The sequence below is a fragment of the Crotalus tigris genome, unplaced genomic scaffold (assembly GCF_016545835.1).
Source record: "Crotalus tigris isolate CLP2741 ecotype Arizona unplaced genomic scaffold, ASM1654583v1 scf7180000018371.15429387391:27106975, whole genome shotgun sequence".
NCBI classification, from domain to species: Eukaryota; Metazoa; Chordata; class Lepidosauria; order Squamata; family Viperidae; genus Crotalus; species Crotalus tigris.
The window spans coordinates 19967268-20111446 of NW_024096970.1; the positions used below are offsets into that span (position 1 = coordinate 19967268).

Genomic DNA, 144179 nt, shown 5'->3' on the forward strand with positions numbered 1-144179 from the left:
AAGCAAGCTTTTTATCCCTTGTGCCCTAGCCTTGCTAAAGTGTCCTTCATGCTATGCCAGAACTCCAGAATTCTCTTTATCATAGTGGAAAATGCTGCTTTTCATAATCTCATGCTGGGAATTACAGGCAAAAACTATAGAATCCTCTATTCTTATCACATGAATTAATGCAGGTAAACATGTAAGCAAATCTATTAACTCATATTCTTGGAATGCTTTATCATGGCAATATAGATAGTCATAACTGGTTCCAAATCTTTGCCTAATAGTCACCAAGCAGAGTATAAGTCCCTGAAACATTCTCTGTTGCTGAATGATCACAGACCTGCAACTCAAGTGCTTTGAGCAGCTTATGCACTTTCAAAAGAAGGATCCCTCTCTAGCTTCTCCTCTGCATCTGTGTTAGGTGCTTCCTGAAATCTTTTCTAGTCAGCTTTTTCTAGCAGGTGGTCCATTTTTGGTTGTAAACAAAAACTTAAGAGGAAATTATCAACATGTGAGTAGCTTCATTAAAAAAGCTGAGCATATTTTTCAAGTGGCCCATGCATGTTTTTAGATATTATTTTATCTCACATTTATTACATTTTTATAAATAACTCAAGGCAATGAACATATATAACACCCCTTCCTCTTCCCATTTTCCCCTTTCTCTTCACAACCCTGCGAGGTAGGTTGGACTGAGAGAAAATAACTGGCCCAAGGTTACCCAGCTAGATTTCATGTCTAAAGCAGGACTATAATTCATAGTCTCCTAGTTTTTAGGCCAGCACCTTAACCAGAACACTAAACTGACTTTTCCCCCCCTGTCATTGTGATGGTTCCAATAGCATACATTATGCACACAGCAATTCCATCTCCTAACATCAGAGCAATCAACTTCTCGTTCTTCTTTAGAAACATGTGGGATGACCTACATTCTGGGTAATTGTTCAAATAACTCCTACAGCAACTTTGAAGCCTCCTGTGCAAATAATTTCTAGTCATAGATTACGAATGCTCCCAAACTCACAAGCGTAGTTCCCCTCCTCCCCAATCATTTCAAAGTATGAGATAAAGAATGCATTATTAGGTACATGTTTAATCACTAGCTACTTAAACATAATTTAAGTATGTTGTGCCTTACTGTTGTGCACTGCCCAGAGTTGCCTTGGTGAGATGAATGGCTATAAAAATGGATTAATAAGTAAATAAATAATTGCTGAAGAGACCTGATGGAGGCACATGGGATTAAAAGGAGCTAGAAAAACTATAGAAACTGTTTATAAACTTATAGAATGGCAGAAACATTTCTAGATCCAGAGTATATCTGGAACCAATTCCACTAAAAACCTGAGTGTTAGAGGCATTATACCTGCTAGTTAAAAGGAAATTACCAGTTATAGATGAAATAACTACTAAACTGCTTAATTGCCTGTTATCCGGCATTTTTAAAGTATTCGCAGTTCTCTGTCAATAAAAATGAAGCCAGATGTGGACAGATCAGAAATGTTCAGTACATATCTTTGCCAATATAGAAGATGCAAGAGACTGCACAGTTTACCATATCATGGCAATATATTCTTATATAAGGTCAGTTTTTGTATTAGATCTTATTACAAAACTATTGGAATTGTACAGGGAAGAAGAAATGCCAAATGAAGAAGGGGTTGACAGAAAAGATGGAAAGACATAAGATCAGCTAGCTACCATAACATTGCTAGCAAATAAAGCATGAGAATCTAAGAAAGAGATTACTTTGTAATCGTTCTGCGCATGCGCGGCGCCGCGCTCATGGGGGCGGGGCAGCGCATGCACGGCACATGTGCGCGGCGGCGCCCCATGCGCGGTGTGCATGCGTGGCGCTGCCCCCATGCACGGCACACATGCGCGGCGGCGCCCCCTGAGGGGAGAAAATGGCGGATCGCCTTCTTTGGCGACCCCCGAAAAATGGTCGATCGACCCCAAATGGGGTCACGACCCATAGGTTGAGAACCGCTGATCTACAAGGACCTAGCATGTATTTATGACAGTTGCAGCAGGGTCATGCGATCACTGCATGTGACCTTCCCCGTTGGTTTCCAACAAGCAAAGTCAGTGGAGGAAGCTGGAGTCACTTAATAATCCCGTAGTTTGCCTAACAACTGTGGCAAAAAGGGTGTGTCTCATTCAGTAACCACCTGGGAAATTCTGATCCCAATTGTAATAATAATAATAAAGTTGGAAGGGACCTTGGAGGTCATCTGGTCCAACCCCCTACTCAGGCAGGAAACCCTATACCATTTCAGACAAATGGCTGTCCAGTCGTTTCTTAAAAACTTCCAGTGTTGGAGCATTCACCACCTCGGGAGGCAGGTTGTTCCACTGGTTAATTGTTCTAACTGTCAGGAAGTTTCTCCTTAGTTCTAGGTTGCTTCTCTCCTTGATTAGTTTCCATCCGTTGCTTCTTATCCTGCCTTCAGGTGCTTTGGAGAATAGCTTGACTCCCTCTTCTTTGTGGCAACCCCTGAGACATTGGAACACTACTATCATGTCACCTCTCATCTTTCTCTTCATTAAACTAGACCACGGGTCGGCAACCCGCGGCTCCGGAGCCGCATGCGGCTCTTTGAGCCACCCCCTGCGGCTCTGGAGCCTTCTCCGCCATTTTCATAGAGAGAGAGAGAGACAGAGACAGAGAGGCACTCGTGCTTCCCTTTTCTCTCTCTCTCTCTCTCTCTCTCTCTCTCTCTCTCACACACACACACACACACACACACACACACACACATGCAGATTTGCCCCTTGCTCCCGATTGGTCCTACAGCCGGATGCCCTGCCCCCTGGGAGAAGGGTGGCCAGGAAGGGCCTTTCCGGGGCTGGCCCAGTCCGAGGTGCATGTGGCCAGAGAGCTGCGCGGGGAAGCCCCAGGATCGATGCTGGGAGCAGCCCAGCAGAGCCTCCATTGAAAGGGCCAGCCCTCCCGCAAGCTGCGGCCCTAGTGGGCCAAGCAGGAGCAGAGCCGGAGATGGAGGGTGAGTGGGGAGGAGGGAGGGGGCTTACCTGCACCAGGCGGAGGGGCAGCCGAGCCGGCCTCGTGTCTCCCCTGGGCAGCAGGCCTGGCGGGGCCAGCGGCCGGCAGGGGCATTGGTTCCTGCCCTTCCCCGGGCCGGGCGGTAGGCCCAGCGGGGGCAGCAGCCGGCGGGGGCATCAGTTCCTGCCCCTCCCCGGGCCGCTGAGCCAGCCTCGCGTCTTCCCGGGCTGGGCAGCAGTGGTGGCCGACAGAGGCATTGGTTTTTGGCCGTCCCCGGGCCACTGAGCTGACCTCGCATCTTCCCGAGCTGGGCGGCAGGGGCATTGGTTTGTAGCCGTCCCCGGGCCACTGAGCCACCCTTGTGTTTTCCCGGGCCAGGCAGCAAGTGGCGGGGACATTGGTTTCTAGCTGTCCCCGGACTGTAGAGCCGGCCTTGTGTCTTCCCGGGTTGTGCGGCAGGCGGCGGGGGCATTGGTTTGTAGCCGTCCCCGGGCCGCTGAGCCAGCCTTGTGTTTTCCCAGGCCAGGCAGCAAGTGGTGGGGATACTTCCCGGCTGGGCGGCAGTGGCGGGGACACTTCCCGGGCTGGGCGGCAGGGGCATTGGGTTTTGGCCGTCCCCGGGCCACTGAGCCAGCCTCGCATCTCCCCGGGCTGGGCGGCACTGGCGGCCGACAGGAGCATTGGTTTTTGGCAATCCCCGGGCCGCTGAGCCGGCCTTGTGTTTCCCCGGGCCAGGCGGCAAGCCCGGCGGGCAGTGGGGGCATTGGTTCCTGCCCGTCCCCGGGCCGCTAAGCCAGTCAAATCAACGGACGTGGAGGTGCTGCAGCTGGCTTTTTGATTTGCCACAGACCTCCATTGACTTCCATGGGGATTCTTGGCAATGAATGGGGCTGATTGAAATCGCTTCAAGAATCAAGCTGCAGGATAGCTTTGAGTGGCAGAGACACAGAGAGCTGCAAATGATCTCCACAGGAGATGCAGCAAGGGCAGGAGACGAGAAAGAGTCCGCTATGTCTGTGCACAAGCCCCGAAAGCTTTCTTCCTCTCCCTGCCTTTCTTGCTGGCCCTCTGATGTAAGCATCTGCTGGGTTTCCTCAACCTCCCCCCCCATTTTATTTCAATCCCACCATTGCCTCCCTCTTTCGCAAAGTTGACATTCCGAGGACTCGTAGCTCGCTTCGCTCCTGGAGTCACTTGGCAAAGTTTGAAAGAGAGGCTGCCTGCTCCCACCTCCCACGGAGCAGAACTGCTGCTTCCTCGCCTCCCAGCGAAAGAACCCCAGAGAGCTGGAAGGCGTCCTTTCTCCCACTTTCCGCTTCCCATCCTCCCTTTTCCAAGCACCCCTCCCAGAGCAAACCAGAAGCCTCAACTCCAGCCTCCTGCAGCAGGCTGAGATAGGCGAGCCCGAGCGACCGTCTTCTGCTGCCTCAGAACATTCACTGCAGCAGCTCTTTCTCCCCGTCGGCTTCCTCCTCCACTCCCTTGGAACCTTCGCGCCAAAAGGCAGCAAGAAGAAAGTCCCAGAGAGGGAGAGCGCGGGGTGAGGGGAGAGCAGTCTTTTCCGAAGGGAAGAGAAGCCAGGACTGCAGAGCCGTTCATACCAGAGCTGGATGGGGGGCAGGGCAGGCGCACGTTTCGCCTTAAGCTCCTCTCTTCAATCAAGCCCTGTGTTCTGTGCGCATGCGCACGCGCATGCATGCACACGTACATTTTGCGGCTCCCAGGGTTTTTTTTGTGAGGGAAATGGATCCAAGTGGCTCTTTCACTGTTGCAGGTTGCTGACCCCTGAACTAGACATACCCAGTTCCAGCAACCATTCCTTATATGTTTTAGCCTCCAGTCTCCTAATCATCTTTGTTGCTCTTCTCTGTACTCTTTCTAGAGTCTCAACATCTTTTTTACATCGTGGTGACCAAAACTGGATGCAGTATTCCAAGTGTGGCCTTACTAAGGCATTGTAAAGTGGTATTAACACTTCACATGATCTTGATTCTATCCCTCTGTTAATGCAGCCTAATACTGTGTTGGCCTTTTTGGCAGCTGCAGCACACTTCTGGCTCATATTTAAGTGATCATAAGTTGAGGATTCCCTGGACTAACTACAGCAAGATACTTTTGACTCTGTGCTACAGGCTGTGCAACACACAAACACCCTCATTGCCCCATGAATATAACATTTATGTGCTTTGTGTGATATATATTTTTTTACTTTGCTGGTACATTGAGAATTGGGTTTATATTACTACCATCCCCACCCCTATTATTTTTTATTCTTCTAGCTTGCCTTTACCTCAACTGATCAAAGTTGTCTCTCGAGTTCGTTGTGCTGAATATATTTGAAAAATATATTTATATTCTGAATATTCAGTATAATAGTATATGTTACTGAAATTAATGCAGTTAATAAATCCATGTTCATGTTGTTGAACAGAACAATTCTGGGCAGGAGTTACTTTTATTAAAGTTATGTTGTTTATGTGGTGTTTCTGGAATAAACAGACTGAAAGGAAACTTGACTACTGTATGGCACATACTGACATATTTAAAAAATTTCTCCATTGTTTTTGCTAAAAACTAGAGCAATATTATATGACAAACGCAAAATGTAACCTGAGGCTGATCGTACTGGTGAAATAATTTCTTATTTTCTCTTTGGAGCTAAAACAAAGAGAATTCCATATAAGAAATGGTGAAATGAGAGGATTGGTCCCAATTTCTAAGCAAACTGATCAATTTTAGAAATAAAAACTATTTTCTGGGTTTTGCACTCTTTTATGCTCCTTGGAAGTTTGTAATACACTTATAAGCTAAAAAAAATATGAAAATACATACAAAATATTATAGATAATTTGTGTAGGAATATGTGTAGGAAAATAGACTTAAAAGTCTGTTTATAAATTTACATTATATCATTTTGTATTATATTATTAAAAATGTCAAAAGCATTATTAATATTAATGTAGTTTTTAAAAAGAAATAAACTGATATTTAAATGAGAAAGAATTGACTTATGAAAGAACAAATATGTGCATAGGATATGGCCATAAGAATCAAGATGGCAGCCACAGTGGTGTGATTATTTATTTATTTAGCAAACTTGTACGCTGCCCATCTTGTTGAAGGTGACTCTAGGCAGAATAAAATACAGAATAAAACATTAAAATGATAAAGATCTTAAATTTAAAAATACAATTAAAATAAAACTAAACAGGATTGAGAGGAAGAGAACAAAGTGCTCATAATGTGGAATAATGAACAATCACTAGAATAATGATGTGTCTGCATAATTACTGTAATAGTGCTGTGTTAGTAGTATGTGACTAACCTAATGTGCATTGCACTTGGATACAATGTATGTAGCAAACTCTCCATTGTATACCCGTGAGAAATGAACCTAATGTATTATAATGTGTATTTCAATGTGTATTCTTTTGTTCCTGAGAAAAGGAAAGTATAAAACTGAAGTCTGAACCCGCCCTCGGGGTTCAGAATTGCTTGTTGCTATTGCTTCTGAACCTGCGCAATAAATCTCTCTGCTAAAACCCTCTGGAATTCGTAAGAGTCCTTTCGTTTTCCACAAGACTCAGAGAGGAAATGGGGTATTCTCTACTCTATCAGCCACTTCCAATGTGCCACACCTCCATTAGGACCCCAAGCTAGTTGACATAGCTATGTCATCAAGGCTTTTCAGAAGGATGGAAATGCATCTGACCGGGGGGGGGGGCAAGATGTTTTAAAGGACAGGAGCCACCACCAGAAAAGACTCTTCTTCGAGACCCTGCCTGCCAAAATTCCTTGGCCAACATGCTCTTCTGTGGCACAAGTGGGGCAGGGTAATCCCATCAGATTGAGCCAGTTTCTCAGATAACCTGGACCCATGCCACAAAGGGCTTTAAAGGTGATAACCAATACTTTGAATTGGACCCAGAAGGAAACTGGCAGCCAGTGCAGCTCACAGAACAGTGATGTAACATGGGATATGTGACAAATGTTCTGTCATTTTTTGTACGTATGTTGCACAGATAAAAGCAAACTGTTCTCCCAACCTAAGGATGCATATTGGATTCTCATCGATATAGATAAAAATTCTTCTTTGATGATGAACCTGCTTCTATACTGAGTTATCACCAAATCAATGTGGAATGCAGATTTCCTTTAATAATTCATCCACATTGTCATAAGGGAACACTATGATGCAAAAATCTTCTTCTATTAAAGATTTATATTCTGGCTGTGCAATTCAAATTGACATATATCAGTCTTCACCATTTTTTCTTCTGCTGCCTGAATCATGTGGAAGCTGTGATCTGGACACATCTGAAATATTCCAAGTTGGAGAAGTCAACATTAGGAATAGTCAACAGTGAGTTAAAACAATAAAGAATACAGTAGATCATTAACTACATAAAACTGACCAGCAAAGTAGAAGTCAGATCATGTTTGCGTATAATAGACGTTCATTCTCCTGTTTAGAAGCTACTTCCTTTTATTAAAGCAGTTGCTCTGGTAGGCCTCTCTCTCCTCCAGGGTGGACACGGCACACTTATGAACTCCAAATTATACTGTGGATTACGATCAGCCACAATTTTAATTTTCCAGTGTGCCATTGGAGACAATGCAATAAATTTAAATGGCAACTAACTCAATTGCCGGGCTACTCAAAGCAGACTTTTTAAAATAAGGAAGACTGGCCAGACTGTGGGCTCCATTTTAACACCAGGATCACTGAAGCTACAAAATGCCAAGCAGACGACCTGGGAATTAAAATAAAAAATTATCTCTGAAATAAGGTTCATTAAAGACAGGTTACCAGGTTATGGTGATCCACAGCATAGTGGCTTAAGAGAAGTGGCTAACACCAGTGTCCTTCCAGTTAAGTCATCTAAGGTAGTAGACTCTGACAGTGATCAGTCTGGACAGCCATTACCAGAGACAGAAGTCTAATTCTATATTTAGAGACTTTTAGAGTACACTCATTGAAATAATAGCACTTACATCATAACTAACTTAAGGCTCATTGATTTATGACCGAAACTGGGATGCAGCCCAGAGGATGCAATTGATTCAGAAAATGTGTGGAGGGTTTTTTTTTTTATTACATTCACTGATTTTCCAGCCAGTTTTTTTTTTTTTTAACTGTAACCAAAGATTCCCTCTCCCACCTTCATTTTCTACTGAGGATTGTTCTTTTAGCTACTGAATATAATCTGTTCTAATTGCACTTGGAAGAAAAACCAGAATACCCCTTCCAAACTTAAAAGAAGAATTGATCCCAAGATTACCTGACCTGGAAAAAGCATCTCTTGAGATTGCCAAGCTAATTGAAATTATGATTTTTTTCATAGCTAACATAGCTAGCACAATTTCATGTTGTCCACTTCTGCTTTAGGAGATTCCCAAAGTAATACATTTCCTGAATCCTTAGAGTAGAAGATAACCCCCTTCTTGTGCCTCTAATACCCTGGCTGTGTTAGCTGTGAATAGGAATTGACAATTTCTTGTCCTCCTCCAAATGAGAATTCCAGTCATCCTGGCCCTAAAACCCAAGGAAGAGATTTTTACTGCCTTTGTAAAGGCCATTGGGGCTGGAACCAACCAAATGTCAGAGTGAAGAAAATTGCAGAAGAGAGATGCCACAGCAGAAAAGACATGCCTCCTGATCTAGTCAGATGGTATAGTTTTAAGGAAGAACCCTGGAGCACACCCACCGTTAGACATGTGGGACAGTCAGATAGCACTGGGAGTGATACCCCAGGCCTGTGCCTTATAAGGCTTCATGGGTGATAAATAGGACCTTGAATTGTAGATTTATAGGCAGCCAGTGCAACTTGCAAAGTGATATATTACACAGGCATATAGCGGTATGACCATAAATATCCTGCCACTGCATACAGGACAAATTGTAGCTTTTGGGGTGCCTTCAAGGGCAACCCACATAATGCACATAACAACAAGCAACCAGGAGGTGACTACAGCAGGAATAACAGTGAGTAAGGCCTCTCAATCCAGGGATGGATGCAATTGGTACACATTACAAAATTGTGCAAAGGATCTCCTGCCTACAGTTGTTAGGTGCCATCTCTCAATGTCAGCAGCAAACAACACTGGTATAAGTAGTATTTATTTTAAAAAAATGGAGAAGCAGACTTTCTTCTTTACTCCATCACAAGACCAGATGGGACATGACTATTTGCATTTATCTCAGTTTGCTGCCCATATCCCGAGTCCCAAAATACTGTATTGTGTCATTGCCCAATTTAGGAAGAATTTCTACAATAGAGGACCTTGTTATTTCTGGAGAATGGCCATAGGAGAAACCTAGAAACTTTTAGGGATTAAAGGGAGCAGCGAACTCAACATTCCAAAGGTGCTTCCTACAAACTTCATGCCCCCCTCCATGTTCAGTTGCAAATATTGGGAAGAAAGTGGGATGAAAGGAGTGCATTTATCCTTGGGGCTGAATTGCAAATGGAACAAATTATGGGATGGCTAAGGTGAAAATCCAGATGTTCCTTGAAAAGTGAGTATGCAGAGAAAACATTGTATGAAGCAAACTTGGATTATATAAATGTGAACTGAGCTAGGTATATCCATACCACTGTTAGCTGGACTAATTTAAATATATGCTTATGGCATTAATTTAGGTGTTTACCGTATAATGAAAGGGATAGGGTACAGGGTAGGGCAAGTGTACCATTGCCATATGTGCGATGTTGCTAAATGCTTCAGAATATACAATAAATGCCATTTCAAACAGTTTTCTTTGTACATTGTTTTATTTCTCAGTTTGTTTGAAATTATCTGCAGCACAAGAATACATTTTTTTTATATTTAAACAGGGCCTTTTTCTCCCCCCAAAGAGAATAGTAATTGAGTAGATATTGTTGATTTTGCTTCTGAACTGTGACATCTTGCTTAAATTTGCACAAGCTTCCCATTTTGGGGGGAGGGGTGTCTCTTAAGCATCAGGCTATAGGAGCTGAACCTAGTTTGGGCCACATTCATTAAAGAATGGCTACAAGTTGGAAACTCAGCTCAGACGTGTAAAAAATTCAACCATTTACATTCTTCAGTCTTTCTTTATAATCCCCCCCCACACACACACCTTTTCCCCTTTTCTTTTGGAGTTGTTTTAGCTTGCTTTCAAAATACACTTTTAACAACTTCAGAATGGGCATCTAGTTATGAAGAACAATACAATAACCCTTATTTGGCATAAACAATATTGTTTGGCTGGGGGCTTGAAGTTCCTTTACATTCCACTCCAAAGTAATGCCCATTATTTCTCAGATACAAGTGGAATGAAAGATCTGAATTGATCCCCATGAAAACGAGGGAGTGATTTTTTTTTTTCCATTCAAGGCCAGAGGTCTCCATTTCCAGAGAGGAATGTAAAATAAGAGCAGCATCTGTTGCCTTCGGGGCTCACACAAAAGGTTATGTTTCACAGACAACTATTGTCAGTGTATAAATACGCAAAGCTTTGGAAGGGAGAGAGTACATCACAGGATTTAGGTGCAGGCTCAGAAGAAGAATACACCTCTTTGGGAAGGTGCAGACTTTTGCTAGCGTCATCACTATATCCTAATGAGGGCACTTACCTGCATGCCTTGTCCTAAACTAATCCTGGATTAGCATTTGGATAAGATTTCAGAATTGCCTACTCCAGGGAAGCTATAATTGTACTTGCAGATAACAAACCATTCTTGTACTTAAGAGACTTTCCCCACACTTAACCCACTGTATATTCAAGATTGTTTAAACTGCTGTAAAGAACAAAAAATATATTTGCACATTCACAAATACACTTCCGGATGGGATTGCTTGTTAGAGTTCTTGTTAAACTCTATTGCTGTTAAGGGTATTTACACACACACCCATAAACTGCTGCTGTGGTAGATTATTGTAGTCTTCCTTTGGGACACGACTGATCATGCTAAACCAAAACATATGCTGCAAAAGCCTCCTTATAGCTTATATAAGCCAGACTGAATCACCTACAAATAAGAAGGAAAATGCATTTCTTTTTCTCATTCTCTTACATCCACTGAATATTATATGATCTATTTAGCAGTGTTGCAGCTGTGGGCTTTAATGATCCCGAAAGGGCCCATGAATAGCAGAGAAACAGGATCTACATTTCTTCTAAATTATATTGTACATCAGTAGACTATATTCTAGATGGCTCAAAGATGTGGGCCCAGTTTTCTTCTATGTCAGAGTCAGGGTTTTTGCTGTTACTGATGATTGGATGCTGGAACCTGTGGGTCTGGGTAGGTTAAGAATGGCCCCAATTAGTTGCAGGGCTAGGCAACCTTAAGTGATCTCAAAGATGATTTAAGATCAAATGTGATAAGTAGCTGGATATCAGATCCCCAGCAAATCCCAGAATTGTAGACTAGACTGGAAGACAAAAAAAAAAAAAGCCACTTCCATATTACTACTAAGAAAACTATGGAGAAGGCATTCATCACGTCACTAGGAATTAAATTTAAGGTGAAGAGATTTTAAGAGCTTACAAATGACTGCAGGTTATGTACAATGAAAAAATAGGTTCACACATTGTACTAAATCATAATGCGACTTGTTTGCTTTTGCTTTAAAAATGCCATATGATCAAGTTATTTAAACTCAGATTTACTCAACATAGAATGAAGGAAATTGTGGCTTAAAACACCTTGTGAAGCAAATCATAGTTTCATCAGTGCAGGAACAAAAAATTATAGTTTCTGCATTAAACTTCCTGTTAGATTTTTTTTTATTATTATTATCCCTAAGTGACAAGAAGGAATATTTCCTGGACGTGCCTTTGAAATGTACCTCCCAACTGAAATTTAAACCATGTCTGTAACATCAGGTCATGAACAAAGAAACTGTCCTATGAAATCAGACTATTGGTTCAGTTGACCCAGCATCTAATCTTTGGCAGTGACTCTCAAAAAATCTCCCTCAGAGGACTTTTACATCTGCAAACAGATGCACCAAAGGATACACCTGGGAATTTCTATATGAGAAACAGGTAGTCTTTTTTTCTTCTACCAATGATTGCTGTCTTGGAGAATACTGTTGTTAGGACAATAGATGTAGTAAGGGAACACACTGAAATTCTGTGGGAAGATCTTTTCACTCTCTCCATCCTATGTGAAGAGAGGAATGAATTTACAAACTTTGAAGAGTAAGAATGAATCAGCATTGTTTGCCATTCCTCCGCAAGTGAGGTTTATACTTCCCCAAACAAAACTGCCAGGACAATATAACAAGACTCTACTATTTTAATGGATTTTGGCCACAAATAGCTGCATATGGGTAGCATAGCAGTAGTTTGTTTATGATCAAATGAAATGAAGAACATTTTGCACAACTGGGTTTTCTCTTGTTTTCCCCTCTTTATCTTATTTTAAAAAATCCTTTGGATTAGAATCTCAAAATAGCAGAGATTAGTTAAGAATACAAAGATTAAAGCCTATTTTCTCATTATCTATGGAAAGTAGATGGGAAGAAAATACATAACATCCTCTTGGCAATAGGCTCCCCCATATTGTATTTTATTGCTTTTATTGGGGTTTTGGAGTGTGTATGTGGTAGGTTTTTTGTTTTTGGTAACTCCTTTTCTAAATCAACTTCATTTGTTTTGTTACCTTGGCTCTTTGAGTGTAATTAACCCTTTAATTAATTGCTGGATCTCAAAAAGTGTCTGAAAACACAAACCCAAATACCATCGCCTTCTGTTGAAATAGTACAAATCAGGAGTAAAGATTTAGCTGTGCCTTTGGCTCCAGGGGACGATTTGATGAAATTCAATTAATCTCCCAAAGGGATAATCTGGACCCAGGTCAACTTGGAAGACAATTTTGATGACCCTGAGGCTCTACTTCTACCACCTCTCTCCTGGTGAGGGAAAACATACCAGCAGATTTTAACCTGGCATTTATAAGAGCTGAGAGTTAGGTCTGCAACTAACGTAAAGTAGAGGCTGGACAATGTCCGCCTTTCCATCTTGTGATCAAATCTGTGGCAAGAGCTATCTGTCCTCCCAATGGCAGTTTTCTAGGAAGTGGGATTGCGGTGGAAAGAAAGAGATAAAAAAAACCATCCCCGAGTACTGCTGGCTTTGGCCCAGCATGAAGAATAATTTATTTCCCTACACTCAGCTGTTTAGGTTGGATTCAAGCAAACGGCTAAAGAATAAAAGAAGGTACTGAGAGAATAAGTATTAAATATCTCCCTTAAGGAATTGGATATAATTCCCTTAATATGGAACATGAGTCCATATTAAGATATTGAGATATTTTTTCCTAATCCATCAAAGGATCTATCTAATATCAGGATTTGCTGAAAGAGCTGAACAAAAGCCCTAGTTCAGGATACTTTTTCGTTCTGTCTTGATTGTTGTGAGCAGTCTGAGTCCTGAGATTCATGCCAGGTGTAGAAGAAAGAAGGAAGGTAGAGGTTTTTAAAATAATATCACATAGAGGAGAAGAAAAGAATTGTGCTGGAAAAAACTTTGGAATAAGACAGGGTCTGGGTTTGTCCTCTCTGCATCCTTTGAAACAATAAGACCTTCCTCTCCCCAGAACGTACTTTATCTCCAGCTTGCGTAGCAACTACCACTGAGAATGTTCTGATTGCACAAGAATAGGAAAAGCCAGATGCTCAAGATCACAGAATATCTTACACAGTCACACTTGCTCTTCCCAGTAGGAAATAGGCCTCTATGTACACATTACAAATAACTTGAATTTGGACTGAAGGTGCTTCTTTCAAAAGAAGCTACTGGCACATGGGCCTCTGCCTTGAAACATCGTATCAAGTGCCAGGTCCACTGATGCCCACATCTAAAAAAAAATCCTCTCATACCACCATGCTATAAATGCTGTATTTTTTTACCCCATCATTTCCTGCTTCAGATCTCCACACTAGAAGGTGGGAAAAGCTAGGAATCAGCTGCCCTAGATAGTGCAAAGAGCATCACTGCTCAAGGACTCCAAATCTTCCTTGGTTCCCTCTGCAAGTGCAAGAGCTTAGTTGCCAATTTCCCACAAATTTAAAAAAAAAAATTGATTAAAAGAGTTTCCATCTCTGTACATGATAATCTTCAGATGGCAGGCTGCCGGATGAATGTTAAATAATTCCTCCACAGTAAATGATTGAAAATAAAAGACAGCTGCCATTTTTGGTTTCCTCCACGGCTGCTTCTCTTTCCAGTGTGTTTCCTGGGCTCTCCAGGTGGGGCTGGGCATGTCAGACCTTGGCCTCAAGCATCTCTAGGAAGAGTTTGTGCATGGGGACTTTGCCTTGCAGTTTGATGCTATAGAAGTGCTGCACAGCTTTGGCAGCTGTTTGTCGCAGGAGAGGCAGGGTCAGCAGCAGCTTTCCTGCACGTCGCGGTTCCTCATGACGTTGACTCAGCTCATAGTCCTGAAGGGCTTCATGGAGAAGATCTTGTAGTTTCTGCACTGCCTCCATGTCCTCTATGTGCATTGAATCTTTAGGGAAAAAGCAAAATTAGTGAGGGAATCAGTCGAGATAAATGGGCAGGGAACATATTTAATCTTAGGACACAGTGCTTCATGGCAGAAAAAAGCTACCTGAAAAACCAAGAGAAACGGCTTTTGGAAGGTGTATCCTATCTGAGAATCTATGCAAAAGGTGTTTTGGAAGAGACAGGCATACCACTAAATCAGGGGTAGGCAACCTCGGCTCTTTTATGACTCATGGACTTCAACTCCCAGAATTCCTGAGCCAGCTATGCTGGGAGTTGAAGTCCATGAGTCATAAAAGAGCCGAGGTTGCCTACTCCTGCACTAAGTCAATCTATTTTTGCATTAAATTATGTAGCAAAGTTATTAGAATATGATGTTTGATATGCCTGAAATATACAAAATGAACAACAAACTCAGCACTAGGAGCTTTAAATCATGAGCTCCAAGCCTGACCTAATTAATGTGCTATACTAACATTCTACATTCTCAAGAGATTTCTCCTTCTAGATCAACTTGAAAATACTGAAAACTAATTTAAGAAGCCTTGAAAAATTGGATGGGTTTGCTTGCTTGTTGCTAATCAGATATCAGTTTGTTTGTCTATATTTCTGCTTTCTAATTTGTACAGTGTACCAATACATGGATTGGAAGAATCCTCCCTGAATTGTTTTTAAAGCTCTTGCTGCAGTTATGGTAACACGTCGCAAAAAAGAAAGACAATTAGGAACAAAAGCAACACAAACACTAATAATATATTAAATTTATATGACTACCAACTCAGGGAACCTCAAAATCAGTCAAAATATTTATTTTACATTAAAAATAAAAAGCTATATTTACTGTATTTTACAGTTCAAACATTTTGCAGATGACACAAATTTGGATGGGATGCTAACACTCCAGAAGACAAATAATTTCAAAACGATTTTGATAAATTAGAAAAATGAGCTGAAAATAATAGAATAATTTTTTTTATTTCACTTAGGAAAACAAAAAATAAATATATAGGAATGAATAAAATGGGGAATATGTGGCTTGGTACTTATGAAAAAGATCTTGGAAAAATAGTTGATTGCAAGCTCAGAATGTAATTTATACTTGCATCAATTGAAAAACAAATTCTAAATCATTGGAACTTATTTTTCATTTTATTCTGCTTTTGTCAACCCAGTTTTGAACTGCGCTTCTCCTGCAACTCGTGCAAAGAGCTGGCTGTGTTTAGCCTCCAGAAAAGACAACTGAGGGGAGATTTGATAGCACTTTTAAAATACCTGAAAGGCTATCATATAGAAAAAGCCCCTGACGTGCCATCTTTTGTTCCAGAGTGCAAGACTGAAATAGTGGATTTAAGTTACAGGAAGGCAGATTTTAACTGAATGTTAGAAAAAAATTCCTCTTCCTAACAATAAAAGCAGTTTAACAATAGAACTAATTACCCTGAGAGAGGGCGGACTTCCCCTTATGAGATGTGCTCAAATGAGGGCTAGAGAGTCATTCACACAGGATGCTTTAATTTGGATTCCTGCACTGACTAGTGGGTAGGGGTCAACGGTATATAGCCTCCTCCAATTCTGTGATTTTATGAAAGATTTTTATTAGCTTTCTCCTCTACCCCTGCCCACAATTCTGGGAATTTTTCCTAGTGGGACATTGGTATGAGCAGACAAAACAGTCCAAAATGCAGATTTTGGGATTGTTTTGTCTGAATTAGTCTTTTGGAAGGCAATGGAATTTTACCAACTTGGTGACTATAGAAATATGGGAGAAGACTAATAACTTGCTTTCTTTCACTTCTGAATAGAATAGAAAGGGATTTGTATTTAGATATGGATCTGAGGAACAGGTTATAGAGATATGGTACTTGTTTACTGGCTAATAAACAAGAAAGTAATTGGTTGATAGCTCACTGTGCTCAGCTTTGGGACAAAAAGTAAAATAACTGATTCGTTGGTAGGTCTCTGTAATTTTAGTGTCATAAATATATAAATATGCTATGCTTTTAGTGTCCTTCGAGCCAAAAGATCCAAAAGTAATCAGCCCATCCAGATCATTTTTCAGGTGCATTTAAACGATTCAAAAGCACTGCAAGATGATAGGTTGGTGGAAGAGCCCCATGCAAAGAAAACATATATAACAGCTGATCAAAATAGGCTCAGAGCTGCTGTTCTAAACTCATCAAGCTTCCCACCCTGATTTTCTGAAGTGCACAAAGGACCAAACTTTGAGCCAATATTATGGGATTTGTTTCCAGCAAGCCAATGCTGAACTGTTATCAATATAGTTCTGATGGACCGTTGATTACAAAATCAATAACCATTATTTTTTTTAATAGATGTCAGGAGATGGGGAGCTATTAGCCTGATTTCTGATGGTGGGCAATTTCTTCCCAAATTGTAACAATGGGCTTATTCCTCCTTTCAAAGCACAGGTACCATTTTTTTATTCTTATAAAAAAAACCAATCCCTCCACATTCCCAGTTGCTGCTCCTTTCGTCCATGACTTTACCTGAGTTGGCAAGAGCCAGGGCCTTCAGAGTGACAAACTCTTCCTTCTCCACCTTCAGCTTTTTGTACCGCCGCACCAGCTGCAGGATGGCCAAATGGAGCTCCAGGAGCCCCGTCAAACGTGAATGTTCCTCATCCATGATGTAATCTTCAGCGTAGACCAGTTTATCCTCATAAGGTAATGAGCGATACACAATACCCAGGATGAGGATTTCCATCCAGGCGCTCTGCAGTAAGCTCATCTGGTCTCCCAAAGAAAGGTTAGAAAACCCTGGCGAGGCAAAGGAACCACAGATTAGGAATACTGACCAAGCAAAAGGTACCGAGTTGCTGCTTTCTAGAAAACTGGCAGAGGCAATTCACCTTATGGTTGTTGAGTGTTTGTTTTTTTCTTTTGACCTAAGAAATTAATCCCAAAATAAATGCAAAAGTGCTATCTAACCTTTCCAAGTGGGTTACCCTTTGCTGTATTGTGACTGCAACTTGCAAAATAATAATAATAATAATAAAGTTGGAAGGGACCTTGGAGGTGATCGAATCCAACCCCCTGCTCAGGCAGGCAGGAAACCCTACACCATTTCAGACAGATGGTTGTCCAGTCTCTTCTTAAAAACTTCCAGAGTTGGAGCATTCACCGCTTCTGTTGTTCCATTGGTTAATTGTTCTAACTGTCAGGTTGTTTCTCCTTAGTTCCAGGTTGCTTCTCTCCTTAATTAGTTTCCATCCGTTGCTTCTTGTCCTGCCCTCAGGCGCTTTGGAGAATAGCCTGACTCCCTCTTCTTTGTGGCAACCCCTGAGATATTGGAACACTGCTATCATGTCCCCCCTTGTCCTTTTCTTCGTTAAACTAGACATACCCAATTCTAGCAACCGTTCCTCATATGTTTTAGCCTCCAGTCCCCTAATCATCTTTGTTGCTCTTCTCTGTATTCTTTTTAGAATCTCAGCATCTTTTTTACATCGTGGTGACCAAAACTGGATGCAGTATTCCAAGTGTGGCCTTACCAAGGCATTGTAAAGTGGTATTAATACTTTGGCTGTTACAGGAAAAGTGTCCATAGACAAACTGCTCAGTGAAATGGTTTCGACTCTGAGCCAGTCCTATAGACGTACTTCAATAAGACAGAGGCCTATTCATATTTTCAAAAGAGAAAGCAGCTTTATATAAGAAGGTACTTCCTATTCGCTTGTTCTTAAGGCTGGGCAAAGCATTTCCAAGAGATGCTTCATCAAATACCCTTCGTGAAGTGCTGGAGCAGCTGCCTTTGCTAGAAGTCTCTCCTAGATGTCTCTGTATATATGGGCAGACAAAGCCCCAATTTTCATTGGAATGAACACCAAAGCGAAGTGGTGGAACTGTGCAAGTAAAGACAACAAGGAAAGCCTTCAAATCAGTTGCACTGATCCCTATGGAGAATGTAACAGCTTTAATATTTCAAGAGCTAGTGCTTCAGTCTTGCCAGCATGCCTTGTAATAGGCCCTTTTGGGATATTTGGTCCCGTCTAGTTATTGCCATGTTAACATGAAAAGGAGAGAAAGAGAAGGATGATGTATTGTACGTGAAAATAATCAGTCATGTTATAGAAAACTCTACTTCAAATGCACTTGTATCCCAGCAAGTATCAAAGGTGGGAGTGGGTTAGGAGGGTCAAAAAAGGCAAAATGGTGATTGTAGCAGCATGATCAAAGCCTAATCTTTTCTACATGTGTGCAACATTGTTATACAGAATGTACTAAGGTTTGACTGTGACTCAAGGAAATAGGGACTTAATATTAACCACCACTGAATCATGCATTATCTCTCTTCCTTAATAAAGAGTTGAAGGGAAGTGGGACTTATCGTAAGATATAAGCTATCACCTTATCTGGGTAAAATATGTATCTTCAGGCCACGTGGAAAAAGAACTGACATACAGGCAGGTGCACTGAATTAACTTCAAAGTAATAAGGTAAAACACAAACAAAAACCTGTAACTAAGTCCATTAGAACCAGTTAAGTCTAATGGCTGAGAGCAAATGTGATCATAAATAAAAGAAAACTCTCATCTGCTTTCCAACCACAGATCTGTGAAAAATCAAAAGTAAGCTTGAAAAGAAACTATTCTCTGTCAATGAAAAGATAAAGTTAGGCATTCTAACAAGTGTGGAAGAGGAAACAGAGACACAAGGAAGTGTAAAAATATCTCCCAATATTCCAATTAAATTTTTTTAAAAGTGCTAAGAAATTTACACCAGTATCAGTAATGATTCCACTCTAAGGTAAAATGCCTTTACAATTATAATGGTATTTAAGGGAATATCATACTATTTTATTTTTCCAATATGGATATGTTGTTGCTTGCTTGTGGGATACTCTTTCAAAATAATTGAAAATAGGCAAGAGTCCTTGTGTAAAAGAAATAAAGATTTCCCCCCCCTTGCTAGTGATAGGAAAACAGAAGATAAAAGCATTATTGCCAACTGCAGTCATGCCCCAATATTGAAGCCATGCCTCAGATACCTCACACTATGTTAAAATACCATCTCCAAATGTGTGCCTTTCAGAATGAATAGAATAGAATAGAATAGAATAGAATAGAATAGAATAGAATAGAGCTGGAAGGGACCTTGGAGGTCTTCTAGTCCAGCCCCCTGCTCAAGCAGGAGAGCCTATATCATCTCAGACAGGTGGATGTCCAGTCTCTTCTTAAAAATCTCCAGTGATGGAGCACCCACGATTTCTGGGGATAAGCTGTTCCACTGGTTGATTGTCCTCACTGTCAGGAAATTTCTCCCTAGTTCCAGGTTGCTTCTCTTTTTGGTCAGTTTCCAACCATTGTTTCTGGTCCTTCCATCTGGTGCTTTGGTGAACAACCTGGCCCCCTCTGCCTTGTGGCAGCCCCTCAGATACTGGAACACTGCTATCCTGTCTCCCCTATTTCTTCTTTTCCTTAGACTAGCCAGACCCAAAATGTATCTCCTAACACTTCTGAAGGTACCAATTTGGGGAACAATGTACTAAGAGTTCAAAGCTTTGATTTACTGTGTGAAGATTTAGTGAAATCAAAAAGCATACATGTTTCTTCTATAGAGGATACTTCAGTTTCATTACTTGGTAGCAAATAGTATATACAAATAAAAAGTATAAGCAGTTTGGCCTAAAAATTTTCCATGCGTCTTATGAGATTATTCTCCTCTTCTTCTTTTAGTCTTAACTACTTTCTCTGTTACCCTAGAGTTCTTTCTTAGTCATGTCTGACTAACTGTGATATATCCTTATTTAGAAGTTTTTATTCCCAAAAACCCCTCAGCTCATGCAGTTGTGTGTGCCTTCCTGCACTTGGACCAAGGGACTCAGGATGATTTGATTTCTCTTGCTATCAACTTGGCAATTAACAAAAGAGCCAGTGATTGCTATATTGACTGGTCGGGAGTTCTATTTTTCTATCTCAGCTATCTCAACTAAAGGAAGAGAGGGCAGAGGGATGGGTCAGTGGCATTTATCTATCACTATACCCTATTTTGTATTTGTGTTGCCAAAGGAGGTAAGGGGTGATAATGGCATAGCAGTCCTTAGACATCCAATTTCCCTTATCAGGCCACTGAATAGAAAAGAGGCCTCAAGCCACATTAATTAACAGATACCAATCAGCTGTCACATGTTGTATGTGCGTGTATGAAGTCTGACGGGTAAGAGGTAGGGATCAATAAAGCACTGGAGAAGAGGGCAAGAAGAAATTAGAGGACAGCTGAAGAGGAATCTGGGGCACTCTGGAGATGAATTACAAATTTGATCTTTGTTTGGCAAATGTGGAAAGGAGCTCAACTTGGCAAAACTGGGCAGTCATGCCCTAGTGACAACAAACTTTGGTTCTGTTCTGTATGCCTGAGCAACAACCACCTACAATCAGTCATGGTTGAGTAAAGGAGCTTTTTTTTACTGTTACATTACATTTACCTACTGGTAGTAACAAAATTGTGTTCCTAAAGCTTTACATATATTGGAGAATCACAATATACAAAGTACACAGATTATTTTAATGTCCATGCTTCAGAAGAAGTTCTAATTTCCATAATAAAATTAATTAAGACATGAAGATTGCCTACCATTTTAATGCATTAAAAACATTATTCTACTCTGAGTCAGCAAAGAACTCATAATCTGAAGATGAAATATAATATGAGATATTTTGTGCTAACCATATAGAAAGGTCTTCAGCCAGGTAAGGATTATATAATTTTTAATTCAGGCCCTGTTCTCCTTTTGACAGATACAGTTAAACATTTTAACTATGCACTTTGTGCTTGGATCTTGCATTAAGATATTCACCAGACAGTCTACTAGCTTGTTTTTTTTTTACTAATTTGTGAGGTATCCCTTTATGAATTGTCTCAACATTGTAACAAAACATACAAATTCAGATTTTGGCTACAGCATTCTCCACTTCTAACAGGAGTGGATGGCTAAAACGTCTTTTTCAGGTTCAGTTCTATCATCTATCATTTATCTTTGCACAATCTTGTCACCTCAGCTAATATTGTTAAATATTTTACAAGAGAGTCTGATGTCACTTTTCTTTCCTTATTTAATAATAAAAAGAAATAAGCACTGATCAAATACTACATTTATGAATTCTACTTCTTCTCTGGTGCTCTTGAATGACTTCTTAGAGAGTCATTCAAGCTGATCAAGAATCACACAGATAGTAAAATGTGGTATTGCCATATACCCAACCAGATTGCTAACATAATGGTATGAAGTATAATAGCATTTCCATTCAGTTGCTTAAGCAAATTCTCCTGGTGATTTGTTAGGAGAGCAGGCAATAAAATAATCACAGTGCAATATTAAAAATGGAGGGTTGGGCAACTTAGGCTGAATTCTAAAAATACAGAACATTTGTGAAGAGTTGCTTACAAGACACAAGAACTGGGAAATCTGCCTGTAAGACTGTACTCTCAGAAAGATTAAATATGTAGTTTGAGGGTGGTCTTAATTATCAACCAGAGAATCAAGTGATCCTGAGGTTAGGAGTGTCAATCACCAGTTTTGGTTGGAAAACCAATTATGCCTATTCCTGGCCCTGCTAAATAAATCCATGCACTGATAACACTGTATTTATACGACTGTAACAAAATGTACCTAACTAGCTACCTATCACTGCATTCTGGAATGTCCCATTTGTGAAATTTGTGAAGTGCTTATTAGGCTCCTGTTGAAAACTGATTCCTTCATCCAGGCCTTCACTGAAAGTTTATTATGGAGGAATATTTTTCTTTTGTTCTGCCTGCCTTCCCTTTCCCACATTTTAATGAAAGTTCTTTTGGCATTGCTTTATTTTATTTTTATTGTTGCATTTTAGCATTTTTAATTGTGAGTTATTTTATTTTGATACAACATTGAATGAAGAATAAATTTGTAATGCATTGCATCTTTTCTGAGACTCCACTGTAGTGATTTCATTTCCTATCTTTCCAATGTAAAATTTGAAGAGGAAACAGCGGAGGCTTTGTTTAATTCCCATAAGAAAAAAGAAACTATAATTAAAAATAAGAAAAGAAACTAAAAACAAACGTCCAATGTTGCATTTTATAAAAACTTGACTTAATAGGCTGTTTAAGAGGATAGTAATGTCCATTAAATCCAAATGTCTGTTAAATCCTAATTTGTATCATTGACATAATCTATACCAGGAGTAGGCAACCTTGGCTCTTTTATGACTTGTGGACTTCAACTCCCATGCTGGCTCAGGAATTCTGGGAGTTGAAGTCCACGAGTCATAAAAGAGCCAAGGTTGCCTACCCCTGATCTATACCATCTGCCCAATTACAGAATTGACATTTGTACATTTGTGTCGGGAAGTGTGATTTAGATGATGTAAACATGTAATTTTCATAATTACACAAATGTCATTAATTGACACAAATGACTTCCATTATGTCAATTGTCCAGTTCTTCTGAAGCAACACATGTTGCCTACTGTAGTAATTTTGTGTGCTGTTGCACCAAGAGTATGTTTAATGGAGGTCTGGAGAATCAAGAGTTTACTGTATATGAATCTTTGCTGCAATTCATGTTCAATAATGCAAATCAGATTTGATCTGATTCAAATTTCTTAAATTGATTTGTAAAGTTGAACCAACTTGATTTGGACTTTTGATTTTGAAAAATCAATCCACTCATATCTGAATTTTTGAATTGATTTGGAAAACTGAATTGATTTGGACTTTCAAACTGATCCATAAAAAGTGTGCTTTTGCCCATAAACAAAAGACTTTCAAATTTCCAATCCATGTTTATATCTTTCCAAATCCATTTGGAAATGCAATCATTTTATGCTTTAAATCAGCTCATAGATTCAATCTGAATTTTTTTTAAAAAAATGGCAGATTAGAAACTAAAGAACTTTAGTCTTAGTGCAATACTTAGATGGAGAACTGTCACAAAATTCAGGTTTGTAGATTGGATTGTGAAGTTAAAACAAGAAAAAAATGGTAATGTGTAACGGCCAATCACTTCCATGCCAATGCTAAGAAAATGCATGGATGTAGTCACCAAAAATCAAGTTTGATTTGAGGACTTTACTTTTTCAAAGATTAGCATTCTAAGAACATTTTTTATTATAAAGAAAGATTTAGTTGACTCATTTATTATGTTTTAAAAAGAATATCATTGTAGGTGAATCATTAAAGTTCAGAACATATAAAAGAAAAGATAATGGGAAAGATTTCATGCATGGATAATCAAATTTATGAAGATTACAGCAAATTGGTGTCATTTAAAAATGATAGAAACATTTGATCTATTAATAAGTCTTAGACAAGTTACCTAAGATAGGGCTTTCATATTCAGTGACAGAATGCCACCAATAAGATGGAAGATAGGAGCAAACAGTAGATATCTGTGTATACTGTGGTTGGTTTTTAAAAATCATAAAGGCATCTTATGCAACTATTTGAAATGAAAGACCAGAATCAGACACAAGACTGTTGCTCTGGAAGCCAGGAAAATCAGTTTTTCCCAAGCTGCGGTTCAGAATCTTCAAAGACACACCAGGTTGGACCATTTCCTTTCTTAACCCTTTTCACACGAAACTGCTTGTAAATTGCTTTTTGGATATTAAGAATCTACAGAAGGACAACTTTTATTATACTGGTGTCCTTTAATCATCAGTTAAAAAGTTTCATATAGCTTTAAGAACTTAAATAATAACTTTGTTATTTGGAAATAAACCTCTGGAATGTTACTTTAAAGGAATAACATTAACACTTTTAAAAGTAAAAAAGATTTGTAAATCTTATTTGACAAAGGTTAAAATGTTTAATTTTTTTCTAGCAGCTTTTAATGTTTTTTTGGGGGGGGGACCAGAGCTTTTTCTCTTGGAAGGACCCCCAGACGAATGTCAAAACTTTTTAATTAGTATTTAAGTTCATGAAGTCATAACCTTACATTCTTTTTCAGCATTTGAAAGCCAGAATTTTCAAAGAGAGAAAATGCATAATTTGCAGCAAGTAGAGTTCATAATCTGTTAATTTATTATAATTTGTCATCCTGGAGTGCCATTAGCAGCTGTAATAAAGAGAGATGTAATTATAGCATCTGAGATCACTATAGACACAGCTGCTGTCATTCCACTAGCTGTATTTCATCCTGTGTGTGGCTTTCATCTTCTTAGCCAGGGTAACAGCAAAATAGGCACTTTGGGAGAGCCCCTCTCATCACAACTTCTCAACAGACATTTCTTCCTGCAGAGACCTATCATGGAAGTGGAAGCAACATTCTGGTCATTAATACCAAGGATAGTTGCAAAGCTGGAAGGGATGGAATGCAATTCAGTGGTGAGAAAAGTAAAGCAAGAAGAACCAAATGCACAGATATAGAATAGGTTGTACCTGGTGGTCAACAGCAGTAATTGTGAGAGCAGTCCTAGTCAACAATCACTTTAGTATGAGCCAGCAGTGTGCTGCAGCTGCCAAAAAAGCTAATGTAGTCCCAGGCTGCGTCAACAGAAGGATAATATCAAGATCATGAGAAGTGATAGCACTGCTTTGTACTCCACTAGTGTGATCACATTTGGAATTCTAGTTTTGGTTGCTATACAAAAAGGTGTTGAGATTCTAGAAAGAGTGCATAGAACAGCAATAAAGATGATTAGGGGACTGGAGGCTGAACCATATGATAAATGATTGTGGGAACTGAGAATGTCTAGTCTAACGAAGAGAAAGACTAGGGCTGAATTGATAAGAAGTCTTCCAATATTTGATGGGCTATCACAGAGAGGAGAGAGTCAATCTATTCTCCAAAGCACCTGATAGCAGGACAAGATGTAATGAATGGAAGCTTAACAAAGAGAGATCCAGCCTAGAATTAAGGAGAAATTTTCTATTGGTGAGAATAATAAATCAGTAGAACGGTTTGCCTTTAATAACTGTGGGTGCTCCATCACTGGAGGTTTTTAAGAAGAGGCTGGACAGTCATTTGTTTGAGTACAGGATCTCTGGCTTGAGCATGGAGTTGGACTAGAAGACCTCCAAGGTCTCTTCCACCTCTGTTATTCTGTAACTCTGAATAATATTTGATAAATACCATAAACACATATTTACATTTTTCTCTCATTATTTGCTATGACAGGGAGTTTGCCTTAGAATAAGGAACTTCTAGAAACAGGTTTTGGAATTAAGACAGATTTAAAACATGGGCATTGTATATACACACAGAGGTCTCAGTGTTCTGACAAACAAAAGGGAAGCTTCACTATGACAAGTTTAAAAAAAATCTCAATACACGGGTGCAATTATATACTATTACATGTAGCTGAGTCCTCCCTTTCTACTAAATATTAATGATGGATATATATAATTCTTTATTAACAGAGAATGCAAATAATTGAACTGAAAAATCAGGTGTCAAACTGCTGGCCTGCAGGCCGGACACATCATCCGGAAGCCGTGCCGGCAATGGCAAAACCGGCAATGGTAAAACCGTTGCCGGCAATGGCAAAACCGTCTCGATATGTTGCGCGACGTCATGTGACGTCGCGGGTTTTACATGTCTGGGTTAGACTGCTAAATTTTGTTAACAAAAATACAATTTAAATACTTTTTGTATAAAGTACTTTACTGCATAATCTCATGTTAGAAATATCACAACACAAATATGGATGCCTACAGCAAACTGCAATGACATCAAAATGATGACATACATGCAGTGAACTCATGAGAAAAAAGTCACTATTATGCACTTGAGTTTTGACACCTGACATAGTATATCGCTCACAGTTTTGAATCATGTTGTTGTGATGCTTGTTTCATCACTTCCATCCTCCTGGCCCCACCTTTCCCCATTTTGCTAGCTCCTCCAGATACTATGGGGGGGGGAGTTATGATGCATTGAGTTAGTAGATGTTTGTTTAAAGACTTGGATCAGATCTACTACTAGACAAATGTACCTATAGCCTCTCATGACCATCCACGTTCCCCAATTTGGTTTCACAAAATTCATTAAAACACGGAACCATGACATCATCTTCATTGTTTCGCCAATAACATAAAACTAACAAGTGAATTATATGTTCAGAATTTTTATCCCCAAATGCAAAATGAAATCCGGAGATAATTCAGTTAGTCAAGGAATAAATTGTTTAAGTAATATGCCAATTTTCAAATAATGGACTGTATTTTACAAAATGCCACATTTTGCTTTAATAAATAATAAAGGATACAGTCAACTGTGGACCAGTGAAAGGCAACAGCAATCCACATTGTATCCAGAAAAACAATGAATATATTATCTGGGAAATATTTCATATATTTTAGATAGATACATACAATATACAGTATATGTCCCAGCAGTTTAAAAAAAAAATGTGGTATTGCTGCAACTAAAACTCCACCTGAGCAACAGAGTGTCTGTTTAACTACAAAATGATGTCAGAAATTCTCAGACAGGAAGAACCGTATCAAAATGAAATAATTGGTGTTAGTTTTACAGAAGCCATAGTCTGCTTTGGCCCATGATTATCCTCTCTATTAATTCTCTTCAGCCCTTGGGTCTTCAGGCTGAGTTGCCTTAATCGGTAGCCTAACTTGGTTTGTGCTGAATCAGGTCCTGGCAGATTGTGCAACTAGTGAGCGGTATAATCCCTAACAGAACAGGCTTCCTTCAAGAGGAGAACTACCAGGATTAAGATTTGCTGAGAAGCAGTATCTAAAGGCTGACCTCTTTCTCCAAATCTCTATCTACTTGAGTTTTTCAGGTCAAAGCTAAATATACAGTGTAATTGCCAGGAGCTATGGATACATTAATTTATACAAATAAATCAATAATTGTGCTGGAAATCATACTACAAGCAAAAAGAATATTGAAGCTACAAACTGTCCTCCTGTAACCTTTGTCTGCTCAAGAATGCAGATTTCCCCCTGTATCTTCTGTGTGCCTTAACTCAAGAAACAGAAACAACGTAATAACAACGAATAAGATGTATTTGCACAGTTTCATTTCCACTTCCTGTTCATCCTGGTGGCATTAGAAAATGGAACTCATATATTTTCTTTATTAGTCCAAAATGGATGTTTCCCCTTCCACATATTGAAAGCAATAACAGAAAGAAACATTTTGCTGTTCATGACATGCTAAAGAAGAGTGGATTGCTCCTGTGCCACTCAGCAGTTTACAGTTCCCTTAGAAGAATAATTTTGTTCCCACTTTGTATCCATCTTAGCTTTCCCTTCTTACCTGGGATATGTTTTGCCCAGCCAATGATCACAACAAGTTCTCTGTCTGCCAAATCACAGAGCGTTGTCAGCGCTTTGATGTCACTTTCCGGCATGGTAGGGTCAGGCATAGCATAAATCTTCTCTGGCTCTGCCACCAGCAAGTGGGAGACTATTTTAGTTACTGCAAATCCCAAACCAGAAATTAGAATATGCTTATATGGTGAACTCCTGCAACTAAAAAATAAAAATCTATACAAAAGAGAAAGCAAGGCTACTTTTGTTCCTCTGTTTTGGATATGCTATTTGAAATGTATTAGAAATATACTACTTTTCATCTTGATCCAGCAGCTCACTGGGCAATCCTTCGCCTGATATTGGACCCTTTTAAAATAAAATTATCAGGCTGAACCTGTAAAATTAAGCATGCAAACTATGTATCCTACCACCAAGTTATGACTCTTTCCTGATCCTCACTTATCTTTGCTTGTGTTAATTTATTTACTTATAAAATGTATCAGCCGCCCATCTTACTACAGGGTAACTCTTGATATATTTAAGGTAATTATTGATATATTTAAGATTCTTATATAAAAAAATCAAGTTCCATTTCTGAAAATGGTGAATATTTTAACTAATCAGTGTTAAAATGAATTTTGTTAGGGTATCTATATAGGGTACATATATTTTCTATAAAGGAAATGTAACTCTCCTGAAATAAAGTGAGGATGCAAAAAGAAAAAAGTAACAATAACCCTTAACTCAGTGCCTGGGAGAAAATACAAATTAATTATGATTCATTTCTCACTTCTCTTTTTTATTTTTCTGATCATTTCTATGAGCAATTTTTATGTAAAGTGCATTAGATTCTGTTAGCACATGCACAGATAACATAATTCTTCTGATCTTGTTGAATCTATTAATTACAGACACTGCAGAGCCAACACAGATTGTATAGTTCACCCAGTTCTATAACACTCCTATGAACACTCCTATAACAAAGGGGGGCTTATCTTTTTCAGAGTTTTTTCTGCACATATATAGTTTCAAAACAACCAAGAAATTATTAAGAGGATGCATTAAATTAGGGATGGGCAACATTTGGTGATCAGGAATAGTGTTAAGTTGGAATTGAAATGGGAGATAACTGGGAGGTAAGGGGCAATAGTGGTTGGGATCGCCTTACATATATGGACTGAAATTTTAAGAATGGGCAGAGTCTGGGGTCAAAGTTTTTTAAATGTTGACTTTAATTATATTAAGCTTTAAATCTATCACAATTTCTTGGGTTTATAGCTTAAAATAGTTGCACACTGATTTTCAGCAATCACAAGTAGAAGAGGCTCTGGATCGAAAAAAGAAAGTTTTGGAGTCATGTATGGTTTCAGGGAGATAATTTGCCAAATCCTGGTCTAGTTATTGTAGGAAAAGAGCTCTGTTAATCTATGGTATAGATAATTAATTCACAAATAATAAAATAAATATATTGATGATGAAGAAGGATTATAAATAAAGTGTATGACTCATGTAGGTGAAAGCATGAACTAAATATCCATTTGGTGTCAGCATTAGAACTATTTTTGTAGTTTGCCAAATGCTTCTAGAATTAAATATCATTACCACCCCAATGTCCTATCTTGAAATACTTGAAAAATTAACTGACTGAGGGAAAGAGTATCAGCAATGGACAAACTGGTAAATTAGCAAGTTTAAAAAAACCTTGAAAAAAGAATTGGTGATGGTAGGCATCATATATGTGTGGAGGTTGATGACTAAAGGACTACATGAGCCGGGAAATAACAGACTCTTCCTTATATTTATACCAATATTTTCCATTTCTCATAAGTATGATCAGGCAAACATAATACTTTTACTAGCAGAATGGCCTCCATTATTGAATCAATCTTGCCCTCCCAGTCTCATAAATTTATTCTGCGATTCCATGAAAAACAGAATTGAGACACCCAAAAGGATAAGCTGGAAGAAAATGTCAGTTGTGTCAATGGAAATGCTTTCGATATAACATTCAATTTAGCTTTAGACTTGTACATTATAGCCTCAGATGACCTTATTTAAGCCATGCTATTTAATTGCTGTATAATTAAAATTATTGAGAATTTGTTTCTCTCAATAAAAAATTAAGGAGATCAATGCAAATTGAAGGTTTAATCCATAAAGAGACTGTGAGTCTGGCACCTACATGGTTTTTTGGCTGGAGGGGAAATCTGTAAGCTCAGATAAGTACTACTTTCAGAGTCCAGTCTTCTTTTGTACTTCTGGCGGCCTCCACGCACTCGATCCAAACGCACTCCTGCAAGCAAAAGAAGGAGATCTTAAGGATCTTACATGAGATTTTGAAAGGGGGGGAGGGACATTTCTTTACCATCAGTAGCAATTATAAATGGAGCGAGATCGATACTCCAAAGAAAGGGGGGGGAACAAGCATTCCTAGTTTAACTGTCGAATATACATAAAATGGCTCCTAAGGTTAACTGTTTAGATAAAAGCATAAAATAGGTGTATACATCTGCACTTTTTTGACAGTTAATTGGAAATGGAAAACAGTTTCTTCCAAGCTGTTCAGGAATATAGGACTCAGTATATAAAACAGAGGCAAAGCTCAGTTGTTATTCCTGCAGTGACTCAGGAATCAAACAACTTCCTCAGCAAATTAGCTTGCAAATACTTTCTAAAACCAAGATCTATGAGGGAAAAAATTGTGAGAGAAGATTTCATCTTCCTTTTGTACAAAAATGCCCAATGTGTCATACTATCTTTGGTAATATTATTGGGATAATCTAAAAAACAAATGTATTTTTCCCATTCAGTAATACTGTTTTATTTCCATAATTTCTGTATATATTTCAGCTAATCTAAATATAGTTTTCAAAGTCTTAAAATTGCATTATTAATTAACTCTAAAATTGGGAAATTGTTTTTAGATTTCTTTCACTGAATATTAATGAATATATATTATTTCTTCACTCCCTCTTCCAAATCAGAGATAAAAAACATATCATACGGCTTAAACATTATCCCTTCCTGTCTTTCTAAATCAATAGAGTTGTTTTTCTTTTGTATCAGTTGTTCACTATTATCCATGGAAACCTGCCCCAACCATTAGGCACCATGAAGCAACCATCTCAAAAAGCAGATATAGGAGAGCAGACAATGGCATTGATTTGAAAACAGAGATGGTTGTGGATGGTGCCATCTTGGCTTTTGCCTCAAGGAAAAAAAATATTTAGGGCAGTCTGAAGAGGACACTGAGAGTTATTGACCCAATCCCCAGAATATCAGTCTGATTCTTGGGTAATCTATAGTTTGTAAAAAGGAAAAGCAATTAACCTTCATAAATATTACTGAAAAATTGCAACCTTGAAATCACTATGAATTCTTCTTGCCAAAATCACTCTATTTTTTAGCTGAATCTGTAAGTGCTTCCTACTTTACTTCACTGAAAATTGGCATTCTTTTTAATCTGTTTCTTAAACAAAATCATGCTGAACTTTCATTCAGACTCATAGACAAAACATTGTTCAATAATCTGAAAACTTTACCATTTTATTTTAGGAATTTATATATGAGTTAAAATGCTACAGCTTTGGTTATTAAGGACACAATCAGTTGTCAAAGTACACAATCAAGCAGGGCTTACAGGTCAATCTTTTCACATGTATAATGAGACATAAGAGCTACACTGAGTTTCATGGGACTTCCAGATCATAGTGAAACACTGAAGACTTAGACGTGAAATTGTTTTTTTTAAGTGGTGTCCAGTTGAGGACAGTTATTTTGACACCTTTAAATACCATTAGAAAAAGTATGACTACTTTTTTATAAAAACAGACATAAACATTAGCCTACAATAATAGTTGACAGAACTGTTGAGAGAATAGTTTATAGTAACAATAGCTTAACTTTATTCCAGGCATGTCCAACCCATGGTCTACAAGCCACTTGCAGTTAGTAACGCAGTGTGAAGAATGAAACTTTGACAGCTATGTGCCTCTTCATTTCAACTTGCCATTAGAGTAAGGGGGGGAGGTGTTGCTTTAGAGTGGGTTAGATGGAGAAACAAAACCCCTACAATTCTGCTGAAGACCGTGAGAGCCTGAAACCTTTCCAAAGATACCACAGCAGGTGTGGAGAGGAAGAAGAGGGTTCCCATAACAAAGTGAAATTGTTTACATGGACTACTTGAGAGGCTGGGGGTTTGGCTGGAAAAATTATTATTTAATTCTATGAACCTCGGAGTTAGTTTTGCTTCAACATTACCATGCAGTGTATTCAATAAACAGTAAGATTTTCAGAAACGGAATGAATCTGGAGTTTTATTTGGCTTCTCGAGCTGGATACACAACCCCATAAGATTGTAAACTTTTAAAGAAAGTTTGTTGTTTATCAACTATATTATATACTTTATATGTGGCCCAAGACAATTCCTCTTCACTCAATGCAGCCCAGGCAAGCCAAAAGGTTGGACATCCATGCTTTTTACTGTATTTCTGAATTTAAATCTGGATGCATCGAAGGTCCAAATCAGGACATTAATATTTTTTTTTGTTTGTGTATGCAACTCTGAGGGACTGACATAAAATTAAAACTTCATAACTTCTCCAAAACTCCACAAAATCTAAAAGCAAAACATGAAACAGCATAAACTGATAACTAGATAGGATTACTAACATCCTGATCCAGTGAATTCAATGATCCAGTGGATTAAAACCAAGTTTTAAAATCTTATTTAAGACCAATAGGGCCATCTAAATCTTGGGGAGTGAAATAAAAAATGACTATGTTATTCCAAATGGCAGATGCTTTATCTGTAAAGGCATGCCTTCGGAGTCCATTAGATAGGGGTCTCCAACCCCCAGTCCATGGACCGCCACCGGTCCATGGCATGCCAGAAACCGGTCTGTGCAAACAAGCGAAGCCCCATCCGCAGGATGCAGGCAGCGCATAAAACTACGCCCTCCCTGTTACACAAAAAACCTCTCTCCACGGAACTGATCCCTGGTTCCGTAAAGGTTGGGGACCTCTGCATTCGATGATATTAGATTTAGATTAATAAAGAAACCCAATATATGCCTTCTCGGTTAGATGTCATGATTCAGGCAGATGTAATCAAACATAAGCAGTCCCTGTTCTCATAGGTGCTGTGAAGAATTTTCTAGATAATGGCCAGCATTTTGCATTACACCTGGAAACCCATAAGAAGCCAATGCAGCTCAATGTTACATGGATATTTCATGGTACAACCAAAGCTACCTATTCTGCATTCTGGACCAAGCACAGATTCTAGATGAATTCTGAAAATACTAAGACATCTGTAATGCTCATGGTACTTTCTGAAAAAAAAATCTTTTATTAATTTATTATTATCATTTTAATAGCATCCAATTTCAAACTGGATTTCTGTCAAGATCAGCTAAAATAACGTATATAAAGGGAAGCAATAATATATATCATATCATATCCACAATAATAATAATCTGCAACTCCCCAACCCGATGGATATGGAGTTTGTCATTCTGTCTTGTATATGTGCTTATATTTGTAGTGGAGAGTACCATAAGGGTATGCAAACTATATTTGCTAATGTGTATACCAATACATAGGAAGGAAAAATTGTGGCCATGTTCTAATTGCCACGCACTTTCTTTTGGAAGGTGCATGCTAATATCTAATGTGGAACTTTTCAGGTTAAGTTCTGGTATTTGAAAAAAAATAAGCAGATAGCATGAAAATAGAAAACAACATAAATGTAATAATCCACACAAATTATCAGCATGTTCAATGGGTCTGGCCCGGAATTGTTCAATGTATGTAACAGGGAACCTTTGCACAAGACTATAGTCAAGTGTTATAGTAACTTGACCATATCTTTCTTAGAGCATGGATTGATTAAATTGAACTACCCAAACTGCAGTTATATATATAAAACATTTCGCCTTCAGTACTTGGCTGGGAATATGGCTGCACATGTTGCAGAGGAATTAGGCATTCTCAATCAGATTAGAGAGGCACAAAAGAACTTAAGTGTATTAGAAGAGATAAGAGAGAGAAGTACAAGAAGATTTAACCTCCACATCTCTTTTCCTTGCTGTGCATATGTCTTTTCATTCAAGGACTTTACCTCATTAATTTCCAACAAGACATTGTTCTCCTCCTGTTCCTGCATCCTGTTTGACACTCCTTGAGACAAACACTTTAATAAGGTCACTGTTGTTTCATCCCAACACAGACATCATCACAGACAGTGTTAAAGAGACAGGATGTAGGCTAGCCAATTTATAAACATTTCATTCAGCCTTGCAAATGCCATTCAGAGAAATTCAGAGAAGTGTTCGGGCAACAGAGAAATGAGCTCCTATTTATTCACTGAACCGACAGACTGAAACAGATACATCCATGCCCTAACAAGTTTGCAATCTCACTCAAAATTATGGAAACGCAACTCAGCATGCGAGGAGCTACATTCTTCATGATCATGATCGTTATCATGATTATGAACACGATGATCATCCTCATTCTCAGCATCATCCGTCTTGAAAACAAATGAGAGAAGCATGTATATTAGGAAATTATACAAACTTGTTGGATAGCATAGAAATCATCTAAAATTATTAGGGTAACAGGTAGCAGGCACCGGGTCGAAAGATAAGCAGTTAGTCCATCCTTCCATAAGACCACTCTCAATTATTAGTTCACATGGGCAAATTCAATTCTGGCAAAGCACTGCCTGATATATTCTGGTCCTGCACCGAAAGTAGTGGAAGTATTGAAAGCAAAAGCTAGCACTTTGGACAGGCCCTTCAAGACTATTGGTAGCTAGTGCATTGACTTCAAAATTAGTTTAATGGGACTCTCCTGCAAGCAATCTTTCTCCTATTGTGTCAATGGTAAACCAACTGCCTAAAGGCAGCCACATTATCCTCTACCTGAGGACAGAATAGATTTGTCTCTGCCTCTTTCTAATTTCCACTAGCACAGTGGTTCTCAACCTTTCTAATGCCGTGACCCCATAATACAGTTCCCCATGTTGTGGTGACCCCCAATCACTTATACATCACCGGGTGCCAGGGGCGTGGCCAAAGAAAAGGGGAAAAAATGGCGGACAGCCTTGTTTGGCGACCCCCATGAAATGGTCGTTCGACCCCAAATGGGGTCCCGACCCACAGGTTGAGAACCACTGCACTAGCACTTGAGAGAGGAAGGCTTTTTTTTTTTTTTGCAAACTCTTAAATTCATACAGTCTGAATACAACCTATCAAACTTTAATTTCAATCTGTTTGTTCTCCATCACTCCATCTCAATTTCACTTTATGCATCTGGTTCTTCGAATGTCAATCTACTGTATGCTGGAATTGTAGACTTTTCCCCACCACTCCATGGCCTGACTTACACTGGATAAGAAATTCAAGAGAGACGCAAACACTAAAATGCTTGGATTTAGCAGGGATGGACAATTTACCTGATAAGAAAAATGGGATTTGTCAGATTATTGCTGAAAAATGGTTATGATTTATAGATTCTGGAAATGTATATAGAATGATTTTTTGAAATTATATAATTTGAACAACCTACCTTTTTTTAAAAAGTCTCAATCCATAGAAATTAGAAATGGAGCAGTAGATAGAAGACAGAATTGAACAGTTTGCAGAAACGGGAATAGAAACAGGATGGATATACTAAGCACAAATTGCCAACAAGAAGATGCCAAGTGAAAATGAGATCATAGTAAGTTTCTGCTTTTAATGCTAACTGCCGAGATTCAAAGTCTAATATTAACTAAAATTTTGTAACAATAGATTCAAGTCATAGTCACTATCTGAGAAAAACTGGGAACTGTTAGCAAAAGGTTCTGTAGTGTAAGCTATCTTTCTACAATAAACCTGATCTAGTTTGTTGCTTCACTAGAGAGAAAAACAAGAGGAGAACAAATTCTCCAGCTGCCTTTTGAAGCAGCTACCAACCATGATTTAGTACTTTTGCATTGGGAGAGGGAGGCTATCTAACACAAAGCTGTTTTAAACAGTCCCAATTAGTTTTCTTGCCTAATTAAAAGAAAACAAAATTCATTCTCAATTGTAATTTATCTGAATCATTAAATCTCCATGCATTTAAATGACTTAGCATATGAAGATAACAAAACACTTTCTTTTCCTCCGGGAAACATAATACTGTGAATGTGTATATGTGTGTATGTGTAAGTGTGTATGCATGCATGCATGCATATATTGGTACATGAAGTGATATGAAATAGAAAGCTTAACCAAAAGTTTTCAGGAGAGATTTTTCAAAGGGAAAATTCTGAAAATTATCTTTTTTTAGCCCTCTGCCAAAACAGGACATTTTGTTGAATATCTTCAAGATGAGCATGCATTTATCTCCAATTTCTTCTACAATTGTCCAAAAACAATGCTAGACCAAAGACATTGAGAAGATGCAAAATGGCAGCTGCCTGCCAATTCAGCTCTGTGAAGGCTGTCACTTCGGACATAAATTCTGGGAGGAGAAAAGAACAAGAAGGAAAGAATGGCTATCCCTCACAAGTAAAAATGGGAGGATAGAGAATTTACTTCCAATTATATCACTTCTGAAGACAATGGAAATAAGGGAACAGCATTTAATTCAGATGTAACTCATCATTTTTATGTAAAACCCGTTATAGAAAAGTACTGTATCTTCTGAGGCAAAAAAAGCCTGCACTGCAGGCTAGAATGAGTCTTCCATGAAAACCCACTCTTTACTAAACACAATATAAACTGTTTGCCTGGTTACTCTTCTTTTAGGATGTCACTGTCTTCATGCTAACTTTACTAAAAATAAAATCAAATTAATTTGATTTTATAGAAGGAAACATTATTTATAAAAGGTATGATGAAAAACGAAAGACCAATTCTGGTGAGGGACTGAAATACAAAAGCAAGCAACCGGGCACTTCTCTGGGCACATCTGAGATTGTAAGAACTGTTCTTACTATAATGTCAAAAAATGGCCTCCAGCAAACCTGCCACAATCCTACAGCCAAATTTTGGGAGGCCTGGTCTCCTAGGGTTACTTAGTACCCACATAAGAACTGCTCATCAGATGAAAGCTGGGTTGTATTTCCAATAATTAAAAATGAGCACTGGATCAGTGGAAGGGAGTTTCTCATCAAATGAAACTTGTATAATGATCAGCTTCATAGGCTACACTTGTTCCTATTTATCAAGGTCAACCTCTTTCATGGTCCTTGCATCTCATAAATCACCGCCCCTATCTCTATGAAATGCTAATTGTTGTTATTTTTCAGGGTACAATCCCCTTATTCTTGGAAATCTCTAAACTTTAAATGCTGCCCTTGGGCAGGTGGTGGTGAATGCATCTTATTTTGTATACAAATGGACTATCTATATGAATACTGAAGCATGAAGCAGTACAAAGTCAGTGAACTCATATCCTGCAGTTTGACTGTTTTTCAAAGCTCTTGGTAAATGTAGAGAAAAAAAAATTATTTACCCAAAAGATCAAATAATTTCTCACCTTTTAAATTAGTAGCAAGGGAGCCTTTAAAAAAAAATCATATAATTTCCCAGCCTGCTTGCTGATATTTTCAGAAATTCTTCTCCTTCCTATGCTTTCACTTTCTGCTTTGTTTTATTTTAGTTTAGTTTCTGAATAAAGTGCCATGGAGTGGAATCCAGCAATAAAAAAATTCTGCCTGCAATATGCCATTACCTCATGCCTCAAATAAGACTGACAATTTTCTAACTATCCTGTTGGTGCCACTTATGTTACAGAGGTCCTTCAAAAACATCTGCGCCCATATAAATCCTCTCCTGTAAAAGGAGCTGTTCTGAGGATCCATTCAAGTGGCAATTCAGTGTGGCCGAGCCAGGTGACATCTGCCCAAGAAGTTTGAGATCAGATGTTCCCTCACTGATCTGAAAACAGCAATTTTTGGAGAGAGGTATTTCCCCCCTTTTTTCTTAACAGATGTAAAACAATTACACCATTTTTTTTCTTTCCAAAATATTGGCTAAAAACCCAGTTTGTTACAAGTGAAAATAGCCAGATGTGGAGAGACAGAACAAGCAGTATAGTTACATTCCCACTTCACCCCACCCCCAATACTAAAATACAATTAAAATGTCCAAGAAATATCCTATACAATGGAAAACAAACTTCAGACCTAATATTAGGTGTCACGTTGAATTTCCAGGACAGCATTTTTCTCTATTGCGCTCTTACAATAAAAGAGGTATCTTAACCTATGATTCCTAGAGAAATCTTCATCCTAAACCTATGCATTTCTGCCCTAGTATGTGCATATGTATATGTTGACAAGGTTTCCTACATGTTAACTTATAATTTAACCTCAGATAGTTGGGATCAGCTATTTTATACTACCGTAAAAGTTGTTCTTAAAATAGCTAAGTTCTTTACCCTATAGACCCTAAAAAAAAAACCTTCCTTAAAATGTGTGCTGTTCACAGAGAAAACTATACATCATTTGCTTCATTCATCTAACTGTGTAGAAAAATGGTATTTCTGGCACAGGATTGAAGCAGAATGCTCTATAAATACAAAGCCATTAAACCTGAGGCAGCAGCAACCTGATCAGGGCTGCCTTTTAATTTCCTGACATGAGCTGGCCACTAACCCAATTACCCAGAATTCCCGGAGGAGTCTTCATCCTTCCCAGGAAGCACAAAGAGAAAGCACAAACATACTGCCTGGATATCAGCAGAGCTTTCACTGAAATCAAATATCGTTCAGAAAACACATGGCAATCGAAGGGAGGGGGAGGAAACTCAGCAGGGACATTTGACAGACAGACAGTATTCTAGAATGGCAGTGTGCCACTGAAAGGGACTTAAGAGGAAAATAAGGGGGGGTGTAGTAATTGTTACCAAACGAACATTTATTTTTTTAACCAAGTGTCTTGATTACAAGCAGTGGCTATAGCAGAAGTAACTTTGGATTTCTGGTGGTTGCAGTACCCTATTCAGCAACATAACATCTGTCTTGGTTTCTCTGGCCTTGATCTTCCCTCTGCCTTTGAAACTGCATGACAAAGCAGAGATTTAGCAGCTGAAGCATTTTTCTGCAATGGAAATGCTATCAATGGGAAAGCATTCCTTGATAAAATTTGGCCTGTAAGTTAGTGTTGAAGGCAACAGGACGATATATGGAATAGTGCAAGGTCTTTGCAAAAAGAACAGCTTTAAAGTCAAGGCTCAGCTCAAACCATTTTTAGCTGAATTTTTGTTCAGAATGCAGCCAACTACTGGGTATTTATTTCCAATTCTGGAGCACCAGTCAGCAAAATCAGAGCTCTGGTTTTCATTCAGTTATTAGAGAGCAAATAGGATCTCAACGTAACTTTTTCCACATACAGAGATGTGCCTTGTAATATCCTTTAGATCTCCCTTGTCTTTATGGATGGCAGGATGAAGGAGATTGTACTGCAACATATTTAGAAAGCACAAAATTGGGAAACATTTCTATAGATCAAAATGGTGAAAATCCTCAATGCTCAAACTCATATTGCACTCATAATCTGTGTTCTGTTAACAGAAATATCTTTGGCAGCAAATTACTGGCTACAGCAATTGACCGCTATTCATGAGACAGAACTATCAAGAGTATATTAATTAGATTGATTGTGTTGTATCCTATGCAATAGGATTTACTGAATTTTAGCATGCTATTGAACTTGAGCATCTTTGAATCAAATGGCAAAATATGAGCATTACAAATATAGACGGACATTTTGGAAAATTAAGGACATGCTTCTTTAGTAAGAATTGCAAGTCAAAGAGTTCGCCTTAAGACTAAGCGATCCACCAAAGAGCACTAGGAGATGGATTGGAGAGGGAAACGTTCTTTAAGACTTCCTGGCATAATAATTCCTTCTTCTCTACTTCCGCTTCATTTTCATTAAATTTCCCATAGGGCCTTGCAAATAGGTTATATCCAGCCTTTTTCAAAGAAAGGCTTTCCCAGATTATAGGATTTGGCTGCATTGTTCAGTATAAGCTGCCAAGAGACCATTGCATTCCCAGTGCCTGCTAACTGTTCAAAACTATTTAAGGTATTCAAAGTTTTCTAGCAACTCTCTCTCTCACCGAGGAAATATTCAGAGTAGCATTTTTCTTCATCAGTACTTTAGAAGTTCAGGATCACAAAAGAATCGCCTCAGCATAATATAGAAATATGAACTGAAAAAAAGAAATATGCATACATGACATTTGATCTCAGTTATCCATTAGTGTGTCTCCTGGTTTTATTAAAATAATAGCAGAATTTGTAAATATCTAGTGTCTTCCAATGTTTTCCCTATTTCAAGCATGCTTCAAGGTCAAATTCTCCTGGCCAAAATCTGGAACCATTTTTTTTCCCCCTCCAGGGTGATTTCTCAGAGCAAAACTGTATGTTCAGCAAAAAATACTTTATGCCACTTTGGACCATCTCTACAGATTTAAAGCCCCTGAAGGAATATTAACTTTTTTGTGTGTGAGAAGGATGATTAATTGTAGATTACAAAACCAACATACTGAATACATGTGCTCTGGACTTATATCTCAGAATTTAAATAGGTAGTTTTCCACTTAAAATTTTAGATATCTCAGTGAGTCTCTACTCTGCAGTGTAAAAATGGAAGCAATTGAGATGGTTCTATGCTCATACATCCTTTTAGTTATAGTGCATTGATTAGGGCTCTCTTAAAGAAAACAGCCACGATATCTGAGAAACCTATTGATTGTTCACTCTGTCCCTTCCTGCCTCTGTCTCTTATTCACTTTCTGCATTGCTCTCCAAGCTCCAGTATCTACATCACAAGGGTAGCCTTTCATAGTCTTGAAGTGTCCCTTTGGAACCTTACTTTTTCCATTTTACCTGAAATATCAGCTTTGGTTGACCCTATTTGCCAATGACAAACCTTATCTCCTTTTTTTTCCCCTCTTTCGGGATGTCAAAAATTATTCCTCAGTAAGCCAACAATAATAAATAGATGATACATGGGTGGGACTGGAGGGCTATGGTGAGAGTTGCATGTGTTATCAAGTATGAAAAATGTTGATTTCCATTGAAGGTCAACTGTCCGGATCTATTTTTAAAAAATAAATAATAACACCTAAGAATACCAATAGCTCCACCTTCCAAATTTTCCTGCAGTTTTTTACTGTCTGTCTTATGTGGGGAGATTGAAATAACCAACACCATCAAATTATATTTCAAGTACTGTATTTCTGAATCGTAGAGGAACAGTTTTGTGAGAAGAGACAAATCTCCAGCTTTTAAAATACAAAAATGGTCTAGTTTCATTCTGATCTTTTTCCCCTTTGTGTCTAGGTACCCATTTACGTCAAATAAGGATGAAGACAGATATAGATAGCACAGCAGAATCTAACTTCCCCTTCCCACATTTTTAAAAAGGGATATCCTAATTATGTTTTTCATCTTAGTATTCTTCAGGGCAGTCCTAGATGCAATCTGAAACTTTCACCATATCTAGCACAGCCTAATTTGAATGCTGCTACCTCTTCACTCATTGCATCTTGAAAGTAACAATACAGAGACTCAATCACTCTAACATCATCCATCTTTTAACCTGTTTTCCTCTTCACACCTGCTGCTGCAGATGAAGAAGCCCTGAGGACTCAATAGCTTGCATGCTGTATTCTATGGAGGATTTAATAAAGGAATTGCCCTAATAATAAATGGGCAAGTGAAGGCTGTTTCACAAATGAGATCTTTGCCTGCTCATCAGAGAAACAGAATCTGTAGAAAAAAAGTTTTTTTTCCCTCCATCTTCGTACAGCAAAACCAAGAAAATGATTTCTCTGTGGTGGGCTTCTATATAGTATTTATTTATTTATTTTACTCATGGTAGTTTACAAAAATGTAACTTAAATAACCAAAATATAAATGCAAACAGCATGTCAGATTAAAAGAAGTGACAATATATGATGATGGTAAGCCAGAACACCATCAACACATATCTGCTGATGGCCTATATACACACACTCTCCTGGCCAAATATCATTTAATGTTGGGGTGAGTAAAAAGAAAATCAAGATGATGGCTATGACTGAAATCTTGCAAACCACAATACTACTTCAATAGTGCTGCTCAATCTTGACTTTTTAAAAATCTCCCTAACTACGGTATTCCATTATCTAAAGACCTATAGGATCCTCCACATTCTGAGGCAAGAGAAGGTGAAATCAGATTAATGGAATTGTTCATTTTTCAGTCATTCTTCTATTTTGTTTTGCTTTTATATTCAGACAGAAAGCACACTGCAGCCCACCTTACCTTCTTTCAGCATCCCCACTTTGAGGCATTTCATAAAGCGACAGGCCTGACAGGACTTGCGCCTCCGTTTTGTGATTTCACATTCATTGGTAGCTGGACAACTATATTCAATGTTCCCTGTAAATAAGAAAAACAAACGTGAGGACAGATGTAAGCATGCCCTGAAAACAAATAGAAACTAGAACACTGATCAAAATCTTTCTGCTGGATTCAGAGGAATTAGAAGACTAGGAGCACCAATCTACCTATGCTCCTTGGACCGATTCACTTTTTTGCCCTTTAAATATCTTAATGACAACATTGTCTTCTTTTTCTTCATTGTCCTATATTGGTCCCTATATTGTCAAAATATAAGGGTATAAATAAAACATTGCACTTATTTATTTATTTATTTATTTAGGGATGGAACAATCCCAAATGGTGGGTGTGAATCCTGGTCATTTCCCAGAGGGCCTCCATTACCCCCCCCCCAGCTGCTTTATGATACATTAATATAAGGAAGGGTAACCAGCCCAAGGACAGCTTTGTAACAGAATAGGAGTTTCCACTTGAATCTCCTCCTCACTCTCCAGTGGGAAATTGGCTGTATCACACTGATTCATAGTAAAAATGTTTGAAGATACCTAATTTCAATAAATAGTTCCATCTTTAAGACAGATGAAATAGTGGAACTATCAGGGCAATATTTTAGCTTCATTCTTCAGAATGACTTGGAAAGCACATGTGAAGTGATGCAATGCATGTTTCTATCCAAAGAGCACCCTTCTGCCCAAACATAATTAAGTCTAAAGCTGAACTATATATCTGGAGGCAAATATTTCTTTCCTTCTCTTGGACACATTCATACAAACACAATTACGTAAAGGCAGTTTTAAATTTATCTTGGCTCTGATTAACTCTGGCAATCAAGACTATTTCACAGTAGTTTGCAAAAGCCCTTTGCATGGAATGAGGTTTGATGAGATTGATGGAGAAAGAAATGCCAGAGTTCTTGGGCAATCAAGAATTAATTTATCTTGCTTTCTTCCCAAAATAAAAACATTGTCTGCACAGGCTAAAACTCAGCAAGGAAACAGCTGGGAAAACTAAAAGTATTTCCCTTTTCATCATCTTAGTTTGTGGTCTTAGTGGCTTTTGAACAAAGCGTCCACCAGTAAACAGTCATTCCAAAGGAAACATCAAACAAATCAGCATAATTAAATCAGATAAAAGATAAAAGAGATTTTAATGGGCTGCTCTAAAAACCATCTTTGCAGTCTAAAACCAAACTTGTGAATTTTCCTGCCATTGTTGTAAGATCCCTCTGATGGATCTGCCTTAACAATTTGATAAAGAACACATCAAAAGGGAGGGATTCTGGGGTTATGAATGAAATGAAAAAGTATCTCCTGAATTGATCCATCAGAGCCGATTCTGAGAGTCAGACAATTTTCAGACCTCCAGGCTGCTACTCTGTGAAATCTCCAGCAATGAAGCCCAACCAATCCCATTTCCTTCCCTTTGACTTCCTTTGCACTGCCAGATTTTCTCATGAGGACCTTTTATTCTTCTTGGCATAAAATATATGGTCTCACACCTGAATTCAAAAACAGTACAGTTATCAGAACAAGTACTGTGGCTGAATGAACTCATGACAAAATATTATTTATTGCATTCCCTTCAATATTAGTAACTGCAACCTCCATTTCCTCCATTTGGTGTAGAAAAAAAATTCTCCACTCTACTTAGAGAGTGATTCTAGGAAGATGGAAACTATGTGTATAAAAGGAGGATAAACCTACTGGATACCATTCCAGGCTATAATATAACATTGGAAAAAGTGACTTAGATGTAAGTATTCAACCCTTACTTCATGCAAGAATCCAAATTAAAGCACGCATGACAAGGGATGGTCTAGATTCTTACTGGACACATTCAATGAAAGTGATTCCACCACCTCTCTCTAATGACATCTAATTACATATTAAACTGCTCCTAATGTTCAGAAGTATTTATTATTCAATTAGAATTAGTCTTGCAGTAACTTAAGATCATTATTTTCCAGTCAGTACTCTGGGATGATAGAGAATAACACTTGATATTTAAAGAGTGCTTTGATAACCTCTCCCAGTCTTGTCTTTTAAAGGCTACACATTCCTAATCTCTTCAGTCTCAAATTGTATTTCTTGTTTTTGAAACCATATTACACTGTTAGTTCATATTCCATTTATAATTAGCTACTGTTCTGATACTATTTTCTCAAATACAATTATATTTATTGCTGAGGAAATAAAATGCAGAAACCCTGTTTCACCTCCTGAACTGGAACAGATTGTTGCAAGTGGAATGCTATTCTTTCTTATCCATCACTCGCTTCTTTAAATTAATTTAAAGCTTTGCTTTGCTTTTGAAATACTTTGTTACTTTACTTTCAGCTACTTTACTTTCTTCACATTTCTTCATTGCAGGCACTTTTCTCTCAACTCAGCAAACCTAACCTAATGAGAGAATGTCTGTCTTAGGTCCTGGGTGGGTTAGCACTTCTCCATTTGAGATTGGTGAAGTCTTGGAGTTCTCCCAGAGTTTCAACTACTGAGCATAATTTGCAGTTATGGCTAGGAAGGCCTTCATGCAAGTTCATCTTGTGTGCTAGCTGAACTTGTTCCTGTACTGGGAAAGCCTCCAGTCACTTATGTCCTAATCACCCCACAGAACTGACCTTGAAGACCATCCAGAAACTTCAGTTGGTCCAGAATGCAGTAGCACAAGCAGGAATGGGCATACCCCTGCTCTATGAGCTGAATTAGCTGCCAATTAGCTTCCAGGTACAATTCAGAGTGTTGGTTACCACTTAAAAAGCCCTTCATGGTATAAGGCCAGGCTATCTCTCTCTGATATCTTTCTGCCTGTTCAATTAGACAAAGTTGGCATGTTTCATTGATCAAATAATATCATCTGATGTGTCCCAGGAAGCAGGTTTTCTCTGATTTTGGACCTTCTTGTTGCTGTTCCTACCCTTTGAATCGTAAGTTCTTACCATCATTTCTGCTTTTCCATGGTTCTGTATTATATTTATTGATGACACCCAGAATTATCATGGAGTTGTGTGATCTCGAAGGAAGGAAGGAAGGAAGGAAGGAAGGAAGGAAGGAAGGAAAGAAGGAAAGAAGGAAGGAAAGAAGGAAAGAAAGAAGGAAGGAAAGAAGGAAGGATTGGTTGGGGGGAAAGTATTTTAAATGACAGTGTGCAGAAGGTATGAAGGAGATTGTTGAAGTTTGTCAACAAAAGGGCTTTCCTGGGTGCGCCTTCCTACATTACTGCCATTTTAATTCCACAGTTTCTAGAGCATTATGGGACATTTTACACATGGCTCCTAGCCACCTGACATATGCCATATAATAGACTTAAAATGAATAAAGTAGTGGAAACTGAACAGTTTATAGTTGTTTCTAGCTCACATGGATTAGATTAGACTTCTCTTATCCAGCAAATACAAATAGTGATGACATGTAAATAAGCAAACATAGTTTTCCCTATTAAGATTGCTTTGATCAAGGGGAAAAAAAATCTGTTTGAAAACAAGGATCAGTCATCGGTAACATGAGGTCATTCAAAAATCAGAGATCACTCTAGACCTTCTCCCAAAATCAAACTACAGGCGACCTTGGCGGGGTGGAGAGGATGCTCAGAAAACTCACTGAGACCATGTGTTTGATCTTAGATCTGATGCTATACTGCAGTGTTTCCCAAACTTGACAATTTTAAGGCATGTGGACTTCAACTCCCAGAATACCACAGCCAGCGTTGCTGGCTGTGGAATTCTGGGAGTTGAAGTCCTCATGCCTTAAAATTGTCAAGTTTGGGAAACACTGCTATACTGGGACAATGAGCAGTTGACTCCATAAAGATCGTCTCTGCAATCAAAACTGCTCCCATCAGTCTTCCTTTCCAAAACAGGCATCGGAGAAAGGGGAATTAAACAAGTTAAGAGATACAAATACCTCTCTGATACATTAGCAAATAGTAATTTTCATGCGTTCAAAGAAATAGCTTAAGAGGCTCATAGGAAATGGAAGCCTCAAGTGGTACAAAATGGTCTGAGAAATATTTTATTTTTGTATTTATTTATAACAAATTTAGCCTACTTTTCATTAAAATTAGTACCAAAGAAGATGCAATAAAACAAGCCAATAAAACTATATAAAATGCCATTAAAACAATTCAAAGACATAATAAGACAACTGCAGCATCACACTAAATGATGCATCAGCATAAATTAATCCTTATGGTGAAATAATTAAATCTAGAAATGGCACGGTCTCTGCCCAGAGGTCTGCTGCCTAGAATGAGAGAAATATGTGTTTGTTGGAAGAGATTTCTAAGGCAGGGAAGAGAACTGGAAGATTATGTTGCAAAGGAAGAATCATGAACGTTGTGCAAATGCTTTGATGTAGGTCTGGTCAAATAGAGAGGTGCAACTTCTAAAATGCTTTCTTTTTACAAATATGAAAGTTAGCATATTGCAGGGTATGTAATTCTGACTCTTTCAGCAGTGAAGCATTAAATACAAAACTGAACTCTTGCTAGAGAGAAGAACTGCGATAGACACGATGAAGCCTCACAGATGGTGATACGGGCGTTAATATGAAAGAAGGGGAGGAAATGGGTCATTTGGATTGTCCCAAAACACTTTCACTTTCAAGTCAGGAGTCAGAATGATCAAACAAGAGTCCTCCACTGCAGCAGAGACCTCTGTGGTAAGGAGCGGCCTACCATTTAACATTTCTGTCTTTTTAAAGGACAGACTCAAATGGATTGAAACGTGCAGCAATGGAAAGAAATATGATTTGATTAATTGACATAAGAAGTTAGGACCCACTTAGGATCATCACCAGGAGCAGCTGTTTGCTCCATTGCCGAGCTGTATCTGACAGTCTTGCTGCTACTATAGATTTACATTCAGAATACAGAGATTGGTCTATATGCATCTGTTTCCATTCAGTCTACAATCTGGCACTACACAGTAATTTCAATCACCAGGGCAGTATTAAATATCCCTAAAAGCTGGAAACTGAAATGCAGGCTTGATCTCCAGTTAAGACATGAACTGCAGTGGCAAGGCAATCAGTCCATTCAGCTGCAAGGTTATTTTTTCAAGTTTGCAGCTGGATGGACAGATTGCCTTGCCACTGCATTTCAATTTTGAATCTTTGCCTTTTTATATGCACAAAGAAGATAGATTTTTTTAAAAAAACATGTAAATTTGCCTTTTCCATATTCTTGCATTTTATTTTTCAGTTCATTTCTTCTTCTTTTTTTTTTTTACAAATCTCAGAATGCAGTTCCTGCAAAGTATATTTAATGTGCAAGCAAATTCATACAGGAAAAGCTATGTCCAGTGATGTCATTATACAACTAGACATTGTTAGGTTATTACAGGTCAATTTTAAATCTTTGCCTTTTTATATGCACAAAGAAGGTAGATTTTTTTTTAAAAAAAACATAAATTTGCCTTTTCCATATTCTTGCATTTTATTTTTCAGTTCATTTCTTTTCTTTTTTACAAATCTCAGAATGCAGTTCCTGCAAATTATATTTAATGTGCAAGCAATTTCCTACAGGAAAAACTATGTCCAGTCATTATACAACTGGATATTGTTAGGTTATTACAGGGGTTAGAAATCTATAGTTAAATTACAATTACAATTCCCAGCCCATATTGCCACTGTCCATGGTTCCTGGAGCTGCTGGAAGTTGATGTTCAGCCATTCTACTGTTCCAAAACTACTTCTCTACCAGTAAACTAGTGGAATGTCCCTTCTCTACACTCTGCCTAATCTCAAATCTGCTCCACGGTGTGTGTATGTGTGAGTGAGTGTGTGTTGTTTGTGTGTGTAAGAGAGAGACAGGGAGGGGGGAGGGAGGAGGGGGGAGGGGGGAGGGAGGGAGGGAGAGAGTTGCATGCATACACACACTCCAGATCTCACCAGCCAGTAAGTTGGAGCTTTTTTGTTTAAATATTGCTTTAAGTAATATTAATTAACCAGATTATCTACAATACACCTCATTCAAAAAGAAGAATCTAGACAAACACTCAAAATATTAGTGCACATTAGGCAACCTTGTGTGTATTTATAAAGACAAGATGCTGCAAGGTGGGCAAGGACATTTTATTATGAATGAAAGTGGATCAACCTGTTTGTTAGGCTCCCCATAAGCACAGTTTCAAGAAAAAATGCACTTTTACCACTGCTATGTCAATTTATAAATTTTAAGTCTGCACAAAATTTATATCCATTTTTGTACATCCCCAATTCCCCCAATACATGCATTGTTGCAAGCAAATGTTCTGCATATATGCTTACTAGTGTCTAATTCCATCATGTATGCATTTTATGATTGGGAAACTACAATGCAATAATTGTGAGCCAAAGGAAATGGCATTGTGGTTTGTATTCTGCAATTTTATATTAAGCTTATATTAAAAGAAAATAAATTTCTTTCCCATCCTTACTCTTATCTGAGGAAAAACCTACAAAAGCAGATGATGTATTCAACACAAGCAAGCAATTCCAGGACAAGATAAACTATTGTCTTCAAATATTTAACAAAGTGCTCTGCTCTGTTGTTATTTTATTTTTACCCCATCACAAAGTCTGTCAATTTCTTTTATGAGTCCTGGGCTGTCTGCCAGAAGAAAAGAGCTACTCACACCACCTTGCAATTTCTGTAAGTGCCTTGTGATAAAGTGATGAGATTAACTCATCAGGATTCCAGTAGCCTTCTTCTACCTGGAAGTCATGCTGTCACTTCAGTCACTGTGGACTAGGGGCAATCTGGCAGACAATGATGGAAAGAGCTCCAAGATATCCTCAGCAACTAGAGGAGGAAGCAATGCATGCCAATGAGCAAGAAAAGATGCATGGATATTTGCAGGCTTACACTTGTCCGTGAGAATATGCTCTCTGAAAGTGAGTTATTCCACTGTACCACATCTAACTGAATCAAACGAACATTTGCCAACAATGCTTGAGGATCCACAGAATGAAAGTGGAACCTAATCTAGGAAGAAGCTCTGAACTTTTTCAGATACAGAAAAAGATAGGAATGTGTGACATTAGCCTTCCTAGGTTGTGGTACAATTACATAAGGCTCTTGAACTGAAAAATATGTGCCCAAAGCCCAGATTTCTGGATAAACAAAGTCAAATGTGTACCTTGACACACTACAGCCTCCAGAATTTTGGTAAACAAGGTAGGCAATCTCATGTAATAACTAGAGGTACCTTCTAGGACCCACTATAGACCTTATTCTATTCTGCTTTTCCTTTCTCCTATCTCACCTCAGGTCAGACAGCTGGGACTATCTACTATTTTTATATTACTAAAGTAATATAAAATAGTACTTTCTACTATTTTTATATTACAGTCCCTTTGGATATCAAAAGGTTTGATACAAATGCTGAAAATAAATAAATTGTTCCTATCCCACAACTAAAGTCTGTCATTTTTATCTCCCACGATTTTCTCAAATATAAATATAAGAAGATTACCATATGACCATTGTAATGTATTAGTTCCTTCTGATTATAGAACGTCATTGCATGTTATTAGGGACCATCTCCAATTCAAAATCCTTCATGGAAATCCTTAGAGACAGCCCCAATAGGCAGTTTCCACATGCTTCTTTATTTTTATAAATCGTTTCCAAATGGTTTAACCAACTAGAATGCATCAAACAAGGAAATTTCATCAGATCAGTTTTTAGAAACTAGTTATTTAATAGTATTTATGCATAATCTCCAAATGGATTATACTCTTGGGGGTTTCCAAGATTTCATTCATAAGATATTCTATTCCTCTGAAGTAATGATCTATTCTTCCAAATGGCCCACAGGAATCATAGGATTGAGATAAACAGCCTCAATGAGAATAATGAGAAACAATATATGCTCCATTATTGCTCAAAACTCTACTCAAACAAATGCCATATGCCCATGAATCTTGAAGAACTGTCCTTCCAAATAACTTCAAGGATTCCTGGTGACCATTTATGAGGACTGCAACATATTACTTCTCATTCTTTCAAGGAAAAGCACAGTTCACAACCACCTAAAACGCATCATAATATTGCAGTCAATAGATAAATCTGCCAGAAAATGTACCAACAATGGAGGACTTATCATGTTGGGAGCTACACCTGCACTAGCAGTAAAGCTATTACAGTAGTACAATCACAATGGATTAATGACAAATTAAGAATGTTTTGTTCTATTCCTTAGACTTTGATTTAAAAGCCCTTACTCAATTGGGATTGAATAGTACATGGCTGCTGTTACACTAATGTACAGATATTTCTAGTGTAATTCAGAAACTATTACTTGAAAGTAGTTGTTCATTAAGTTCAGGAGGAATTTCCATTATTTGATAGACATTACTACCTCAATTCAAGATTAATACATCTATCATTTGTATCCAGTTTTGAAAAAGCAATAAGTACTAAGATTAAATGTAAACCTTCAGACTATCTGGTGCTCTTATCTTACAGGTTTATTAAAGTAATAATTGAAAGCATGGGAATCCACTGTGAACATCTTCTCGGAAGTTGCTTTGTCTAAAATCACTTTCACAACAAAATGCTGACCTTTGATGCACAATAACAGGCAAAACTAAGTGATAAAGGTGTCATGGGCTCTTAAAAAAATCTATGCACAATTGTGTATAACAAAACATGATTATGCTCTTATTTTAAATGGGAAAAGTGGCTGTGTTAATCAAAATTCTTCATTAGAACTTTTCCATCCCTTTTAAGAAGCTACATGAGGGTAAAATTTGTTATTGGAGCAGTTGCCTTGGGAGGAGTTAAACTTTTCTGCTCTACTAACCTGGTTTAAACTTTTATACTCCAAACACCACTATGCAATAGGAAAAAGAGAAACAAGGAAAAAGTATATGTTTGCAATTGTAATTGCTTTCCTGCTGGTTAATAGCATTGTCAAAAGGAAGGATTTAGATCATGGAAATGGAGCAAGGGGGCATCAAAAGAATCTGCATCTGCTTATCAAGTAAATAGACAGTCAGAAGAACCAAACAAAAACTGTCTGCTTTGGCACGCAACAAATTAGGCAATTGATTATAATTAAAACTTTCTCATTAATCTCCTATTGCTCTCACTCAAGGATGGAGGGCCAGTTATGAGACTTGTTCCAACGTAGCTAATAGCTTTCAAAGAAAAGGATATGAGTTGAGAAAATCTGGATGATCATCATCCGTCAAAAATATCATGTCTACAACTGATTATTTTTAAAGCCCCATGTGGTTCATAGGCAGCTAGGTGGGAAGCCATAAGGATTAGTCCTGGGCCTGGCACTCTCTGACATTTTTATTCATGACTTGGAGAAAAAGGTGAAGAGAACGTTGGTCCAATTTTCAGGTGAAAGAAAACTAGGTGGAATAGCATACATCGTTGAAGGCAAAATTCAGCATGCTATTCCTCTGCTACAGAAGTCAGCTTACAAGGTTTGATAATAATATGTATGAAAGAGATATTTGATTTCAACTTGATCTAAACATTATTAGGTGCAAATGCAAATTTAGATTGCATCAACAGAAATATAAGTTCTATATAAATGGCAGAAAGTAATAATTCTAGATTACCAAGCATTGATCAGTCACTTTCCTCAGTTCTGAGCACTACATTCTAGAATTTATGCAAATTGGAACAATTACAAAGCACAGCCATGTGGATAATCAGAAGATTATAAACCAAATCCTATGAGATGAGGTTAAGAGAACTGCTATGTTTGTCCACTCCTGGGTGGAGATATAATAACACTTTCCAAATGCCAGAAAGAATGCCGCAGAGAAAAAAGTATTACCCCACGGTGCAGGACATGGAATAACAGATGCCGCTACAGAGAGGCAGATTTTGATTTAATATTAGGAGAATAACAAAGTGGCTGAAGATTGGGAAAGGTCAATGTTATGCAATGTCATAACAAGGAAACTTAAGAATACAGTATAATATTGCACATTTGTATGCAAACAATATAACTTCTTATAATTTCACATGCTAGCAAAATAATACTTAGGATCATTCATCACAATTTAAAGTCCTACATGGAAAAGAGATGCCAGATATTCAAAGAAAAGGCTGGAGAACCCAAGATATATTTTTTATTATTTTTATTTTTAATCAACAAAACAAAACAAAGCAAAACATAACACGCATACACACACAATATATACTCCTCTCCCTTTTTTTTACAGCGATTGCGTAACAGTAATCTATTATTTACATTTCCCCCCTTATTCTTCTTTAGAATATTTGTCCTTATTGCCCCGTTATTTCTTATTTACATTTTTCTTCCTTCATGTTCTACTTCTTATTAAGAATAATTCATATTATTATTATTATACATTATTATACACATATTTTACTTTTGACCTTTCCATATTTATTCTCCTCTATTATTTCTAGTCTCCAACCAAACATACCATTTGTTTCATGTTATATAATACTCTGTGTCTTCCTTTTCTTTTATCTCTTTTGTTAATTTGTCCATCTCAGCACAGTCCAGGATTTTTCTTATTACTTCTTCCTCTGATGGTATATTTTCATTTTTCCAACACTGTGCATATGCTATTCTTGCCGCCGTTATTATATGTAAAATTAAGTACCATATTTCTTTACTATATTTTCTGTTTAAAATACCCAACAAAAAGATCTCTGGTTTCCAGTCTATGTAGAACCCAAGATATTATTGGGGATGCATGCAGTATAATCGAGAAAGCCAAAAAATACCAAAAAGAAGTCATGACATAATTAATTCATGGTAGATAGAAAGGCCTCTCATTGTGTTGATCACATCAAACTGAAATGTGCTCAGAAAAATGGGAATCTCAGAAAATCTTATTGTCCTTGTGAGAAACTTATTTACAGGTCAGGAATGACAATATGAACAGAACATGGTGAAACAGACCGGCTTGAGGATGGCAAATGCCTTATTTATTTAATCTATATGCCAACTATATATTAAGGGAAGGTGGATGGGAAAAACCTGACCATGGTTTTAAAATCAGAGGAAGAAACATTAGTAACTTGCAGAATGCTGATGACACTACTCTGATAGCCAAAAGTGCAAAGGATCTGCAAGCCCTAGTAATAAAAGTGAAGGAGCACAGTGGAAAACATGGGACTAAAATTAAATAAAATGAAGACCCAGACTAATGACAATAGGTAGAACAACAAGCCTTAGAACTGATAATGAAGATACAAAAAATGTGGACACCTTCTACCTTTTAGGATTAACCAAAAATAGTAAAAGGAATAAGCAACCAAGAAATATACTGCAGGCTAGCACTTAGTAGATCAGCCATGAAGACATTTGGGAAGATATTCAAATGCCCCGATGTGTCTATACCAGTGGTGGCAAACCTATGGCACGCGTGTCAGAGGCGGCACTCAGAGCCCTCCCTGTGGGCACGCACGCCATGCCCCTGAGATGGCAACCGTCCCTCTTCAACCAGCTGCCCACTAACTCGCTGAGGTCCCATGTGGCCAGATGCATCCCAGCATAGCTGGTTTCCCTCCCCCTTGTCCCATCCCTCCTGGTCTCGCATGCACTCCTTTTCCCTGGCATAACCCATTGCATTGCCTCCTCAGCTGTCAGCTGGCCGTCCAGCTCAGAGGCAACTTCTCTGATGGTGGTAGGCTGCGAAGCCCCAGAGTGTGCCAGTCAAGGGGCCGGCAGGCGGTGGCTGCTGACAGACACTGTCGGCCTCATGCACTCGTTGGCCTCTGTGTGCGGGGGCCATCAGGCAGCAGCCACCCTGGCTCCTGCCTCACCTTGCCCTGAGACAATGGCGCCCCTGCCCTGCCTTGCCTTACCCTGTAGGACAGTGGTTCTCAACCCTTATAATGCCGTGACCCCATAATACAGTTCCCCATCTTGTGGTGACCCCCAACCACTTATACATCACTGGGTGCCAGGGGCGTGGCCAAAGAAAAGGGGGAAAAAATGGTGGACAGCCTTGTTTGGCGACCCCCGTGAAATGGTCATTCGACCCCAAATAGGGTCCCGACCCACAGGCTGAGAACCACTGCTGTAGGACAAACTTCCTGCCCACCACCCTACCTGCCAGAGACCCCCTGGATCTCCCCCAACCCTTCCCGGCCCCCACAGGCATCCCTCCTCATGAGCAACATGGAGGTGACCACGCCCACCTTGGCCACACCTACCCAGTCTGCCATGACCACCACAGCCATGCCCACCCAGTGGGCCACGCCCACCTGGCACCCGGCGATAAATAAGTGGGTTTTGGGTTGCAGTTTGGGCACTCGGTCTCTAAAAGGTTTGCCATCACTGGTTTATACCCACAAAGATGAGAAATGTGCAACCATGGTATTCTCTGTGATGCTATGGAAGAAGAAGGTGGACTTTGAAGAACCAGGATAAGAAGAACATTGGCATCTTTGAACTTTGGTGTTAGAGAAGATCTCTGAAAATACTATGGATAATCAAGAAAAGAAATAAATAGATTATTGAACAAAATCAACTCAGAGTTGTCACTCAAGGGACAAGTGACCATGTTCAAATTATCCTACTTCAGACACATTATGTGAAGACAATTTTCTGGAAAAGGCTCCAATACTGGAGAAAAAATGAAAGGAAAGAGAAGAGAATGAGCAAGCAGCAAGGTGGATGGATTCAGTTTTAGTGGCAGTGACTGCAACATTGGAAGACCCAAAATATCAGGCTAGTGGCATACATTATCTTCATAAAAGAAATTACCTTTATGATCACAACTTGATGGAATATAATCAAGAAAATATATAACTTCTTTTTAAAAAGAGATTTATAAATGTGTATTTGGGAAGAAAAGACATTTAAAGATGCATATTTGGGGGAAAATAGATTCAAAAATATATACTGATGTAGAACTTTTTTATGAATTGTTAGCAGATATGGAAAATAATGGATTTATGAATAAACATGCAAACATAACATTGATTAGAAATAAACCGATCCATCAAATTTTAGAGAAAGATAATTATCCAACTGTTTTTTGATAGTTTAGTATTTCAATATTAAAGGCCTCTAAACAAATGTAAGAGAAGATTGTGAAAAAAAGTAACAATTTCTTATATATGTTGACATTTTCTTTTGTTAAACTCTGAACATTAATAACTTTGTTTTCAGGTTCCAATATTCATGCATATGTTTTAAACCAGGGGTCCCCATCCCCTGGGCCGTCAGGCAGCCTATTTGAAACTGGACCACGTAAATAGCGGGCACTTGCATGTGTGTGCGCAGCTCCATTTACATGAATGGTGGCCCTTTACAAAATGCAAAATACTCTTATTTTAGACTCTTGTCGGTTTTGCAAAACTATAGATAAGGGGCATGTTATAATACATTGAGTCTAGATAAAATTCAGGTTAGTGTAGCAGTTAAGGCATCAGGTTAGAAACCAAGAGACTCAGAGTTCTGGTCTTGCTTTAGACATCAAACCAGCTGGGTGACCTTGGGCCAGTCACTCTTTCTCAGCCTTAGGAAGTAGGCAATGGCAAATCATTTCTGAAATCCTGCCAAGAAAACAGCAGGGACTTGTCCAAACAGCCACCAGGAGTCAACACTAATTCGAAGGGACAAAAAAAAAAAGTCTGTATGTACAATATTGATATGCACACTTATTGAAAAATGAAGCAGATATACTTTTGTAGTTTGAAATGTATTGATTAGAAAACTGACAGAATAGCAGATTAATGACTTCAGTTTACCACATTATATTACTATAATAAGGTCAATAAAATGCAGCGATTTTTGCAGCAAGGCCATTCTCTGAATTGAAGATTTAAGCTTTATAGCACTTTTCAGGTACATGCCTTTATACCTTTTTATAATTTTTCTTTTGATGTAAGATCAATATTCTTCCTATATTATAGAAGGGAAACTAAGTGTGATCTGTACAAGTCAGCTCAGCTGGAACAAATTCAGTGTTTTTCTGTTGGATTATATTTTACAGGTTTGATGTGTGCATAAGAATAAAAAGCAGATAGAAAGTCAAGCAAAATGTCATATTTCTTCAACATATGGTTTTCACTAGTGATTAGTTACTGCTGACAGTTTCAACATCAATAGGATATAAAGAAAATAAATCCGTCCATTTAAGAGATTTAGTACAATAATTGCATTACGTGATATAATTAAAAATGATTACCATCATTTTCCATTAAGAAAAAAGAAGTGGCATTTGAATGTCTAATTATTTATCTGGATCTAAGAATAACTGTTTGCAATAATTCCTAGGCAGCTGACCAATACTTAACTTACTGCAATGTTTACAGAAAGGTTAAAAACAATCAAGATGGCAAGCCTGTAAAGGACTAAGTTTGTAAACTTCTGGTTTTGCATCGCAGCAAGACGGACGCAGGAAGGCAGGGCTCTGCCTTCCATGCCTGATTTTGCCCTGCTGGGGGCCCTAAAATGGGCCTAAAGTCACCCCGAAGAGGCGATGAACAAAGAGGGGTGTCTTGTCGATCATGGAAAGATGGCAGTCTTTCAGTTTGATCTGAGAAAAGCCCTCCAAACCAGCAGGGGAAAGACTGGCTACATTCCTGTGGCCAGCCATCAGCTGCTGACAACCAAAGAAGAAAAGCACCAATTAACACATTGTAAACAGCGTGTTTGGAACTGGGTGAGAATACTGATCCTTTCTTTACTATTTTACAATTTAATTTCCTGGGAAACACTCTCAAAAAGCTGAAAACCTCCAAATGTAAACGGAAGCAGTGTTTTAATTTTTATGGGGGACAGAAATACATAATATTGAAATGGAAGTAACATAAAGTTACAGTTTTGATAAATTTGAGAACTGAGATACTTGTTAAGATTTGCTTTTTGGAAAAAAACACATCAAGGTGAAATATAAGAAATCAATCCTTTGTCTTAAGAGTGGAAAATAGACTTTAAATGACATCTAGTGGTGGATTTTAGTACCGCACTATAACTAACTTCCTGGCTGCTTGGTGACTCCCAACTTAAGAGAGAACAGCTGGCAATAAAGGAAAATATTTTGGCATACTTATCACTTTGACCTTTTGGGACTATAAATACCTACTGATCTTGGACTTTTAATCTCAAGAGCTTGTGGGAGAAAAAGAAAAAATTGAACTTTGAATAGGTCTGGCTGGGAGAGACTTTTGAGCTGTTTTCAGGGAGGCTGAACATTTCGAACACTTTGAACATTGTGGATTACAATCATGCCTGACTGATAATTTTTGGATGCCTGAGACAAAGGATCACTATAAAATATTGCTTTTGGGAATGGACCTGTATTCTGGAACCTATTGGATTACAAAGGCTATATATAAAGACCAGAAAACTAGAGGAAACTTTGTTCTACTCTTACTGAAATTGGTGATATTAGAGGATCTCTAGGAATGATGCCTCATGAAAAAAGGAAGGAAGGAAATATACTCTATGCTACAACTAGTTCACCAAACAATTGTTGCATACAAAGAGGACATTAAAAAATCATAATGAGACTTAAAAATAATCTAGATAATATAAATGAGCCAATCTCCAAATTAAATCTACAACTAGAAAGTTCCTAGACAACAACCACAAAATATGAACAAATAAACCAGAAATCAGAAGATGAAGCAGAGGAAATGGACCTAGAGACAGAAGAGATAAAAGAAGGGAAATATAAACTACCATATACAAATAAAATACTGCAAGACTTACCCATATCAATGAAAATGCAAAAGACCTTTTACCCCTTAAGTCTGCAAAATACACCTAATGACAGGGTTTTAAAAAAGAGAATATAGAGCTGTCGGGGAAATGTTACAACTTGGGAGACAAAAAATTAAAAGAGAAATTGAGGGAGAAGGAAAGTGGGAGTTACTTAAGGAATATAAATGGGCGGAATTCCCCCAAAAAACACCCTATCTAAATTGTCTTCCTCATGCCAAGTAATTTTCGCAAAAATAGAAAGAAAATTCCTGGGCAATTCAATTGCCTTGGCTTGGAAAGCTACTTGGCAAAGAAAGAAAGTGAGAGTTAGATTTAAAAAATAGAAGATTTGATTTATTAGAGGGGGCATTATATGTTTAAATACTTGTTTGAATACGATTAAAAGAAAGGACGACCCTTAGATATAATTAGACTTTAGAATGAAAGATATGATTTAGAATTAAAATAGCATTTTTTGATATGCGAAATATGAAAATAAGAGGAGGATGGGTATGAATAAATTTTTAGCAATATATAAATGTAATTAATATTGAGAAAATCATAACTGACAAAAATATTTCAAATATTGATGGGAAATCAAACTTTAACAAGAGCACAAAAAACAGGAGATTGATTTAGGAATTGATATTATTGTTATTTGTATAATATTAGTAAAATATGAGGAAGATGTTTATATCTAACTTTGTATACATCAACCGTACCAAGAATTGTAACTGTGTAATGAGAGGAAAATGGAAAAAATATGGGGAAGAAAGGAGAATCAGGGAAAAAATACTGGATTGTGCAGTACTGAATAGATTTATATTGAAGAAGTTAATGTTAAATATGTGAACCCAGACAACATGTTGTTTACTAAGCACTAATGATTGTAATTCTTAAAAATTAATAAAACATTTTTTAAAAAAGGAATAAGTTTGTGGCCTTGAGGAAAGAGAAGGAAAGATTCTGTCTTGGAAACAATCAGACAAGAAGGGCAGGAGAGTGCAATCACTTTAATGGTTACAGAAAGAATCTGAGGCAGGGCCTGCCCTAATGGATCAGGCAGTTAAAACTGGTAGGTGGGAAGTTTGTACTTACAAGCTCAATGTCAATCTCTCCAGGAAAAGAACTAGAGCAGCTCTAGTCCTTTATTGTATGGCTACATTAACAGAATCTTTCTGCCCCTTTTGCCTGATTAGTTCCCTAGGCAGCATCTCACCTTCTTTTTCCTCAAGACCACTAATGCATTCCATTACATGCGATCAAAACTTTGCCCTTTTTTTTGCATTCATTGCAACACAATTAAAAGAGGATAGAGTTTTGTGGCTGTCATCTTCACATTTTTGATTCCCTCCTCCAGAATGCTCATTACATTTTACTCTTGAAATGTCAATATTAATCTGCAAAAATATTACCAATTTCTTGGCTTGGTACAAGCTTCATAGCTCAAAAATATGTTGGTAGTTTAATACCATAAAAAGTGTATTCATTTTCAAAAGTAGAAAATGTTATTAGTAGTCTAAGAATGTTTCTCTCTTTTTTAGAGAAGCAACAATAACTGAATGAACGAGTGCTTGAATCTGCAGGATGAAAACCTAATTCAACTCTCACATTGATAAGAAGAGAGTTAAACATCTATTTCCGAGGGAGAAACATTTAGCAACATCTTTGAAACTCAGTAGATTTGTATTTGAGCTATGGTGGAACAGTGGTTAGAATGCAATATTGCAGGCTGACTCTGCTGACTGCCAGGAGTTCAATCCACAGTGGCTCAAGGGTGACTCAGCCTTCCATCCTTCTGAGATCAGTAAAATGAGGACCCAGATTGTTGGGGGCAATATGCTGATTCTGTAAACCACTTAGAGAGGGCTGTAAAGGACTATGAAGCAGTATATAAGTCTAAGTGCTATTGCTATTGCTATGAACTAACATCCCCAAACATGTTGGCTGGAGAATTCTGGGAGTTGAGGTTCACAAGCCTTTGCCCAACTGGACACCTCAAAATTGGCAAATTCTACATACTTCTAAAGCCCAATAGCTTAGAGAGTTCTCTACATCCCATTCTGGAAGGTGCTGCACCATCTCAATTGGCTGAATACATCTTTCACGCACAAAAACAGACAGTTCTTCTGCTCTGACAGAGTAGAGCTACTCTTGTATTACTTCCAAATTTTGTAATGCTTTTACTTCCATTTCTGATTCTCACCCTTAATGTTTTGAATGGGATGTAACACAGATCTCTTTAACTCAGTATTTTATAACCGCCAGGGTTCTTTTTCCAATTATAGCTATGGCTCAAACTACTTTAACTGTGAAAATAACTTTTTTTAAAAACACACATTAGATTATGTGAATGAGGAAGCAAGCATAGAAATCATATAATCTGACTTACTCAAGAGTTGCAAAAACTAAAATAATATTGAAAGCCAGGATTTAGAAAATTCACTTAGGGTTTTGTGTCAAATTATAGGATGACAAGAAACAAGTTGCTAAGATTAGTAAAAGATATTGACTATTAAACCTTTATTGTGACCCTATGCTGTCTAAATTCACATTGTTAAGTTGCTCACTTTTCAGCTCTAATCTCTCCTGAATATTCAAAATATTTAGCCATTATCAGTTCCAAGATAAAACCTTATAATGAATTCTGTCGGTCAACCAACAAAACAGTATTTGAAATAACCATTTCATTTGCCTTTGCTCTCACCGGCCTCCTACCTTGAATTGTTCGTTTGAAGAAGGCTTTGCATGCTTCACAAGAGGCCACTCCATAGTGATATCCAGATGCAATGTCCCCACACACCAGACATAGCCTTTTCGGGATGGCATTGAGCATATATTCACATTTAGTGGGTGAATCTTCCATAATAGCACTGGTACAGTCGTCATATCGCTTGCGGCAAGGCCCACCACCAATCCCTGCACTGCCGAACATGGGTGGTGAGTCCAGGCCATTAGAATGGGCACCTATAGCGATGCCATAACCACCACTGGCATCAGATGAGCCACTAGGACTGTGATGGCTAATGGCGTCAATTCCAGAGGATGGACTGGATGGCTCCGTCTTGATGAAAGATCCACAGCTGGAGGTCAAGTGCCGCTCATCCGTGGACATTCTGCCTAGTAGCCTGTGGGTTGCAAGAACAGAAAAGAAACCCATTAGCTGAGGGAAACATCCTACCTAGTTCAGACAGATCCCATTCTGGCTACTGAATAATGCAATCACTACCAGCACTACTTTTCCAATAAAGCCCAGATAACTTGTGTTAAATCTATGGAATGGGGAACAAAAATGGAATCAGTTACACTTGTAAGTTGAGCAGCAATGTATATTAGATTTATAAATAAATACATTTTAAATACAAAAAAACTGAGGCACTGAATTTTAATTTAATTTCCTTAAATTTCCTCAACCAATATATAACCAAAATGTAGTTAGCCCTCAAGATTTGCAATACTGCAATTTATAGAATGTTCCTCTAAAAACAAATATTTGTTAAAAAGAACAATATTGAACTGGGAAAAAATGGCTTGAAAAAATTAATTGTGCTAAATAATAAAAGCATGCTAAACGCACATGAACATTTGTGTGGAAAACAATAATAATAATCACAAATTAATATGGAAATATGATAGAAAAATATCCGTAAAACTAAAAGAGGGGAAATTAACAGGTACATTTGACTTCGGCTTTTTGAATGATGTAAGATAGTTCTAGGGGGGAAAAAATGCATCCTTAACTATAACACCAAACAAATGAGTTTCTAACCAAGGCATCACATAATTTTTTTTTTCAGTTTCTTCTCAATTAATCCCTTTCTATGTTTTGACAATACTACAAAATGATCCCAGATATTTATTCTTTTCTTCTGTTACATCTTTTTAGAAATACTATGCACATATAACCAGGAAAAAAAGCTGGTAAATTTTTAAGGACAGAGCAGACACAACATCAGATGTGTGGCTTTAGGAAGTGGTTGCATGGGACTTAGACAGTGATGACTTTAGCTTTTGCCCATATTCAGCAAACATCCCTGACATCACTGTGGTACATATACTGCAACAAGATTTGAGATTTCTGCTAGCTGCATCCATCTTTGTAAGTTCCATAGGAATCATTTTCTGGCTAATTAGCATGATTAGTGCTTTAAGAGTTTCATCCCAATTTTTAAAAGCCAGAGCAATGAATCATCATCACACTAGTCCTGCATGCAGATAATTTTTACGAAAGCATATTGGAAAGCCAATCAGAAGCCTCTTTCCAATTTTTTGAAGTTCTGATTATAGTTAAGAATGGAAACAAAACAAATGCACAGGTCTTCTCCACAACGGAGGCATAGATGCAGTGTTTAGGGGCTTATTTTAAAAAGGGGGAAATGATAGGAGATTACAAAATAAAGAATACTGAGGCGAGAATTAATAGGGGAAAGTATACCCCTCCGTTGGAACACTAAAATCCATGCAGTGGCTCACTATATGACGTACATTCAGGGCAGACAAAATTCCATGAGGCTGATACAGAAGACAAGGAAAAGAAGATGATTTTCTCAGTTTTGCTGACCTTCCATCACCCTGTCAATTCCATCAGTTGGTTTTATAATAATGTAATTTATCTATTGATCTTTTTTTTTTCCTCTCCCCATCCACTTTTTTCTTTTATATGAGGTTTTTCAGATGGTAACTTTATACAGAGATACTTCTTTCTATTTTTCACTTCTAAAAAATAATTGTCCAGTAAACTCTTCTAAGAGCCCTTTTCACTGAAGACTGGAATAAAAACCCCATTAAATAAGGGAATAAAGAAAATGGAGGAACCCATACAAAATGAACCTATTGAATTCGTTTTCCTGAAATGCTGTGGTCCCTGGATGAGGGACCACAGCATTTACAATTTATCAAGAATTATTAGACTAAATATAAACATATAAATAGCTAAATAAAACCTCCATGTTCAGAAGAAGTATTACTGTAAAAATGGATGCAAGAGACCAATAACAATGGAGACCCTTTGTCTTCTTACAGTGCATCCTGATGCATGATAAATAATCCTTGTAAAGCTCTTATACTTTCATGTCCATCCTGCAAGGTTCATATTCCATATACCCATCATTCTAATAAAACTGCCAGTTTTTTTTCAAAGTGAAACACCATCCCATATTTGCTCTTTTGCTGGACCCACGTAAAATGAATGTAAGTATAAGGAAGTCACATAAAATCCAATATCATTCAGTAAGACAAGGATGACAGGTCTTTTTATCCAAGGTTACATCCACAACGAAACAGCATTTTGCTTGGGACTGTTTATTTAAGCAAAGATGTTAAATTACAGAGATTTTGATCCAGCTCTCCTAGTAACCGATGAAGGCATCTCCTTAGCTATTTCTGGTCTGATGGAATAGGTTTACAAAATCTAAGCATGATACTTTTCATCCTTCCTTTCTCTTCTTTCTTTCCCTTAAATGTTTTCATGGCTGTTCTCTGGATCCCCTCTAAACTGTCTCAGGAACAGGGATGTACCTAGGCAAGAATACCAAAACTGAAATACAGATGGATTACTCAGGGGAAAAGAGAGTCTGCTTCCTAAATATGATGTATGAACTATTACTTATATAGTTGTCCCACCACTTGCTTACTAAGACTCTTATCAGGTTGCATACTGATATCATTTCTATCCCCTCAGATTTCTCTAGCACAGCATATTAGCCACTTTGCAATCTATTAGCTGTTGCAATACTTCCTGCTACTTTCAAACTCAAGGCTACTGGCGGAACTTCTAGGCGGCCCTAAAAGCTTCTTGGGCACAAACGTCTCCTTCCCTAGTGCGACAAACACAAGGTGCTCCTGAGACACCCAGGAGAACTCAACCCAGAGAATCACTAGTTGGTTGGGAAATCATGTGACTCCAATGCAGATGCAGTTATGTGCGTGAAACTTTGGATTCTAAATGCATCTCTTTAACATTCTGTCTCCATCTGGAGTTTCCTTCTTCCCCAAGCCCACCTGTATATTTCCATCACTGAGTATTTCCTCTTAAAAGCAGGAAATGTTATCTGTAGGTTTAGTTTACATCAAGGCGGCAAAAGGATGGATTTACCATCTTAAAAGGTTTAGTATGCAAATGCAGCCTGGAATTTTTTAAAATGAATAAATGTAAATGACACATTTTATACTGGCTGTCAGCATTAACTGAAAACACAACCAAATGAGTTAATTCTATTTTATTGTAGGGTTATATTAACAGAATCTTGCAAGTCCGAGAGTACAATTTTCCTCCCATCTCCTTTACTCCCAAGAAATTAGGGAGGGTCCTTTCTGAGCCTCTTGCTCACCCATTGTCCAGCTAGGGAATATGCTACTTCTTATCTGACCATTCCCTGTGCAGGAATTCTGGACCCAATCTCCCAAAGTCGTTTCCATATATCATTACACTGTTTCCAGCAGTTAAGAAATAAAATGCTCTTACCAAAATACAATTTTATCTTTTAAAATTCTTTGAATCCTGTATTTATTTTATCTTATCCTACTTCATTTTGGCATATGTTTTGTAGCCTACTTCATTTTTTTTAAGTTTTACTGTCTCTTGTTTTTGTATTTATTCAGCTTGAGTCAAAGGAAAGGAATAGAGAGGGTTACCTAACTTGAGTAATGGTGTATTGCAACATTAGTAACAAAAAGTTTCAGTAAACCTTTTAAGAGAACTAATTTGATATATTAAGGCACATACTAGAAACTGAGAGACTTTGAGTTTATTCCCACTTCAGGCATGAAGCCAGCTGCATAACGTTGAACCAGTCACTCTCTCAATCCTAAAAAGGACACAGCGGCAAACACCTTCTGAAAAGGTGTCTGAAAAACTTGCCAATAAAACTGTAGGGACCTGTCTGGTCAGTTGACAAGAGCCAAAACAGACTTGAAGATATCAAACCCTCCTCACACACACACCCCAAAACCCACAACCCCCCTTTTAAAAATAAAATATAACTCCCTGAATAATTTATAAGGAAAGCTTTCTGTTTCAAAGAAGGGGTTCCTGGAGCTTCACATTAAACTTTTTCCATGCAAAAGGCAGATCTGCTCTAATACTACAGAAAGTAGCAAGTTGAATGGGACATCTTGGCTCACCTAGCTCACAATATTATCTATGCTGCTCAGTGTAGAAGAGGCAGAGAACTAGCAGAAAAAAAATTATATGGAAAAAATATAAATAATGCTAGTAATTATTAAGTTATACTCCCATATCTGATTTCTTTTTAAAAAGACTTGTCCTAAATAGATTGAGGATAATAATGGACATTTGTAAATTCCCTTGAGAAAGTGACTAAAAAGCAATAGGCAGGATTAATCGAAAGAAGACTTTCACAGGAAGACGGCATTTGCATCTCTCTGTGCTTATGATGAGATGCATACAGCGGTTTAGAGGGAGGGGATATGATATTAATTGGCAAATTGGATTTGCTTGGAGAGTTCACTAATGAAACACTGGGAAGCTGGCGATTTTAGATCTTCTCATTTTAGCTCCCTCTGGGGATGAGCTGCATAGAAGATGATGAAGTGATTTTGAATCTCTGGGATAATCTTAGTCTTGGATAGCTGGGCATGTGATATTGTGGAATCAATAAATTAGGATTTCCTGTCTCAGGTTGATTCACGGGATGAGTTTTATGGTTTTAGAGTCCAAAGGGAAAGCAAAAATGAATTTGCATCCCAAATTAATTAGCGGTATACTCAACTGAGCCATGCACATTGATAGTTTCTAGGTCTAAATATAGTTGCTGCAGCTTTTTTGATGCTGCAGCTGACAGTGCTAATGAATTAAAGCAGGAATGTAACTTCAAGGGGATTCGGATTGGTTGGACTGATATATTTTGATTTCCAGGTTTGCATATTAAAAATAAGACAGCATATTACATATTGGATGTTGAAAAAAAATCTTAAATAAAATTTAGAACTTTTTCGCCATCTGTATTTTGATTATCTGCCATGTTCATCATCACAATTTCCAGAGCCAAAGCTGACTGCAAACAGAATATGCACACAAACTGCCTCAAAGTTGAGGTCCAAAATTAAGATTGCCCTAAAAATCAACAGGTTTTATAAAATGGTACTGACTGGATATCTTACATCCAATAGCATACCTAGAAATATTATTTATTAGAAAAGCCTCCCTCTTCTGAGACTAGAACCCCCTTTTAAAGCATTTGTGGAATTTTAACGAAAGTTTAACAAACTGCTCACAAGCTTCTCAGTTGTCTGCCATCTATGGGCTAGAGGTTGACCACTCCTGCTTTTAAAATACACTTTTGATTCTGAGGAATGAATCAAATACACTCCTTTGTACTGTGGATCAAACAACATAATATTCAACTTACATTACATATTTGTGCCATTAAAGCTTATGCATTTAGGTATTCTTCAGAGATGCATTGTTAAAAGCAAGGAAAACACAGGATAACAGATTTATAAATAAAGAAATTTTATATCCATAGTTGGGTTAAAACAGCTGAATTCTTTAAAAAAAAAATCCAGTGTTTTCACATATTCATATGTATGTTATAGTACCAGAAACTAGCCAATAGTAGGGAGTATAGTATTTTTGGAAATTATATACAAGTCATCCTTTACATATGACCACAACTGGGATCACAATTTCCATTGCTAAGCCAGGTAGTTGCTAAATTAGCAATGCCTGATTTTACAACCATTTTTTGCCATGGTTGTTAAGCCAATCAGTGCAGTTGTTAAGCAAATCCAGCTTCCCCAGTGACTTTCCTTGTTGGGAGCTGACTGTGAAGGCCACAAATGGCAATCATATGACAATCGTACTGCAATTGTCATAAATACATGGTGGTTGCCAAGCACCATGTACTTGGCAACCACCATGTACAGTGAATTTTGATCATGTGATTGATGGGAATGCTGCAATGGTTGTAAGTGTGAGGGCTGATTGTAAGTCACTTTTTCAGTGCTGTTGTAACTTTGAACAGTTGCTAAACGAATGTTGTAAATCAAGGACTACCTGCACTTCAGCACTTTCTGTAGAGCAGGCCTTTAATAGAGGTGAGAATCCTGTGGCTACAGCATTCCACAAAGTTCTTGAGATCCCCGTTGACATTCCTATATGCCCTTCTAACATGGTTCTCAAGAGATATTTTGGTTTCGGTAGTTTCCCATCATTCTAAGATAATAAAATCTTAGCGTAAATCCTCAGATAGGAATATCCTGCTTTAAACATTTCTCCGTACATATGAGTTGTGCCTTCCACACACATTTTGCTATTCTTGGTCTGTCAAAGAATATTAACTATATTCTTTAGGCACAAAAACAATTGCCCATCCAAACAGCAAGTTATGTGGGTGAAAAGAACTGGAAATAATGCTTCTATCATATAAGAGCTAAACTTTACCAGGCATTTTAGCACTTTTTAGATCCAGAAAGTGTAAAATACGACTACATAAAATGCTAATAAATGTCATAGTATACAAGCTGATAATAGCAACTGCTGTAATATAAAGAAAGAAAACAAAAAATAAACTAATTAAAACAAAAATACTAAAACCTAAAAACAATGCTGTGAGATGTAAAATCAGAAAACAGTTTCTCAGAAGGAAATATTCATTCTCAGAAGGAAATATTCAGTGTGTGATCAGATTAAAAATCCCACTGGAGAATTTATTGGATTTATATGACATCCATATAAATATTTCAGCAGTTTCTACATTCAAAGATAGAATAAAATCCCATGTCATCCCAACATCAAAAAAATATGATGTAAAAATAATATACAAAGTAACATGGCACAAAGATGATGTGCACTAAGCATATGAGAAACCAACATGCAAACTACACTGTTTCGGTATAAAGGCATGCTCCGAAGGAGCAGTATTCATTTGGGAACATGTAGCTACTTCTTGTTGGTATTTTCCCATCATAATTTCATGCAGGAAAATATGGCAATATAAACACAATTACCAAAAAGATAAACAGGAGGTATTTAATCCACTGGACATTTTATAAAATATTTATAGAGGTGCTAGGTAATTTACATGATTTAGTTTATTTGTTTTATTTATTTATTTATTGGCCACCCATCTTAACACAGGGTAACTCTGGATGGCTTACAATTATAAAAATCAGTCTGTCTGTCTGTCTGTCTATCTATCTATCTATCAAAATATAAATAAGTGATTAAAAACTGATAAAGATAATACAACTTATAGTAAACACAAAAAATTAGCAGCATTAATATAGACATAACACAGAGAGATAAATTATTAGATAAATTTAGATCTAAATAGTAGATCAATGATACAATTAATGTAAAATATGTCTAAAAGCTAAAATACCTTGATTCTTTTTTCAAAAGTGAACAAGATGGAACAGAAATATACATCGATATACATTTCAAAACCAGGAGCTACCAGAACCAGAAAGCAGCAGGAAATTCTCTTGTCATCACCTGGATCTCAGAATGACAAAATACTTGGGTAAGAGGAGCCTACACTGTAGTAGATGAACTTGGTATTAGGGGAGATACAATTGGAAAGCATTCCATCAGAGATCCAGAATCTTGCAGTTTAATATAGTTTTAAAAGGTAACCTGAACTGGGACTGAAAATAATTGGAAGGAGTGTAGGTGACAGATTTGCATAATAGGATTGCAAAATCAGGTCTATTCAGATTGACTTCCATCTGGACCAGGCACCTGTTCTATGAATGCCAGAAATAAATAGCCATGACAATCAGAAACTGAGCAGATAAGTGGTCCTTATTGAGCATTTTGTTCCATAAGTTATTTAAAATCACAAAAGCCCTTGCAACCGATTTATTTCCAGTGACAAGTTATCCTAATTGTTTCCCCCACATGGAGACTGTCACTGTTAATTTAAATCTTATTCAGAAATGAACTGACAATTACACATTGTAAAATCTTCAAATATTATTCTCCTTTCAAATAGAAAAATGTATCCTGCTCACATGTTAACATAGCACTTTTGCCACAGTAGCCAAATCTAGTAAAATAGGGAGAAGCTAGATCAGGGGTAGGCAACCTTGGCTCTTTTATGACTCGTGGATTTCAACTCCCAGAATTCCTGAGCCAGCCTGGCTCAGGAATTCTGGGAGTAGAAGTCCACGATTCATAAAAGAGCCAAGGTTGCCTACCCCTGAGCTAGATGGAAGATAGAGTGCAGCACCATGGACAGCATCATGGACAGTTCTAACTGCATTCATTGAAATCTACAATACTGTACAGGACAGGCTGATCAAATCTTGAGGTGAATTTTGGGAACTGTAACTTCTCTCAGAATTTAATTTTATATAAATTGATGGGGGACAGGTTAAGAAAAACTGTATCAAATAAATGTCCCCATACAAATAAGAAAAGTGGTTTTTTTTGTTCCACTTTTAGAGGTTACCTCTCTTTGCTTAAAACTCAATTAATTGATTATGCATTATTGACAAAAAGGCCAATTGTTTAATTGCTTTGTATCAAATTTGCTTTACTGCAAATAAAATTATCAATAGCTGTTGAAGTCTATAATCAAAGCATTTGCTTAGAAATGTCCTACTGATTATATTCTATAATGAAAAATGTGACTAAACTACATTGCTTTGTCATTACTCTTTTATTCCATATTGTTAGCTTCCCTCTATTTAAAAAAATAAGGAGATTAAATCTTAGTATATCCTAAATTAGGCTGCAATCCTGCCAAAGTACTATTGAATTGTGTTAGATTTACTATTGAATACATATGGATAGGATAGCTTATATGTGCTTAATTAATATCATTAAGAATGAAAAAGCTCCTTTATCTACCTAAACCAGACATGTCAAACACAAGGCCTGGGGGGCCGGATGCGGCCCGTGAAGTGGTTTCATGTGGCCCACGAAGCCATCCTGGAAACAGTGAGGGAATGGCCCCCGCTTCCTTGGCCCTAGTGGTGGCCATCTATGCTGAAACGCATTCAGTCTTAGCTCCACAAGGCCATCTAGAAACAGCGAGGAACCAGCCCCTGCCGCGTCAGCCCTGCTCCCTGGGTGCATGCTGGGAAGGTGTCAGTCTTTGTGAGTAATGAAGGAATGGACCATGCCTTGGTGCTTATCCCAGTCCCACCCCCTTCTGCCAGAGACCCTCAGATCTGTCCCACTCCTGCCCAGGTCTCCACAGGCACCCTTGACGCAAACAATGTAGAGCTGGCCATGCCCACCCAGTAGGTCACACCCACTCACTACTGGGTGTGACCCAGTAGGACACACCCACTCCATCCATGCCCACCCAGTAGGCCGCACCCACCCTGGCCACACCCACCTGGCCCCCCAAGGGCAACCGCAATGCTGATGCGGCCCTCAATGAAATTGAGTTTGACACCCCTGACCTAAACTGTACTTTAAATTGCCACCTTCAATGCAATAATTCCTTAAGAGAATTTCTTTAAAAAGAATAATATACTTATCTATATAAGTAGCCCTCGATTTATGACCACAATAGAGCCCAAAATTTCTGTTGCTAAGTGAAACAGTTGTTAAGTGAATTATGTCCCATTTTACAATCTATCTGGCCATACTTGTTAAGTTAATCATTGCAGTTGTTAAGTTAGTAACAAGGCGGTTAAGTAAATCTGGCTTCCCTGTTGACTTTGCTTGTCAGAAGGTTGCAAAACATGACCCTGGGACACAGCAACGGTCATAAATATGAACCAGTTTCCAAGCGTCTGAATTTTGGTCACATGATCATAGAGATGCTGCAACGGTCATAAGTGTGAAAAATGGTCATAAGTCTCTTTTTTCATTGCTGTTGTAATTTTGAACTGTTGTAAATGAACTTGTATTCATAAGCAAATGAAGATATAAATATTCACATCATACATTTTGAATTTTAAACATTTTACATGCATCTATTCATATATTCAGGAAAAAATATAAGGATTTTATGTGCTTAAAAGATAGGGCCGTATATATTATCCCACAAGGGTTCCTTCTGTATATTTCAATCCCAATTCTACCAAATGGGTTTGCTTGTAAATTAATAAAAATCTGAGATTGGGAATCTCCATAAACAGGAATCTCTCTTCAGTAATCTTAAAACAGTAACATTTACCTGTCTTCATATATTCTGACTATAGGCATCTCCTCTACATAAATTTTCTAGTTCCCCTCTAATTCACTTAAAATGCATAAATATATACAATCTGTGAATTTATGTGAAAAAATATGCTTTAGAGACTAATCGAGGTTTGTTTCCACAGGGAACAATACAATTAATAATGTTAAGCTTGATTTTTAAAACTTCTGTGTATACTCAAAAAAATTGACAATAGAGGTTTACTTCATATATAAGATTCTGGGAATGTTTCTTTTTAAAATATAATAGAATATTTATCTGGTTATTCCCTCTACAAACAGCATTCCATAATCTAGGAGATAAGGTGACTTGATTCCTTATGCGAGACTAAGACTTGGATTCAGGATTTGGAACAACAACCAATCAGCAGATAAACTGTATCCAGCATGCAGGAGATGGCTATTATCTACCGTCACGTTGCCATAAATACAAAAGGAAATGCTAAAAATATATACTGTACAAAGCTAATAATTCCAGGACCTAAATTTACCCATCTATGTACTACTTACCGAATCACATAATAAATAACATGAGGATATTTAGCTCATTATCAAGTAATTAAATCAGTTGTAAAATGTCTATTTTATATTATGTCTAAACTAATTTTATAGATAAATTATATTAATGACATTAAGGCCAAATTTTATACACAGCTAGGAGTAAATACATTTAATTAAATAGGATGTACTTTTAGAAAGCATATTAAGACTGTTTTACTAATTTCCTAATATTTCATTGTTTTCTGAAGTGATTGATTGCTAAAACTTTGAAAAGTAAGTAGGCCAGATTTACTTTAAGATAAATTGGTAGGTTGATTCTGTTCATGGAGTGCTGTCAGACGCAAAAAAACAGGGCCATATATGAAGTTCAAATTAAGCTGATTTCTTACATGCCTGTGAACAGGAATCTACTCAATTAACAATTAGCACTATTTTGGCACTAGTAAGGGTTACAGAATTCAAGAGAGAGTTTGTAATGGCCTCCTAAGATGCTTCTCCAGACACCTCTCTGGACATCAGCTCAGAAGAGGATGAGTCGGTCCCAGACTTCATTTACTGCAGAGGTTATAGGAAAAGAATAAAGATATATAACTATTCCCCAACCATAATATGTTCATACCAAAGTGGATTGGAATTCATCTTCTTTTTTATTGCCTTTCTATGAAACAGTGGGTCCCGTCACTAATAACAAGAGAACTTGCAGGTGGTTCCTTATAAAACTGACTTCTGAATCCTTATCAGTGTAGGAACTGATAAACTAATTAACAGAGAAGACTTAACAGTTGAACAGAAGTAGAAGGAATATTGCAGAAAACTAGGTATGTAAAACTGAAAATCTTGATTTCCAAATAATAGGAAGTAATAGTCCATTATCCTGAGTACTATACTTATTCTGGGACCATACTTTTTAATGGAGATGCAGGACGTGGTTAAGTTTGAATACACTGAAGAGAAACAGGACTTCTGAAAAACTGAAGAAATGTCACACAGAAGAAAATCAAGTTTTGTCCTCTATTGTTCCAGAATGCATATCACCAAACAATGTATTTAAAATACAAGAAGATATTCTAGTTGGATGTTAAGATATACAGTAGTTCTAACAACATAATTTGAAAAATTATCTGAAGAGATGGTGGGATATTTTTCATTGGCCATCTGTTAGGGATACTTTATATTAGATATCCTAAAAAAACCCCTTCCAACTGTAAGAATCTGAGATTCTAGTACTGAAATTTCCCTGATATAATTTGATTTTTACTAGAGTGGTTCAAGACAGGTGCTTGCAGCATTACCAATCAAAGAAATCATGCAACTATTCCATCCTTCACTGGACTTTTTCTGAATAGAAAAAATTGCCAAAGTATGAGAAATGACGGAAGGGACAAAAATGGAAAATGACATCATTTTGTACAAATGTATATGAATAAAGCAAATTACTAAAAAAAAAGCCTCATCTGAAAACATCTTTATAGATATATCGTTCTTGTAATATGTCCAATGAATGTTTCCCTGTTTTGATTAGTTCTTTAATCTCTGAACTGTGGTTGTTACTTATGAGGGCAACCCTGCAATTTACTTATTCAAAACATTTAACTATATGCTATAAACTATTCTGGAGCAAATTTTAAAAGCTCATTGCAAATAATAATATTGCTTTACTTTTCCTCATTGTAAAACATAACTATGAAAAAGAATTTGCAGTTTATATTGAATACAGCCACTGTAAGAAGTGAAGCAACTGGCAAGGCAGAAATCAGCAATTCTCAGGCCAGACAGAAGCTTTATGTTAACAAATGGGTTAAGTTACTCTATATCAACTGAATGAATGGGTTGCTTCCAATAGTGGGATTCAGCCAGTTCGCACCACTTCAGCAAAACCGGTAGCTAATTTTTTGTTGCCCAGGCCCAGAATGGACTTCCGGAAGCGGCATCCATGGAGAGAACCAGTTGTTCACATATTTCAGTGGTTCTCAACCTTTTTAATGCCGCGACCCCCAACCGGTCATAAGTCAAGGACTACTCAACTGGTCGTAAGTCGAGGACTACTCAACTGGTGCAGCACCATTTGCAGAATGGGACTTTTGGCAGGCTCAGCAGGGCAGAGTCAGCCTGGACAGTTCCTATTGGCTTTTGAAAGCCAATAGAATTAGACTCTATTCAAGAGAGTCTATTCTATTGGCTTTCAAAAGCCAATAGAATAAAAGGGAGTAGCACAGCTAAGGAAAAGGGGGGAAAATGGCGGACTGCATTGTTTGGCGACCCCCGTGAAATGGTTGTTCGACCCCAAATGGGGTCCCGACCCACAGGTTGAGAACCACTGACATATTTGAATCCCATCACTGGTTGCTTCCCACGTCATGACCATGACAAGACAGCCAGTTCTCTCATGATTCCAAAAGATGAGACAAAAGAACTGAAACCCTGCAGTAGCCATATAAAGACAGCTTTTGATTTCTGGGTATGGCAGCAGACCAATCAGACACACCACACACACACACACACAAACACCTTTCACACCTCTTTGTCTGCAAATAAAGACAAAATTGTGCCTGTGAGATTCTGCTATAAGCAAGTTCCTGAATATGGGGAGAAGCGTTTGGAGAACTGAGGCATACTGCTATGTTTTAAAAGAAGCCTGATACACATACAAAGAAATCATATTTTGAATTTTAGTTATAAAGGCACTTCTGGTGTGGAGAAATTATTTATTTATTTATTTATCTTTACTATCCTTTGATCACCGTGAATGTAATGAAGGGATGGTGAAATAGAGATATTAGTATTGTAGGCTGGAGGAGGTTGGTGCAGTGACAGAGAAGGTAGCACTGGTGCTCAGCTCTAAACCTGTGGTCTTCTAGTTACTTTCAACCTTTTGCAATTTTAATGTTTCTATATTTATAGTGGTTTTTATATTTTTGTTTATTATATTGTAAGTCACTCATGGTCATCTCGAATAGTGGTTTATCTCTTCAACAAAGAAATAAAAATAAATAAACAAGCAGCTTATATAAATGTCTGAAGAATTGTTCAAAGAAGCGTTGTTCTGGGAAGCAAGGTGGGCGCTGTACAAATTTAATAATAAATAAGAAAAAATAAATAAAAAATCAATACAAACATCATTCAACGTAATACCACTGTTGCAAAAGAAAGTTTTCTAATGGATTATATTCATTATTTTATATAGATATAATCGGATGATGATATGGAGGACTGTGTTGATACATTCCGATATTTATTTCAGCACCCACATATTTAATCAAGACAAAATAAAGCAAGCATGCCTAAAAAGCAGCACAATCTTCTACCTACTACTTTCTAGTATCAAGCTACCGTGTAAAATTTCTCTTTAAAATAGCACACTATAAACTGAGAAGAAGTGCACATCAGGAAAGTTCAGGCAGTTGAGGTTAAGTCAGGCAAAGAAAGCCAAACTTTAATTTAATGCAACAAAACCATAAAGGCCAAGAGGTCCCAAGGCAAAATAAAGTGGTCACTTTTTGCATGCAATACAGATAGCATGTGCAATTACATTCCAACATTTATACTCTAGTTGAGGCAGCCCATAATGGTACAAAGAAAAAGGGAGAAAAAAACTAACAGACCATCCTTTGCTCAAATAGTCAAAATTGTGAACTTAAAAGCACATTATATCTTTTATAAATTCAACTTACGAATCAAGTGTGATTTTTTTTAATTCCAGCCCAATTTAAATGAATATTCCAAACTATTTTAAAGAAGCAATTTAACATTTCTTCTTACTTTAAATATAACAACAGCAACAATAATAATAATAAAAGTTGGAAGGGACCTTGGAGGTCATCTAGTCTAAACCTCTGTTCAGGCAGGAAACCCTATAACTTTTCGGACAAATAGCTGTCCAGTCTCTTTTTTAAAACTTCCAGTGTTGGAGCATTCACCGCTTCTGGAGGCAGGTTATTGCACTGGTTAATTGTTCTAACTGTCTGGAAGTTTCTCCTTAGTTCTAGGTTGCTTCTCTCTTTGGTTAGTTTCCATACGTTGCTTCTTGTCCTGCCTTCAGGTGCTTTGGAGAATAGCTTGACTCCCTCTTCTTTGTGGTATCCCCTGAGATATTGGAACACTTCTATCATGTCCCCCCTTATCCTTCTTCAATATTAAGTACTTAGATATTAATTCTATTTACTATAGTACTTCCTTAACTTTATCTCTTGTGGTATGAGGTTGCTATATTGCTAAAATAATCATGCATTTTGAGCACATATTTTTTCCAAATTAAATGAGTATTATTATGGCTCAAAACATTTTGTTCTTGTTGCCATCTTAACAGTGTTGGTTTTCCCTTGTTTGGACACAACATTCTAGATGTGACCTGTAATGTAACAATACAAATTCAAATTGCCATTTGTTTCAACTTTCGCAAAAGGTGAATACATTTACTTTGTAAAAATTAAATTATAGTCTGCTGAAAAATATCTGGTTTTTTAAAATGAAAGCTGAGGTGAATGTTCATTTCTGAGTTTATCCGTCAAAACACCAGATCACTTTCTAGTCAGAGAGAAAATGTATTCAGTAGTAAATAGGACAAATAAAAAGTTTATTAGATGTAAATGAATATCATTTTAAAAAAACCCACAAACATATACCATTCTAAAAATCTTATATCACATGGATAAGAGGATCAAGGGGAAGGTGATTGAAAAGATGATCATGATCATCAAGATGAGAGGAAATCAAATCTTTGCTTCAGAGCAGTATGTGGTTCGCTGCAGGCAAGCTGAAAGTTTTTCAACATATTTTTCTCCCCATAGCAACAAGCAAGTTTGAAAGTTAAGGGACCTTCAAAGATTATTTATTTTGTGATTAAATCACTAGCGGGATGTTGTTAGCCTTACGGAGCCTTTGAGTGTTACCCCTCCTGATTAACATTTGATAGTTTGTCATCCAATCAGTATCAGTGGTTGTCAATGGAAGCAATAAGGATAAATTCCATTATATCTTGTTAGGTCCTCTTCCTTACTTATAGCTATTGAAGAACAAATATAGACATGACATCAGAGAAACATGAATGCATCTCCTGTTGTGTGTGGGGGGGAGAGTAACAGCAGTTCTTCTGAGGAGTAATTTCAATGACAGCAAAGCATCTGTCCTGCATATTAATTACATAATGAATATAATGCCTCCCCATAGGCTCAACATCAGAACTGCTTGCTTAGCAACAAAAGAGGTTACCTATTAAATGCCAACTAAAAAAATCTTAAGGGACTTAATAAACAGAAATTTGCGGCTGATGTACTGACTTTCAGATGACAATATAACCTTTTAAATTTGATTTCTAAAAGTGAGTTAGAGTTCTTAAACACAATAAGAAAAATATGAAGAGATGGATCTGGCTATCAAAAGCACATAAGGAGCAACAAAGTATGATGTGCATGATTCTATAAAGAGAAAGAAATAAGTAAAGTTAGAGATGAAAAAAGTCTCTGTCATGTATTCAGCTATCAGCAACAATTCACTCAGCAGCTGTTACACCATCCCAACAAAAGACATATTTACTTTAAATAGTTCATACCCGTCCATCCTCTGAACCACCTTCTTCCCTTCAAAGCCTTACTAATTAGGCCGTGCAAAGAAACTACATACAGAGCACCTCTTTTTTTTAACCATTAAAGCAGCTGCTTCCTATTTCAGTCTGGTGTTCCATATACTGCTTAACACTGCCTCCATAGGGTGTGCATGGATAACCACTTCACTTTTTTAGTAAGACAGACTTTTATTAGTTTTAAATATGCCTGGAGTCCAGGTCAGCAAGTTGTTTAAACATTGTAAACAAGGAATGTTTAAATATTTCCTTTAAAGAAGGAAAAGAAGGTACATGCCACAGAACTAGAGCATTTAGACTACCCAGATTTGTTATCTGAAAACTGTAGTATACACATACATTGATTGTGACAAGGTATCATCTTGCTTCCCAAAGCATAGAGACGCACACACACCATTCTAGCTTCTGAGAACCTGGCTGTTCTCAGAGCTTTAGGGGCCTAATGGATTGGGCCAGCCTAGTTATTTATTTTTGTTTGCTTGAGATTTTAAGAAGGTATTCTTATTTAATGTGTTTGCCTTGAGTCCAAGGAAGAAGACACTTTATAATTGTGTGCAATAAATAATGTATAAAATTATTGCACCAGCTCAATTTTATACATAACAAAGAAAATCCTCACAGTGTAGATATCCTAGATGAATGGGAGTCTTGACCTGAGTTTTGCCCCTCTTGTGCATATCAGAAAAGACACTTTCCCCTCATGGAATCTAAAATTGGCTATTTAAATAGTGTTGGATTTCCTGTAACTGTATGTGGGAAAAGCTGCTGTCCATGGTGAGGTGCTAGGAAGACAGCAACCTTTGAGAAGAAAAAGAGATGGGGGAGCATGTTTTGAAGACAGTGACCACATTGTGCATCCCATCCTCCTCACTGGTCTTCCCTACTGTGCATGTTCCACTTGCCCTTGGAATACTATCACTGATTATCACACTGACTTCTCCAGATGGGGCATCTGGGCTATTGATCTGATAAATAAACAGCCTGCTCGCTCGATCAAAATGTTATTTTGCATTTCAATTACTGTTCACTAATGCAACCTTCATCCCGCCAAGAGTGCTGCTGGCAATGACACTCGACCTGGCATAGGCACTGTGAGGAAACTCAGCAGCAGTGACTGCTCCAAGCACCTAACTGGACTCAACCCCCTTCCATTAAATACATAGAACAGAGCAGGAAGAGACTGTCCTGCAAGAAAAGAAGACAGAATTGAACAAAAAACAGAGCCTGCTTGAGCCTATTGTGATCAGGAGAAAGGTCACACATATCTGAATCAGAGTTATTCCTGGCTTTTACTTAATTGGAGAGTTCATTAGATCTTTGATGGGTTGTTCTGCACCTGAACTGAGTCCAGTTAGTTACAACATCCAAGTATTCAATGATACAAGGACTGGAAATCAATTTGCAGTGATGGGCCAGCAGTGTAAACATGGAGACAGAAAGGGTGGGGGTGTTGCAGTTGTTGCTGCTGTTTCTTTTTTATCTTGCCATTTTGGCAATAGAACTTCACCCAACTTTTAAATGTTTACTTTTCTTTGCCACTCCCATCACTGTCGATGCCAGAACCACAGAACTGGCTGTGTCAGCTGCCAGTGCTTGAGGGTGGCTGCAAGGTGAAGTGGTGAGTGAATGCTCTGTTTTCTACCTGCCCTGTGATCTGAGTGACTCTGAAGGACCATGCTTAAAAAGAGACATTAGTTTAGTACATCTGCTAGGGAATACAAGACAGGATGACTGGAAAAGATAGGAAAGAGGTTCCCAATGACAAGCTTCTCAAGAAAGGTTTACAGATCAATAACATCAACCATACAGAAGAAAACAAAATGAGGCAGCAAAGCCATATTGCACCAAAAAAAGAGGATATATCCTATAGACCATCAAAGTTTAGTATTTAACAACCATAAATAATTATCCAATTAAAAGAATCAACTTTGCATTTCCTAAACCGTTGTAAGTGAATTACAATCCAGCAGGATCACCTATGATCTACAAATGTCCTCTGTCTCTCCTTTCTAGGTTTTATTGATTTCGTGACTTTAAAAAGATCTATTATTATAACAGTAAACATGGCTTAAAACAATTAAAGGTCACATCATAAAAATCAATGAGGTAACAGAAAACACTGAAAAACAGACAGACCAAGAGAAAGTTGGAAGCAAAAGGAAGCAAAGTTAAAAGCCTGGGACACTTCTTGACAATCAGCAGGGGAGAGAAACTGCTTTGGGAAGCAGGAATGTGCTTTTAGTTCTGTTCTTTTGCCCTTGTTAACAGCACAAAATGACTCTGCACCAGTTCTGGATCTCTGTGATCCCACGATGTTGGCTGAGTTTGGTAGCTGAGCCAATTTATTTCTGATTCGGCTGCTTTGTAACCCAAACTGCAACTCGAGTTTATTCCCTCTCCTGGCTCCTGAGACGCAGCTGACCTTTTAAGAGAAATGATCTCACCCATATTGAGTTCCAGCTTCTGCAATCTAAAAGGTTTCTTTAGAAATAGCCACCCTCGCTGCAGCCACCGCAGCATTCTACAACCGTGCAGTTCAGAGTTCCAGTGTGATGTAAGGGTTAAAGCATTGAACTAAGAGCAGGGAAACTCAGGCATTAGTCGCTGTCAAGCTGGAAGCTCATTGGTGGCTCTGCATCTTTCAATTTGTCTCAATCTCATCTATACCTCAAGGCTTTGGTTATGGGGAGAAATAAGAGGAGGGAATACAATATACACCACTTCAGGTCCCCAAATGAAAAGCAACGTAGAAATCTGATAGATGATGATAGGCAGGTAGGCATTAGGAAAAGTGCCTGCTTGCAGAACTGATTGGATGATATTATGACACATTTGTGGCTCTTGACAAAAAAGGAGAAATGATGTCTTGGCAGCCAGGCAGCTCCACCCTATGTATTATAACCACTCAAATTATTTGCAAACCACCAAATACACAAAATACGTACTGAAATCATGGATGCGGAAGAGTGTTAGAATTTTATTTTATTTTATTTTGCATTAAGAGGGAAGAGAGGATCCATTGCAAATTCCTTTGGAGGAGTACTGGGATTGAAAGAGTCCTACTAGTATACAGAAGTGCTGTGGAAGTGCTCTAATATCTGAAAAGGTTGAAATGTGTTAATTTTTCCAATCTGTAGCACTGTCCTAACACAAATGCCCTATTCTTTTTGCCACACTTCTCCCCCTCCTCCCCTCAAACAAGGGTCTCACTTCCTGAAACATGGAAAAAATGTTCCTTAAGTTTAGGACAGAAGAAGCTGGCTAAATAAGTACAACCTTGAAATCACAGGGAAGAATATTGGTTCTTTCTCAAGGACAGTCCTGAGAGTACTGCAATTAGAGGAGTTGTTTTGAGAACAGAATTTTCAAGGTGCATCATATACAATGTCTACTGTGCATTCTGTAGAACCAGGAATATAAAGATTCTTTTTAAAAATTGCCGGATATTACAAGTGATAGAGTTTGTGCCTTTTACTTGATTGTTTATAGATTTTAAGGGGGAAAACCCCCAACTCCCAGAAACTCTGGGCCTTTGACACTCACAGGTAGAGTAAGAAAATAAGAGATGTGCATCCAGAGAAAGAAAAACCATACCAAACAAAACCAAATCGTACAGAGACTCACCACTATCCTACCTCATGACTTGGAGAATACCTTTCAGAACTGCATTAAAGTGGCAGCCATATGGATCTCTGGAGGAATACTCTTCTATAGGGTAGGTACCATGACAAAGAGGCACATTTCCAGGGTCCTACCAGAGAATGAGATGGCTGGATGGAGTCACTGAAGCAGTAGGTGTGAATTTGAATGGACTCCAGAAGATGGTAGAGGACAGGAAGACCTGGAGGAACATTGTCCATGGGGTCGCGACGGGTCGGACACGACTTCGCAATTAACAACAACAACCAGATGGTATATTTAATTAAGGATATCTGAAATGCACTTACTCTGTCAGATTTTCATTCCTTTTCTTCTTAATACAAAAGATTACAGGCCGTCCTTGACTTACAACCACAATTAGGACCAGGATTGCTATTGTAAAGCAAGATGTCACATGACCATATCGACTTACAAGAGCAATCCCAGCACTTTCCATTGAGATTGTCAAGTTATTGAGAAAGTATGCATCCCAATCGAAGCCTTTCTGAACTTGGTCCCTCCCTGTTCCAAGTTTCAATAAGGTAAGAGACTGCTTCCAACTCTAACCAGTCATCTATTTCCCCCACATGCCTTCCCTTTGGCCACCCTGCCTCCTGCTTGGGAGGTAGCAAATAGACCCAGAACTGTGCAGCTCTGGGGCTGCCTCTCATGCCCTGGGAACCTCAGCCATCACAGTCTGCCCTAGGAGGCACCAGCAAGCATTCATTCACCCAGCTGCCTTCTCTCCCAGTCCCCCACACTAACCTTTCACCTTTAGTGCCCAATTGTCTTGCCGCCTTTGCTGTCTTCTTTTCAGACCGACATTCACCCTGAGCGCTCCAATGAAGCTTCTCCAATGAAGTTTCCTACACATGGCTCCCCAGCTCACCCCAGGAGCATAGTGGCAAGCTGCAGCATCCATGAAGCCCCAGCAAGCATTTGTTTGTTTGGCTGCCTGCTCTCCCCACTCCCACATGGTTCACCAGTCTGGCTCAGCAAGCAAACTAGCAAGTAATCACTTGTTCAGCTGCCTTTTCTCCCAATTTCCCACTCTGATCTTTCATCTTTTTCTGTCCCCTTTTCAGATCCAGCTTCTCCAGTGAGAAACTTTTATAAAGACTGTGCAATGTTCCAAAGGCTCAGGGAACCATGTGGAGGAAATGTTCGCTGGAGAAGCTGGGCACTGCTGTTTCAGCCACAGTGGCTGGGCAGAAAAGGTGAAAGGTCGGTGCAGAGTGTGGTGAAGGCAGTTGGGTGAACAAATGCTTGATGGGACTTGCTGGGGTGGATTCTCTGGGCATCACAAGCAGCCCCAGAGCTGTGTGGTTCTGGAGGTGCTTTTGTCTCACAAGGTAAGGTGCAAGGTGGCCAAAATTGCATAGATGGGGGAGATAGACAGGGGGGAGAGTTGAAGTCAAAGGTCAAAAAGTGCCCAAATTTTGATGATGTGGCTGTCATAGCACTACAATAGCCATAACTTCAGGCACAGATAATAAGTCAATTTTTTCAGCACCATTGAACAAATAGTTGTAAACTGAGGATACCTCTTGATATCAGTTACACATATTATAACTGACAAGCCAACTAAAGAAGATAAGCATGTACAGATAGATCTAAGTGAATCTTAGAGGAAGACAAAAGATGATCCTCTTAAATTGGTGCATAGGGTCTAGGCTTCCTATCCCTGCATACAAAGTCTATGTTTGCTGTATTTGAATTCCTTTATTTCCCTTTATTGGGAAATTTTCTGATAAGGATGCTCCCAAATATTTATAAGTAATTAAAAATCCTCTAATGACTTTTAATATGGAAGACAGAAATTTCGGATTAATTAAATAACTATGCAAGAATCTAACATTATTGAGTTAGGTCTGGAGACTTGTAGGCCCAAGAAATGTTTCCTAATGTATTTGGGTAATAATGACCCATATTTGCTTTCTATGTTGACTAACATGTATAACAATTATGTTGATAATATTTGGGAGACTAGATCTCTTAAATTAAATCATTCTAATAAGTATTTTAAAATATTGCAAAATGAAAACATGTATACATTTACACCAAGGGGAAAGGGTGGAAAGAATTAAGTATCATTTCTTCAATATCAGTTGATGGCTTCAAACAAACAGATCTTGATATATATAACATCACTTCATCTTTCTCTCCTTTTCTTTGCTTACAAGCACCCATATAACTCTAGTCTTAGGAAAAATTTGGCAGAAATTGAATACAAAGCTCCAGAGTAGAAAGTACAGAGAAATCACACAAAGTTCTGCACTATTTACTTACATTTTCCTTAGTAAACTTCATATTTTTAAATATTTAGTAGTCTGTTATTTTAAATGTTATTTTAATCAATTAGTTGGGGGTTTTATTTATCTATATTTACGGATATTTTCACTCTTACTTTATTAATTTAGACATATATACCTTATGATAACCCTGTTACAAGTATATTGTAAACTACAATACTCAGATGTTAAGAAGGGTGATATAAAACATATTATAAATATATCTAATAAACTAAGTAAAAATGAGAAGTTGGGAACGTATGTACTTTCCTTTATGAAATGATGAAGCAGTATAAGCTGGAAAGAAAGGGAGGAGCAAGGCAGATAATCAATTCACTGCTAAACATTTTAGTCAAAGCAGCTTCCAGGGACTATAAACTGGATCCAATAAGCAGCTCCTCTGACAAGCTAGATTGAGAGTGATGAACAAAACCAACTGCGCTTTGAGAAGTAGCAAAAGCCAGGGGGACATGGAATCAGAAAATTTTGGAGAGGAAAAAACTTTCCATTGATACAGTATATTGCTCATTCATAACCTTTGAGAATTTTTAAAGTTAAGCAGCCTGATTTGATTGCTTGAATTAATATTTGTTTGTTTATATCCCATTTTTATTATTTTTACAAATAACTCAAGGCAGCATCCAACACACTACCTCCTCCTATTTTCCCCACAACCATAAACCTGTGAGGCAAGTTGGGCTGAGAGAAAAATGACTGTCCCAAGGTCACCCAGCTGGCTTTCATGACTAAGGCAGGACTAGAACTCACTATCTCCCACTTTCTAACCTGGTGCCTTAACTACTATGTACAATATAAGAGCAAACAATATTATTGTCTGGTTCTCACAGTACATGAGGGAGGGATGGCTTGGCTATATATCTGCATGCATACACACAAAGGAAGACATGTTTCTTTGTGTTAGGCTAAACTATTTAAAGTGCATATTGTAGCATTAAACGCTTATGCAATGTATATTTTCTGGAAAAGTAATGCAAATGTTGTTCATTTTTTAAATACTGGAAACCCATGCAGCATTGTGAAAGAAAGAAGTTATATGCAAAAATGAAATGGACCAAAATTAAGTAATTCATCTATCCTACATTTAAATACAGCAGCAAGATTTCATAATTATATTAATTTATTTCAAGCCTTCTTATTTAATTAAAAGGTGCTTTTGCTGAATTGTGCACCAATTTTATTTATTTTTTTACAAACACATATATAAAATGAGTCCAGAAGATTTATTCTACCTTCTCTCACATATAAAGGAATTCTTGCAAAAGGATGACAGTTAGAATGTCTATATGTATCAGCTGAAAATAAAGGAATCCTGCTTTTTTCTTCAAAATAACGTACCTATCCAGATACAAAGTTCCCTCAATGATTGATGGATTAAAGCTCTTATATTTAATCAACTTAGGCTGTAACCAAATGATCTCTGGGAGGTGTTGCAACACTTATACGATTCTTTTTAGATCCCTGCCTTCAAGGACAGGAAAGAGAGCTCTGTTTTCAACTTTCTACCACTTTAAGGCCCTAGAAAAGGCCAACTAGTGTTTATAACATTCCAGTATGTGGACAACACTAACAGGAGACATTTCAGGAAACAATGTGGATCCCAACTCTCCCATTCCAACACCATCACCACTACTACTAGCCCCATAAACGTCCGGGAGTTGGGACCACTGTTCTAAGTCATTGGAGCACCATTTTCTGCTGGTTTTCAGCTCAAATACAGAATAGCCAATCTGCAAATTATATCAAGACAAAAATAATAAGGAAGGAAAAATAAATTAAATGATTCTTAAAATGGGATGTGTAGTAGAATATACTACATCATAGTAGGTTTATCAGATCTGGGCAGCAAAACTTAACAACAGCAAAGGGAAATCTAACCCTTTGCTTCAATCAGTGGATCTCTGGACTTTTGAACTCCAGATCTGAACACATAGAAGAAAGCGTTGGCTGAATCAGATATGGGGTGAAAAAAAATGTGATTTGAATGCTGGGGAAGTAAGAAATTAGTAAGAAATTAATCACATATAAATATAACCACCACATAGGTCACTCAAGTAAAAATAAAACTGGGTTCCTTGGGAAAAACCACAATTGTGCAATCCTTGTGCAGTAAGTAATATTCCTTATTGTTTTTGTCTTGATATAATTTGCAGATTGGAACTGAATTTTCAACTTTTTGTCTACAGTACAGAGTTATAGATAGAAAACCAAAGTGCTGAATCAGTGGGCTGCAGATGAGATCAAAGCACTATCGGCCTGAAATGCAAACTTGGCATGTAGCAAAAGAGGTTGAAAACGTAACAAAAGAAGGTGTAGGAAGTCAGAAGTGTATGGGTCAGAAAAAAAAAGCTGAGATCTATAATGGACACATAGAAATAAGTATAGGGTGAAGACAATAGAAGAAAAAAATAAAATTGATCTGCAAAGTCCATTCTATCTGTGATAGTCCTATGCATATACATAAATACATTTCTATATGAAGTGTTACATATAACATTCCAATACACATTATCCACATGATTTAAACGAATTTAGGTGCATTATTATTTGCAATAGTGGCAAATATCTGTAGCTTGGGTGTAGGATGAGGGTGACAATGATCATGAATGTAAGCATACAAGACAGGAAATAGTAGAGATGAGAATTATTAGGCACACAGCTTCATTGGCCATTCGGCCTATAGCTGATGCTATTTTCATTTTATTAAAAAAAGCATTCTCCTATTTATTAAATATCACAAATACAATCATCTATTTGCGAGATATCAGTTTCCAAATTTCTACTATATTTTAACAAATCAAAGAAAGATTCATGAGTTTCACTATGCAAATTAAGAGAAGGAGGTATGCAAATAAGATTCTTCAAAGTCACCATACGTGAAGGAAAGGTGGTTCTCCGGCTCATGAAAGGTGGTTCTCCGGCCATTTGCTCATACCGGGAACAGTAAAAAAAAAAAAAAAAGCTACATTTAGCCACCATTCTTGACCCTGAATAGCCTTGCTTCACTGACAGAATGCAAATCACCTGCCCCAGTGGAAGATTTCAGGAGGGCCTTGAAGCAGCCATGCCAACCTTTCAACCGTCTGGGCTGCTTGGCTGTTTCAAGGAACAGAATCAGCAGGGCACTTGCCTCAATGAATGATTGGCACTCCTGTTGTCTCTATGCCAAATGGGAACAATACCATCCCAAATTGAAACCTACCCTATTTTTAAAGTAGGCCATATAATCTGATGTCACTGGACCTTATAACACACTCGTGTTCTGCAGCCTGACTTGTCACCATTGCCAATATCTGCAAAGTGCTTGATTTAAATAGATTGTTGTGAAACAATTTATAGGTAAATTTCCCCCTTTTATTTTGATTAGACAATAAAGGTTGCTGGTGAAGGCACTGGAGCCCTGGAATTTGAATCACTGAATTTTAAGCAGTTGAAGCTTGCAAAGGCTTATCAAGGTCAAAGTAAGCTAATTTAAGGTTATGAAGACATACTGACAATTACTAGGGCTGAAATGATATAAAAAGCCTTTAAATGAAGATTATTTAGACATAGATTTTCATACTTTTGATCTAGCACTAATACAAGAAAAAGACCATCACTGCATGCTTCCCAGAGAGGCTTCCAAAATCTCCACACGGAGCTAAGGGAAAACACTGCCAATATCCAGGAAAGCCATTATCAGTCCATGTAACAATACTGAATTAATAAGATTAATGCTCTGACTTTAAGCTTTCTATATTCAGCATAAACCATTTAGTTCTGTCAATGCCAGTTTTATCTGCGTTACAATTTTGCCTAATTTATATTTCTAAGAAATATATAAACCCCTATGCCACAGACTAGGACACCAGATTTCAGGACTATTCTGTGTATAAATATGAGAACAAAATCTGAACATAATTACTATAACAAATTCTCATAAGACTAAAGGAACCCTGGTTTGTAAGGTTAAAAGATGCAAGGACTATACTTTGGGGCAGAATGAGGACTGTCATGAAAGAGTAGCATCATGCCAGCAAGTCTATAGGAACGTATTATTGGATGCTTCTTCATTTCCAGTTAGTGTCATAACAATATATTCTGCAAGAGTTCAGATCCATACACTGCACAGACACATCCACAAAGTTGACTATGTTAGCCTATTGTAATATAAACAAATCTCATAAGAGCCCACATTCACATCATAACAAATTTGTTCCGAAGATTACAAGATTTTTATATAATTGGTTACTATTGAACTTTTGTGACCAACCTTTTCATTAGAATCTTGAAGCCTATCATTTTCAGCAAATTATAAAAGACAAAGAAAATTCTGAGGTTCAGCATTTGTATATGTTCAGTTCAGATTATAAATCATGTACATAAACTGTACTTTATTAGTCTTTATTAGTCTACAATCTCATTGTTTAACTAGAATAATTAAAAGTGGGGAGAGGCATTTTATTGCTAACATTGTTATATAACTATGAATAAAAATTCTTACTAATCTATTACAAATTACTCAGATTTCCCCATCTTTTTTCTACCAATACAAGTCCTTCAAAATGCTATTCATCACTGCATCTAGTCCACTTCTCTTCAAGAGTCTCACCTTGAACATTCAACAGATTGGAATAACGAAGGTATTAGGTTATAAGGTATGCAATAACCTGTCAGATCACCGTTTATTTTAATCAATCGACTCAGAAATAACAGTAGAGACTAATTATTAATAATCAAGAAAAAATTGATTATTTCTCTACAATGCAGTGCTGACTGGATAGGGATGTAGATGCAGAACTAAAGTTCATTGATGCAATCTACAGAAATTAAAATGCTGACTGCTGCAATTTGATGAAGAAGTTGGAAAGAAAACACACTAAGCACAGACTGATAACATCTTCCAGATACAGTAGTATGTGTTCACTGCTATTTTTCAGACCCATCAGCATCCCATAGCATTTCCTCTTACTGACAGTGTTTCTGGGTCTCAGGAATCATGTGGTATCCCTAGTTATTAGTCTTCTGCGTGCAATATATATCTTCCAGCTATGATCCAGCTCAAAATAAGACAAACAATCTATAATCTCCAGCAGGTGGAGCCTCTCTGGAAACCTGAATCAGTCCAAATACAGAATACAGGAATACAGAAATACAGAATAGGAAGGAAACTTGGAAGTCTTTTAGTCCAGAGGTCCCCAACCTTTTGGGCACCAGGGACTAGTTCTGTGGAGAGAGGTTTTTCCGTGGACCAGAGAGTGTGTGGTTTTGTGTGCTGCCTGCATCCTGCGGATGGGGCTTTGCTTGTTTGTGCGGACTGGTTGCTGGCGTGCCACGGCCCAGTACTGGTCCACAGACCGGAAGTTGAGGACCGGAAGTTTAGTCCATTCTGGACAAATGGCAATCCAAACCTCCAGTGATAGAGCACCCACAACTTCTGGAAGCAAGTCATTTCACTGATTAATACTTTTCCCTGATAGGAAATTTCTCCTTAATTCTAGGTTGGATCTCTCCTTGACAAGTTTCCATCCATTGCTTCTTGTTCTTCTCTCCAACCTGCTTTGGAGAACAGGTTGACCCTCTCTTCTCTGTGACAGCCCTCAGATATTGTAAGCCTGCTATCATGTCATCCTAATCCTTATGTTCGATAGACTAAACATACCCTACTCCTGAAACCATTTGTCATGTTTTAGCTTCCAACCTGCTGGCTCATATTTAAGTGATTATGCACTACAGCTCCTAGATCCCCCTCACAGTTCTTGCTGTTGAGCCAGACACCACCTATCCTATACCTGTACATTTGGTTTTTCTTGTCTAAGTGTAAAATTTTACTTTTCTCATCATTGAATTGCATTTTTTGGATAGGGCCCAGTTCAAATCTGTCAAGGTCCTTCTGGAATCTTAAGCTTATCTTCTAAAATGTTGGCTATTCCCTTCTGTTTGGTGACATCTGTAAATCTGATGACTTCCCCTTTTATCCCTTCATCCAGAGCTTTTTTTTCTCATAGAACGCCCAGAACGGAGTTCCGGCACCTTTTTGGGATGGAACCTTGTAGGGTAAGCAAGGCGGGTTGTATGGTGTGTGTGAGTTCCGGCGCCTTTTTTTTTTTTTTTTTTTAGAAAAAAAGCACTGCCCTCATCTAAATTGTTTATGAAGATGTTGAAGAGTACTGGGCCTAATACAGAATCCTGGTATACTCCACTGCATGCTTCCCTCCATGTAAATGTAGTTCCATTGAGGACCACATTTTGAATGCAGTTGGTCAGGCAAATATGAATTGTTTATCATTTATGATACAGTTTTTAAAAAGAAGCTGTTTGATAGCCAAAGGCAATGAAGAATTCCATGCAGGCAAATAAGTGATTGATGGAGGAGGAATACATGTTTCTAGTGTTCTGTTAGCTCATTTCTTGACCTAGTGTCTGTCTCTTTCTATCCCTAACTAGACAGAACTATTTTTAAAGAAAAAAATAACCTAAGTAGCTTATAGTCTGCCATCGAATAGGAGGCTACCTTCCTTCCAACTTTTCCCAACTTTTGCAAATTTATTATGAGATATGGTAGAGAGAAAAAAACAAGTGGAATAGATTTCAGGACAATAATTTTGATGACGAAGACTGGCATTTTTGCAAAATACCACTCAGGAATGGTCTTTAAGATACTTCTTTTTTCAGTAATTTTTAAAGGTGACCTATTTCTTGTAGCAATGTTATCTCATCTAGGATCGTTACACAAATAAGTGACAAACCCACAGTTTGTTAAAACACCAAATTTCTGGGTCTGTGCCTACATCCAAGAGCAACAAAAATCCATTGGCTACATAATGCTGCTTTTTATCCATACACTTATATTCACTATCTGAATCCCATTCGTTTCACTTGAGCACCTATCAGTGGATTTTAACCTCCATCAATTTTAAAAAGGAAAACAAAGTGCCAACAATGTATATCCTTATTTAACAATATATGACAGCAACAAATTAAAGCACATAATATTGTGATCCTATGAGTGTTCTATATGAGTAATCCTGTTGGAGTTCCCTGTTCCTTATTCTTTGCTGGCAGGTCTGTCATTAAGATGACTATTCAAATCAAAGTAATCCACAGAGCTACTAAAACTATGGGACTAAAGATGTTCAGTAAAGGTTTGCAGTGAAGTTTGGAAAAGAGAAAGGAAGACTGTAGAACAAAGAAAGAAAATGTTGCCCTCAGAACCCCATTGCTCGTTCTGTATTTGGCTGCGAGTGCTAAAGATTAAAACTGCTTGAATATTTTTGTTGTTTATGCGAAGCTGACAAATAATTAGGAATGTCTTGCCCAGCATCCTGACTGAAATCGCCATAGTTTATCAAGCAGATTTTTTCCCACCCCCACCTCTCTGGGATGTCTCACCCCAAACGGGGCCCTCTGAGGTTGTTTTGCTAATGTACTCTCAAACCAAATTAGGGGCCCTGACTCTCAGTAAAGTCCGTGAGTTAGTTGCCACAATGTACTGAATTAAAGATACCATCTTGGACCTAAATCACATTAGAGCCCCCACGCACACATGCAAAAGCCCAGTTTCCAATCAATTTTATAAAGGGCCATCAGCAGAGATACACTAATGGTATTGAGCTGAGATCCTTAAATTTAGGTCTTCGGAAAGAGTGCAGAGATAAAACAGGCACTGTAATAAAGAAAGAGCCCTTTGCTGTTCTTTTCTTCAATGAGGTTGTTCTACACATTACACATGGAAAAATCATCTTAAAACACCAAACTCCTCCCCTGACATCACAGAATGTCACCCAAGGCTTCTCTGCATTATGTAGCTACAAAAACATGCTTTTCTCCTTCAACCACATCCCTAGAACATTTGCCCTCATTTAAAAGACTAAATTATTTTATACTGTTATTCAAATACCAGCACATCCAGTAAAACCTTACATTTATACTACAATGCTTATTTAAGATGAATGTTCAAGCTCAGGTGTTTTTCTTTTTTGAAGAAAAATGCTTGAGAAAACTGGTGCATTAAATCTTTGACTGAGATACGAAGAAGGGGTTACTTGCATTGGTTTAAATATTAAGGATTCTGACTGAAAATTGCAAACCTTTCTCTCAATTCCCTTCATTGTAACAGCCTGTTACATTCATTTCTGTCTCATTCAATAAGTTCAAACTCCCTCCCCCAGTTCAGAAGATAATATAGATGTGAAGTCTTTAATTCTCATAATAAGTCCTTCTTACCATTTCATTCCTGGAGCAACTTCCATCATGCCTTGTGTGAAAATCAACAACTACTGATTTACACAGCACTATGAAAAACTGCTCAATATGGGTGCAACATCAGCATTTCCAGTTAGTCTCAGAAGAATATGTGCTTCACTGAAACAACAATTTCCTTTGTTGTCAATGAAAAACCTTTAGTCAGTGATCTGTCAAAAACCCTGGTGGTTCTTGCTTGGTGCTGCTGCTAACTTTAGATTTTCTCCTTCAAGAGTTAAGGTTCAAATTTACCCACATCAATTGCTATGCCACACAATCAAGAGTCACTGGGATCATGGCTTAGATCCCTGAGAATTCTGAAACAAGATGGAACTAATGATACCATGCCTTTCCAACCATATCATTTTCAAAACTTCAGGAGAAAGTTCCTGGGCATCATCACCATTCAAATCAAAGAATACCAGTTGAAACAGGAAATTGCAGGGAAGTTTACATCTCGCAGATGTTTCTATTTTACAGTTGAGTAAAATGAATCTTCATATCTGTTTTGCGTATGAATTTGAAAGGTAAGGTGCAAAACTAAAAACTAGGAGACCATGATTTATAATCCTTCTTTTAGGCTTTGAATCCTTCTTAAGTGAATTTGGGCCACTGTCTCTTTATTAGAGCAATCTCCCTCACAGATTTATTGTGGGGAAAACAGGATGAGAAAGTATTATGTATGTGCCTTAAAAAGATCTTTTCATGCACACTTCTGAAGAGATAGGACCGTGGGAAAACACATGAATTCCATCTGCTGAAGTGAAGAAGTTATAAGAAGTTCTAGCTTCTCCTTCTCATTCTAGGCTCTCCTCAGAATATATCTACTTTCTTTCAGTCAATAGTTCCATGTGACAGAAGCAAGAGTTGAAGATTTCCTCAAAGAAAAAAAAACCATAATTGTGCACCAGGAGTGTGCTTGTGCTATAGTTTATTTGTGTCTTCTATAAAAAGGAAGAACTTTACTTTGGTGGAGAAAAATAACAGAAAGGAAGCATTGAAACCTGACCTAAAAACAACTTTCTAACAATTTTCTAACTGGAAACACTGCAATTTCTTGTTACTCTACCCCAGATCCTAATAGGTTCTTGTTACTCTACCCCAAATCCTAATGGGGCCAAACCTTGTGTGATTCTGCAGGATGAAAGCCTTACCAGCTCTGTGCAGTCTGACATTTTCCTGTGATGGAGAAAAGCAAAACTACTCATGTTCCTTTGCTTTGCTGGTATCCTGTTTCTCTCCCTCAAAGAGAAAAATGAAACATGAACAAACCAGCATAGGACAGACTTTGGGAGAAGGAGAAAACCTTCACTCAAAGTCCTGTATGACAAACAGTTTGGTTGGTGATCAGGTTGAGCTTGCAAACTGAACTTCCTTAAACTACAGAAATCCATAAATTCTAGGAGATATTCAATTTCCAAATACCCTTGAGAGGAATTGTTGCAATTAGTTGGATTTGTCAATCAAGTAAAACTCAGCAGTTCCAACTGTAACAGATCGGAAACTGGTTGATGAGTTAATATGTTTTTAAATCATTGAAGTGCTGAAGTTTTCTAAAGTGCTGAGAACTCACAGTACTGTACACTGCTACCTGACTGTAGAACTCTCAGTCCTAAAAATGGTTTAATATTGTAAATGTCCAAAGGATATATTAGTTCCAGGATTTTTTTTTCATTTTCTTTCTAATCTATGATTGAAATTTGTTGCTGGCAATTACTCATATAGTTTGCTTCTTTGCCAAGCCACTTGTGTTGGCAACAGTTTCCATTGATAAAATATCCTCAAAACAAGTAAAATAGAGGAAGTACTTTATAAATGAAATATTAAAAAAATAAAATAAAAGCAAAGCTGGAAAGCTAGAAAGTCCAGTAGAAAGGATATATATATATATATATATATTTAAAAAAATGTCTACAGTATTGTTTCTTTCAAGTATTTGAAAACACTTATTTATTGCTATTTATTTTTGCTTTTATTCAGAGCTATCAAAATCCTTTTGGACCTTCTGCTATAGTGCATTTTTGCAATAATTATGCAGTGAAAAGAATGATAGCTTTAAATGCATGTAATTTTTCCAGTTTAACATAATGGTTTCACTGGCCACAATGATGATGCAACTTTTGGCTTCACAGCAATCACATCAACTTATTTGTAGGTAGCTTCTTAATCAGCAAGAAAGAAGTAGACACAGTCAAACTCATCCCTGTGTTTAGAGTAATCTAAGGACAAAGGGAAAGCTTGAATCAAAGTTCATTGACTTGTGTCACAGATAAAAGGTTTCAAAAATACATCCCTAATGGAAAGAAGCAAGAATACATTTTTAAATAAATTTTAGGGAAGTGGCATAGAAGGAGAAAATGTGAAGCTAAAATGATATAATCACTGCCTCTAGTTTATAGATCCAACAACACTGGAATGCAGTATTAACCACTTCAGAACTTGGTAGTTATATCATGGCTTTAGAAAGCACCATATTCCTTGGTTTGTATAAAGAAACAGAGCTACTGTAACAAATAGATTTGGATCATTAACATAATAAATATAGGTTATGAGATATCTGCATTCTTCTTAAGATTACTCTCCAATAACTTCTTTTCCAGAGTAGAGACTCTTGTTTACATTCACTTTCTTTCCTTATGTGAAACCTCTGGGCTTTAATACAATTCAACTATCCATCCCACACTTCTACAATTTAGAGCAAAATCAGTGTGATAATGGTAATTGTTGCTTTTATCCTTTAAAATCTTGGGGAATCACCAAGTCACCAGGTTTGTGTTGTCTCATTCCAATTGTGCATCTTTTCAGATGGTATGGCTCCTTTCTCAAACATATGTGTCTAGCATCAGCTGAGAGGTGACTGTCACATAGTTGTTTCAAATAATATCACAGCATTCTTGGGATTTTGTCTCCTTTGCACTGGAAATGGGCCCTGCCAATTATGCATTTGTTCACACTGTCCAAATTTTTGTTCTGTCATCTCTAATTTACAAAGCAAAAGGTATAAACACCTACTTTTAAGGTATATATTTTTCTCCTAACATATTAATAATTGTATTCTTTTTAAAAAATGTGATTGGTTTTGTTGTATATTTTTAAACTAAAAACCGCATCATAAAATTCAAATAAGTAACAATCTGAGGTATAATTGCATTCCAATTAGTGTATATTCCAGGAACTGAAAATCAGATCTGTCGGATTTAGAATTTAGGCTGGAATATGTTCTCCAGTAACTTTAGGTTTTAAAATTAATAGAAATTACTGAAACAATATTTCAATAATAATTTTGCCTCTTTCTATTAGAAATCTTGTTAGCAATATTTGTTATTACCTGGGTTTTTCGGAGGGGCAAATTCTCTTGAATAAAATCATATATCAAATGAAAAAGAACCTTTCATCACAGAGAAAAAATGAATTCTCAAAGACATTCTTAATGGGAGATTACAAGTTTACCTTTAATATAAATGTGATGTGTGTAAAACAGGCAGTTCTGACATGGTATATAGAAATACTGCTATGCAATCATGGAAGTTTCTGCGGGCCAATTGTCATGACACATTCCATGGCCACGATCCAGTACTGAGTTAAGTGCACTTAAAGCTATTACATTGGCCAGTGGCCAGTATATGGCCTAAGAAGAGTGTATCTAGAGATGGTGAAAGGGCTCCCATGGACAAAAAGTGTAATATTTGAATCAGCCCTAAAACATTCTGAAATCATCTAAATGCTGAGGGAAGCTCTCATTTTTCACAATTAAGTTGTCTGATAGAAAATAAAGCCAAAGTCTTCTGTAGCTCAAGGTTTTGCCTTGCCTTTTCAAACTAGCTTTTATATAAAATCTAGCTAGGAATTTCTAGCACAGCATGAAGAACATTCTGTTTCTTCACTTTCATTCTAAAATCTATTGTTTCTTAAAATGCTGGTAGGAGTTGAGTTTCAAAACCCAAATTTCACCACAGAAACACTGCAATTTGTTTTTAATAAGGTTTTGAAGATAATATGTAAATGGCATAAATATCTTTCTCATGTATTCCTAAAATGAAAAATTATTATTAAAGAAACGTCTGGCAATCATTGTGCATAACTTTAACTATTGGCAATGCATTTATTCCTATGCATCTAACTAACCAACTATCCCTACATTATAAAAAAAAGAATGAGGTTTTCTATATCTTATTGGAGACAAATGAAAATAATGTCATCTGATGGGATCTAGGACGCATACCTTTTTTGTTCTGGTGCCTGCCCTGATTCATGGATGTGGGGTTTTTTTGACATTGTAGGTTTTTATTTGCAATATATTTTTGGGGTTGATGTATGCTTCACAGAGTCATGATTATGTTGGGTGGCAAAATAAATCTTTTAAATCAATAAATACATTGAACCATAGCAGCAAACATTTCCTTTTTAATCTCTGTTCCCAAATCATACTGATGAAAGGAGGAAAGCTTTGGGACATCAAGAATCAATAATGTATATAAGAACCATAGCTCTCTTCAGTTTTGAGAGTCGAGAAAAATTCTTGGAGTTACCATACTTTACTTTTAGTTATATCCTTTATCAGATTCAGATTGGGAGTGGGTGTTCTAGAGTTCTATTAAATATATATCACAAAGTGGAAGCCATCTCAATCCTGATGCTGAAATGCCATTTCTAAGAAATAAGGGGAAGGAACTTAACAATGAAAATGCTATTTATTATAGAAATTGAGTGTACCTATGTTCCTGAATATTCCTAACGCTGAAATAAAAGATTGATGTATTCTATAATGTACTTCTATTGTTATTAATTTTACTGAGTGCTGCCATTTGGTATTCTTGGAAAAAAAAACACTTTTTGATCCCACAAAGATATTAACTGTACTGCCAGACACCAATATTTTACTACTGCATGCTGGATCAGGCAAATCTAAGCTTTTATAAAAGTAAAAAGAACAAGAAGGCTGCCCAAACATTTCAATAGACTAGTCCTTCATGCTTTGCTAAGTAGCACAATCAATGCATAGTACTTTTCTCCTTCAGTGTATCTATGTTAGTATGTGTTTGCATGTAGTAGGAGGTTTACCAGCTCTTGCCCTAAGTTATTGACTAACTGTTCCTAAAAATCTGTAAGGATAAAAAGGGAACTACCATGTGTGGCAGTGACTGCAACTTGGTGTGATTCATCAAGACAGAGTCCATTCATATCTCAATCTGACTGCAGTTATTGGAGTATGCTAATATCTATCACCTTCCACTCCCAAATTCAAACAAAACTAATGCATTTATGAAAGCTGCAATTAAGAAAAATATTGTATCCATTTCCATCTGCGGGATGCAGGCAGCATCCAAAACCACACACCCTCCGATCCACGGAAAAACCTCTCTCCACGGAACCGGTCCCTGGTGCCCCAAAAGGTTGGGGGCCACTGGTCTATGGGATGGGTGGAGGAGACTACTCCACAACTTTGGTGCTGATACAGAGAATAGCCTTGTCTCACTCCACAAATAGAGTCTCCTGAAAGCACAGAGTTTGCAGCAGTTATTACCTGGTGAATCCAATTGGTTGGTCAAATACTGAAGTTATTCAATGCTATTTATAAATAGCTGATGTAATTTGTTAAATGTTCTAATTTTTGCTTTTCCCCCCTCTGAATTCATAATTTATTTTTTGTTTTCTCTGCACTGATATGTGTAATCCTAGGTCTGTGCAGGAATTCAGACTCAAAGGGTATATAGGATAGTACAGCATGCACAAGAAGTATCATTTCCTGACCTTGCACACCTGTCCTTTGCAGCTGATGTGTGATTCTGGGAAAAGGTGTGTTTGTTTATAGCGCCTTCGACAAGTGCTACCTGTGTGCCAAATTGTACCCCTAATCACATTCTGCTCTTTGAATCTGCATTACTGCACAACCCTAATATATATTTCTGCAACTTGCGATATGTCATTCATCTTATGATACAAACTCTAGTCTATAATAGTTGATGCCTTTCTAAATGTATCAGCCAATCTGACCTTTTAACAGGCATCAGATTTTCTTTGTTTTATTCCTCACTCCGTTTTATCTGAATTTTAAGCATGAGATGCCTATTTATTTGACTGGGGAGGGATACTTGTTGTTCACTGTTAAAGATGAGCATTTTTTCCTGTTTCTTTTGGTACCAATTGTTTGCATTTCGCGAATCAATAGGCTGTGCAAAATATTTTGCTCTGAACCATTGTGAGCACAAAATTTCATGAAACTTCCTTTAGTTTTTCATTTCAAGCTATAAGTGGCTTCAAGCTTCAAGTATTTTAAAAATATTTTAAGTTAAGTTTATGGAGACAAATATATTTGTTAGCACTGGAACTCAGATTCTACCCATGACATTGTTGGTTTGTTTGCCATGTTACTTACCTCTGAATCCCACCAATTTCATTTCTGTGATGGTGGAACAAAAATTTCCTGAGTTAAAAAAAATGATGTTAATTTTTAGCTCAATTCAGGAAAAATGCTTCTCCTATCACCATCAAATTGATAGTTTTGTGAAATGCGTATACTTCCCCAGAATTCCAAATATATTCAAAAGTCAAAACAAGGAGCTTGGTTTTCTGTGTTTGCTCTTTTTAAAAAAAAATATTTATTTTTTTTGCTTCTATCAATAATTCTAACAAGACCGTTTTGAGCTTGATTCCTATTTTTTTTAATCTCAGCTATGTTTCCCAATTTTGTGCCATTTGTACCATAAAGATCTTTCCTGAATCTATAATAAATTACCTTGGAATTAGATTTCTTCTTGCTTAATGCCTGTTGCATAAATCTACATTCGAGCCCTTAGTTGTAGAGATCTTTATGTTTTAAATTTATGCAATTTCAGTGAGTTCATGCATCATTTACTCTCTTATCTCATTTGCCTCTTCTGACCTCTGAGCAATTTACCAATAAAAACAAGTCCCCAGTTGCTATTCTGGAATTTTCTCCCAAACACTCCAAATTACCCCCATGGAGTTAATGGAATTGTTTTATACACTGGAAGAACAATGACCCCAGAGCTGTAATTTCTCAGTATTCTCTATCATCTACCATCTACCTCTGCCTTTACCATCACTGGATTCTTAGGTATGAAAAAGAACCAGAGAAAGAGAATGGTAGCAAATTCTAATGTGTGAAGCCTCTGAGCTTCCGACATCATTTTTTTCTCAGAATGTTCCCCCAGGAAGACCTATTACAAGTATTTTTATGGAGTAGGAGAGGACAACAATCTTCAGCCCTAAATCCACAGTCTGCAGCTTTATTTCATGTATCCCTTAACCTCATTTCACTCACACTCATTCATACACACACTTACGAAACAGTCATAGTCAGCTACAAGTTTTTTGTTCCTGCTTTGCTACTTGGAAGAATAAGAGAGCATCACAAAGATGAAAAGAAGAAACAGAATAAGTGTCTCCTCACCCTCCCCATTTTGATGTTGGCCCCCATGTCAAATAAACAATCTCAAAGGAATAATACTTTTAAGTACAACAGTAGCAAAATTAGATGCATACATTTAAAACAGTGGCCTTTAATTGTCCTTCTTTCACATATCCAATAATTTAATCACCTGTAGTTGTTGAAGTAGCTTTATGATACTTGGTGGAAAACCATTCAGACTTGCCATTAAACAACATACAATACTTAAGAAAATCCAGCTCAGTTTATGCGGTTTTCCTCACTTGTGACATAAAAAAAATAATTACTATAAATGTAAAAGAATTAAAAGGTATTTGGATTTAAAGCTTCTCCCTGTTTATCTGAAGGCAAAGATACTCTTTAGACCTTATTAATAAAATCTAAGAGATTAGTATTTAGTATCCAGAAAGCATTTTTTAAAACAGCAGCTTTCTCTATTTTCATCTTAGCTGCTTGTTTTAAAATATTTTTTGAAAGAAAAGACTATTTTCAGCAACAGTAACTTTATAAAATAACTACAATTATAACTTAATAAGCAACAATACACAGAAATAAAATTTCTAGCAATTTTTTTTTAAAAAAAAATAACCTATCAGGACAGTTTTAAAAATCAGAGTTGATCCTTTTTTAGTTCATTAGTGATGTAGGAATTTCAAACATATGTTTAAAAATAGTACATATTCATATTCTACAATAGATTGTTTTTGAAAATGTAGGAATCATTCATAAGGCAAAAATATATTCTTATGTCCAATGTAAAAAATAATTAAAATTATTTTTGCTCTAACGCTAACCATTTTACCTAGATAGCTGTCCTCTCTTAAGCACTTTATAACCAATGCAAGGAAAAGAATCCTGAATTGTTGGATCTAATGTCTGCCAGAAGGATTTTATCATATAATAAATATAGAAAAGTTGTCATATTAAGCTAATGTTTAATGCATACTGAAAACTCTCTAAAACCCTTGAAATTTTGAACCTGCTGAAAGTTATTGTTTTCCTTGACCATATGTCAAGATTAACACTGAATCAATTACATTAAGATTAAATTATAAACATGTTAAGGGCAAACTTTAGCATTATAATAAAAATATGAAGAAAGTAAACTATGACAGAAGAAAAAGTGGTCATGTTATTACTTGTTGAAAGAAATACTTGTAGAATATTCAGCTCATAAATACATTCTCTGTTTGAATGGAAAAATAAGTTCATTTTATCATCAATACTTTGACAATGAGTTAGATAGCTTACAAGCACTTTACTTATCTTGTCAGACTCATGTACCAAGGATAACAACATCCTATATTGGTCAACCACCAAGTTGGCAAAAATTAGTGCTGTGGCTTAAAATGTCTATTAATAAGAGGCAAAATGAGATTGCACCAATATCTTGCAGTGCAGAATCCCCGCCTTACTAAAAGAAAGCCACTTTGAGAATCTACTTAGTAAGCTTCTCTCAAATATTAGAGATCTAGGTCAGAGAAAAAAAATTAAAGAAATACATCAGAGGAAAGTGTTGTTTTACCTTTCAAACCACAGTGTAATTTCATTACCACTCAGGATTACATCTGCACAAAAATGCCATGACTGACCCTCCAGGGCAAATCATAGCAACAATATCTCTTTGCTCTGCTGAAAACGGTGTGCTGCACAGTGTTAGCTAAATCCTGCAGGGGGCTGCCGTGTTCTTCTGTATTCACATCTTATGGTTATTACAGTATAGGGACCCCAAAAGCAATCAGAGCAATTCAGAGGAGGTTTCTAAAGATGTTAAGCTGAACTACTTTGTATCTGCCAAAACAAAGCCCTTTGTCCCAACTCCTCTAATAAAAGAAACAAGTTTGTACTAAACAGGTCCCTGAGTATACCTTTCTGACTAGGCTTGAGGGAAAACAACTTTACATAACTGTCACAATGAATTTAGAATTTTCATCTTTCTTGAAAGATTTATTCAAAATGTTTCCAGGAGCCAGGCTATATGAATATATGATTTTCTGGACAAATTAGGTGCATGTGTATTTATAAATACAGTATATCAAGAAATCTGTCTGTGTTCAGTGGATTTGCATCCAAAAAAGAGCTTGGCTACATTCTTGCTTACCTCAGAATATGTAGGCACATACAGGAATGAAATAGTTGTTTGTTTTCTCTTTTGCATTATGAATGGAATTTCTCTTTACTTTCTGCTGTACACTAGCCAGATAAGCAAATAATACTCCACATGAACAAGTATTCATGTACTGCCACTTATGAAAATGGCTAAAGTTGGAAAGCATCTACAGAAAACCAGATTTTTCTTTTCCAGAGAGAGTTAAATAAGGCATAATAAATAGGGCAATACAATGTAAATATTAAATGTAAACAATCAACTATATAAATATTATCTCTATGTATAAAGAACTTTAAACAACAAAGAGGACAAGCCCTGGGATGAGTAGCTAAGAAAGTCAAATTCAATGCAGGTTAAACAACAAGAAAAGAACAGCAATGAAGGAGATGAACAGGTAGAATGTGTCATTTTCAGTAAAGTATGCTATGTAATAACCACAAAATAATTAGGATTGGATATTTCATGATCTAAGTATCCAAAGGAACCCCAAATCCTTTTTACTTGATTAATATAGCCCCACCAAATCATTGAAAAAAAATACTTCATCATTTTTAAGACAAGTAGTTATAAAAATTAGACTAGAAAATACGAACAAAACATTCCTTTCTACCATTTTTCATATGACATGTACATATAGAAGATGTGTGGAATGATTATTTTGTGATATGCATGTACCATCTAAGAGCATCTCAAATCTGAAAAAATAGCTTTATTCTTTGAAAGTTTAAGCACTATCAGTTGATTGGTGAATCACTGAATTAGTCAATTAAGATATTATAATAATGTGGCAGTCTTAAATGAATAGGGGAAAAAAATTCTTAAATTATTATCTCCTGTTTAAAGAATATGTTGCAGCTTCTACCTACTGTATATTAGTATTACTTATAAAGAAATATTGTGGGTTAATAATGAATGAATTCATTTGAAAATGTATTAATTTGATTAATTGGATTATAATATTCTATATAGATAGAGAGGAAACTTTTAAGAAGTACTGGGTATATACATACTATGTTATTGCTTGTTTTTTTTTAAAAAAAATGGATCACCATGTTTCCACATGGGTTCCTAAGCTGTGTTGGTGTAAAATGAAAAACTAATAAAAATTGTTTTGATAAAAAAGAAAAAAGAAATATTGTGGGTGTTCCCCTGCCTTTTCACACCAGATCTTTTCGAAGAAAATTGCTATTCTTGGTCTCTCACAAAAATCTGCAAAGGTTCCAAATCAGTTTTAGAACTTTTGTAAAAATTCAGTGTTCATGTTTTGATTCTAATGCATTGTAAGTCCTTGCCATTTGGAAGGAATCAAAGCAACAAGTTCATCACATTTTTCCTGAGACAGAACAAAAGAATCAATAAAAATGATTTTGCACACTGATGAATCCTACTAGGATTCCATCACATGCTGTTGAAACTTTGGTTAAACAAGACACAAAACTCAGGAGAAACTGTTCCAGTATTTTAAATACATTTTTACACATGCATGTTCACACAAATACTTTTGAGCTCCTTCTATCTTTCCTTCTCTCTGAACTACGATCAGGAACATAGATGAAGACTGCAGAAAACTGTTGTGTCTGCACCATGTAATAGTAGAAACAAATGAATACAATATACGAACACCCAGATCTTCAAATGGATGTCAGTGACAAGTGACAATTAAAATCACAGTGTAATTTTCTTAATAGTAGCAAACCCTATTCCTTATTTAAACATGCTTATCATTCAAATTGGTTTCAAATGAACTGAATTATCTTAGCTTGATGACCTGTATCAAGCACTAACTCTGTGAAGTCTTAATCCATCCAATATTAGGCATGTTAAGCATGACAATAACAACTGTGCTGTATATATCCATTATAAGATAAACCAGTGAGACCCAATACAATGTCCAATAGTCTAACCACACTAGCAATAACATATCAAGTACAATTTATTCTGTGCAAAAACGTATCTTTTAATCCCTTTTAAACTTACCAAGGCTGATTAGTCTTTATTATTCATGAATTAATTTTATTTCCCTATTGTTACTCAACAACCCTACTCAAGTAACAATAGGGAAACTGACACTGTAACATTTTGTACAATTTTTAAAAAAGAACCTGACAGCTTAAACCTGGTTTTGTTTTTATTCTTTAATCAACATTTAAAGAATCTTCTCTAAATCCCTCAGTGAGAAATAAAAAGGAAAAGGAAAATACAATATAAAGTTGTTTGGGCACGTGTATTTGCCAAATGTATTTCTCAAGCATATTTGTCTACAAAAATTCAGAGAACAAAACACTATTAGGACCGCTACAGTGTTTCCCTTAAACAATGTATTGTTTTTCTTGGAAAGATTTCATTAAAATAAGAGCATAGATTTACTTTATTCAGTATAATTCTTCCTGTAATACTAGCTGATGGTTAAGAATTCAGCGAGAAACACTATTAAATTATAACTGTATTTTTAAAAGTTAAAAAGATAAATGTTACCTGACATACTGAAGAAAAATATAAAGAACTCATCCTCCACAACAATCCCCTTGAAGGGATTCAAATACTGCAACATCTTAAAATATTGCAGCAAAATTCCTGTCTTTATAATATCCAATCATGCTTCTTAATGTTACAAAATAGACAACAATCTAGTTACATTTTCTTACCATTTAACTAAGGAACAATCTCTTGGATTCTTCTATAATGTAGTACTTGCTCACTTTTTGTATTTATTTTTAATAATTCAATTCCATCCCAAAAATTTAATATTCCTATTTACATCTTTTAAAAATCTATAATTTATTTTTTATACAAGCAACTTTATATTGTATCAAAACTGGGTTCAGAAAGAGAGATAAAGTTTTATTCCTTACAGCATAATTTATTTAAAGATACCACTATAGTGATAGCTTGCACTCAGCACAGATAAATATTTACATTCATGCTAGCTGTATGGAAATGCATAAAATATGTAGATACCTAGATATGCTATTTACATTAATTAAAACGTATACAGGTCCCAGTAATGTGAACAGACAGTGAATCTCATAAGCTTTTGTATGTTTAACTCATAATGAAAAACAAGATTTTCAAAATGATTTTTGCTTTTATTCATACAACACATATATGAAAAGGCAGGCATCACGTTTATTTTATTTTCTGCAACATTTTTAAACCAACCCAATCTACAAAAGTCTTTTGCTTATAGAAATATATGAATATGCGATTACATCTGACTCCATTTTTAATATTCTCAGAAGAAATTGCATCAAAGGACAGCTACTATACACTTTCTGAAAAAATATAAGGGAATCCAAGACAAATGCTTAACAATTTTATTAGTAAGTAATGTTTAATATGTCCAATAGTGTCTCGCTATTGCTCTCAATTTAGACTGCATTGCAGGCAATATGGCCTTAATTGTCACCACTTTCTAAACTAAGGAATTACATATTCTTCTCTTCTGATACATACATGCCCAGTTGACTACTAATGTTTGACATTAAGATTTTAGGTTTTGCTTAAATTGCAGCTCCAGAACACATTGTTCCATAATTAATCTGGATTGTTCTCATATATCACCAAGTTTACTAACATGAAAAAATCATATTGCATTAAAAATAGGAGCACTTGAGATGTTGAACGAAATAGAAAGGGCAAACAACTAATAAAAATAGCTAGAAAATCAGAACATGCAGAAGTAGAATGCTTTTGAAATCAGCTGTATCAGAGCAACTATCAAATATATAGGAAAAATATGGCAATCAAAATCAACGAAGTTCATCAAATGTTCTCAAGACTTTATCCCCCAAATAATTTAATACCTATCATACAAGAATGTGAAAAATCTTCTTAGAATTAACTTTTGGCCAGAAATAAATATCCAAGCATATAATAATCTTATACCAGCTTTATGATAAACTGTATGACAAGGTAACTTTTAAAGATTTGGGACAAAACAAAACTTTATTTGTCTAAAGACTTTCTCTTGTAAGCTATTTTCATAGATATTTAAATTTTCCAGACCTAAAAAATGATACAAATATCAGTGGATATTTGTATATGATTGTGATATGTACATGGGACAAAGACATTGAATTTAAAAAATAACTATTTTGTAGATCAATGTAAGTGATGACAATAATATTCCATTCTCTCTGTATTCTAAAGGGGAAATCAGCAATTTTTCAATGGAAAAAATAAAGTTTTTGTAAAACCATTCTTATAATTCTGTTCTCAAGAAAATAGAACAAAATATGCTTTGTGGAGCTATTCATAAAGGCTGTTACAGAGAATTTATCTTTAAAATATAATAATGGAGAATTAGTTTATCTTTATATGAGTCTGACTGTCCATCTGCTTACCTGCCTGCATATAAAGGAATGCACAACACATAAATATGTTTGCAGGAGCAATTATCACACATGGGTTACAATATAAACAATTTGTTAATATACAAGAAAGAAACTAAAAAGATAATTTTAGCCTGATAATCTAATGGTCATTCTAACTATTACTTAGAAGCACATGGAATAAAAGATTACACTTCATTCCAAATTTCAGTATCTGCCTACAATATTTCCCTTTCCTACCCCAAAAACAGGATATAATGGTATGGAAATACCCTAAAAATCAGCACCTCACCAGCAGTGCAGAATCGGACAAGATACGCCGCCTCTGTCTATTCTCAATCCATTCCCTTCCACACTAAAAAACAAAACAAGAATAGCTTGGTCATGGCATGTTACTGCACACAAAAGGGTAAAACAGAATCTCTGGCATGCTAAAATTTGCATGAGAAGGCAAAAACCCTCTGAATGCACAAACTTTGTCACTTATGGATTACATGTTTACTGTTAACAAAATATTCAAGAATATTCTGTACAGACTGATAAAATGAGGACTAGCTTAAAATATTGGGGGAGATTACTTCAAAATCTAAACATGTTGTTTTTCCCTTTTTAGGGGACAGGAGAAAAGGACACCAATGTAAACATAGTAGACACAAAGAATGCAAGAAAGAAAATGCAGTATAAAACTGGCACAAGTTATATGACAATAGAAACTGCTTTTTTGCAACTTGTCCCAGGGAAACACAAAATAATGAATGGCAAGGTTGGCTGTCTGAACTGTTCATGTGCACCAGCAAGCCAATATACATTAGTGCAGCCTTCCTTCATATTGTTTTGAACAGTACCCAAAACTCAGAAAAAGAACACCACCAGTTCCATTCAAATGACATCCAGAGGCAGCACCCAAACCAAGAAAAAAAATGCATATCTGGCATGGATTAAAGGATACATACTATTCTTCTTTGGCTAACATAAGGTTAAGTCATGTGCAGTGAAAGTTGCCTTAATCTGCAAGAGCTTGTTTGTAATTACATTTGCAATTACAAACATGGCAAGGATACCATTCCTACAATATGTTCCACTTCAAGCAGGCGTATTTTCCTAATACAAAGTAGTCTCAAGCAGCAGAGCTCTCAAGTGCTTCTTGATTGACAAGTAATGGGCACTTACATAGAAGGGCCACTTTAAGTGCTCAAAGAATCAAAAGGTAGAGTAGGACAGATAAGGCAAGTCCAGGAGTCAATGCACCAATAATAATAATAATAATAATAATAATAATAATAATAATAACAACAACAATAATAATAATAATAGCAAAAGGCAGCTTTTTTGGAACAGTTTACATCATACTATACCTTTAACACAATCAAACAAAACATCTGCCCATCCTAGGTCCTTGGGAAAGATTTGACAGGTGGATAAAAATGACAAATCCAGTATAAACATCTGACTTACTGTGTAACACAACAGCAACAAGAACAACAATAATAATAATTCCAAAATCAGGTTTTCCTCAAATCCTGTAATAATGTTTATAAGATACCAGATCAGTCAGCTGGAGTATTTACTATTCATTCTGAAAGCTGAAGTGCGTTTCTCTCTTACAAATTCCAAACACACCTGCCCAAGAAATAGAAATACATCTGGATTTCTTTGCTGATGACCTGCAAAAGTTAATTACCACCAGCATCTGCTGTTGAGATACCCCTAAGTCAGCATCCAGGAAAGTCATGAATATGATACACACTAAGAACTAGAAATGACTGCACTATACAACTGCTATTTTATAAATGCTGCACTATTTTCCTAAAGATACAAAAATATAAGAATTTTTTTAAACTTAAAAAAATATTTGTTTTGTGGCTGACATAGAAAAATAAACTCAGCATCACCTGAAACTCATTTATTCCACAGTATGATCCAATAAAATCTATGTGATTTCACCTTAGTAAAGGACTGCAGCTTCTTTACAGTAAGCTGATGGAACATCTAAGTATCCCTAGAATACCCTAGTACTGCTCTTACAATACTCTTGCCCTAAGCACCTCTTTTTCCTCTAGAGTATTAATTGTAATACAGAATGGCAGAATCATAAGAGTATCTGGCTTACTTGGATTCATTCATTTCTTTCTCCGTGTAGACATTTTGCAAGGTGGAGATATTTTTAGAAGAAATCAGTTATTGGTGCATTCATGAATTTGTACTCCAGTTCTTAAATAACTCCAGTTATTAAAAGTAACTCTATCCAAAACAAAGACGTTCCCAAGATTTCAGCACTTAATGAAATGTTTCAGTATGGCATTTAAGAATAGAGAAATTCTGTTTGGCCAAATATATTATCAAAACTTGAAAAAAAAAGAAAAAAAAATAAGTCACAAGAGAAAATAATGGAAAGGAAGCAGAAAATTCAAGGCAAATGATTTCAAGCAACAAATATTGTCTTACCAAAAATAATCCAACCTGTTATAAAATTTCTATCCCAGCAATTTACTTTGATGTAAACCATTCTTCTCTCATGCTAAATGCAATAACCAGAGATTCCTTTCAATCAATATAATGAAAAACTTCTGTTTTGTTTTGCCTAAAATGTTAATAATAAGGCATGTTGTTATTATTTTAAGTAATTGATATGGGAAAAATGGAAATCAAAGGTCAGATTTTCTTTTAATGTTCTGGGCTATATTCATTTCAGGGAAATTAACCAACTCACTTCTTTATATTAGAATTTCCTCCTGAACTATTATGTCAGTAAGGAAACAGATAGAGAGAACAGCAATTGCCTACTATAGTGGCCCAAGCCTATACAGACCACTTATAGCATTATTCAGTGACTCTGTTTAGATTTTCTTTTCGAATTATAGAACTGAAAAAATATATTTCTGTTCCCCTAGATTTCCAGAAGGCCTAGAACACAAGCAATAGACTCATCCAATCTTTGATTTCTTCTTATCACAAAAGAAGGATCCTACCATAGTCCTTCAGAAACCACAAATTATAAACAAAAAACAACAAACATTAATAATGAATCTCCTTTCTCTACTGAGCAGAATCAAATAGTTCCATCTGATCACATTTTTAAATTTCACAGTGCAGTTATTTTTCATGTTTGAACCCAGTTTTATTTTTCATACTGATGACATACTGATGAGGCTAACATTACCGTGGCTTCTTTTAACCTACCAACAGAATCTTTAACATACATATTTGGTGATATATTTATCTATCAAAGTAGTCATCTTTATTTAATCTATTTGCCAGCAGAAATTATCTTAGAACTATCTTAGCTAGAACTGGAACTTAATAACAAAGCAAATAAAAACTGGGAAATTTTACTTGAAGGAATATTATATGCATGATATCATATATCCATCATGCATCTGGTTAACAGACATATATAAACAGACACACACACCTATGCAGAATTCATATATTACATAATTACTGTACTGCAGGGAAACACTATCACTACAATTGAACTAATTTCACGCACTACATCTTTCTTGACCTGTAAGACAAATTGGAGGCTCATTTATTTTGTATGCTTACTTATTAATCCTACTTTGGCCAAAGATTTTGATTTCTATTTTATTCTTCTTATTAAAGTCAGGAAAACTTTTCTATACTGACTTAAAAATTACAGAAAATAATCTACTATGTGTATATAAAGATCAAATTAATAAAAGAACATAGATATGCTTAATGTTAGATTCCTTAAGGGTAAGATCTTGCACTTTGTGAACTTATACAGTAATTGTGCATAGATGTCTTTAGTTACTTAAAACATTCCTATATCATAATACATCCGAACAGGTGGGGAAAGGTCTTCCTTAACCCAAAAGAGTAAAATGTAAGCATCAATAATCTAAGCCTAAACAAAAGCTGATTTTCAGAACTAAACCACCCTCTGATTAGAGGCAGAACAGAATCAGAATTCAGCAATGTATAGAATTTTGCCTTTCACTTCCAGCACCTTGGGTACTGACTAACATTTATTCATACACACTTACACACACACACACACACACACACACACACACACACACACACACACACGCTCCTCACTAGTGGAATACCAAATAAACCAAAAGGACAGTTTTTAGTTACGCTATGCCATGTCCATTTTTAATAAAGCAAAAGAAAAATACAGGTCCTTTTTAACTTTACAAATTGCTATTATAATTAAATATACAGCGTTTATGTATAAAAATAATACTATTAAAGAAAATTAAAGGAACACAATAATTGTGTAACTGATCTAAGTGGCCCACATTCATTATAGAGGTTTATCTTGACAGATGATACATAGGTGCAGAGAGAAAAATGATCTTGTACCAATATTACATATATGGAAGGTCTACATTTATTAGAATTATTATTCACATAACTATAATTATAGTTATGGTCTTCTATACTGTATAAGCATGTAAACATAAGTTGAAATAAGATCCAGAAAGGGAATTTTAGAAATGTATACTCTCTGTTACCATTCTGCATTCCCAAATCATCTTAAAGATGAACACCTCTGAGTCTTATTTAACAGCACTTCTTTCTCTTTAAAAACTGCGAAGTCCATTATTTCATAGCTGAAATAATACCCTCATTCTGGATCAGATCCAGTTTTGTTTCCTTTCCTTTTTAATTGCAAACACAGCATTCTTGGCTACTTTATATTACTGTAATCCTCTCAGTGTAGAAAGTCATTAGGAAGAATCAGGGAAGGGCTTTGTTTATTTTCCTGAACTGTATCTATTTGCATGCAACAAGGTGGATACAAACAAAATGTTTAAAGGAAAAACACAGTGCCAGTGGCTGTAAATAGTACATATCTTTTTAAAGGCAAGAATGTTTTCTATTCTAGTTAATATTTCTAACAAAATATTAAAAGTATCAAATACATTCTTACATTAAGCCACTGTCCATAAAATGTAAGCAAAGATTTAAAGATAGTTTTTTTTTTCAGGAAGATACTTGGCACTTATCAAAACATTCAAGAAAACAAAAACCTGAACATTTTTTATTGGCAAACAAATGGAATGAACACAAAAATACAATGAACAGACATAAAGAACCAGGAGCATTTAGTCTTTTCCAGGAAAAGAGAGGTGTCAAAAGGTAACAGAGAAAATGCTAGTTACTTTTAGTAAAACTGTGGTTTTTCTTAACTACTACTAAGTTGGAGCTGTTGAAATTATATCATATAATTCCACTTAGTTGATAACATCTGGTGTTGTTCAGGTTTTCTCAGATGAAGGCACAAAGGGGGGGGGGAGATGCCTGAGGAACTCATGTGTTTAAAGAGAAGAAGCAGTCACGAGAAAGAATCACAGTAACAAGAGGAGACCGGGATCACAAGCGAACTCAGTCCGCTTTCCAAAGTTCAGCATAAGACTCAAGACTTCACTAAACAATCTCTTCAGGCACAGCCGCGCCGCTCCTCAGCCCGCCACGCGAAGGGAAAAGCCACCAGCCAAGTGTCAAACTGACATCAGTTCCAGCTTGGAATATACACTTGCTTAACTCTAAGCGCCGCTGCCCTGGGTGCCGTATATGCACAGAAGATCTGGAGAACTTCAAATAATATACACCTTTACTCGAAAACAACCACTAAAAGTGTACCCGATTTTACAAGAAAGTAAAACAAAAAAAGCTCAGCTTTTTGAAAGCAGAGAAGGCGATCCGGCCGTTTTAATCAGTTTGCATGCTCCAGAAGGAAAGTGGCGCCCGCTAAGCAAACTGCTTCTTTACAAGTCTTTTCTCCCGCTTGCTTTATTTTATTTCCTTTATCTCTCCTCGCAGGGAACACACACACCTTACAGTTTTCCCTATTCTATACGAGAAAGCACATTCTTCTGGCTTTTCTGGACGGAGCAAAGTAATACACGCGCGGGGTCGCCTGCACGCTCAGGAGATTGGTGAGCCACCCCTTCGCTTTACAGAAGAGGGGGAAAGTTTGAGTGCTCTTATAAAACACTCTCTTACACACACACACACACACACACACACACACACAACACGTTAATCACCACCACCACCCACACACAAACACACACTGTCCCCTTTCCAACTCCAACTCCTGAACCTTCCTGCCATTTCCGTCAGAAGCAAAAAAAAAAAAAAAAAAAGCAAGACATTCCGGCGAAGGAAAGAAAGCAATGGGGGCACCTACTGGTTATGATAGCTGAGAGGATCTGAGATGCAAAGTTCGGAAATGTCCATCAGTTCTGTTTTAGCATTCCCAGTTGGCAGAGAAAAAACGACTAGGTCGCACCGAAGAGAAAGAGAGGGAAGGGGGGGGGGATCGGGAACGGCGAGGCAATTAAAATAAATACTCGAAGCGGGAAAGAAAAAAAAAAGGAAAAACCACCGAGAGCGACTGGGAAGGCGTCGGAGGAGGCGGACTAGAGGAAGCGGGGAGAGCGCAGGAAAGACGGAGAAGGAGAGGGAGAAAGACAGAAGCATTCAAGCTCATCCACACGCCGCTCTTCGTCCAATCACACTGAGACAAGCCGGGAGCTGGGAGCCAGCAAGCGCGGAAACCTCGGCAGGAGAGATTTAGACGCCACTAACCCCTACTGTAGCTTTAAGACGGGGAGATTGATGAATATGGCACCGCCGCTATTGGCTACCTCTCGGGGGTTGGACTTAAAGTGACAGAGCGGCGGCGGCGGCGGCCGCGCGGGGGGGGGGGAGGCGGCGAGGGCGAGGGAGGTTGCAGGGGGCAAGGCGCGGGGACTTGCTAACCTCGCCGGCACGTGGCCGGGAGGCCGCCGCTGCCTCAGCTCGCAGGCTGCGGTTCCCAGCCGGTCGCTTGGAGGGGGGCCACGTGCTGCGCCCGCTCCTCCAGCTCCCTCCCCCCAACCTCTCCCCTCGAGCAGCCTTTGGCTGGGGACGCGGCTCGAGCGGAGCGAAAAGCGCGAGCCGGCCGGAATCCTCGTGGCTGCGGGTGGCGGGCCGAGCGCGAGCCCGCCGATTTCGAAGCATTTGTCGGGGAAGCGGAAGAGGAGGAGACGGAGGCGCTTCTAGCGGTGGCGCCCGCCTGGCTTGCCTCCACGCCCGCCTGGCTTGCCACTGGGCAACCGAGTAAAATGAGCGGATCAGAGAGAGAGAGCGAAGTGGAAGCGTAAACGTCGAGGAGCTGCGTGGGAGCCGGTCTTTGAGCAGGCAACGCGGACTTTAACGCTCCGAGCAACCACCACCCGCCTGCGATTGCGGACTAATGAAAAGGAGGCGTTGAGCTCCTAAACTCCAGTTGTAGTTGGGGTTTGTTTCTTTGGGGGGGGGGGAGAGCGGTCAGTATTGCTTGCGACTAAATAAGGTCAGTTTATTTTGCAACTTTTGAAAAGAATTCGTTTTCCGCCCCGAATCTGAATTGGCGGGAGGGCGCTGATCTCAAAAGCTGTTGGCTCGGTTTATCAAAGCGCGACTCAGGATGCTGCTCTCTTTCTGTGGTCGGAGGTCAGGGTAACCGGCTTCTTAGAAATGTCAACCTTTCGGAAACAAGTGTACCTGCTTTTTTTTTTAATGCATTAATTAGTAAAAACAAGGATTTCTTTTTTTCCATTATGTACAAAGGCAGAGTTTTGTAAGGTTCCTGCGAAGTTTTATTTTTCACTCCAAGGTGGAAAAGGAGGATGTGTGTTAAAGAGGTGTTACCCTGGGGTTGGTGTGTGTTATTTTTATCAGCCCGCAGGATGAAGGCCTCTTGGCTGAAGATTATGGGAATGCAGTTTACCACATTGGGTTGGGAAAAGGTGAGTGGCCCAAAATCACCCAGCGGATTTCTCTCCTTTAAAAAATACCTTGATCTCCCACCACTTCCTATGAGTATGTATCCCATTCCAAAATTACAAACCCCCCAAGTGAAACTCTCCTTACTGGTTGAACTCCATCTCTCAAAAGTCAAAAAAGGCCAGAGGGATAGAGATTGATGGTTAAGGAGAGAGCCTTGCCCTCATTCAATAGTAGCATACAAAAATTAGAAACACAGAAAACTGATGGCAGAAAAAGATCCACCGAGTCTGCCCTTTGAGTTTTTTTGTTTTATATATATACACACACACAGGTGCATATGTACATATATACACACAATAGAAGAGAATATTTGTAGTTCAGGTGTGAACTGTGGGTTCCTTGGTGTTTCCTGAGCTTGGTTGTTTCCTTGCAGATGTTTCATTACCAAACTAGGTAACATCACTAGCACTCATTACAAATGATTTGGTAATGAAATGTCTGCAAGAAAACAACCAAGCTCAGCGAGTACCAGGGACCCCCCCCCCGTGTGTGTGTGTGTGTGTGTGTGTGTGTGTGTGTGTGTTGCTGAGAAAATAACCATGAAATTGAATCTTACAAGACTCTGGATCCAGCAGGCATTTTAAACATGCTAAATGTTAGCTGGATCATAAACATGAGTTGCATTCCCAAGGACATTTAATTTCAACCTAAAAGGAAGATGGGAACTTGCTGTGCACTATATCAGACTACTGGTATCTTTTAGTGCGCCAAATGGCAACCTCTAGTATTGCTCTCTAAGTAGAAGCTTTTCCCAACCTTTGGTGTAAATGATTGGGATTGAACCTTGGAACTTCTCCCTGTAAAGCATATTTTCTGATGGTGCTCTGCCCCCTCTCGTTAAGAATTAATGCACCGAACTGTGATATCAAATGTGGTACTTATAAGACAACAGCTGCACTGGAATTAATTTTATTATAAAGTTTAATGACTACATTTGCTTTTTGGCATGAAGCAGATCACATATGTAAAAACATTAGCAAGTGTCAGTCTAAAAAGTTGCTTGATGGCATCCTAGGAACTAGAAGCAAACAATAATTTGTCAATCCAGCTTTGGCTCATTAAGTGATCTTATGCATGATAAGCCTTAAACATTTTCCATGTTCATTTAAAGAAGTATTTATGAAAATCCTAAGTATAAAGTACTGTATCATAAACCCAATCATCTGCCCAAAGTCGCAGAAAATCAGATTTGGAGAAATGAATGGGCATACAAATCTGTGCATCTAAAAGGAATGTCATTTTCCTGCAAAGCATCAAGCAACCCATACTGCACAGGACGAGGAGCAAGTGGAACTTTATCCATGCTATTCTGAGAAGTTCACTACAAGTTGAGGAAAACAAAAACATTCTGTAATTTTTATACAGAGGAATGGGTGAAAATGGACAAAACAACAGAGCATCAAGACAACCTAAAGTCAGTAAGATTTAATAGTTGTAAGGTACCTTAACCTAAAATAGCACATGATATTATGCAAAAGATATCATGTGAATACAGTTGACACCATTTCTTTCTTTGTTATTTTAGTCAGTTAAAAAAGAAATGGCAAAAGCAAAAGAAATGCAAGAAGAGATTCTAAAATATTGTTTCTTAAACTTTATATACTTAAAGACCAGGCTGAAAAACAGCATAGCGAGAGAAGCTGTGTGGGAGGAAGACTTGGGGGGGGGGGAGAAAAAATGTTTTGTTTTTTTTTAAAAAAAAGGTTGCACGATAGTAAGAAAACTGGCTCTGAAAATTGAAACACACTTCTAGCATCTCTATTAAAAATACTCTCTATTAAAATAAATAAAATCCATCTTAAAACAAATGTGAAGATAGCTTGCAGAAATATAAAGACCATAAAAAAATTTCAGCTCACACTGAAAGATTAGATGGGTCAACAAACCTATAGTAAAACTCGCATGTAGCAAAAGTGCAAAAATAAGGATTTAAGAGCTTGGCATATTGTTGACTATGAAAACATCCTCTATGATGTCAAGCTCAGAAAATAGCCAGATTGCCACAGAGAAAGGCAGAAATAGCCAGGAGTAGCTTATTGTATTGCATATAGATTTCACTTTAGCTAATGAAGACTGATATACCTAAAAGCTCAGTGCTCAGATTAATAAAAATCACTTTTAAAATACAAGGGATGTTGTGATGCTTTATATACCGTAATGGGCTTTTAAAGAAGCAAGATTTTATTAATTGATGTTCCATATAATGCAATTATTTGTTGACTTCACATGATGTAAACCTAATAGGTCATTCAGTTAAAACATATGAATATGTAACGAAGGCATATACATGTAATACATTGTTCAACAGTGGAACCTGCTGTTCCTGGAAATAATAATTTCAAAGGGGATAGATACTATGTGTTGTAAGGGTACATGAGAACAATTCAATAGCCTTTGCCATTGCATTGCAACAAATGCAGCATCTTTCGCTCTTAATTATTTATACTTCTGGTTTGAGGTCAGATGAAATTAAGCTGTTATTTGAAAAAAGATATGAGAGGCAGATACACAGCCAGTATGCATCCAGTGTATGAACAGAGAAAATCATTGTGCCCAAATTGGCTCCATGTTATGATATCCAGGTGTTCATGAATTATTTGATTCATTTTGAGTTATAAACAATACAAAAATAGCAAAACTAATGATAAGCAATTTATTTGCAATAGTCACATATAGGAGAAGCATTTTTCATATTTTTGGAGTGATCAAATCATTCAGACAACATCTTAAATGCAAGACATCAGATTGAAGATCATTCAGAACTCTGCAAAGAATAAGACTGCAGTGATTTTGTGCTAAATAGATATTAGAGAAAAAGCTAAACATACTCTGATATTAAAAGTCAAAGCCTTCAGAAATTAATGTAATGTTCATTTTTTTCTAAGTTAAAATGCTTTTTTAAAATGTAGCCCTTAAAATTGTCCTACTTGTTTTTCTATCTTCTTATATTTATATATAAAAATATATAAATAAAAATATTGATTTTTACATTTCCTGTGTTTTATTTATTATCTGCTTTTAGTTTTTCTTTTTAACAAACAGTGCTTTAGTGCTCATGAGAGCAGCAAATTCTGGGGAATTCTGGAAATGAAGTCCACAACAACTGCTCTAGAGACATAACCTGAAACTGATAAAAGGAGTATGGAAATTCTGTCATGAAGCATAACAAATTAAAGATGCGCAAAGGAGGCGTGTACAGTTTCCCTTTCTAAATGTTTTAGACAGAGAAGCATCAAAACCACAGATGCCCAAAAAACTCAACTTTGTCTCTCGCGGTGGAATGTTTCCTGTCCTGGTCCATTTCAAGACTCTTGGCTTACAGTTCTCTGATCCCATAATATATCTGAATGGCAATCCATTAACAGGATTCAACATTGAACAATTGCAGAGATAGAGAGAAAAGTAACACATGTGTAAATATGGCCCACTATTCACATATTTTTAAGTGCTTAGCTGAACCTCCAAAAACAAATACTGAATTTTAAGGGAGGTGCTGGCTTCCAGTAGCAGAAGTTTTTAATTTATCAGGGCCTGGTAGAGTAAACCACCTGATTGGCTGGCACTGATTTCATGTGGTCTAATTAACTGATAACAGAAATACAATGAAGGTTTGTGCTCAGATAATAGACTCCTGCTGACAGAGAAATGCCAATATAAAAAAAGAAAAGGATTTCTGAAAAGGGCTCAATAGAACTATTACTGGTAGAAAAATTAATTTTGCTTTATAGTTAAGTGTAAAAGGGAAAATGGAACTTTCCCTTTTTCTGGGCTAGTTTCTTCAGCCTCTAAGAGGCCACTAGTCTGAACTGTCTCTATTTTTCATGAACTTCCCAAGATTCATACATAAGAATGGCTCATATTAGAGTACAATGGTTTATATATTTCTCATATTCCTGATTTTATTGTAGCTCTTTATTATCATATATACATTGAAGGCACTGGAAAAAGTCTTAGGTAACATGGGCCTATACTAAGCTATATAGATCGGTTAGCACAAGATCCTCAAAATGACTGTTATCTAATTTATGGAAAAATACATTTTAGCTTCATGACAAAAATAACTCAATTTTCCTGTATTAACACAATCCTATACATATTTGTTCAGAAATCAATTCCAGATAAATATATAAAAGTATTTCTCCTTCATATAGTTCTTAGATATGTTGGCACAAAATAGTAACCTACATATACTGTACTTCACACATAGAAGTTTACAGCCTGATTATTACAGGGTGTAATACGATTATCAAACAATTGATATGTATGAAATGACTATTTTAAGTCAAAAATGTTGAGGCAGAGTTATATATATCACATCCCCAAAACCAAACGGACACCGGTAACATCTTTGTTTGAACATTGCTAGATCATGGCTACCAAAATATATAAACTACACAATTAATCCAACCAATAATTTCCCACATTTCGAAGTATTCTAAATTGGGTGGGGAAGATTTTGGCAACCTGACTGATGGTAAATGAAGTCCAATGATATCTCAAAGACTGCTGATTCTACATCTTATTTCTTAAATAAATACTTTTATAACATCCTATCTTTGCCTTCAGAAAACATTTTATAACAATAACTTCCACATTTCTGTACTACCCTGCAAAAACGTAAGTGTAAAGTAATGAAAATGTAGTTTCTTATTTGTAGGAACTCCTGCCTCATCCAGTTTAGCAGATTAAATTACCCAAGGTAATTTCATCTCATCCTGTAGATCTCAGTTCATACTTGCTGGCTTGTCTTTTTTTGTGAATTCAAGCCTCCAAAACAAACTGCTTTAAAAAAGAAAAAAAAGTGGAAGTACTGCAGGTGAAGGAAATAAGTACAGAAAGTCAAGTATTAATATAGATGTTGAAGAAGTCCAGAAAGTTGATTTTATTTATTTTTTATTAGTTGATCATACTAAACTATCAGTGTTTTCAGTATACTGCCAAAACGCAAAAACCAAAAGCACAGATTTTTGGATTTTATTCTAGCACATCCCTGCATGTGTCAAAGACACACTAGTCCATTTGAAAGTCACAGCAATTTGAACAGTTTGGGTAATAGCACTTCTCATCCTCTATCTGTTGTCAGACTTTGCAATCAGCAAGAAAGGACTACAGCAGAGCACAAGATCCCTCAGAATAAACCCCAAAAAACAGAAAGGTCACAAAAAGGGAAGGTCTCCCATTGACTCTATTTCAATCAAGTGTCAACACAAAAAAAAAAAAAGCAGGGGGATATCCCCAATATTTTCTGGGTTTCTTCAATCCCTTCTTAAATTGGAATGCTAAAAGCTTTTCACTTTCCCAAGAATTGTCTCTCCTTGCTTAAGAAGATTTTCCAAGCAGCTTTAGACTTTTATGAAGAAGTTCTGTCAGACAAGTGTGCAATCTTAAGGCATGTAGCAATTTGCTGTTTTCTTGTGGCTCTTGCGCTCTTCTGCCCCTGGTGCATAAGCCTTCAAACTGAAGACAAGCAACTGCACAGATATGTACACTGTAAAGCCTGCAAACAAACTTATTTCTGCAATTTGATCATTCCTGTCTGATCTTTATTGAAGGTCCCATTTGGTGGGCTCTTTCCAAAGTGGGCCCATTTTAGAACATTTATAAATTTATATTGTGTTTACATTTATATTGAAAGACAGATTAGAAATCATTTAAATTATCCGAATTCTTAAGATTAGGAATGAAAAATCTATCACTCTTCTAAAGTTGCTGGACTAAGTGCAACTTTGTTAATCTGAGTGAACCTAATCAGATTTGTTGCACAAAATATCTGAGGAATACTGCACTCTCTAGCCTGGCTTTAAAATATAGATGAACTTTGATCACACACCAGCTCCCATCTTGACTTTTTGACACACAGAAACACATCCTGTTTCTGGGACCAAAGGCAGACTGAAATATTAGATGAGTCTTGAGGAGCTTACTTTAAAGCAGCAATACTCATCCTTGGCAACTTTAAGATGTGTGTGCTTCAACTTCCAGAATTCCCCAGCCAACATATATTGAAGTTCACACATCTTTAAGTTGTCAAGTTTGAGAAGCGCTTCCTTAAAGCGTACAAGTATTATTCTGGTTCTCAAGGGAGTTATCTCCTAACTGCAGTTCCCAATTCCTATTAATGCATATCCCAATACCCTCCTGTTTTTATTTCCCAGTCTTTCTCCAACCAATGTAGTTTGTTGATATTTACGTTATTCATTGCCCCGTTTGTAGAAAGTGCTTCCACCTTACAATGCCTGGAGCAGTGGTACCATTGAAACAGTTCAGCCTTCTTATTGCAAGGTAACTTTAACAAGGATCAGTTCAGAAACTCCAAAGTCATAGTTTAGCTTTTGATTTATATTTTTTGTTGCCTGAGGACATTTCCCCATGGAGGTGGCAAAACTGGCCATTTAGAATTACAGTTGCTAGCAATCTGAACCAAAATGACTATCAGTATGGAAAGCCAAAGTTAAACACAACAGGAACTGGAAAGCCACAGGTAATCCACCCAAGTATAGAAATAAAAATGTAGTTTGATGGAACATTAGAAAATATTATTATTTATAGAGGTATGTTCATGGTGTCTAATGCATTTCAGGAGTTCATGCCATGCCAAAGGGAATCTAAAACAACCCTATTCTTCCTAAGACTGGGCCCATTCACACATGGCATTTAGGCCAATCCAAGTTCACCTCTGCATCTGCATGTTCAAATTATTGTCCTTATTGGGCAGCCTAGCCAACTGATTTTGCTGATTGAACACTGGAACTTGAGAGCCAGTGGTTTTCTCTTAGTAGAAATTCCTGCTTCATCCAATGTAACAGATCAAATTACTATAAGTGAGTAATATGGAAATAGAAGTGAAGTGAATCAGGCTTAAGTCAAATCCTAAGTTTCCTCAGGATTTATTTTTGGTCTCTTCCTATCAAATCATAGCATGAATTAAGACAATCCAGTTTGGTTTTGAATAAAAATAAACAGGAATGGTGTTGATATAAGAATAATCACCAAATGTAGACATTATTGCTGACAGTTTGCAACAGCCAGTGAGTCACTGCTTAAGATTGTAACGAAAGAGTTGCTGGAGTTCCCCAGGTCTATTCAGAGAAATATGAATAAAAAGGGTACAAATTTTAAGAGAGGTGTAAGTAGAAGTTAGGATGGTTTATTGCCTTAATTCAGATGCAATCTTAGCATCTTCACAGATGTTCATTGTGGAATGCAAATTCAACATCATGTAGGACAAAAGAAAATTTAGCTGGCCCAGGACTGAATGGCAGTGATGTTAAGATTAAAACATGGCCATAACAAGTAACAATGTCTTAAGTATGCAAAAGGGAAGGAAAAATATCAGTTTTGAACTAATGTTTACTTGCTTTTCTCTAGTTCTGTTATCTCCTTAATTTTGAGCTTGGATGATCTTGAAAAGCTAAAGAGGCTCAAATGTGGTTTTTACTTGGATGAGAGACCACCACCATCTGTAGGGTGGCTGAGAAATCAAAAGACAACCTAGAAACCAAAAGCAAATCACTTGTACTGTTGCCAAGAAAACTACATGGATATGTCCATGATGTCACCAAGAGTCAAACTCAGTTTGAAAGGTGAATGATGTTGGGAAGTAGATTGCATTGTCAGAAAAGAATCCAGCAGTACCTTATGATCAAAGGCATACTTTCAGTTCTGAACTAGAGCATTTCTAACTTAACTAGTGAGAAAGAATTATATCAATAATAAAATAATTTCATCCCTGTTTCTGGCAAACACTGGATGCTGTCAACATCTTGTTGTTGATGACAACAGTGTTTTTGGTATTCCACAACCAAAAAATGATTTTATAGGATTGATCTGAAGATCTGCTACAGCTTTCAAGTATGCACAGTTATTGTGCTTCTCCTCATTGCCATTAAATACTTGGAAAGATACTCCTCTGATATTTTCTGGTCTATCACCAAATTCTGCTCTTTCTGGAGACTGGGAAAACTTATGTTACTAAAGCATGCTAACAATGAGGTGAGATTTGTCTCAATAATCTTAATGTCTTAGGCCCAATACACCTCAACATCTTCATAAATGATCTAGATGAGGGGATAGAAGAAGAACTCATTAAATTTGCAAACGACACCAAGGAAAAAACAGCTAACCAGACTCAAGATTCAGAAGAAACTTACAGACTTGAACACTGGGCCCTATCCAACAAAAGGCAATTCAATGGTGAGAAAAGTAAAATTGTACACTTAGGCAAGAAAAACCAAATACACAGGTATAGAATAGCTGGTATTTGGCTCAAGAGTAGCAAGAGGGTGAGGGCTTGAGGTATTCTAATAGACCAGTATGATCCAGCAGCTGCTGAAAAAGCTAATAGAGTTCTTGGTTGTATCAACAGAGAGATAGCATCAAGATCATGAGAAGTGATAATGCCACTTTATAATGCACTATGAAGCCACACTTGGAATATGATACAAAAAGATGTTGAGACCCTAGAAAGAATTCAGAGATATTTATGGAGATTCTCAGTCATCCCAGTCATGGTTGTCCCAAAGGTGTTTTTTCAAAAGGCAAACTGGACTTCGTTTTTACTTGAAGACATTTCACTTCTCATCCAAGAAATATCTTCCATTCAGGAATTGAAGAAGCATCTTGGATGAGAAGTGAAACATCTTCAAGGAAAAACAAAGTCCAGTTGCCTTTTGAAAAAGCATCTTGGAATAATTCACAGAAGAGTAACAAAGATGATAAGGAGTCTGGAGGCTAAATTATATGATAAACTATTGAAGGAACTATGTATGTCTAGTCTAACAAAGAAGGACTAGGAGTGATATGATGGCAGTGATCCAGAACTTGGGTTGTCACAGAGAAGAGGGGGACAACCAAATGCACTCCAAAGCACCTGAGGGCAGTATAAGGAGAGATTCAATCTCAAACTAAGGAGAAATTTCCTGACAGTGAGAACACTTAATTAGTAGAACGCCTTATCTCCAACAACAAGAGTTTTTCAAGAAAAGATGGACCATTATTTGTTCAGAATGGTATAGAGCAGTGATGGTGAACCTTTTAGAGACTGAGTGCCCAAACTGCAACCCAAAACCCACTTATGCATCGTCGAGTGCTGGGTGGGCATGGCCCATTGGGTGGGTGTGGCCAATTGGGTAGGCTTGGCTGCGATGGTAACGGCAGACTGGGTGGGACTAAAAAGTTCAATCAATCAATTCCAACTTTGCAAGATCTTTTTTTTTCCCGCAAGAAGTTGAAATTGACTGATTGATTGAACCTTTTTTTTTTTTGCACACGATGGTGGAGGCCTAAAGCGAAAAGATTTTATAAAACCCAGCTGAAGGCCTAGGCCTAGGGCGACGGCGCATATACCCACAGATAGAGCTCTAAGTGCCACCTCTGGCACCCGTGCCATAGGTTCGCCACCACTGGTATAGAGTCTCCTGCTTGAGCAGGGGCTTGGACTAGAAGACCTCCAAGGTCCCTTTCAACCCTATTATTCTATGTTTTATATTCTAAAATGCATATAACTAGAACTCACCTGGTTTGATGTTGACTATCCAGAATCAAGAGAGCAGAAGACAGAATGGACTATAAAAATGCTAAATATGAACATATCAAATTCCCACTGAAACCAGCAAGCAATCACTATCTTTTCTTTTCTGAGTTGTTTACCAGTAAAAAAAGGAGAGGGCCATAGCTTCAGCTAAGACTCATCAGAAGAAAATAAGTGACAAAAAGGAAAAGCTGAGAAGCTTCACTTTTTCTACCAAAACTACATTGTGCTTTCTTCCCTATTAAAAGATCTTCCCAAAAAAAAAACACATTCTTCTGCATCAAATGTGTTAAGCGTTTAGCTTAGGTCCAATTGGGCAAAGTTTCCTTTTGGGAGAAGCAAAGTGGAAAAAAAGTTCTAATCACTTTGTACAATCACTTTCAAGGAGCAAGCCTGTTCCTTCCTTTTTTTTTTCCCCCTTTCCTCTTATTACCTACACAGCCCAAAAAAGCTAATTTTATTGCTTTTCACTTTGTTCACAAACTTCAATTCTGTTTGTTCTTTAGTGCTTTTGACTTTAATTTTGCAGATATGAAGTACTTGTTTTGGTTAAATGTATCTTCCATTTCCATGTCTGTTTAACTCTTTGCTCAGTTGGAAGTTTCCTGTAGATCCACAATGGTTTCCTAAGTTGCCTTTTATTTCCTCTCCCCCCACCCCTCCCAGGACTAGTGTGTGACTGTACTTTCAGCAACTTGTTTTTGAGAAGTTTCCAGTCTTCCTGCTCTTCTGTTGATTTCAAGATTTCTATCCATGGCTTCCTACTTAGTATTTGTATAAGCTTACTGAAATTGGCTCTCTTGAAACCTAGTGTGTATGTATGAATATGTTCCAATTTCCTGTTTTGTAATACCTGGAAACCTAAAACGACACTGCTACTTTCTCATAATGTTCTCACTGCTTATACCTTTTCAATCAGCTATTCCCTGTTCATTAGGATCAGCGGTAGGAAAGTTTTTCCCCCTATCTTTTTCTTTGACTTTCTGGAAAATGAAATAGTCAGTAGAACACTGAGGAATTTTTATGATTGAAAGTATTGACTGAGTTGTGTTTCCAGCAGATGCCCAGACAGTTGATTACATTTCATTATGAATATATGTCTCCTCCCAGAAACTTCTATATTCTGGTCAACAAGGTGATGGTCTATAGCACAATCCTACACAAAAATCTTAGTAATTCCCCTTCTTTACATTAGTATTCTTGGTTAAAACCTCATATTGATACTTCTGGATCTGTATACATGTGAGGTAAGTCATGCAAAAGTCACTCCTTCTCCACTTTTGTCTGCCCTACTCCTTTGGAATAAGCTGCATTCCACTCATGATTTTATTCTTCCTTGTTCTTCCTGATAGTTCCTCATACTTCATTTCTTTCTATGGAGACACTGGAAACCTTGGCCTACATTCTTTGACTGATTCCCATTTTCCCAGTCCTCACAAATGCACCAAAGAGGGATGACACTGGATAGCAGATGAGTTAATTAAAGAATTCTGTTGTCAAATCTGAAGATAAGTACTTGAATTTGGTCTTGGTAAAGTATTAGAAATTCAGTAAAAAGATAAATATTTTTTAATCTGAGCTTAACTCCTGATGTCTAAATAAGTATGCAGATGGGTGGGTGGTGGTGGTTATTTATTTATTTATTTATTTATTTATTTAGATGTTTTTTGGCCAATACAATGTCTTTTCCAACATCCCAGTTTAGCCTATGCTATCCTGGTGGTTTCCCATTCAACAACTAACCAAGTCCAGCTCTGCTTGGCTTTTTTTTTTCAAGATCTTTCAAGGTCAGCCAGGTGTTTCTGCCACTTGAACAGGACTCAAAAGGCAGCAGCCTGTAATAGAGAGTTTGCCAAGCTGAAGTAAAAAAAAAAAAAAAACCTCACTAGAGAAATAAAGTGAAACTCTAAACCCCAAACAAATTCTCTGCTTTCTCTAAATGGGCACGAGGCCCCCAAAAATGTAAAACCCTGATCTTGTACCATGATATGCAACCAGGCTGAAGTACCTGTCATCATAAGGCTCCAATTTCCAGCTGATGCATAGGTAAGATAACCATTTAATATAATGGGTGGGCAGCTGCTCTCCAGCCTTAGCTATTCCTAGGTGTGACCTTGGCAAAAGAAGACAGAGGGAGGACAGAAAGCATAGAGAGTGACCGAGAATATATTTTATATACAGAATGTCCCAGTTGAATCCCTGGCATCTCCAGCTCAATAAAACCAGTAAAAAGTGGGTGGTGGAGAGAGATGCTTATGGCCTGTGATTAGAGAGCTAAGACGAGAAAAACAGGGCCAACTTAGATTTTGTTGCCTGGTATTTAGGCCTGCTGTTAAACTGCTGCTACACTAGGAAGTTTTTCATTATATTTTAGGGGAATCTGCCTTCCTGTGACACAACACCATTCTACCTAAGATAATTGAGAACAGGTCCTGACACTCTTCTGTCTAAGACCACTTCAGCTATTTGAAAAGTGCTGTCATCTCACCCTTTAATCAACTTGTCTAAAAGCTAAACAAACCCAATTCTTTCAGTTTTTCCTTGTACAGATGTATATGCTTCATTATCTCTCAATGATTATAGCCAACTTTAGTTGATCTCAGACAGGCAAAGATTGGGTCAGAATGTCTGATGGGGATCACCAGAAAATTCCATGGTTGTAGGCTGGATTGAGAAGTAGAAAGAGAAATTGCAGAATAAAGTAATAGCAAAGGCTTCTAAATTGTTGCAAAAACAAACAGACAAACAAAAACCTCTCAAAACATATGAATCCATGAAGTCATCTGGAGTTAAGATATAGTCAAGAGATATTTTTTTACTTCTTAATAATCTTGTTTTTGGAATAGCTTTTTCAAAAGTGACAGATATTGCTGTTTAATGGATAGCAAACTGATACTGCATAGCATTCAAGGTCTGCCTAAACTAAAGCCTTTCTCTGACAAAGCTGGAATTTGGACAAAGATCTTCTGGAGTATTGTTTCTTTACTGGATAGCTAGATTTATGTCCCTGCCTTAGTTGATTTCTAACATTTTTAAGCCACTGCAGAATAGGGAGGTGATCATTTACAATAATAATAATTTCATTAATTTTCCAAACTAACAGTTGGCAATTTAGAATTTATGGAGCTGACCAATGAGCCACTGCATGTCTGTTAGGCAACATATTACATATCCAATCAACCACACCTAGGACTCCATACTGTTATTACTTATTTGCATACTCTCCAGCTACTCTCCAGCCAACTGTTGATTTGCTATTATCTTCATTCACTTATCATGGAGATCCACCAACACTTTTACTGCACGAAAGTAATTGATGCCATTCCTTCAAAGATCTCTTTGCTACACACTACGCCACATTCTGAGAGAATATTGTGGACATGGTGGACATGATACTAAGCTACCAGTGTTTTCCACAATAGCATATATATATAGAGAGAGAGAAGCAAGAAGCCGAAAACACCAGCCTGAAGATGACTAATGGGACTTCGTCGAAACGTCGCCAAGACACTTTCAATTTGACGCGGGAGAAAACCCGAATAACCAAAGACTGATAGATAGATAGATAGATAGATAGATAGATAGATAGATAGATAGATAGATACAGGTAGCTGAGTAGGATGAGGAGGAAGCAGTATAATCCAACAGTATTATCAAAATTATTACTTTATTGTTTGCTACCAATGAATTCCATTGTGCATGTCACAACGGCTCTATTCTTTTTTTCCCAAGTACATGTTTTTGTTTTTGTTCTGTTTCAGTGCTTAGACAACCTTGGAAACAATTTATTGGGGATTTTTGTTCAATCTTTTTGAAATGAATGGGTGCTGTGCAAGAGCTAAGTTCTTAATAAACTGTAGCCTTTTGTATGGCATTGTAAGCTAAGATAAATGTTACCACACATCTCATTTAATACAAATTAATTAAAAATCTGGCTAATCACTATTCCTTGCTAGCCAGGCACTACTGGTTTTCTGTCACTGGGTACCTTTTTTGCTCCTCCATTAATTTCATCATATTTAGAATCCTAGAGCTGGTGATGCCTCATAGTTCATTTAATCTAATCCTTCACCAAATCAGAACACCTACAATTGAATTACTGTATTTGGTGTAATGTTTATTATCACTGTTCCAACTGGATCCTGTGTAATCTCCATTCCTGTTTGTGTTCATGTATATGCAAGCAAAATCCTCAGAGCCATTGCCCATGCATTTGGCACTCTTCAAATCAATTGAAGTCACTCTTCCCAGAATGCTGGATGAGGATTCTACCAATTGCAGTCTCCCTGCATTTGGAGGGCACCAGGGCCTTGTCAAATGCGCCCATAATTGAAGATATGTGGCTATTTACAGTAAATAAAAAACAAGGCACACTTGGGTCAGCCCCCAAAGTGTGTTCACAACAATACACTGAAAAACAAGAGTTCTTAAAAAGAAGACTGACAAAAAGGCATTCATTTTTGGGTATGGTTAAAAGCACATTTTCAAGCAATCGTCTTCAGAACATCAAAACATTGCCTCATGAACATATTTTGTATTTGTGGAAACAGGGCAGTGTTGACAGACAATGTCATGGTATAATCGCTTTAGATCCCGTACAGAAGTTGATCGTCTAACAGATGCCATTTCAGGACTCTGTTGCAAAAGAGATAAAGCACAATTTTGCAAAGGGTTTTAGAAGAGGAAGGAGACCTCTTCTCAGATTAACATTGCCATTTTTATCTCTTGCTCTTGCTGCAAGCATCCAGGACAACAGATTATGTTATTTTCCTGTCCTAGCATCTGAGCTATGGTCCTATGTCAACACAGGACATTTTGCTATTTGAATCAGAGCAGCAAATGGGTCCCACATTCCACGCCTTGATCCAGATGTCTAATTCCTAAAATCAAATTATTTGCATATATTAGGCAAACTGTCATGGTTCCGATAGATGAAACCCATCAAAAGAACTTCAAGGCAAGAATTCTTTCTTAAAGAACATTTTATTCAGGAAGCACAATATCGGCACTACATAGTTGAACCCAAAACTAGTTTCCCTTCCCCCGCATACAAAGTAACAAGTTGCAATTCCCACCCCAACAAAGTCATAAATTACATTCTCCAATTAGCCTGAAATGTGGGCTTTCTCCCCAGCTCCTCAGCCCACCAAAACGTTATCAATTTGTCCTTGGGTTCCCACAAAACAGCATTTATTTTTATGGCTAGCTGAGCTCAGCATTCATCACAACCCCACACACACACACCTTCTGCACCTGATCTCTAAATAGAAGAAAAGTCATATTAAAAGCAAAAAGAGAAAATGGCTGCGATTTTCATCAGTTGTCAGAGCAGGAACATTCAATGTTTACTGCACTGAGACAAACACTTTCTCCCATATAACTTAGATTTTGCTGCTTTCCCATGATGCACAGTAGATTTCATTCTGTCTAACAGCCTGACCAGCTTTGCTTGGTATCTCAAAATATGTCTCTACTCTTGTCAACCTACCCATGCCCTAATATGATCAGTAAAAATTTTTTTTCAGGTGTCCCTTTCAATCGGAAATCCCAAAAGATATCTCTGAGAAAGAAAGCTTTTTAAATTTCCCCTCCAGGTGTAGAATGCTTTATGGCAGAAAACTACATGAACTATGGCAGTTCACGCAGTTAAGTCGGAGATTTGCAGCATTATGGTTTAGTCTGCACATAAACACACAGTGGTGTTTCATCATTTCAAGGACACAGCAAGCGAGTTACAAGAAAAAATGAGCTATTTTTTTTAATGGCAAATATTTAAATATTAAGTATATTTATTATAGTCACTGACTAGTATTAAATGACATTTACTTGTTTTAATTTGAATTTCCCAGATAGTTTGGTAACATAAGTATTTCCTAACTGAGTACTGAGAAGAGCCAGTTTGGTGTAGTGGTTAAGCCATTGGGCTGGAAAGCAGAAAACTATGGATTCTAGTCCCATCTTAGGTACAAAGGTAGGTTGACCTTGGGCAGGTCACTACCTCTCAGTCCTAAGAAGCAGGCAATGGCTTATGAAATCTTGCCAGAAATATTACAGGGACTCATCAAGGCAGTCGCCAGCAGTCAACAATAACTCGAAGGCAACACGTAGACAAAAATGAGCATTGAAATGGCCCCACGATAGGATAAGTAATAATTTCAAAGGCTCTTAGTAGATCAATCCATGTTAGTCACATCCTTCATGAAATTTTCAGAAGTCCCTCCTTGTGCTCACATTAACTAGAATGACCTCTTTCTAAAGATCCTTAGTTGAAAGATAGCGAAAGTTGTAATTGATGAGTATAAATAAAGGGTGATTTTAATCTTAATTCATGGATGGATGAATTCCCTTGATTGTCTGTGTGGACAGTTTTACATCTCTAATAGAACAATCACGTCAAGCAGTCCAGAGAATAAAAATCTTACTTGCCTAACCGATACAATAGGCAACATTTGTAAATAAATAACACTAAAAGCAGAGTAAGCAGGCTCATAACCTATCATCCCATTTCCCGATCCATTATTTTATCAACTGACCAGTTTAGGATAGCAGTTAATCTTTCTCTGCCTTTGTGGGGAAATAGGCATTTTAAAGCTGCCCTTGCAGCACATGGTGAGGGTTAATTAATTAATACTTATACATGGAATAAAACTGTCTTTGAATGATGGGTGATGATAAATGTTACATGCTGAAATACCCATGGGAAGAAACGACACACTGTAAAAAGTAAGAGCTTGCTGTCTGTTCCCTGAATGTCATTCGGCCAAGCCACAGTCAGATAGTCGGGTAGAAGAGCTTCAACACAGCAAAGATTCCAGCCTCAAGAAGAATCACCAAAAGGACAAGACGACAAGGAGAGAAATAGGGAAGAAAAAAAGAATTGCAAATGCTGTGATCTAATGAATTTACAGGTACCATATTTTCCGGCGTATAAGACGACTTTCTAAAGCATGGAAATCGGCGCCGAAGTCGGGGGTCGTCTTATATGCCGAGTCATCTTATACGCCGGAAATTACAGTAGTTTCTGGCGTATAAGATGATTTTCTAGGCATGCAAATTGGCACCGAAGTCAGGGATCATCTTATACGCTGAGTTGTCCTATACGCCGGAAAATACGGTAATAAAGGAGTGAGATAAATGGGGGGGGAACTCCATGGAAAACATGGCATCTGACTCATGAATAAAATTCAGATACAGTTTCCAGAGTTTGCAGTACCCCAAAATTGAACACAGTGTTTGGGTTATCTCTCAGCAACAGGTCTGGCCCAGATAAACCCATCTAATGGGAAGATCTAACTGGGGAGATCACTGATTGCTGCCACCTCATTCAGATAAAGTTCTCTCATACAGCTAGGCCAGTGTTACTCTCACTCCAGAGTGTGTTAATGGCAGGCACAAAAATGTCATTTGTCAGAAAATGTTTTTTTTATTAGCAATGCATTTGCTAGTGGTCACCAACTGAGGTAATCACTAAATCATGAGTGGGTGTATTTCAGTACTGCATTATGCAATCCAAGATTTCCTGCAGCATGTCAAAGGAACAACTTCTTCTACCGTATACAGCTTCATATGAACTAAGTCTTGCTTCATCGTATCTTGTTATATTGCAGACCTGGGTGCATATCACATTATGCTTTGCACAGAATGTCAAGAATGACTCAAACCAGGATCCCAGCGGCTGAGTTCTTAGAACTGAAATGGTGCCTTCAGAGTCTTCTGGCTTGAAACCAGTTATCTGAACAGCTTTAGAAGAAAAAATATTTTCTTCTCCCAAGCATATTGGCTCTTGAACAATGAAATTCTTAAAAGCTTTGCAATAGGTTGAGAGAACATTTGATATTGACAAGATTTTCTTTATATAATAAACATGCAATTAATTAATTAATTAATTAGGTTACAGCCCAGATTGATTATCCTTATTTACACTCCAGATGCTTTCAGTTCTGCCCACCAGCATCAACCATTGGGTTGCATAACAACCTAAAACAGCATAAATGGAATTAGGAAGCTATCCACATTCTTTGCTCGCTAAATTTGTTTAACCCAAGGATGTAAACTCCTGTGTTTTGTATTCATACACATACACACAGAGAGATAGAGAGAGACAAGTGGAATGTACTATTTTGAGGGAAGGTGAAAAGAACTAAATTCAGGGAAGCCCCTGAGAATGTCAGTCTGGAGAGGACTGAAAATGCTATGGGAGTAGATCCCCTTGACAAAACAATGTGGGTCTTTATGCCTCTTCTTCTGTAAATACGTAGGTGATTTCAATTCCATATTTAAGTCTCTTAGGAGGATTGCTCTTCATGTAAATGTTAGGTATGCATGTGTAGAATAGATAAAATAGTAAGGGATCATACAAGGCAGGTTTTTCACTTGTGAGAAATGGTCTTCAGATAAAAGATCTTACATATGCTTTCTGGAATACTTTGGAAGACAAGCTGCTGCCTGGGTAACACAGAGATGTGCTTCACTGAAAAAAATAGGAAGCTTGGTCAAAAGTGTTTTTAAAGGAAGATCCAATGAATCAGAAAAAAATGGGAAATATTTTCTTACAAGTTTCCTTTGGGGCTTCATACTTTCTAGATTCCATTTCATCTTCTCCATCCAGAGAAGTCCAAAATGTACCATGACACTTCTAAATTAAAAGCTAGGAAATGACTAGTCGCCACTCTCCTAGGTTCCTAGACCTAGGAAAGCTGTGGGGATGTCATTAACCACTAGAGGGTGCTAACCATCTCAAAGACAGAGTCAATATCACAGAGCAAGCTCCCAAGTCACGAAATAATGGAGTCAGTTAAGAAAATCCTCATTTCCAGCAGTTGGAGAAATACGAGCAGAGAAAAATTAGAATATGAATAATAAATAAATCCAACCATGTATGTCTCTCCTTCTCCAGCTGCATCACACAAGCTAGAGATTTTTGTCCCATTTGTCCTCTGCTGCTTTGCCTCACTGCATCGTCAGATGATTCCCAAGTCTGGTTTATGCTAAGATGACCAACTTTTTTACAATGAAAAGGAGGACACAAATAAATTGAAGAAAAAAATATCATAAATAAAAGAAACATTTTTTCATTGCAACAATAATATAGATAACTTGCATGTGCAAAGTTTGCTAGCCGGGTGTTTTGGCGCGCTCAGCAGCAATTCCTATTGGCTTTCAAAAGCCAATAGGGGAAGTAGCATAGCTCATGCAGAAGTTGAAAAAAAAACCCATCAAAAAAAGGTGCCAGAATGCCGTTCTGAGCGTTCTATGAGGGGAAAAAAAGCCCTGCAGATTAGTCTTCAAATATCGAAAAGGAGGACATGAAGGAGGACACTTTTTGAGGGAGGACAGAACTTACAAAAGGAGGACTGTCCTCCCTAAAGGAGGATGGTTGGTCACCTTATTTATGCTTTCCAGCTAAATCTGGAATCCAAAGCCAAAAAATGAGCCCTTGATCTGCATGAAAGACAGAGATCTAGTATAGAATTCTTACCCTAAAAGCAAGGAGGATGATTCTGCGCAATTGTAAGACATTTCAGGAGAAGTACCTGTTAAAAAGCTCCTGGGAAAGAAAAAATAACCCTACAGGAGTTCTACCAGACAAAACCTATTTGTTTTTGCCCCTTTTGAAATGGAAGGCTAATGATGACTCTTGTATTGTTTATATACAACAGTGGTTCTCAACCGTTTTAACGCCGCGACCCCAACCGGTCGTAAGTCGAGGACTACCCAACCGGTCGTAAGTCGAGGACTTTCCTTGTCCGGAAGCACCGCGCATGTGTGGTACCGCCCCCTGCGCCAGCCGAGGCGTAGCTGGCAAGGGGCAGCAAAGCCGCAGGGCGACCACCGGCTGGGCCACCAGCTGGCTCAGCCCAAGGGAGGTAAGGCACTCGCCGGGCCCTACATGCGCCAGCAACCCTCCCTGTGCCCGCTGGCCTCCCACCTCCCACCCCTGGCCCTCTTTTACTTACATTTTTAGTAGTTGCTCAGCAGGGAGGGATGGAAGCTTCCAGACAGCTAGCCTTCACTGCAGACAACTTGCAGCACCATTTGCAGACTGGGGCTTTTGGCGGGCTCAGCAGGGCAGAGACAGCCTGGACAATTCCTATTGGCTTTTGAAAGCCAATAGAATTACACTCTATTCAAGAGAGTCTATTCTATTGGCTTTCAAAAGCCAATAGAATAAAAGGGAGTAGCACAGCTAAGGAAAAGGGGGGGAAAATGGCGGACTGCATTGTTTGGCGACCCCCGTGAAATGGTCATTCGACCACAAATGGGGTCGCGACCCACAGGTTGAGAACCGCTGATATACAAATCCATACACTGGGTTTGCACTGAGGACACTCAAGCACCACAGAGCTATGGCTAATCTGTAATGTAGCATGAAGCAACATGAGTTAGTAACACTGCATAAGACAGGATCAGGTCATCTCTATATTATTGCTCAGTGGTAATCTGTTTAACCGTGGAGAACAGGAATTATAATCTAGACAAAAATGCAGTAATTTCTCAGAGATCCCTATTAGCTTTCTTTTCTCACAACCAAGCTATATATTACCTTTAAAAGGCACATGCAAACTGGCCAATCTCACATGAAGAAGCAACTCCATGACACAGAACCTGCAGCTATTCCAAATTCAAATGGAAACATAAACCAAATAATTTTAGATTTTCTCTTATCCCTGCAAAGATTTGAAGACATTGCCCAACTGATTGCTCTGCTCATAGATTTGATGAGAAAGTTAGAAAGGCCACCTCCACCCATGTTGATATATGCACATTATAAATGTGGGCAGGTCAAATCCTATTATTTCCAATTCATCATGAAATTGATAAATTACTAAAGTTATTGGTTAAGAATAAAAAAAACCAAAATTACTTGTTCTCTTTTGATTCAGGGCTTTCTCATTTTAACTGTAAATTAAGCTTTAAACTCACTAGTGAACCTTATCTCACTAGTTATCGCTATGCCCAAAGCAACACACCTGCCATTCTGTATGGAAACAGACTGTTGGTTCAATTAGCCTGGAATTATTTACACCAATATGTGGAATTATTTACACATGAGTTTCCAGGTTTCAGGCCAGAGTTTGTCTTGCCCAGCTTGGCAAAGCCAGAACTCATTCTTAAAACTATTTGCATGTGCTGTATCTCAGAGCCACACACTTTAATTACTGCCAAAAATATAAACATTTTTTTTAAAAAAAAAAAAACCAGTTGGAACACTTGCAAATAACCACACCATCGTATCTGCATTTGTATGTATAGTATATTAGATATATTTGGTAGTGTTTATATCAATTTTCTAAATAAAAAAAGCAAATTATATCTTGAATGAAAAAAGAGAAATAAATTGACTTAATCCAGAGGTGGGGGGAAATAAAGCCTACCACAGACTTTAAAATAAAAAAGGAAAACATTACAAGGCCAAATGAGTCTTTTCATAAAGGCTGTATTATTTAACTGAAAGATTAACTTGACAGAAAAATACTGTGGCCCAGAGGGCCCCAACCTTTTGGGCACCAGGGACCAGTTCCGTGGAGAGTTTTTCCGCAGACTAGAAGGTGTGTGGTTTTGTGTGCTGCCTGCATCTAACGGATGGGGCTTTGCTTGTTTGTGTGGCCCGGTTGCTGGCATGCCACGGACTAGTACTGGTCCACAGACCGGGGGTTGGGGACCCCTGCTGTAGCCCCTTTTCAAATAGAATGTATAAAGGATCCCCTTTAAGTGAATAGGTCTGTGGATATCAGAATTCCATGTATTAATTAATTTTATTTTATTTTATAATGATGCATCCCATCCAATACTCAGGACTGTCAGTAAAGCTTATAATAAAAAGTAAAACAACAATATCTAAATATAGGCTGCAAACCAACAATAACCATATGAAAATCTGTAATGACAACAGTAAATTTTACCTCATCTCAGCAAAGTAAGCGTCATTAAATTCAAGTTCATTAAAATAGTTCAAGATGATGATGATGATGATGATGATTTATTTAAGTTGCACCCCACCATTCCACTAAGAAAGAGAGCCAAATGTCTAGAAGCTGGAGAAATAATGAAATCTTTATCTTTTTAAATAAATAAAGTAAGTACTGAGAACGTCTCTCGCCATAGCAGTCTGTAACAAGGACATCTTCCCTGGAAGGTCTCCATTTCTCAGTAAGCCACTTATCACAACAAGGGCATCCAAAGAAAGGTCTCCCAGAAAATATAGCATCTCAGTAGCTATGTAGGCTATTTAATGTAGACTATTTGGACCTTCTGGAGGGTGGACTACCATAGAGGTATTTTGCCTTGTGGTTACAAATTTCCTTACCCCAGTTAACAAATGTCTCACAGAGTCAAGTCATGCTACACTGGTGATGCTCAGGACGGCATTGAAGCATGTCAATCAGCCTCAGTCAGTCTGCTCACTTCAAGAAAGGGCATGGTGGGCCTATGCCATGCATGTACAGAATAACCTGTTGCCAGGTGAAGCAAAGCAAGGTCATTATTCTGCTTCAACAACTACATAAATTGGGTGCTTTGCTTCACTAGAAAGGATACCTCCCTCAAAAGTCTGATGCAGCAAAGTGGCATTTAAAGTATGTACAGTCATTAAATAAAAGTCGTCATATAACTGTCCTTATATTAAATGAATTCAAAATTTGCTTGGCGGGTGGGTCAAGAAAACAAAATATGGATGCCTTCTTTCATGCTATTAAAAATGGATTTAAACGTCTAAAAAAGAAAAAAAAATGGCATTGAACGTGCATAGTTGAGGATATGAATTTTGTTAGCCTGGCATTACTTGCAAGTTGCCAGTGAGGGTCCAGATGATAAACAAGGAGACATCAGTTTTCAGGAAATCTTCCTAGAAAGGTGATAAAGAGGAATTCTATAGACAGTACTTCACACCATGTACTTGTGATGGTTATATATTGTATGTGTCTGAGAAAAAGAGTGAGTATATATAAAGTACACCTCCAGATTAAAGTATTCACAGGCAACAGCTAACAATAAATAAGATAACAGAGCTTGATTCATGAGGATTGACAGGAAATCTATAATAGGTGGGCTCTATAATCTGTTTGTTCGTTGCGTAGCAAAATGGAAGAACAACAAGCTAATTACGACGACTTTTCTGCTTTAGAGAGCATCTGCTGCTGGGGGCCCACATAACCAATGGGAAAAGTCTGCTGAAATCAGTTTTCAGACTGTTTAGAATTATGGACTTAGTTGCCCCAAGCTGGTGCTTTCTGGATGGGTTGAAGGGATTTTATACTTGTAGTAGAATATAAAATACTGGAGTAGGTTAGCCAATGGCCTGACTTTATACAAGGCTATTTACTTTGTACGTGAAATTCAAAGAGGGTCAACTAGTTCTCTAGATCTATGATGCCACTGTCAAATCAATTTTGGGAATGCCTGGCAGTTATCTTGATTTTCTAGCTGATATATCCATTTTATTTATAGCACAGTTTTTATTTATGGCCTATAGATCGAACTTTTCAGACAGCACCTCTTTTTTCTGCAAGGGTGTTTTTATATGAAAATAAGAAACAATAAGAAAATAAGAGGCAGAGTTTGATCCAGAATTAAGGCACCAGTCTAGAAACCAGAAGATCATGAGTTCTAATCCAGTCTTAGGCATGAAAGCCAGCTGACTGACTTTGGGCTGGTCATTCTCTCTCACTTCACAGGGCTGTGGGGGGAAAGGAGGTGGAAAGAGTATTGTATTTCACCATATTGAATTATTGAATTATTTATAAAAATACTAAAGACAGGATAAATTTTTTTAAAAAATTATTATAGTACATTTCCTCTTTATAACAAATTCTCTCTTGAAATATTAACAGGAATCCTTTGTTCCTGAGCCTGAAAACCTGATGTAATTTGTGAGACCTGACAGCCTCAGATTAGTTTACATATACTACCAAGCCACAATGTGATTGCATATTTTGTTAGGATGATGTGAGCTCCTACCATTATTGCTTAGTGTTGTATACAAAATAGGCTACAAAGGCCTGTTTGGCAAACATGATTTTAAATTTTTGGCTTGCCATTATGTAGGTAGGTAGCCAGTGGAAAGCAAGAGTTAAATTTCACAAACTCACTAAACCAACCAGAAAAATCAGGAAATGGGAGCAAAACAAACCATTCTAAGCCAGTTACCTCAAGAAGGTCCCTCACAAAATGAGAGGTTTGTATTGTACATGTAGTCATCGTGTTCAGTTTCATTTCCTGCTCCTTGACCAAATCCTTGATGTGGAGCAGGTAGAGGGATGGAGAGCCTTCCTAATATTTTCACTTCCCACCAGGGTTCCCCCACCCTTTTCCTGGACAATGTCCAGAGGTCTTTAACTTTATTGTTGTTGTTGCTCATAAATACACAAACATACAGTGGAAATGGATGAATTGGCAGCTGGTGAGCACGGAAGTAATAAAACATGGCCCCAATTTATTTGTTCTATTACATGTGTACATGTCTCTGTGTCTATTCCATGCCTTGTGGCATTGGGCAGATGCTTCTTGTAGGAAGGAGAAAAGATAATTTGCACAACAGGAACAACACACCAGACGTCTGGAATTAGTATGTGGCCCTATTTTCTTTCCTGAAACAAATCCAATCCTAAGCAACTGGTTGGAGTCATAGCCCCAAAGCCCCAGAAACTTCCTTTCAAGTGCCAAGGAAAAGGCATGGGTTTTGCAGTGCAATATTATTCTGGGTAAGCTGCCCTTTCTAGGAGACCTCCGCCACCCCCAGCCCCACTCCTTGTTATCTGTCAGTAAACAGTAATTAAAGATGTGGCCTGTTTGATAACACTCCTGCCCGCCCTCACATAGTGTGCCCTCTCGGACGGGTCTAATTAAAATCCTGATGAGAAGATGAAGAAATCTCAGCAGCCGGGCATCTGCCGACTCTCCCTGTACTCTGCCTCTTCATTAGCCATGACAAGGCAAGAGATATAAAGGACCCCAGGAAACACACTGACAGCCCAATCGATAGGGTCTTTTGTGGAATGTGACAGGCCATTCTGAACCGCCTTTTCGACTACATAGGAGAACAAGGCTGCCACAGCAGGGGACTAACTGACCAGGAGCCCCAGTCATGAAGTCCAACTGTTGCCCCTACTAAAGAAGTGAGGTTCAAGAGGCATTTCCAGTGTACCTTCTTGTGATGGAATGTAAGGGATGGCACAGGCAAACACTTAAGGAAGGAGTCTTTTTGAGAGAGAGAGAGAGAGAGAGAGAGAGAGAGAGAGAGAGAGAGAGAGGGAGGGAGGGAGGGAGAGAGAGAGGGAGAGAGAGATTGTTTGTTTGTTTGTTTGTTTGTTTGTTTGTGTGGCATGAGATGTGGTAGAGAGAAACTCTGATGGGCTTTCAGGATTCTGTTGTTATTCCCTGCATCAATGAAGACCATTTCTGTGAGCCTGCTGCTCCTGCTTCTGGCCTTGCCCACCTCAAAGGGCAAATACTAATGCCTCAGTACCTTCTTTATCTAGTGATGAAGGTGATGGGGAAGGCAGTGGGGCTGCAACTGCAAGAAATTTTGAATGAAGCAGGTCCTGTTCATTTGTTTCAAATTGGTTTCGGACACAGAGAACTAAAACTGCCTTGCTAACTGTTATGAACAACTTCTATTAGGACCTGAATGGGCGAGTATGGCTCTCTTGGTCTATGGTTCCCCGAGCATTGATCATGTTATTCTGTTGGATTCTCTGAAAAGATTATACATCTCCATCCTAGGCCAGATAGCAGAAGATACAATAGATGGGTGAAAAAAGCTGACTTGAATCTTAGAGAAGGGAGCAGGAAAAAACTTGGAGCCTCTTCTGGAGTCAGGGTTACTATCTTGTCAGAAGGTGGAATCAGGAGACCTTTTGTCCAGTTGTAATCCTATTTGGAATGAGAGGCCTAGACAGCAGTCTTTCAAGGCCTTATTATCTCAAATGATAATTATAGTGCTCTGTGAAGATTACTTCAAAATTTTGGCTGATAGGAAATATGACAGCCTGTTCTCATGGGTGAAAGCCAGTTCACTAGGGCTACAGTGATACAGCATACATTGCACTGACACACAGTTCATTTCTGAATGGAATTCTAAGGTGCTGCTTGATCTATAAAGGTCTATATGGCTTGGTTCTATTACCTTCTGGTCTGTCTTCTCCAAAAACGAGTCTGCCCACCCTCTAACAATCAGTCCAGGTTGCAGTAATTCATGCTCCCTCCATATGAGAGAGATGAGGGCTCAGAAGTAAGCTCTACCTATGGCATCTCATTATTGGGAATACTTTACGATCACCACCTCCAAGTCTGGATGGATCCCCTTTGAGACAGGGAAAGTAATGAAGAAATCAAATTTGGGCCAGTCACCGGAACCAGGAATTTACTCTTCCAAGCTTTCAGACTCATGCTGGAGCCCATCTTCAAGGAATTCCTACTGGAATACGTGCTTCAGGGTGTTCTGTGAGTCATCTTTATGTGGTGCCTTCCTATTGGCTGATTGGTATGTTGATGGCTGGCAATTGGCTGTCATTTCCTTGGGCTGCCAAGCCCTCGGCTGTTATGTTGCCAGGCTTTGTATGGTTCAGGTGACTGCCATGTTAGGATGTTTTAATAATTTTTTTTTGTTTTAAGTTTGTTTTTACATTATATTTATGATTTTTTTTAATGTTAGTCTCTCAGCAGTTATAGAATCAGGCAGGCTATAAATAATGTAAATAAATAAATAATCCAGATAGAAGCAATGGAACTATCTCACTTTTTAGAACCAAATGTCAGTAATGTAATCTAACAATTATACGAGGATAAACAAAAACATAAAAGTATGGGCTGTCAAATTCCAGATGACCAGTGGTTGGTGGCAAAGAGAGTTTTCTGCATCTCTTTGTTGATGCATAACATTTTGCATTCCAGAAGTGACAGCTCTAATAAATGAACTATCTAAAGTCAGACAGCACAACAAATATTAAGTAGTATATAGAGTAAGCAGTTACAAAATTTTGTAAGAGGAAAAAAAGCCATCTGGCATTAAAATACTAAGTAAGACCCTGTCGTATATTATTTTTGCCTCCCAAAGAGGCATTAGGTCTTAATTTGGGGGGTGTCTTATATTTTTTGTGACACCTGCCTTGCCTCACCATGGCGGCACCAACAGCCCCATCCAGCAGCACGCGTGGCTGCTGACCCACTTCTGCTGCAGCTGCTCACAGGAGGCCGCGTGGCACATCGCGCCACTGCTGCCACAGCAAGATGAGGCAGATGGGGGAGGGGGTGAAGCTGCCCCATGCACCCCACACCCGTTTACCAGTATTTCAGCCCCCCCCCCACCTAGCCATTCCTTGATCGGCGACCTTTCACTCCACTCCTGAGCCAAACTGCCATGCTAGAGCAAATGGGATGGGCAGGGTAGGCCTGGTCCCCCTCCGCCATTTTGGAGCCAGGGGGAGTGATGTCGAACTGCTGCTGTGCACCAATGCAGATCACCTGCCCAGGCGCAGCTGCCACCTCTTTGTCCTCTGCCAACTCTCCTGGCCACCTGCCTCCTCCAGCCCTTTGTTGCCTGTCTCGCAGAGAACAGAGAACGCATTGGCTCTGTGCAGGGATGCAGAGCAGAGAACAGCACTTGCCTGCTGCCTACATTGCCTCCTGTCTCCTTTCTCCCTTCTAGAAACAGCAGACCCGTTTCCTGATGCTTCTCCTCCCAGCGCAGCTCCTCCCTCTTCCCGAAAGCATTTCTTTGCTAACCTGATTTCCAGCTCTGGAGCATTTCTCTTCTGCTGCAGGGAAACGGAGTTTGTGGGACTAAAAGAAGTTCAGTCAGACCTTCCAACTTCTCGCAAAGTGGGCAGGGTCCTAACTAGGGCTTATTTTGGGGGTAGGGCTTATATTAGCCCCCCCCAAAAAAATCAGGGTAGGTCTTAGTTTAGGGGAGAAGCTTATTTCTGGGGAAACACGGGTATCAGTTTACAAGATCCTTCATGTTCAAATGCAAACATTTCATATTCTCTTTTTTTACTTTGAAAGCAGCACAAATATAGTTCCAAAGCTTTTCCAAATGGGATCTCTTCTGATTTTTTTTTTTTTTTTGTCAGAAAATTGATAGTTCAGGGGTGAGGGGAGAAGAGTTTGCTATGAGAGCAAGGAGTCACAAATTGATGGTGCATTCAGAAAAACTGCTACATGCAGGATCCTTAAATATCTGGATTTTTGGATCAGATTAGAGATTTTGCCACTTCATTCACATGATGACCCAAGGCAAAATCTAAGAACAATGGCAATGGCAAAGGGAATGTAATCATTTAGGTGTCTCAATACAGATGATGATAACATGAATAACATGAGGACCAACTGGGAATTAAGGCTAAATTGTGCATAATGCTTGAACATATTTATAAAACTTTTTCTAAACAGTGAGATGCTATGTCATTATTTCTTTATTAATCTTGTACAGTATGTCACTTGGCTCTCAACAACATGACCCATGATTCTGTAACAAAGAAAACATAATTTTGGGGTTTTATGTTGATATTTGATGTGCTTCCCTATGTCATATATACTGTACTCTCTCAAAAACAATCAGTCCTGACAATCAGTCACTGTGCGTAAACAGGAGAGGGACATGTCAAATTAAGATGCTAATAATTGAGGACACTGACCTACATAAAACTTGATTTTTTTAAATAATATAATAAATGTCTACTTCTCAAGACTTGTGAAAATGTTTCTCAACATTGATTCTGTAAAGGATTAACAGATTTAGGGGAAAATACAGTAATACATTATATCTCCATTTATCTTATTAACTAAAATTGCCAGGGGGGAGGACCATGAAAATATAGCTCAGTTATAACATCTACTTCCACAGTCATTGAAAGATTGGGACAAAAAAACTAAAACATGTTTTAGTAAATCAGCACTTCTCAAAAAAGCAGGGTGATAGTGAAAGAGTAAGAGGATAACCATAATTCATAAGATCTGTATTTTTCATGAGATCTGAATGGCCTCCAGATGACTAGAATTTAGGGAGGCAGTAAAGCTGCTACTACTTTGCTTGTTGTTGTTGTTAGTTGCGAAGTCGTGTCCGACCCATCGCGACCCGATGGACAATGTTCCTCCAGGCCTTCCTGTCCTCTACCATCTTCTAGAGTCCATTTAAGCTCACACCTACTGCTTTAGTGACTACTTTGCTATGCTTCTTTAAAATGTATGTTTCCACAATGTTCTACACTTAACAAGTTTGGGAAGAAAATAGTGGATTATATAAAAGCTAACATTAGCAACAAAAGCTAACATTTTCAGAAGATAGTATTTGTTTGAACTATATACCCATTACATGAAATTTGACAATTGGACAATGTAAATGGATTCTCTGTGCCCGTATTGTGGCTAAAAGACTGATATTGCAGTAATGGAAAGCTAAATGTATGGCTGTATTTATTCAAAGTGCAACCTGATTGCACATGCGATTTATGAGTGGATTGCCTGCAGACATATATGTAGAGAAGTATAATAAAATATGGGACTCATTTATACAGAATACAGTAGGTTAAAAACATATAATATAAATGTAGTATGCCATATAAATATGGGACTCATTTATAAAGAATAGAGTAGGTTAAAAACGTAATATAAATGTAGTGTGTCATATAAATGTATTAGAAAATTAAATGTACTTGAATATTTGCACTAAACAAATATATACAATTGTAACTGTTTATTGTTATAATGACCATTTTTGTCATATTTTTCACTTTTTTGTTAAAGCACATTTTATGCTTTTTCTTCTCTTTGACAATGTATGTATCTCTGTTGATATTGTTTTTATGTTCTGCTCTTTTGTCTTTGTTTTTAATTAAACAGCCATGAAAATAAATAAATAAATAAAAAAGAATCTTGGTTGTGTATTCTGATTTAACTATCTTTGTTATTTTTATTTATTGGGTTTTGTGTCGTTTTTATACAAGCACCTGGAGTTTGTAAAATTGGGCAGGATATAAACTATATAAATAATGGTTACAATAGCAATATTAGCAGTAATTATTCTAATCTTGTAAACTAGAATTTTGCGGCATGGAAGGAAATAGGATGCACTGTAATAGAATGACTTGGTATGCTGATTTTCAACCGCTGCTCTAAGAACCCTCTCACTGTGGAACTGAAGCAACAGCGAAATTCACCTGCTACCCACAGAGACTAAACTACGGAGCTCTACTTTTGCTGCAAAACTGTCACACTCGAAAAGTAACACTAGGATATTATAAGGCAAAATCCCATAGCTTAAAAGGATCACATTCAAAACATTTACAATGCCCCTAATGCAGTGCCATAGCTATGCTTTTTCTAAAACCGATCACAATGTTTAATCGGGAGCTACCCTGTTTTACAATTACAGTATTTTTCCAGCTTTTTTAAAACAATTACTTGAAGATCCATTTTTCAGCAAACCAACACCTCAGTGGGGATTATAGTGACACATACCTGGGGAGGGAAGTGGATTTTCTCTCTTTCTCTAGATAAGTTTAGCCTGTCTGAGGCTCAATATACCCAGAGTATCTTTTTTTTTCCTCTCCACAAAAGAGGGATTAATAGGAGCCACATGCTACAAACTGCTCACCATAAAATAAGTTGTCATTATTTTTTTACACTATATTCATAACATTCAGTTGCAATTGTTCGTATGCAAATTTAACCAGGCCCCTTAGTCTCCAATATATTTATGCTTTTCCCAAAGCTATACCTTTGTTCATATATTTAATTATATTTCAGGAGGTACTAGCTGTGTACTCAAATCTAGATTTTTTTTCATCTCTGAATTCATTTCAAAATGTGCTGTTTGCTCACCAGAATTTAAACAGAAGGGGAAAGGCACACCCCCTTCTTTTTTCCCTAATATAGTAAACTAAACAGTAAAATGTACAATTATCAGCAGGATTTAAGGATAAGTTTAAGTAGAACAGGATAAACTTTTCTGTAGGGGAAAGGAAAGAAGAGATGAGGAAAGAAAAACCTGGGGGTCAACTCAATTCCCTTGCACGCACAACAGGAGACACTAAAGGGATAAACTCCTGGCTGAGAAGAACTTGCTGTCCTGCCCCAATACCTGCCTTGTTAAAATGGCACAGGGCTACTGCAGCTAATAAATAGAAGTAATTAACTAGCGATAAGATCATGACAAACCTTTTTTAATGCATTTCTGGAGCAAGATGAAATTGTTTCATTTGGGAAGAGGCCTCCCCCCCTCCTTTCCCAAGGGGAGTTGCCTCAAGCTCTTTTAGTGAGAGGTAAAAATATGCCAATCATTAATGAAGGGAGAATTACAGAGCTTTTAATGCAATCAGAAAAGAGGGGCCCTGGGCAACTGGGGAATAAAGCCATCCTTAAATGAGATACAAGTTGCTGGAGCACAGGATGACAAGCAACGCTCAGCCCTAAACATCAAGCCATTCACATATTATGAACGAAATGGACAAATAAAACAAGTTATTTTAAGACTCGTCCACTTATACCAATCTCGTATTCAAAATGAATTAATGCAAATATTAAAATGGCAATAAAAGTTTAAAATGCAACCAGAGCCATTTGCAGAACTGCAGAAAAACTTCAAAACCATCCATTTTTGATGTCTTAAATATGTAGATGACCCAAATATGTCACATTATTTAATGAATATCATCTCTAAATAAAGGTGGTACAATATTCCAGCGGGCTTATAGTTGATAACCCACACTTGTGTCTCATAGTTCACACTTGCCATCTTCAAATCATTTCATCATCATAGTATATATTGTTATGCTATTTATGAGTTACTGTATATGAGTTATACAAGGATACATTCACACCGAAAGACAAATATGTGGGCAATGGATTAAAATAATAAATCATGGCTGAATGATCTGCAACCCCCTGCCCAATTTTAAGAACCCTTTACAAATAATGAGATTCTTTTTAAGAGCAATC

At 37.5% G+C, this 144179-nt stretch overlaps 1 protein-coding gene across 7 annotated transcripts; it reads right to left on the minus strand.

Moving 5' to 3' along the window:
- Positions 1–9746: 9746 nt before the first annotated feature.
- Positions 9747–112592, minus strand: ESRRB (estrogen related receptor beta). 7 transcript variants are annotated; one of them, XM_039351654.1, is made up of 8 exons: positions 111093–112590; positions 105219–105281; positions 60423–60832; positions 41984–42100; positions 29871–29981; positions 27693–27854; positions 16979–17248; positions 9747–14475 (listed from the first exon to the last, which is right to left on the minus strand). In XM_039351654.1, the coding sequence occupies exons 1-8, from the start codon at positions 111383–111385 to the stop codon at positions 14231–14233; spliced, it is 1671 nt and encodes a 556-aa protein (XP_039207588.1). In that variant the 5' UTR covers positions 111386–112590; the 3' UTR covers positions 9747–14230. The 7 variants fall into 7 exon arrangements, with proteins under 7 accessions (XP_039207588.1, XP_039207593.1, XP_039207594.1 ...); XM_039351657.1 differs by having other exon boundaries at positions 14231–14475; positions 105214–105281; positions 111093–112592; XM_039351655.1 differs by lacking the exon at positions 105219–105281 and having other exon boundaries at positions 14231–14475; positions 111093–112591.
- Positions 112593–144179: the final 31587 nt, after the last annotated feature.

Excerpts from the sequence above, each read along its gene's own strand:
- ESRRB (XM_039351654.1), bottom strand. The coding sequence starts at position 111,385 with ATGCTTCTGTCTTTCTCCCTCTCCTTCTCCGTCTTTCCTGCGCTCTCC. Across the intron at positions 60,833-105,218 it reads TGTCCGATTCTGCACTGCTG|GCTACTAGGCAGAATGTCCA; the intron begins GTGAGGTGCTGA and ends TGCAACCCACAG. Across the intron at positions 42,101-60,422 it reads CTTCAAACGAACAATTCAAG|GGAACATTGAATATAGTTGT; the intron begins GTAGGAGGCCGG and ends TCTTATTTACAG.